The following is a 103,618-nucleotide window of genomic DNA, read 5'->3' as shown; positions in this document are numbered from 1 at the left end:
GCGTCAGTCCCAGAACAGGGCCTGCAGGCAGGAAGTGGGTCCTCAGAAGCACCCCATTTGTGTTCTGGTCTGTGCCCACGGGCTGCAGGAGACTGGCTGGGAGCGGTCTTTGCTGGGCCAGCCTAGAGACCCCCTCCCCACTCCACATCCGGGAGGGGGCCCCCTTGCCCCCCTGAATTCTGAGCAAGTGCCCCATCCACGCCCCCCCCTCCCGCCAGGCCCTCCCCAGGGCTCCCCGGCAGGCTGCTTGGCACCTCTGGTGCAGGGAGGGGGGGCCCTGGGCCCCGCCAGCAGCCCTGGGCCAACACCACAATTGTTTTTCCACCTGGAGCTTCCAAGGGGCGGCTGGCAGCCAAGCCGGGGGGCTCGGGTGAGCCGCCAGCGGGCGCAGGAGGAGCCGAGTTTCAGCCACTCCATCCACGGAGTGAAGTGGACACCGCAGGTCGGCTGTGCACTGTCCTTTGACCCCGGGTGCGTGACTGAACCGCCCTCGGCTCCCGTTTCATCCATGAAATGGGGACGACATCTCAGCCTGGCTGGGGGGCCCCATGCAAAGGCCTTAGAACAGCGCCTGGCCCTGGACGAAGGCTCCAGAAGTCTGTTGCCGTGATCCTTACGGTTATAAGGCATCGCTCCTGCGGTTGTCGTCTTGACGCTGGCGCCGCGTCTGTGGTGAAGCAGGTTGGACCTGTCTCCGAGCCGCTGTGTATGTAGGGAAGCCGTGAGCCCACAGACACCCCCGGCCTCCCACTGGTCCCTGACCCCTCTTCCTGCCTTTAGCCTGGCGGCTGCCCCCAAAAGTATAAAGGACAGGTCACCTGCCGGCCCCCTGCGCTGCAGATGGGGTGGGCCTACGGATATCGCCACGTCCCAGCAGCCTCTGCGCGGATTTCGACATCCAGGCCGGGGCTGGGGGCAGGGCAGCCCGCAGCTGTGAGGTCCAGTGGGGCTGAGGGCGGCCACTCAGGTCCCCAGGGCCTGGCTGTGAGAACAAGCTGTCCCCACCCACCTGGCCGCCGTCCCTCGCTGTTGTTTGGAGGAGACACAGGTCATCACACTCCGGCGGGCCTCCCTGCCTGCCCCTTGGCTCCCCCGGCTCTTGGCCTGGGACAGCCCCTGGCTGACCGAGTCGGACCCTGGTGGTCAGTGCTGCAGGCCTGCTCTCCCCCGGCCTCCACGTGAAAATCAGGGGGATGGAGCAGTCGGTCTCCGTGTGCCCTCCCCGCTCCGGGCCTGGGAGATAAGGATGGGGTGTGCGGGTGGGGGCCGCGGGGCACTCGGGACGTTATACTCCCAGTGGCGTTTGAGAGGCCCTTTTAGAGAAGAAGGTGCTCAGGTGGGTGTGCAATCTGTTAGTGAGATGTGCCTTGTCCCTCATCCCTCCTGACCCGGCCGGGCCTAGGCTGAGAAGCAGCTGCTGGGCTGTGGAATTACCACGCGCCCCAGAAAAGGACGAGGCCTCAGAAAGGGGAGGGGAGAGTCATTAACACCGGCTGGGGGAGCTTGTCCTAGGCCAGTTGGATCCCGGGGAGGACCCCGCTGGGGGCGGCAGGGGCACCTCCAGGAGCCCGGTTCCAGGGCTTGATGACAAACACAACCCAGCAGGGAGACGGTAGCTGCGTGGGCACCGGGGCACAGGGGTCACTGGCACTGCAGGGCCTGCCTGCCAATGGAAGGAGGCACAGGGCCCAGGCAGGGAGAGGCCAACTTGAGCGGCGTTGCAGAGACCAGGCCCTGGTTCCAGTCCCGCCTGGACCTCATCCCAGCTGTGTGACCGTGAGCAGGGCCCTTCTCCCCTCTGATTCCCCACTCCTCGTCCACAAAGCCGAGGAGGAATGCCCCCAACATGTGCAACTTGGCCCTGGCATACTCCAGTGGCCGGCAGGCAGGCAGGCAGGCAGGGCTCTGAGCCTCTGGCCACCTTGGGCCTCCTGCTCTGTCCGGGGGCTGGAGGATGCAGTCGTGGGCACTGATTGTGCTGGCTCCAGCTCCCAAGACCCTGGAAGCTGCCAGGTCAGTCCTGGGACGGGTGCTCTGCCCATGGGAACTTGGGTCTGTCCCAGGAACAGGAGGGCAGAGCTCTGCCAAGCTCTCTCTGACCCAGGACGGACAGTGGGCACTGCCTGCCCGTCCAGTGCCAGCGGCTGCCGGCCAGGGTCTACAGCAGACAGTGGTCCTCCCCCTCTGGGGGCTGGAAAGGGGAGCCAGGGCAGCCTGCAGGCTGTGAGCAAATGTCTCCCCAAAAGACGCCTGGAACTGAGCTGAATCGGGAGCTCCCTGTGGCGGCTGGACGTGTGGACCGGGAGGGAGGGAGGCACCAGCTGGGAGTGAGGAGAGGGCGTCCAGCTGGGCTTGGCAGTCAGGTGCAGAGCCAGGGGGCCAGGGTGAGGTGTCCGGGGCTGGGGCCATGGCTCTAAGGGCCAGCCTGCAGCCCCTCAGAGCCCTCCGAGACGCCCGCTGGGAAAGGGGGGACCCTGCGCAGACACAGCAGGCAGGCTCAGGATTGGTGGGGGGCATGCCCCCCGTGCCCTTGTAGACGCAGCAGCCCTGGCCGTCCTCAGAGCTGATGCCTCCTCGGGGTCCAGACGGGCAGCCCCCTTGGGGGGAGGCTGGCTCCCAGCATGGCCCTCGAACTTGACCTTGAGCCCCTCCGCCCTCACCGATGACTCCAACCTTTCTCCAACACCCAGAGTGCTGGCTCTGCAGCCCCAGGGCTGGATGGTTTAGGATCTTGTGTGTAGATGAAGGCGCCACCCGAGGGGAGTGTCCCCTGGAGTGAGATCGGGCAGGGTCCCCATGGACGACCAAAGGGACCTCTGGCTGCCCCCACAGACACCCGTGGGCTCAGGCCAGGGCGGCCTGCCTCCTGCAGCCTCCTTCCACTCCCCGGGGTGCTGGGGAAGCCTGGCCCCCTGATGCCCCAGCTCCCCTTCTCCACCCAGCAGCGCCAGGCTGAGACGGGGTGCCCCTCCCTCCATGGCACCCCGGGGTCTCTGAAGAGCCCCCCACTTTGCAGCCCGAGCATCACAGATGTGGGGAGAGCCCTCCACTCTTCTGCGCCTGTTTCCCCAACTCGTGCTCCGGCCAGGCCATTCCCAGCTGGATGGAGGGGGGTCCAAGGTAGGGGGCGGGGAAAGCTGAGGCCGGAGGAAACGTGGTCAGCTGCCCAGGTAGGGACAGGGCTGTGCCCACCTCAGGGAGGCACTCCCCGCCCGCTGAGGACAGCTTCCTGCCCAGCAGGCTCCATAGGGAGGGCATCATCCCAGAGATAACACCATGGAACCCAGGTCAGCCAGGGATACCTGGGCAGCCGTCCAACAGGGCGATCCCCCTGCGGTCCTGGTGCCAGCGCCTCTTCCTGATGTGGGGTCCTGGGCTCGGGGGTCTCAGGCGAGGACAGACTCTTCCTGGGGTCGGGAACGCAGGGAACCTCGTGGTGGGCACGTGTGCGCAGTCACCGTGCTCTGCTTTCCAGCTATACTAAACCTGGCGACCCTCGTCAAGGGTCCTGAAAGCAAAGTGAGGCCCGCCGGGTGATGTGCCTGTCAGCGTCCCTCCAGGTAAGGATGCAGAGAGCCGGGGAGAGCACTGCTAGCTCGCGTGCCCAGGGACACGGTGACACGGGGCTCAGACAGAGAATCCGCGAGCACCAGGGCCCAGGGTCCAGACAGGCTGGGGATGGGAGACATAGCAGAGGCACGTGGGGATAAGGGGCCCCTCCGCGCCAGACCTGTCCTGGGGACAGAACATCTCTTTGTCCATAAGACAGAGAGAGTTAGAGAGAGTTAACGTTCAGAGAGTGTTAGTCGCTCAGTTGTGTCTGACTCTACGACCCCATGGACTGTATGCCCCCAGGCTCCTCTCTCCGTGCGATTTCCCAGGCAAGAACACTGGAATGGGTTGCCATTTCCTCCTCCAGGGGATCTTCCCGACCCAGGGATGGAACCCGGGTCTCCCGCATCGCAAGTACATTCTTTACCATCTGAGCCACGGCGGGGGGTGGGGGGGTGCGGCTCAGAGTGGTCAGGAGCAAACCCAGGCTTGTGCAGCTGGTGTGTGGTCGTGAGGAGCAGCCCCCCATGGGTGTGACACCAAAGCCCACGTTCGTGACCTCTCCAGCATTTTCCGCAGCTTAGCACAAGGGCCGGACGGCACAGGGCCTGGCAGGGGTCGACAGACGCTGGGCAGGCAGCCTGCTTCCTCCCTGGCCATGGGGAAGGCCGAGACAGGGGGCCGTGGTGAAGGCAGCTAAACAAAGGCCTTTTATGTGCGGGAGGGTTTCTGGCCGGCCTGTCTGCATGCAGGATTGGAGTCATTGGTCTGGCAGAGCAGGCCCGGGTTGGTCCAGGCTGCCTGCTGGGCACAGCATCCCGGCTGGCGCGGGGGCTTGTCTGCCGGGTCACGTCTCTTCAGCGGTGTGCTCGAGGCCATCGGGGCTGGGGAAGTCAGAGAGAGACAGAGAGAGCCTGACAAGCATCTTTCTGGGGTGCAAGGCAGAGCCAGAAAAGGCTCCCCCTCCAAGGGTCCACCTCGATCCAGCCGTACAATGCCACCACTCGGAGTGGGGGCCCGGCAGTTGCCCCAGGTGGGACAGAAGCTGAAGACCCTGCTGACTGGTGGCCCACCAGGGGGGCCCAGCAAACCCAGAGAAAGCCTATAGCCGCAGGGCCTGAGCGGTGGTCCTGGGGCGAGGCCTGGCGAGCAGGACTCTTTCCAGAGCTAGTGACTTGACAGGGCCATGCAGAACCCGGCGGGCTGGTAGGAACAGCAGCCCCCACCCCCGCCCTGGCACAGCCAACATGGGGGCCTTGCCTGTGCATGAGTTGAATCAGTCATAAGGGCAGTCTGCTTTTTATGATCACCATGCTCCAGAAATTCTAAAATGAGTTCTGGATAAAGTGCTTGCCTGTGTTAAGCCATCGCCGTGGACACGGTCGCTTTCGTGACACAGACGGGTGCTTCAGATGTGCGTGTTTTAGAGACTCACCTTTTCATAAGCACCACGTCATCCATGGAATTGAATTCAACTCCCTGCGATCCGGCTGCCCTGGCACCTGAGGACTCAGCTCCAAGCACATGTTTGGAGGGTTAAGTTGGTGACGGCTCAGCGGCCTCAGGCCACATAAGGTGCATTTGGGGTCTCTGCTGTCCGCCGTGCCACCTACTCCTGTGCTTGATCGGTAGATTGGAAATAATCAGTTCCTGCACTGTGATTATAGAGCTGGGAGAGATAGAAGCTGACTCACTTCTATTCTACGTGACCGCGTGCAGCTTTTATCTGGATTTAAGATCTCAAATCTTTTGATGAAAGATGCAAATTCTGAGAGAAATGCATGCACTTGGTGGGTGCACATTTTTGTTCAGACATAAAATATTTTCATTTCGTGATTAAAAGTGAGGTGTGCAACAGATATCTGCACACCCGTGTCCACAGCGATATTCTTCAGAGCGTGTTTTCAGGCCCTCAGGCGTGTCCGGCTCTTTGTGAACCCAGAGAATGCAGCACACCAGGCCTCCCCGTCCATCACGGAATTTGCTCCAACTCACGTCCATTGAGTTGGTGATGCCATCCAACCGTCTCATCCTCTGTTGTCCCCCACTCTTATGATTCCACATATATGAGGTCCCTGGAACAGTTGAATCCTTAGACACAGGAAGTAGGATTATGCGGGGGAGGGTGTTGCCAAGGGCTGGGGAAAGGGGCCGGGGAGTTAGAGTTTAAAGGGCGCAGGGCTTCACTTCGCTCCGGAGATGATGGTGGGGGCGTTTGCACAACAACATGAGCGGACTTGACGCCGCCGAGCTGTGCGCCTGGCAACAGTCCAGACGGTAACGCTGGGCCCTGTGTCAGCTCAGGGCAGTGCAGTCGCTCAGTCGGGTCCAACTCTCTGCGACCCCATGAACCGCAGCACGCCAGGCCTCCCTGTCCATCACCAGCTCCCGGAGTTCACCCAAACCCATGTCCACCGAGTCGGTGATGCCATCCAAACATCTCATCCTCTGTCGTCCCCTTCTCCTCCTGCCCTCAATCTTTCCCAGCATCAGGATCTTTTCAAAAGAGTCAGCTCTTCGCATCCAGTGGCCAAAGTATTGGAATTTCAGCTTCAACATCAGTCCTGTCAATGACTATTCAGGACTGATCTCCTTTAGGATGGACTGGCTGGATCTCCTTGCAGTCCAAGGGACTCTCAAGAGTATTCTCCAACACCACAGTTCAAAAGCATCAATTCTTCAGCGCTCAGCTTTCTTTATAGTCCAACAATCACATCCACACATGACTCCTGGAAAAACCATAGCTTTGACTACACGGACTTTTGTTATGTGTATTTTACTACAATTATGTGTTACGTGTAAAATGACTACAATTTATGGGCAGTGGCCATGAAGTTCCCGTGGGGAGGGGAGAGGCGGGCTGGGGAGGCCGGCGTGGAGGCGCCGGAGCCGGTGCTGCCTGCTCCCAAAGCCCCGGGGCACACCCAGCGCTGCAGCGGGACACGCTGCACACCTAGCCCGCCGGCCGGGGACCCAGCGCTGCTCTGGGAGGTCAGTATGGTGATGGACCCGGCCGGGAGGTGCCCAGTGAGCTGCTGTCTGGGAGGGTGATCGGGGTTGGGGTGACACTGGATGCTGGCGTGGGCTTGTCCACCAGCCCTGCCTTTAACCTGCCGCAGTGGAATCGATACATCCCCGCCCTTTGTAGGGTTACTGTCCAGGCCAGTCTGCGCAAAGCCATTGACTGCATCGAGCACTGTTCTCTGTGCCCACTGAGGCGACGGCGTGGCCTCCCGCATCTCTTTTGCCGCAGTGACCGGTCCTCCTGCCCTCCAGGCTCGCCGTCCTGGGTGGGCCACGCTCACACACGACGCTTCTCTCTGCGGAGGCAGCCGGATTTGCTTTGTTCGCCTTCGTTGGGGTCCTTTGCGCCCATGCCTCTGGATGAGACTGGCCTGTGCCTGTCCTTCCTCCTAGCTGGGGGGCCTTCCATTTCTCAGCCCTCTCCCCTGCCCCGGCCCCGGCCATGCTCTCACAGCTCAGCCGTCTAAGCTCATGGGGGCTCCAGGACCGAGGGGCAGGCCATCGCTGGGGTGCTGCTCCCGGGGTCTGGGGAGCCTGAGCCCCTCTATGTAGCCTGGGGGTCCTGGGGCGGCGGTCCTGTTTTCTGAGGATGGTGCCCGCTGGCAGTGTCACCAAGCGGGCAGAGGCCTCCTCAGTCTGCCTGGCATATGGGGGTTTAATGGGGGGGCTCCTGCAGCTGGGCCGCAGCCTGGCGCCCCACGAAGCCCCGGTCTCTTCCTTCACGAGGCCCAGCTTCCTGTTTCACCGCCACTGGCTCAATGAGCAGCCTGCACTCCTGGGCAGACAAGGCAGAAAGCTCTTTTCCTTCCATCCTAGCTCTGCGGGCCGGCTGTTCCCTGATCCCCACCTCCGGCAGAACCCAGAGGGGTCAGCCAGGGAAGGCGGGTTCAGGATACTGCGAACCTCCTCCGCTGTGCCCCTCCCAGGTGGGACGTGGCCTGTGGCCTGGGGCAGGGTGGGGCGGGTGCAGCGGGTGTGGCTGCGCACCCCACCTCCCGCCCCCACCCTCCTCTGCGTCCAGCCGCAGAGGCCGGAGGTTGCAGGGAGGAGGCGGCGCCCGCCTCTGCTGCCCCCCGCCTCCGCTGCCCCCCGCCTCTGCTGCCCCCCGCCTCGGCTGACCCCCGCCTCTGCTGACCCCCGCCTCCGCTGCCCCCCGCCTCCGCTGACCCCCGCCTCAGCTGCCCCCCGCCTCCGCTGAACCCCGCCTCCGCTGCCCCCCGCCTCCGCTGCCCCCTCGCCTCTGCTGCCCTCTCACTGCCGTCTCCCAGCCCCCTGGGCTGCCCTTTGTGGCTATCAGGGTCCCTGGGGTGGCCTCCATCCCCACCATCGCATTCGTGGGCATGTGAGAATCTTCCAGAAGCACTGTTAGGGAGCGCGCTGACCCCGGAGCACCTTCCCTATCCGCTCTGATGCTGCCCCAGCAGGGTGCTCCAGGCCAGGCGTCCCTCTAGCGTGAAGAGCTGACCTGACAGCCCGAGCCTGGCCCCCTCCAGCGCTGACCATCGGTGGGCACCAGCGACTGCCCTCTGCCCTCCTCTCCCCTGCACACCTGGGCCCTGGACTCAGGCCCGCCGGGATCCAACCGGGAGCGACAGGCCTGCCTCCTTGCAGATCCACACGGTCTGGAGATCCGGCTTTGGGGGGTGCGGGTTTGGGGGTTACCTTGGCTTCTGGGGGAGGGGAAATGCGGCTCATGTCCTAACAGTGTAGAGCCCTCCCTGGTTGTTGAGCCCCCAGCCACCACATCCTCCCGCTCCACTGCGGATTCAGGTGTGTGGTGGGTGGTCCTGTGGGGGTGATGGAGCTGCGGCTCTCTGGCTGTCTTTAGAAGGTGGGGTTTGGGACTTCCCTGGGGGTCTGGTGGCTAGGATTCTGCGCTCGCTCAGCCGAGGGCTTGAGTTCAATCCCCGGTCGGGGAACAAAGACCCCACATGCCAAGTAGCGCAGCCAGTATAAAAAGAAAGAAAAATATGCAAGAAATTCACAATCTGAGTCTATCACAGAACGTGGGCTTCGGTGGGCTTCTTTGTCCTTTGCTCTGGGTCCTGGTTACTAGTTTTTGCAAAAGCAAAAGCCGCCGTCAAGATGCTGAGTGGCTCAGATAAGTCGGTGACTCAGCGCCGGGCACCCGCAGTCTCCTGATTAGATCTGAGGCGGCCGCCTGCCTCCAGATTCCCAGATAGGGGTAATCCCTCTGGCTGCCCTTTTGTTCCACATCTAAGGACACAAAAGGTGACTTGGAGCAAGGATTCAGGCACAAGGGGTAACCCGGAAAGCTCAGTGAGGGAGGGAGGGAGGCGAGGGGGAAAGTCACCAGCAGGGGTTGCGTCAGCCCTGGGGTAACTGGGGCGCAGCCAGCCAGGGTCCCCGCAGGGACTGTGCAGGGCACGCTTGAGAACTGCTCCCATGGGGGCCGAGGAAGCTGGGTGTTTGCCCAGCAACCCTGCCCCTTGCTGGCTGAGGTTAACTCCACAGCACTGGGGTGGCTCTGCACACACACACGGGCCAGCTGTGCCCCTGAAGCCAGAAGCCACACGTGTGTGCAAGGCTGACCACGGGGGCTGCAGTGACCTCCTGCATGGGCTGAGGGCAGCAGGCAGGGTGTTGCCTGCCTTTGGGCCACTCTGCTACCCTCCTGAGACCTCATCAAAACTCACATAAACAGAGCTGGGGGGATATCCCAGTTCCCACGTGATCCTGTCTTGGGGTAACTTCTCACGCCCCCAGCATCGGGTGTGCATACTGGATCTTCACGAATCACACAGACTCATGAAACTGGCCCCCAGGTTAAGATTCAGAACCCAGGGACTTCACTGGCGGTCCAGGGGCTGTGACTCTGCACCTCCAACAGGGACACGGGTTCGATTCCTGGTCGGGGAGCTAAGATCCCACATGCCATGCACGCGACCAAAAAAAAATAACCGCAACCCAAGAACCCTTCAAAAGTCCCCTCTGTGCCACCTCCCAGTTCTAACTACCCTGAGGGTCCCTGCTCCCAACTTCTGGCCGCACAGATCAGTTTTGCGTGTTCCCGAACTTCCTCGGCTTGCTGTTTGCGCCTGACTTCTTGGGCTGCGCTGCTGAGCGATGTGCAGGTTGTCCCATGTGGCTGGGAACCGTTTGTTTTCACCGTGATGCCAGTTGCAGCTGTGTGGACGCACCCTGACCCCCGTATCCATCCCTCTGCGTTGGGCATGCGAGTGACTTCCAGTCTGGGGGACTAAGGGCAGAGCTGGTGAGGACCGACTTGCCCGGCCGCTGGCGGACACACGCTCGCCTCCTCTGCAGGGGAGTTTCGGGTCATCCAAGTTCAAGTGCTCAGCTGTAGCCAATTCTACCAAATGGTTTCTGAGATGAGCGTAAGGCGTGAAGCTCCCACCCGCGGCGGACAGGGATTCCAGCTGCAGCTCCTCCCGCCCACACTGCAGACTTGCGTCCTCTTCCTTCTACGAACCTAGCGGCCATGGGGCTTGTCCACAGGCACCACGCCCTTCTGACCCCTGCCGGCCTCCTCCACGCTTCAGAGACGAGACAGAACAGAGGCCCAGAGAGGGAGTCCCTGGCCCCACGTCACACAGCGTGCAGGCGGCTGGCCGGGGCTTGAGCCAGGCTCTCTGCGGGAGGCCTTCTGCCAGCTGGCAGGAGGCAAGTGGAGGGGACGTGGGTGGAGGGGACGTGGGTGGATACTCGGCAGATTTCCGGATGCGAGGTGGTGATCGGGACTGAGGCCCGCTCCTCCCCTGGAAGCCATGCAGCTGGCCGGGTGATGACAGCTGCCCCTGCCCGTCCTCTGATCAGCCAACAGGAGGGTACCATGCCCCATCTTCCCAGGGCAGGACCAGGGGAGGTTGAGTGGACGACACGCCCGCCCTGGCTGCTGAGACCCCAGCAAGGAGCCTCCGGGCAGTGCAGCGGAGTGCAGTCCAGTCTCTGCCCCTCCTAGCAGCGTCCCAGGACCTCTGACCACGACCTCCAAGCCTCTCTAGTTCCCCATCTCCTCAACAGGCCATGGGCATGAGCCCTGCAAGAGCCAGGGTGGAGAGCACGCTTCCTCCAGCGCCCTTGGGTCCACGGGAGACTCAGCAGCGGGGCCTGGAGGCCGAGACGGGGCTGGGGTGCTGCCCGCCCCCAGCCCCTCCCGCCACGTGTTGGCACGTGGCTTTGTTCAGCTGCAGCCAAGCTGCTGCAAGAGCCCAGAACACGGCCTCTTTGTTCGATCCCAGGTCTGTCTGCTCCCCAAGACTGAAGTTGTGGGCCCGACCTCGGGCTGGCCACCCACAGCATGACCTGTGATGAGAGGAGAGCCAGGATACCCCTCTGCGAGATGGGGAGACTCAGAAGACACGAGAGGTGCCTGGAGAACTCGGTCTGGCAGGACTGGAACCCGCCTCCAGGGCTCCCAGTCCAGTGCCTGCCCCTCCTCCACCCTGTGGTCCCTGGGGCTCTCCCAGGGTCTCCATCAGTGCAGCCGCTTTTCTCAAACATCCCCTAGCTGCCTCTGTCCATCTGTGTCTTCCACGGAGTTTTGCTGATCTGCTTCTGTGCAGCTATGTTCCCACTTACGAGGCATATACTTGGGAGCAAAACAGTCATGCTCTTGACCCTCAGGGAGTCTGCTGTTTAGTGGCAAAGGCTCATGAGCCGGTTGACAGTTATGGCACACAGAACAGAGCCTGGAGACAGGCCCTGTGGCCCCACAGTCTGGATAGGGGTGGACAGAAGCCAGGAGGGCTCCCTGGAGGAAGTGATGTTTCAGCTGAGACGCAAAGGCTGAGAACGGAGCAAGCAGGCAAGGATGTGGGGCTGGTGGGGAGAGGGAGGCTGTTTCTGGCAGGTGTCACAGCACAAGCAGGAGCTGGGAGGTTGCAGAGAGCAGGGTGTGGACAAGTAAGTGGATACAGCCCCACAGGCGCAGAGAGGAGGGGAGACTGTGAGAGGAGAGAGAGAAACGCTCGGCTCCTACTGAGGGTAGATGCCGATCAGAGCCCAACCACTCGAGGGCCTTGCCGGCCTGGCCTCAGGCGTGGGCTTTGCTCCAGGGCCCCCAGGGAGCCATGGAAGGGCTTAAAGGCAGGGAGTCACATGGGCAGACTGTGCTTTACAAATCAGTGATTGCCGAGAAGAAAACAATATTTTCAGGCGCGAAAGGCCTGAGCGGAAACTTCACTGAAGAGCAGCTGCAGACCCCTGGCAAACATGTCAGAATCTTCATCCCCAATAGTGACCAGGGACATGTAAATTAGAACCACGCCGAGACACCATTTCACACCTACTGCACAGGCCAACGTTAACAAGGGTTGGCGAGGAGGCGCGGCCCCACGCCGCCAGCAGCAGTTGGCGGGAGCCCGTGTGGGTGCAAACACTTGGAAAGAGCAGTTTGGCTTGAGCCGGTGGACTTGAAAACGTGCACAGCCGTGACCCGGCCGGACGCTGGCCCTGGAGGACTAGTACCCATGTCACTGGAGCAGCCAGAGCGGTGTCACGCGTAACAGGGAAACCAGACCACAGCCTGGAACATCCAGACAGCAGATACACCCGCTGTGCTCACCACGGTGGAATATTACGCAGCACTGAAAGGAAACCCAGACCGACGTGCGCATGCTCACTGATGCAAAGAGGAACGTTTACAGGGGGTCTGCTAAGGTCCACTTCAAAACCAACCCAAACAACATAACGATTTACGGATGTACCCAGAGCTGGCCACTGCTTTTAAGGGGAGATGCTGCAACCGGGGAGGGGCCTAGGAGAGGCTTTCTGGATCTGGTAGACCCCGTCGTCCACAATCCCCTGCTTCTGGTATTTTCACAAAGTGGGAATCAGCCACTGGGCTCGTGTCACATTCCCTCCTGCTGGCTTCACATTTTTGCAATGGGTGTAGCCTGCTTGTTTTGTTATTAGTCACCAGCCGCAGGCGACGGCATTCCTATCAGGCCCACGTTGCTTCCCTGGTGCTGCCGGGGTTCCTGGTACCCAGTCCAGCCGCAGTCAGCGACCATGTGAGATGCAGGAATCTCTGGGCTCTTATTGGCTGGTGGCTCAGGGCTTCGTTGGCTGACAGCCAATCACTGATGAGCTCGATGAAGTCCCCAAAGTGTCTGTTGGGGATTTTACAGAGAACACACTTCAGAAATGTGTGTTTTGGGGGATTTTACAGAGAACATGCTTCAGAAATGTTTGCTATTATCTGACAGCATCTGAATCGAATGCAGAAGAAATCAAGTTCAAACCCAAGAACGCAAATGCAGTCACCCTGTGAGGGTCATTCACGGATTCCTCTCCAGGATCTGGCAACGGCCCCCAGTTTCCATTGAGAGGCTCACTCCCACACCCAGGCTTTTGGGAGAGCGTACGATCGGGGCTAAGCCAATCAACACAGCCTGTTCCTCTGGCTGCAGTGATTGGTCCAGGGCTGAGCATCTGACTTAAGCCCCTCCATCGGGAGAGAACCTTAAGGCCAGTGGAGTATTGCTTCATTTCGTCTAGACATGAAGGGTTGTGGGCTGGAACTTCTGGGAATTTTGGTCACCAGGAGAGATGCTATGGGTGGAAAGCGGAGAGAGGAGAGAAGAGCTGAAAGCCGAGGGGGAGAAACTTGTTCCTGGAGACATTTGGGCACCTGGATCCAGCTATGCCTGAAGTCCTCCTCTCTATATTGTTCCATTATGGAATTGACTACCTCCCCCACCCCTCTTTTTTTTTGGCTCTGGGCCCCTGTGAGTCAAGTGTTCTGTGACTTGCAGCAGAAAGTGCACTCCAGCACCCCTCCCAGCTCATCAGTGACACCTCTGGAGCCAGAAGCCTGGGAGTCGCCCCACCCCTCCCTCTCCCCAGCTCCCAGTGTCACACTAGCCCGGGTGGTCTTGCTCCTCAGTGTCTCTCCAGTCCTGCCACATCCTCACGCCACGACCTTCATCTGAACTGTGTCATCTCTCACCTGAACTCTAGCACCCAGCTTCTCAGTGTGTGCGTGCCGCTCAGTCACTCAGTCGTGTCTGACTCTGCGGACCCCATGGACTGCAGCCTCCCAGACTCCTCTGTCCATGGGATTCTCCAGGCAAGAATACTGGAGTGGGCTGCCATGCCCTCCTCCAGGGGATCTTCCCGACCCAGGGATCAAGCCCACGCCTCCTGCATCCCCTGAATTGCAAGAGGATTCTTGTAACTGCTGAGCCACCAGGGAAGCCCCAGCGTTCTCAGTCTCTCTCTTTAAAATCCTCTAGCAGTTCCTCATAGCTCTCCGAATAAACACCAAACTCTTCTGACAGCCCACCGGGCCTGGCCAAGTCCTCTCCTCACCACCGTCCCTTCGAAGGACTCCTCAGCTTCGTGTGGGCAGCCGGGCAGCTAAGGGCACTGCGGTCAGTGTGCAGGTGCTTCAATATGGCCACCCTAAATAACCACCTCCAGCATGGGTCACATCACATGAGGTCTAAAGGTTGGAATGTGGAAGGTGAAAATTCTCTTTGGACGGTGTAGACAGCCTCGGGCCCAGCCCTGGGAGAGGGATGGGCTTAGTTCGTCATAGGGTACTGGAGGAGTTGGGGGTCTGTCAGCTTGGAAAACAGGCACCCTGGAGCTCTGACTGAGGAGTAGCAGAGAGGTCTGCAGGTACCAGAGGGCAGGGCCAGAGCCCAAAAAGGAGTCGCCTTCCTGTGTGAGGAAGACTTTTCTCTTCACACCTAACAGCCCAGTTTCTGGCTCCTTCTTTCGGATTCAGCTGGGACAGGAGGATCTGGGCTCCTCTACTCAGGGAAGGGCATTCTGGGCCCTTTCCCCCGGCATCACTATAACCAGCTGGGGTCCAGGGGTCTCAGAGCTGGAAGAGGAAACCTGGAGCCTGGTGGGTGTGTCTCTGGACTGGGACACCTGGACGTAAGGACGTGGGACTCCGGGGTGTGGGTAGGGTGGGCACAGGGCTCACGTGAGCTTCCTGGGGGGAAGGAGACAGGCTGGGTTTGCATCCAAGCTCAGGTCTGAGTCTCAGCTGTGTGGTGGAGAAGGACACGAGAGAGGTGGTTGTATCAGAGGTTCATAAGCTAAATGAAGCTGTGGACTATGTGTTTTGTTGTTTAGTCACTAAACAAAGAGTCAAACAACATGTTTGACTCTTTGCAACCCTGTAGACTGTAGCCCACCAGGCTCCTCTGTCTGTGAGATTTCCCAGGCAGGAATACTGGCGTGGGTTGCCATTTCCTTCTCCAGGGAATCGTCCTGACCCAGGGATCGAATCCACGTCTCCTGCTTTGTAGGTGGATTCTTTATTGCTGAGCCACCAGGGAAGCCCGTGACTATCTTAATTACTATCTTTACCATTATTCTCGAAAGCTTCAGCCAGGACGAGGGAGCCCTCAGCCACTTTCTTCTGGGGGAACCCTGGGTCCTGCTGGAGTGATCCTGCATCAGCAGCCACTGCGCTCAGTTGCTGGCTGGGGGGCAGCTCACACGGTGGGAGTGGGGGTCGACCAGGCTCCTTGGAGCGGGAGGTCTGAGTGAGGCATTCCCAGGGCCACTGAGAGCATCAGCACCCGAAACTCCTCGGTACCCACGGACTGGTCGGGTGGAGCCCTGTTGGGTACCTGGAGGTTATTCGGAGCCTCAGAGGCCAAACTTCATGATTTAAATAGAGATGTGTTTTCCGTCCCACGTTCCCAGAAGGGGAGGCTTCAAGGAATTACTGGAAATTCCTGTCCCTCAACAAGTCATGGTGCTGAGGGCCCAGCCACCGGGGTGTGGGCTAGGGTGGCCAGAGACCTAGGGCTTAAATATGAGAGTAACAGTGGATGAAGGCTGGATGAATGAAAAAGAGCTGGAAGAAAACACAGGTCGCTTACTAGTCCATCTTAGAATGGAGAAATCCTACGCACAGAGGAAACTGCTAGACAGTTTTTCTACATCAAACTTTACAAGTTAAAAAAAAAACTTTACAAGCTCTACATGTTAAAAAAAAAAAAAAAGAAACAAACAAATAATCTTAAAACAAAGGTGTCTGCAGCAGGTACTTGGCAGACAAAGGGTCGGTGCTCCCACTATACAAAGAACTCTCAAAAATTTTTCAGATGAACTCCTCAATGGTGACAGCAAATGAAGAACAGGTGCATGGAGTTCTCAGAAAACACATAATCATTTACAAAGGCAATCAACTTCAGGCGGTGGGAGAACACCTTCGCCTGGCAGATGGACTAAGACCTCAGAAGACGGGTAGTCCCCAGACATGGTGACTGGGTGAGGAGCAAGCGCCCTCACACGGCTGTGGGGAGGAAATCTGTGTGACTTTCCGGGGTCCTTTGGCAGGATATATCGCAAGCATTTACACACCTGCACACCCTTGCAACTTCTGGATGGTGGACAAGTGCCCAAAAATATAGGTTGGAGGTTAGTCTTCAAATTATTTTTCATGATAAAAACATTGGAAATGATGAAAGGAGGATCAGATCGAGCGTGGTTACAGCAGACAGCGGAACATGGGGCAGCTCTCGACTGTAGTTATGTAGACACGCGTGTTGATGTAGGAAATGGCCACAGTGTATCACATAAAAATGGAGCAGAAAGTGTGTTAGAATTTGATTGTGAGCATGCACACGGACGGGCTTCCCAGGGCGCTAGTGGTAAAGAACCTGCCTGCCAATGCAGGAGACACAGGAAACTTGAGTTCGATCCCTGGGTAGGGAAGATCCCCTGGAGGAGGAAATGGCACCCCACTCCGGTATTCTTGCCTGGAGAATCCCCGGGACAGAGGAGCCTGGGGGGCTACAGTCCACAGGGTCACAGAGTCGGACACGACTGAAGCGACTTAGCAGGCACGTATGTGTACGCACATACATTCATTCACGCAACTACTCGTTTTTATAAAACAAAAGGGGCTGGGAGAGTTTCTCTTGTGAAGGTAGATTTGCTAGTGTTGAGTGTTTTATTATGCATTTCCTAACTTATTTAGTAAAATCAGAACCAGCCTCTCCCGTTTCACAGATGGGAAAACTGAGGCTCAGAGCAGACAAGAGACTTGCTGGGATCAGGCCTCCTGTCTCTGGGCTGCCCCAGTAGGGAAGGGGTGCTGAGACCTAGTTTTCCAGCCCTCCAGGGAGGTCCTGGCCCCCTGAGCAGAGTGCCCCTAGCCCCCTCCCCACCTGTCCCCCTCCCAGGAAAGCTGGCCTGTTGGTGAGACTGGGCCAAGTCTTGTCTAGGGTGACCAGAACTTTTCAGAAGTGCCAGAAATTTCATCACACCAGGCAGAGGGATGGGCGGTGGTGAGTCACAAATGAGCTAGGCCACAGGAGGTAGGGTCTGGCCATTCCCAGCTGGGAGGCGTCAGGCTTTCCTGGAATCAGCAGATGGCTTGGGAAAGTGGAGAGAAATCCTAGAGTGAGAGACTGTGAAGGCTTCCTCCAGCTCCTCCAGCTCCTCTCTCCACATAGCCCGCTCCAACCACTCTGCCAAGGGGTCCCCCGCCCCTGCTCACGCCCCGTGGATGGGGAACCTCCTGCCTGGCTGCAGGGTGCTCCCCTCCTGCCTCTGGGAGGGCAGGGAGAGTGAGCGGACTCTGCGCTCAGACTGCTCTGGGCTGGGGCCTTAGCTTTGCCAACAAGCTGTGGTTTCTTTGTCTGTGAGATGGGGGTGATAATACCTAGTTTCTCAAAGACTACTTTTAAGATCAAATGAATTAATCAGTGTAGGGTTCCCCTTCAAGTACTGTCGCTGTTGTTCAGTCACTAAGTTGCGTCCGGCTCGTTGTGACCCCATGGACTGGAGCACACCAGGCTTCCCTGTCCTTCCCTGTCTCCCAGAGTTTGCTCAGACTCATGTCCATTGAGTCAGTGATGCCATCCAACCATCGCATCCTCTGCCGTCCCCTTCTCCTCCCGCCTTCAGTCTTTCCCAGCATCAGGGTCTTTTCCAATGAGTCAGCTCTTCACATCAGGTGGCCAAAGTATTGGAACTTCAGCATCAGTCCTTCCAGTGAATATTCAGGGTTGATTTCCTTTAGGATGGACTGGTTGGATCTCCTTGCAGTCCAAGAGACTCTCAAGAGTCTTCGCCAGCACCACAGTTTGAACTATTAAAGTATATGATTAACAGATATGAGTTTATTTTTCATTCCAATCAGTGTCACCTTTATTTAAGGCAGAGCATCCTTGGAGATCATGAAAAACAGATTCCTGATGGCTAACTAACCCGGTGTCCTAAGTGGGCCTGGGAACTGCCGGGAGGTAACGTCGCCACAGTGAAACTCAGGCTATCAGCTGAAGCTCTTGGGTGCAAGTGATAAAACCCCAGTTCAGATTGGCTGAAGCCCCAAAGGGAATTTAGTACGCCCTGGAACAGGGGGGTGGGCTGGCTTCAGGCCTACAGACCCAGGGCTCAGCACACCTGAGGGCTCATTTCTCTTGCAGGTGAATGGCCAGGCCAGGTTCAGTGACTCCACGAGCCTCAGGGATGGTTCCACCCCAGCCTGACTTCCCCCTGGTAGACAGGGGGCCGCTCCAGCTCCGTGCCCACCCCAGGCCCTCACTTTAGCCAGCAGGAAGGGGAAAGGGTTCTTGACCTCCTGCAGCCAGAGAGTGGGGCCACACAGAGACTGGGTACAATCAGCTTTCATCAGGTTGACAAGTAGGATGCTGGGGATGCAGAAAGGAGCACAGACGGGCAAAGGGGCTGCAGGGACGGGTGGAATCCAGAGCAGAGGGGCTTGCGCGGGGCTCCAGGCCTGACTCTGTGCCCGGATCTGAGCTCCCTCCATGCTACCTGCCAGCAGCTGCCCTCGGCCACCCCTTGGGACTGGCGTGTGTCCACTGCGGCCACTCCTGGGGCAGATCATGGGACTCGGGGGCCGTTTGAGCAGGGGATTCCAGGGTCTGGCGTGAGGCATGGTGGGCTCCAGGCAGCAGGGACACAGCTCTGCCAGAAGGCTACAGGGAGCCTGAGTTTTCCCCACTTGGCAGCACCTCCAGGCAACTGGGGCTTAAAAAACAAAAATCCCAACACCTGGCTGCACCCTCCAGAGACTCAGATTTAATCATTCTGGAGTAGGGTGATTCTAGACAGCAGCTTTGTCCTAGAGCTGAGTTCCCAGGGGCGGGGCAACCCCGGGTCTGTCGGACAGAAGCCTAGGCAGCGCCGCTCTGGGGAGGAGGGCCTGTCTGAAAGTCACTGTCCATCCTCTCTGAATGTCTTTCCCGTATGTGGGAGACATTCTGGCTGGGCCCGGACGCTTCACTTTCTGTGCCCCCCAGTTTCTGTGAATGTGAGGCCAGAGCGATGGGAAAGCCAGCCCAGCGCAGAGCTCAGTCTTGGGAAAAGGAGGGGGTTCTCCGTGACCCCTAGAGGCAGCAGCAGGCGGATCCTGGGGGAGTGAGCAGCCCCCACACTGCCGGCACACAGGGCTGCAGGGAGAAGGCGGCCGGCTCAAGCTGGTGCCGGCTGCGTGGAGCTAGCGACAGCGGACATTTAATTGAAGGCTCATCACGTGCCAGACTCGCCGTAAGCATCTTCAAAACAATCCCACGGGGCAGGAACTATTTTCCAGACAAGTCCACTGAGGGCAGAGGGCTAAAGCCCCCCCCACGAACGTCACGCAGGCAGATGTGGCTTTAAACCAACCCTTTGGCTGCAGAGCCCGTGCGTCCAAACCTACGTGATTGTTGTCTGGGGTTATCACTGTCTGGGGTCACTCTCGTCTCTCACGCACCAGGAGAGGCACGGGACCTCCTCCTGCCTACGCAGCAAGGATATAGTCCCAGCCAGCTCAGTAGGCCTTCTCTGCCCCACCGGTGCTGGCAGAGGGATTCAGGTGAGCCCCCACACCCGCCAGCCCTGGCGCCTCGATGCCTGGGAGATCATCACCGATGTAACCCCTCTCTCTGCCCACTCTGAGCGTTCTGTCTCAGCCTTATCGGCCCGGAACTTCCTCCAATCGTGTCTTGGCTGGGCCCCGGGCCCCAAATTCCTGGTGGGTGATGTGCACGCTGCTTGCGATAACGGCCCTGGCAGGACTCTGAGGGGCCGGCTGCCTTGGCTCATCTCCAGCTCAGATAACAGGGAGGTATCTCCGCTTTATCTTCTGGAAAGCTGGCCAGGCCTTGGGGGCGGGTTGGAAGGTGAGGCCCAACCTCACTGCCGCCCCTCCCGGCCTGGACACCTGGGGCGGAAAGGGAGTGCATCTGAGAGCGGAGAGCTGCCCAGAGCCTTCCACAGCTGCCCACAGCATCACCAGATATTTACTGAGCTCGCTCCCGGGGCCAAGCCCTGTTCAAAGTGCTCTGGGACTTCAACTCATTTAATCTTCCCCACAAATCCCACGGGATTGGCCCTGATGTTATTCGGCTCATTTGACAGTTGAGACAATCAAGGCCCAGGGAGGTCAAGCAACTCGCCCAAGGTCACACAGCTGGTGGGTGGTGGAGTCCTTACCAGGTTAGCTTACTTCAGTTCAGTTCAGTCGCTCAGTCGTGTCCGGCTCTTTGTGACCCCATGAATTGCAGCACGCCAGGCCTCTCTGTCCATCACCAACTCCCGGAGTTCACTCAGACTCACGTCCATCGAGTCAGTGATGCCATCCAGCCATCTCATGCTCTGTCGTCCCCTTCTCCTCCTGCCCCCAATCCCTCCCAGCATCAGAGTCTTTTCCAATGAGTCAACTCTTCGCATGAGGTGGCCAAAGTACTGGAGTTTCAGCTTTAGCATCATTCCTTCCAAAGAAATCCCAGGACTGATCTCCTTCAGAATGGACTGGTTGGATCTCCTTGCAGTCCAAGGCACTCTCAAGAGTCTTCTCTAACACCACAGTTCAAAAGCATCAATTCTTCAGCGCTCAGCCTTCTTCACAGTCCAACTCTCACATCCATACATGACCACTGGAAAAACCATAGCCTTGACTAGACAGACCTTTGTTGACAAAGTAATGTCTCTGCTTTTGAATATGCTGTCTAGGTTGGTCATAACTTTCCTTCCAAGGAGTAAGCGTCTTTTAATTTCATGGCTGCAGTCACCATCTGCAGTGATTTTGGAGCCCAAAAAAATAAAGTCTGACACTGTTTCCATTGTTTCCCCATCTATTTCCCATGAAGGGATGGGACCGGATGCCATGATCTTCGTTTTCTGAATGTTGAGCTTTAAGCCAACTTTTTCACTCTCCACTTTCACTTTCATCAAGAGGCTTTTTAGTTCCTCTTCACTTTCTGCCATAAGGGTGGTGTCATCTGCATATCTGATAAACTCTATATATCTGATAAACATAGCTGTCATCCGTAAACTCTAGCTTACTTAGAGTTACTTATAAATGGACTTTAAAAAGGCATCTAGGGACAAGAACTCTCAGGAACAAAGCGGGTAGAGAGGGATGGAGGGAGGGGCAGTTGCTATCTCTGCTGGGGTCTCAGGGAGGGCTCCCTGGGGGTGGGGTGGGGAGTGACATCCCACTGTATGGGGATCTGGGGGAAGGGCATTCCAGGCGGAGGGAACGGCTAGTGCAGAGGCCCCAGGCGAGAACAAGCTCCAGGGGAAAAGGGCCCGCAGAGAAAGGGCCTGGCGGGGTTATGGGGAAGCCGCTGGCCTGGCCCCAGGCTTTCAGTACAGAGCTGGCCCCTCCATCCGGTTCTGGCTCGTCTGCAGCCAGTCTGAGCCCCTCGGCACTCTCTGGCTTCACCTCCTCCCAGATGGGTGACCCTGGGCAGGCGGCTTCCCTTCTCTCTGCCTTTGCCCTTGGCTGCCTCATCCCAGTCTGGGCTCTGGAGGCCCCTAGGGTGGGGGCAGGGCCCATGACTGCTGCTCAGATGTGAGGCAGTGACCGCTACCACATGTCTCCTGGCAGGGATGGAAGGTGCTCCCAGAGGTCGCTGGGCTGAGACACACACAGAGACGGAGGACAGAGTCAGAGGGAGATGCGGGGACCGAGAAGAATAGAGGAAGACAGAGAGACACAGGCGGAGACGCAGAGACGGAGAGACAGGGTCGGTGGGGAGGGGGAGACGCCCCCAGAGAGCCTGGGAGACACGGGCCATCTGAAGGAGACACCCAGAGACACAGGGAGACGTTGACCCGCAGCAGCAGAGAGATGGGGACGGAGACGCTAGCAGAGAAAGCTGACTGTCCGGACGCCACTGAATGGTACTTGCCGTGATGAATTTCACGCTGTGTAAATTTTACAGCGAAAAGAGACAGCGATGGAAGGACAGACTTCTGGGATCCTGACTCTCTGGGGCCCTAAGCGGTGGTGGGGAAGGGACCGGGGCTGGGTCCCTGTGCAGAGTCCAGGCCTCCAGGGCCCAGGGGTCTGGGGGCCAGTCCCCCTTTCACCGGGCTGCCCCGGTCTGGCAGTGGCCGGTTTTGCTTATGTGGGCTTTGGGACGGGTTCTGAGCCCTTGGCCAGGAGACAGGGCCTGGGAGGTCTGGGGAAGGCAGCCTGTCCCTGTAGGTCCTGTCGCCAGCTCCAAGGCTGCCAAACCCAGTGAGTGGGGGCCGGACGAGGCCCCCCGCCCCGGCTGTGGGGGTCGGCATCAGGGCACTCAACCTTCTGAGCTGACAGCTTGGGGTGTTCACTGCCTGTCGCACCTAGCCAGGAGGGCATAATACGGGGTTCTCCATGGCTCCCCACCAACAGCCCAGGATATGGCTGCTCAAGAGATGAGGAGCCTGGGCTCAGAGAGGTCAAGGGCCTTGGCTGAGGTCACACAGTGGCCACAGGCAGCTGTGTGGGCTGGGGAAAAGGACAAGCCTAGGCTGGGGGCTGGGACCTGGTGCCAGCAGGCCAGGGGTGGTGTGGGAGACCCCCAGACGGGGAGCGAGCGGGTGAGAGGCGGCCAGGCCCCTCGGGCCCTCTCAACATGCTCGGGGAGGCCCGCCCATCTTCCCGGCGGGGACACTGAGGCCCAGCTGGCCGAGGCGGCCGGGCCAAAGCCCCTGTGGGCGGCAGGGCCAGGGCGAGGACTCTGCGCCAAAACGGGTCGGCGAAGGGGCGCGCCCAGGGCGCTCGGGGCTCGAGGCGCACGCGCGGCGCGGCCACGTCCGGCCCCGGGGGCGCGGCGGGGCGGGGAGCGGCGGCGCGCGCTCGGCCCCCTCCCCGGCCGCGGCCGAGACCCCGCCCCGGAGGCGGAGGGGGCAGGGCGGCCCGGGGGCCCGGCGCCCGCTCGGCCCGCCCCAGGCCCGCCCCCCGGCCCGCCCCGCGCCGCCGCCGGGCTCCCCGAGCTCTCGACGCGCCGACGGCTGGACGGACGGACGGGTGGACGCGCCGGCGGCCGGGCGAACGGAGCGCAGCGCGGTGAGTGCACGCGGACCCCGGCCCGCGCCCCCGGGCCCCCCGGCTCCCCCTCTGCGGCGCTCCCCCGCCTAGTCCGGCCCCCGGCCCCCGTCCCCGGAGGGAACCGGGCCCTGGTCGGTTGGTACCGCTCTCCTCCCCCGCGCGTCCCCCTACCGCGGGCGGCCCAAGTTCTCCTGCTCCCGCGCACGCCCACCCCGGACCCCCTGCGCACGCCCGGCCCCTCACACTCCGCTCTCTCACGTCTCTTGTGCGCGCACAGGTTTCACCCACACGTGCCTTGCACACGGGCGGCCCCAGACACGCACGCCTGCCTCCACCCCGCTGCCTGTGAAGCGCGTGTGCCTCGCCGCCGTGCACGCGGGTGTGCCACACACGTGTCTGTCCCACACGCCTCTCCCGTGTGTCACACGCATACCTGCGGTGGTGAGCAGACCCCCCTCCCACACACACACCATGAATGCCTGCAGAGGCCAATAGCTTCCTCGTTGGGGGACCCCGGCCCCCCCACCCCCGTGGGCACCCCGCTTCATGCCCTCCTGACCCCGGTGGGGGCCCAGGCAAGCCCCCAGAGGCTTTGTCCCTTGTTGGGGAGCCTGGGTGGCTCCTGGGAGCACAGGCCGGGGTGACTGGCCCTGCCAACCCCCCCCCTTCACTCCCACCCCCACACACCCCCTCCCTGTATCCTCTCCTGCCCACTCTCCAGGCAGGGGTGCCCTCTTGCCCTTTGCGGTCACAGGGTCTCATTCCCACCTCAGTGTGTGCCCACCACTTGGGCTGGTCCAAAGCTGGCCTGAGCCAGCAGGTGTCACCGTGACCGGCCAGAAATGGAAAAATGGAAAGAACGTTTGGGTGCTGGCCATCACCCCGAGCCCCTCGGATCACGGTGCGGCTGCAGGGCCCTTCTGGGGTCACCTGGTGCCTGGGCCTGGCCTGAGTCTGTGGCTGAGTGGTTGGGACTCTGAGTATCCCCATCCCCACGTGCAAACAGGGCTGAAGATCCCCCTCCCCGCCGCCCCCCCCAGGAGGAAGGGAGGACCTGGGAACTACTGCTGGATCGACTGCCCACCGCCCCGACCCCCGACCAGATCCAGAGCCTTGGGAAGGGCAGTGGGCAGGGCGTGGATGGAGTCAGAGGCTCTTACTTGGGAGACGCGGACTTGCCAGCCCCCACCGAGCCTGGCCCTGCCTGTTTGGTTTGGCTCTCAGCACGTTAGTATTCTTTTTAAAAATTTAATTAGCTGTCAGCATTTACAGATCGGTGAGCTTCACAGAAAAGTCCGGATTTCTGTCTTGTGAGAAATCGCAGGGTTCCGGCGGCTTGGGACCCATGTCGCCGGGGGTTGGTGCCCTTGAGTAGTTTGGCTTGCCTGCCGCCCCTGGGGTCGGGGCCGGGGCCCACTTGGCTGTAGTCCCCAGCTGGCCGCTTTCACATTTGCGGCTCCCTCCAGACCTGCTGTATAAACTGGGATGTTCTTGCAGCAGCAGCGGCCACCCCAAGTGGGCCTGGGCTGGTGGACACTCTTCCTGCCATGGCCTTGCAGTCACTCTGACTCCAGGACCACCAGGCTGCAGACTCCGAGTTCCCCAAGGCTGCAGGGCCTCCGGAGGACCTTGGTTGTCCTGTTGGGCATCAGAATTCTGTGTCTGCCGTGGCGGGGAGCAGGGAGCACTTCCCTTCCCCACCCCTGGCCGGCCTTGGAGGAGGAGGTGCTCTCTGCAGGGCGGGGCTCAGGCCGGGGGACAGGCTCCCAGCTCCCACTTCTTGGCGGCCTCTAGCTGGGTGGCGTGGGGCGGGGCGGTGGCTGCCTTAAGGCCTGGTTGCTGTGACTCTCTGCTCTCTTTCTGCCGCATGGATGTGGCCGAACTCATGCCAGCTGACTGTGCCTGTGGTGGATGGCTCCCTGGAAGTTTGCTGACTGACTGACTGAGGACCGGCCCTGTGGGCGGCACGCGGGACTTGGGGGGTGGACTCAGCCCCTGGCCTCGTCCCTGTACCTCCTGAGGCTTTCGTTCCTGCTATGGAAGAGGGTGCCAAGGGCCTGTTCCGCCCTTCCGTGACCCTGTGTCTTCTCTTCTGTAAAGTGGGTTCTGTCTGATGGCTTTCCAGGGCTCACGGTCCTGAAATGGGGTGTTGAGGAGGGGAGCCTGGGGCCCGCTGCCCAGGAAGTGTCTGGCTATCTCTCCCCTCTGGCTTCTTGAACCCTGATGTCCCACCTCTCACCACCTGCCCCCCCTAAACTGAAGGCCTGGTCCTGGGATGTAGTTCCAGCCTGCCAGGTAGGGTGACTGAAGCAACAGAGAATTGAATTAGGTTGACTTCAGGCAGGTGTAGTTGCTGTAAAGGCACTGAAGCCAACAGGGCAGCCCAACCCAGCTGGGAGGACAGGGTCCTCGGAGGAGGGGATCTCTGAGCTGCTATGGGAGCGTGCTGGCTGAGGGCGCAGCTGGTGCAAATGGCTTTTGGTGGGACCCTGGCGTGCTGTGTGTGAGCCTTGGCGTGTTCGAGGGACGAGGGACTGAAAGGGAGGAGGCTGGAGCTGGTAGGGGAGGGGAGGAGGGGCAGGGCAGGGAGTTGGAAAGCTGCGGAGAAGTGTTTATCCAGGGAGCCACGAGCTCTAATTGCCATTTTAAGACAGCCTCCCTGGCGGTGCAACCTGAGGGCTGTGTGCCCCCACCAAGAGGGTGCTGGCAGGAGTAGGGAGGCCCTCTCTGGGCCTGGGCCCGAGGGCAGGTATCCCCCTTGAGAACCTACAGGGGAGGTGAGGAGACAGGGCCATCAACAGACCTTTGAGATCCAGGGTGATGCATGCTAGAGAAATAGGCGTTGGTGCAACCTCCAACGGAGTACTATGCAGCTGTAGAAAGGAGGCGCTGATCCTCGAGGTCCGTCGAGAGAAGAGAAGAAGGTGCTGAACGGTGTGTAAAATACAGTGTGTCTCGTGCCAAGTGAGAGCTGTGAACCTGCATTTGCTTATATGCTCGTAGGCAAGCGCTGGGAGGAAGCCCTGGGATGAGTTGCAGTGGTTACCTGCGCTTTGCCTGGAGGGCGGGTGCAGGTGGGGGCCAGGGTGTGAGATCAGGTGGCACTGCCACTGCCAGCCTTATATTTTTGGATTTTGAGCCACACCACTGTGTTCGCTGTTTAAGCATTACATTAGAGTCAGACGCAGCTGAGCGGTTGGTGGGTGAGTATTCATTTGTGAGTTTTAAGTGCAGTGTTTAAGGACGGTTTCTAAGTTCCTTGCTCTACCGAACAGACTGACTTCTTCCTGGCACGGTATACAAAGGTTTCCACTGTGATGAAAATTAGATGCGAGCAAAGTCACGTTTTGCAAAGTTTGGCAACTGGACAAAAGAAAAAATGCCGCCCTTTTCTCTGCCCCTTTTCCTGTGGGAGTTTCCTTCTCCAGGTTTGACTGCTGGCTCTTCCTGGGGTGGGCACCATGGCACTGGCGCCCATCCTCAGCCTGCCTCCGCAGTCCGCCTGCCAGTGGGCTGGAGCTTAGCGACAGGTCCAGACCACGGGGGCCTGCTGGGCGCAAGGAAGTCCCCGCCTTGGCGACCCTCAAGGCTCAGATCCCACCTCTGCTGGTCACAGGCCATGCTTTCTTTGGGACAGGACCCCCTCTGTCAAATGGCGTCACAACCCATCTCTTAGGGTTGTTGGAAGGAGGAAGGGAGTGATGCCCAGTGGGTGCTGGTCGCTGTCCTTGGGGAAAGCAGTGCCAGGACCAGCTCCTCTGCCCCCCAGAGAGCTCGCTGTCTCAGGGAGACAGACGGATGCTCACTGTGAAGTCCCGAGGCGGCCGGGTGCACCTGGGCTGCAGAGCAGGTGAAGCTGGCCGGGAACTGGGGTGGGGGTGGGGCTGCTGTAGGGGGGACGTCAGCGGAGGCCAGTGGAGTTCGGGGAAGGGGGCACAGCAGGGACTATAACCCAGAACAGCTGGAGGAAGGACCCCCGTGAGCAAGGGGGTGGTCAGATCTGGGGATACAGGGGGACTTGCAGTTTTACCCTGGGTGTGATGAGAAATCAGATGAGCGCAGGCCGATCTGATTGGGATTTTCAGGGACCCCTGGCTTCTGGGAGTGGGGTTACAGCCTGCCTCCGGGAAGGTTGGGAATCCAGGGTGGGGATTGTGTGGGAGCAGCCGGGAGAGGCTGGCTGGCCTTGGGGTTCCTTCCGTGTGAGGGACCTTGAGTCCCCCCCTCACACCCAGCACTCAGGACAGCCTCTGGTGTGGGCCAACCCAGGGTCCCTCCAGTAGCCATCCTGAGGGCCCCAGGGACCCATTTAGGCAGTTCTGAAATGCTTCTGTCAGAGTGGTTCTACGGGAGAGCACGGAGCCTCTGGGAGTTTGGGCGTGGTCAGGGAGGGCTTCCTGGAGGGGGCGATACTTTCTCTGTAATGTGAACGTTGAGGGGTGAGCAGAACACTGGTTCCTCTCGGGTGAGTGGGAGGCGAGGCGGGCTGTGAGGCTGGCCTCACGTCCTGGACCAGACAGGGAGGACCTTAAGTCCCGCTCAGAGGGTAGCGGGTGGGCAGCCTCGGGCGTTTCTGAGCGGAGGGGCGAGGGTCCGCCGGCCAGCGGGAGGCCTGGGCAGGTGACAGGGCAGGGAACCAGGCTCAGCGTAGGTGGGAGGCTGGCTGCAGTCACACAGCATGTGAGGACCAGGGCTGCGCGGGGGCCAGGTCTGTCCACCTTGGGTCCTGCCCTGGGTTCGGGGTACCGTGGCACGCAGGAGCCACTAATCCCTTTCCTTCGGGCTGGTCCCTTCCCGGGGCCCCTGTGGGTCAAGTCGTTCGTCATTTCGCACCATTGTCCTCAGCATTGTTGGAATCTGGAAGCATTGCAAAAATGCCAGTCTTCTCATATATGGAGATTATAGCAAAGAAAGTGCTGGTTTGGAGAAAGGTCATTTCCTTCCTCCAGGGTGGGGAGCCTGGCTTTTCGGTGGGGGGTACGTGTGCTGTAATATGGGCGGCCAGGGCAGCCCTGCCTGGGTCAGCGGCAGTGAGGAAGTGCTGTGCCTGTCTGCCAGGGGGGCGTAGTTGGCGGGGAGCATCAAGAGCCTCTGTGTGGCCAAGAGGGTAGGGCCACCAGCCCCCGTGTGCCCAGGAGTGGGCGACCTCCTGCGGCCCTGGAGGCTTTTGCCTTCGAGCAGACTCTGCTGGCCTCAGGCCATCTCACCTCCTAGGGCCTCAGTTTCTTCCTCATCTGCAAACTGGGGCCAGCCCTCCTGGCTCTGCTGTCACTTGGAGCCCAGGAATGGTCTGAAGTGTGAGAAGAGGGGTCCAAGGTGCTGGGTGACGGTGGGATGAGGACTCCGCCAGGCCAGGGTGCCCGTGCACCTGCCTGGGCCTGGAAAATGGGGAGTTGGAGATTCAGAGTGAGGCTGTGGAGTCCTGACCTCCAGCCCGGCCTTCCTTACTCCAAATGGTTGGGACTCCACACACAGGGCACAGGGAGGGCAAAAAAGGCAGCTGTGAACGCCCAGGAAAGATTGACTGGCAGGGGGCATACTGAGCTGGGTCTTTAGGGATGAATAGGAGTTTGCTCAGGCCATGGGTGTGCCTGGCAGAGGGCCCAGGGCACTGGGCAGACCTGAGGGGCCATGAGATTGAGAGGAGCTGAGGCAGGTCCTTTATTGAATGCCTGGTTTGCCTGGTGCCGAGCTGCGGTCTTTACATCTCCTCTGGAGTCAGCCCGTGTCGCCCGGAGGCTGTTGTGATTGGGCTCACGAGCAGACAGGAGCGTGTCTGCTCTGGGGTCACATCCTCTGAGCCGCCCACAGCCTGGGGGGAGCTGGGCTCACATTTGAACCCTGACCTCCAGGGTCCAGGGCTTGATCCCACTTGTTGCCCATCTCTGCTCCAGCAGAGTTGACTGACGGCCTTGGGGGCCCTTTGGGGACAGCCGTAAGAAGTTTCTAAATTTCAGGGCCATGCAAATAAATGGGGGTGCTGGCCTGGCAGAGGCCCCAGATGGTCACAGAGCCTCCCTGGCTGCACTGCCTTCCGGACGCTGATGCTTCGGAGGGTGGTCCAGGAGCCCGGGTCTGCGGGACCGGCCCCCTGCCCATCCGCTTCATCACACCTCCTGCCCATCCTTATCTGTCTGTCTGTTTGTCTGTCTGCCTGCTGCTGCTTCCCTCTGTGTCTCCATGTCTCTGTCTGTCTCCCTGCCCCCATCCCCGATCCCAGAGTCCCTCCCTGGCCTCCGTGAGGCTCAAAGGAGGACCCAGGAGACGGGGCTTCTGTATGAAGGGTGGACACACGCCGGCGGTGGTTACGGTGGGACCACCACCTCCAGCTTGGCCAGTGACTTGCCGGGTGACGTCACGTGAGTTTTTCCCCGTTGCTGAAGGCCCTTCTGGGATGAGCGCAGCCGACAGTCACGTTGAGGATGCATCTCGTATCCTGTGCCGGTCTTGTGCTGGGGCCAGGCGAGTGAATCCAGCCACCCATCCCCACTCTCCCACCCACCAGAAGCATCAGGGCTGAGCAGGAGAGCTGGGTCCCCGCCTCCGGCCCATGTGCGCCAGATGTCAGCTCCCAGCACGGGGAGGCGACCTGCCGGCCTTGGCCCCGTGGGCATCTGGCCTGTCTGGCAGAGGGGAGGTGGCAGCAGAACCAGCCTGCCCAGGGCACCACGGGAGCCCGGAGCGCAGGGATGTGGGCAGAGCTGCCCGCGCTGAGCTCGGACAGGACGCGGGGTGTGATGGGCGCTGACACCTGGTCACATCAGCGCAGCTGGGAACCCAGTGGGGCAGGCGTGCACAGGCTCACACTCACGCACACGTACTCCTACATGCTTAAACGTGCCTCGGGGCACACACCTGCCCATACGCGTACTCACTTAGACTTCACGTGCACCCAGATGCACTTACCTCACCCCCCTCTGCCCCAGCACTCCTGCTCACACGGACCGGCAGGTAATGGACATGCGTCTCTTGTGGAGGGACCCTTGGTCTTTCAGCTTCCCTTGAAAACGCATGTTGCTTCCGATGGAGAAGGAAAACAGGAAGCCAGAGGCGGTCTGCGTGGTAGGTAGAGAGGTAGGGAAAGAACCAGGTCCCGGCCCCGCTCGGGGACTCCCCTCTCCTCCTCCAGCAGTTTCTCGGTGTGCATGGACCCCTGGAGTTCAGGGGCTGGAGAAGGGCAGGTGCCTGGTTTGGGAGGCTCTGAAGGAACGGTGGACCCCAGAGTTGATCTCCTACCTTTGTGTCCCTTTCAGGAGAGAGACGTTGGGCTTCCCAGGTGGCTCAGTGGCTAAAGAGTCCACCTGCAATGCAGGAGACACAGGAGACGTGGGTTCAGTCCCTGGGTTGGGAAGATCCCCTGGAGGAGGGCATGGTAACCCCCTCCAGTATTCTTGTCTGGAGAATCCCATGGATGGAGGAGCCTGGAGGGCTACAGTCCATGCGGTCACATAGAGTCACATATAACAGCATACACACATGCAGGAGAGGAATTAAATCCCTGTAAAGGCCAGTTTATTCTGCGTATGTGTGGTGGTGGGGGGGTGGGTGATGGGTGAACCCATTCTCTATGTCTGTCAGGGAGGGAGCCCCTCCAATAAGGACCGAGTGGATGGTCCACTGTACCAGGAGCAACTGACGTCTCAGGGCTTTTAATCACAAAATGTTGAAGCTTACTGAGTAGCATCTATTGAAAGGCTCACATCGAATTTGTCTTTTAGGGAATTGCCTTGATTTTTCAGTGTTGTACGGCGCTTGCATTCCTGAGGTAAGCCCTGTTTGGACACGATGTATTATTACCCCTGTAATGTGCTGCTCGATTCAACTTTCTGATATTTTACTTAGGGCTTGGCAGCTCGATTCATAAGTGAGGCTGGCTGGTACCTCACTCTTGTCGTGTCCACGTCTGCTTTTGGTATCAGGACTTTCCCTAGTCTCATAAAACGGGAGGAGGAGGCCCCGTTCTTATTCTAGGCGCTGGAACAATTTTTAATAGAGTGGGAACTATCGTCAGCTCGATTGGACCAGGTCTTGGGCTGGCCGCTGCAGCTACGTTTCGATTTCATCCCACGGCGCCCTGCAAGGGCAGCATGTTCTCCTCACTGGATGGAGACGGGGAAAAGGAAGCTCAGAGGTGGAGCCTCTCAGACGGCAGGAGGGGGCTCCGCTGGGCTGTGAATGTGAGCCAGTCTGACACCCGCCCCGCGCTTTGCACGCTGTTCACCGCAATGCAGGACTCCCCTGAGACGCTGGCCTGTGGGGGAGCTGCGGGCCTTGTTCTGGGTTTTCCAGGGAGGCTGGGAGGAGCACTGGTGGAGCGAGAGCTCCCCTCACTTGCTCACGGTCTGCTGGCCCACCCGCCATCCGAGCATCCGCTTGTCTGCTGACCCACTTCCTGCCCAGCCAGCCCGTTGTCCTTCAGCCCTTCGGCCCCGTGCTGCTGCCCCCGCTGCTAACCCACCCTCCCGTCCACGCTGCCTGCATCTCCTCACCCATCTTTCCACCCACCCGCCTGCCCATCCACCAGACATTTATCCACGGGCTGGTTACTCCTCCATCCACCAATCCATCTTCACATCCATCTGTCTTCCATCTGCCATTCATTCACCCATCATCCCTGATCGGACCGCCATCCGTCAGACACCCGTCCATCTCTTCATCATTGTCCATCCACGTGCCAATTCATGTACCCATCTGCTAGTCCACCTTCTCATCCACCTTCCCTCTGGTGCCCACCCACTCACCCGTCCAGTGATTCATGCTTTCATCTGTGCCTTCATCCACCCATCCATTCATCCGTCCACCGGCCCTTGGGTCTTGGCCTTAGATTTGGGTGTGCAGAGAATCAGGAGGGAGGGCACTCTTGTTTGGGATAACGATATTAGCCAAAATGAGCGGCTGTAAACCAGAGCCTTAGAATTTAGCAGGAATTACGTATGTGGAGGGCAACTCAGAGAAATGGAGTAGGAAAGATAGGTGGGAGTTGGATGGTGAAGGACTTTGAAAGCTAACCCTAGGAGTTTTCACTTTATCCTTGGGCCAGGGGTATTCAACCCTGGTTCCATGAATCCCAGAGAGTCTCTGAGACCCCTAAAATGATAGGCATCAGTTTTTTTTTTATATAAGCCCATATATCTGTTAAGACTTTGGGTTGCAAGTGATGGAAAGCATAAGCAAGATGGGTTCATGACTGGCAGAGCTCAGCTTATCTGTTAGCTTCAGGTCTGGCTGGATCCAGGTACTCGACAGCTGTCGCTGTGACTCCATCGCTCTTTTCCTATATCTTGGCTTTGCCTTTGTTTTTTTGTTTGTTTTTGAATTGACTCCAGCCTCAGACAGTCTCCACCTGACAACACGATGGCTTCAGGGACCCTCATTGTTAAATCAGCTCACATCTAATACAGTGGGAACAAGAGAGGCTGTTTGCCCAGGGCAAACAGGGCAACAGGCCCTGAATTGGGCCTCACGGGCTCAGGTCGGCCTGGTGTCCATCGCTGGGCTAGGCACTGTTGCGAGAGGAATGAGAAGCACGGATGGCATGGCGATTGAGTGGTGTGGACCCCAGAATGAAATGCAGGGGCCCTTCTTGGAAGGAGGGTGAGTGTGCGATGGGCGAATGAGAAGCCGTGCCATGTCCAGGGAATGCTCACATTTTCCTTTTGTGGTGGAGATGGGTGCATTAACCAAGAGATTGGGGGTGGTAGAGAACCATCAGAAGTTCTAGCAACTGGGAGGCAGTCAGGCGAGAGGTCCTCGGCGGGTAGGACCGCGGGCAAGCTGGATGCCTGTCTGTCTGCCTGGGACCGGGTGGAGGGTGTGGGGACGCAGGTGGGGAGGGTGATGAGCTCAGCCTTGGCCCGGGCAGGGCCATTGCTCACCGCTCCGCCCAGTGTGTTTCCTCTCTCCAGAGTCTTGACTCCTGGGGAAGGAAAATATCAGCTCCGTCCTGTGCCAGAAGCAGCATTTTCTTTTCTCGAGGGTTGACTGTGAGTCTTGGGTGTTCATCTTTGTAATTTTTCACCTGCTTATGTTGGTAATAAGATTAGTGATTATATATGAAGGCTCAACTCTCACTCTGGATTTAAGGAGATTTTAATCATTTTACTTACTTTTTTTTGTTTGTTTGTTTCTCTTTATGAGCAAAGAGAGGGAAGGGAGGGGAAGAAGTCTGGCTGTTAAACTGGAAGGATGGTCTTCCCGGTTTTCACAGGCTCGCCCGTGGAGGGTCTCCAGGGCCATGAGTGTGAGCACATGGGCCCCAACACCCTCTGTGCCTTCCACCTGGGCCCCACTGCGGTCAGTACTTTGCACCTCAGGTTGGCCCGAGACCCGGGGTCCCCTGCACTCTCCCTCCAGTCCCCGTCTGCCTTGGGGGTCCCAGGCTAGTCCCCTGTGCCCTCAGCCATGCCCGCTGTCCCCTGGCCAGCCCTGTCTTTTTGCAGATGACGGCATTGATTACTGAGATGTCTTTCCATGAGAAAGGGAAGGAATATCGGCCTTTAAAGGTGGAAGCCAGGCCTAATCACTTTTCTTTGGGTGATTTGTGACGATTTTTCGTATCTGTCCACTCCTGTCCATTTTTTCTGCCAACAGCTCTCTTGTTTCCTTTTTCTGGACTATTATAATAGGCTCTTTTCTTTTAAAACTCTCTTCCCTTGTGAAAAAACACGCATACCAAAACATACCCGAAAGTCCATGAAAGTCAGCATACCAATGAAGAGGCGCTCCTGTGACCACCACGGCCTCTGACCCCGGAGGACGCACCTTCCTTCCATGGTCCTTCGCCCATCCCCGCCCCCACCGCACCCAGGTACCCACCAGCTCAGTGGCGTGGCTGTCTAGCCCTGCCCCCTGTGCCTGCTCTCCCTCTTTGACGATGACAGAGTTTGAGCCGGCTCCCTGCTTCCTGTGGCTGGAATCTTCCTCCGGCTTCCTGATGACTTCCTAACGTGCTGGGACCCGGTGATGCCTCCCGCCACCCTGTTGGAATAGTGTCCACCAAGACACTTTGCCACTTTCCCGGGGGCCCTGGGCATGGGTGACTGACTGGTCTCCTTCTGACCTTCTCTTCTTCCTTAATTTTCACACCCCCGCCTCTTTTCCATCTTGCTGTTCCCGTCAGCTCTTCTCCTGTTGTTCTTTGTCTCCCTGCGTGCCGGCCACAGGGAGTGTAGCCGGTTCATGCCACAGGGCCTTTGCACGTGCTGTTACCGCCTCCTGGCTGGCTTCTCCCACATCTTAGCGCGGCCACTGCACTTGTGCCAGGAGACTCTCAGCCCAAGTGTCACCTTCTTGGGGAGGCCTGTGCGGCCCCATCTTGCCAGGGTAATCCCTCAGAAGCTCCTTGTTCCCTTCTTATGTGGTATTTGTCTCTTCCATCCACCAGGATGTTGGCCACACGAGGTCTTGGCCACCAGGGGTCTTGTTCGTGGCCGCATCCCAATACCTGTCGTGGAGACTGGCAAGTAGCACGTGGGCAATGAATGTCTGCAACGTGGAGGACCCAGGCTGTGCTTCCTGGCCTGGCGGATCTGCCTTCCGATATCTGAACCACCTTTTACCGTTGGTGTCACTGTGGGCCCGTGTGGGCCTGCGTTTCCTTATCTGTCGAGCGTGGTTAAATAAAATCAACACGCTGGAAGTTCTCAGGCCGGTGCTGGGCGTTCTGTCGGTGCTGAGGAAGCAAAGGTTAATACGAACCTGATCAACAGCTAAAATCCCTCCTGACTCTTTGTGCCAAGAGCACGTTTATTTTTCCCAGAGAATTAGATGACTTCCTCTGATCAGACAAGGAGCACTGGGTCATCCTCCGATTTCCCTTTTAGCCTTGGCTGCCAGGAAGCTTCCTACAACGGGGAGGTCTCGGGGGCGGCCCTGGCTTCCTGTTAGGTCTTCAGCACAGCAGTTCTGCCCTCTGCTCCTTGACTGTTCACTTTAGGCTCACAGCACACATTTTATTACTTTTGGCTGTAGAAGATACATATAAAACTGACCCGCTGAGCCATTTTTGAATGGACACCTCAGTACCGCTAAGTCCATTCCCACTGTTGTGTAAAGGTCCCCACCATCCTCTCCAAAACCTTCATCTTCCCAAGCCGACCCTCTTCCCCATTAGACCCGCGCCCCTCCCACCCACCGCACGCACCATCGTGCTCTCCGTCTCTGTGGAGCTGACTTCTCCAAGGACCACGCGTAAGTGGGTCGTTCAGTCCTAGCTCGTGTATCTGACCTCTTTCACCGGGCAGTGTTCTCCAGGTTCATCCATGTGGTCACGAGTGTCAGCACTTCCCTTTTACGGCTGGATAATATTCCGTTGTGTGTAGGGAACTGTATAATGTTGATCCATCTGTGTCGATGGACGCCTGGGTTACTTTTCCCTTTTGGCTAGTGTGAATAATGCTGTTGTGAACATCTGTGTGCAAAGACTATTTTCAGGACACGTGTTGTGGTGGTTCAGTCGCTCAGTCGTGCCCGACTCTTTCTGATGCCATGGATTGCAGCACACCAGGCTTCCCTGTCCTTCACCATCTTGCGGGGTTTGCTCAAACTCATGTCCGTTGAGTCGACATTTTAGGACATTACTTTCTTACCTCTCTGAGCCTGGGGTGATCCCAGCCCAAATTATATAGAAAGTAAAGCTGGGTTTGGGGGAGTTTCTTGGATTAGGCTCCCTGACCTGCTCCTGTGCACACGCACACGTGTGTGCGTCTGTGTGTGGCAGAGCCTGTGGTCCCCGCTGGTGCCCAGGCTGCTGCTCCTGGCTCACGCCGGCACCCTCTCCAGACACTCACCCTTGGCCAACCGGTGTTGCTCCCCACCCCGCCCCCGCCTCAGGCCCAGGAGGTGATCTCCCGCTGGCGTCCCTCCGCCATCGTCAGCAGGTGGCCCTCCGACGTGCCTGATGGGGGTGAGCCCTGGGCGCTCCCCGTGGGGTCAGGCAGGTGTCAGACTTCGGCCGAGACGGCACCGTTGCCGTCGTGTCCCCTTTTCTCTTCTCCCAAGGGTTCTTCCAGGGAGAACCACCCTTCTTCCCGTGCTCAGAACCCATCTCAGGCTCTGCTTCTGGGAGGCACCAGCGTGTCACTCCCGCTTTCCCTCCCGTGCTTGTGTGTCTCGTGTGGCTGCGCGGATGTCGGATTCTCACACCGTTGACCTTCCAGGCCGCCCGGGTAGGAGCGGGCTCCTTGGTTGTTGTTCAGTCTCTCAGTGGTGTCTGACTCTTTGCAACCGCATGGACTGCAGCACGCCAGGCTTCCCTGTCCTTCACTGTCTCCTGGAGCTTGCTCAAACTCATGTCCCTCGAGTCGGTGATGCCATCCAGCCATCTCATCCTCTGTTGCCCCTTCTCCTCATGCCCTCGATCTTTCCCAGCATCAGGGTCTCTTTCAGTGAGTCGCTCTTTGCATCAGGTGGCCAAAGTATTAGAGCTTCAGCTTCAGCATCAGTCCTGGAATTCCAATGTATATTCATGGTTAATTTCCTTTGGGAATGACTGGTTGGATCTCCTTGCAGTCCAAGGGACTCTCAAGAGTCTCCTCCAACACCACAGTTTGAAAGCATCATTTCTTCAGCACTCAGCCTTCTTTGTGGTCCACCTCTCACATCTGTACCTGACTGCTGGAAAAACCACAACTTTGACTATACAGACCTTTGTTGGCAAAGTGACATCTCTGGTTTTTAATATGTTCTCTAGGTTTCGAGGCTCCTTGGAGTGGACTTCTTGGAGTGGGCACGATTCCCCAGCTTCCACTTAGAGAAGAGACAGTTCCTAGCCCAGAACACTAGGCGGTTCAGAACTCTAGGCGGGAAGTAGCAGGGACCGCCCCCCCTCCCCGCCCCCCGCCCGCCCCCCGGGACTCTCTTGCCTGTGTATAGACAGGAGAGGCCTGGGAGGGTTCCAGGAGACAGAAACGGGGTGCCGGGGGGAGCCCCGTGATGCCGATGGACAGCGAGCGTGGCCCCGCTGTGGACCACTGAGGCCCTGCCGTCAGGCCCAGCTTCAGATTTTCCTAGAGAAATTGGAAATCCAGGTTGACTGTAAAATGTTCTGATTTTCTGTGTCATAAAATTAAATCGATTCTATAAATTAGTAACAGTGCAACGTTAATAACAGCAACTAATTTCAGAAGCACCGTGTGGGTTCCAAACACACCCCGTGGACAGACGGTGGGGTGGCTGGTCGGCACTCACCCTCTGCTTGGACTTGGGGGCAGCGGGCAGCGGTCTGGACAGGCTTCTGGGAGATGCTGGGGCCAGCGCTGCTCTGTGAGGTGGCGGCCAGCAGGCCAGGTGGTCCCGATTGCTCGCGTGCTTGTAACTGGTGTGTCTACAAGGGTCCTGGTGTTTATTTCCCTTCTGTCATCCCCAGCTGCTTGAGAGCCTCAGCGTTTGGCTGTGTCTGCCTTGGGTTTAAAAGAAAGATGCCTCACAGATATTTTTAAAGTTTTGAAGCCACACCAGCGTCAACCTGAGACTTTGTTCTCGTCTGGGGTTGCCCAGTAAAGATGTAGGATGCCCAGTTATGTTGGAATTTCAGAGAAACGATGGAATAAGTATCTCCCAAATATCGCACAGGACTGACTTAGTACCAAACAATCATGCCTTGTTTATCTGAAATTCCTCTGTAACTGCCTGTCTTGTATTTTTATTGGCCAGCTCTGGCAAGCCTGTTCTTGTCAGAATCAGAAGGCTCAGCGAGCTGGAGAAAGGAAGAATTCCCTTATCTTGTGAGTTTCTGTCTGTCACATGAGGCCAGACCCCACGCTCAGGAGTGGAGGCTTGGTAGTGGCGATGAGTCAGTGCCCCGCGTGGGGGGCACCAGGGTGGCCTTGCCAGCTCAGAGAGTATGAACCCGGGGCTTCTGTGGACGGGTGTGCTGTAGTCCGTTTATGGGGGTGGGGGTCATCTGAATGGAGGAACGTGTGTCTGTGTTTGGGGGGGAGCTCGCAGCCGGGCAGGGAGGGCAGTGGAGGTGTGGTCAGCGTCATCAGCGCCCCGTTCCCTGGGCGCCCTGTGGATGTGGGGCTGTGGGACAGTAGGCATGTCTCCCTGGGCACCCTCGGAAGACAGCCTTGCTGAGCGAGCCCCGGCCCTGCCCTGCCCACACCCCACTTGTGAGACCCTGGCCCCGGGGCTGCATCAGAACCCCTCCCTGGCAGAGCTGTGGTCAGCCCAGGCCAACCCACCTCTCCACCGCTGCCCCGAGCCTGCCCTGGGTCCACAGGGCGGGACGCCCCCAGCCGAAGGCATCTCCCATCTTCCTTCCTGTCTAAAGGCCTCTTGTTTTTGCCTCTTGGTGATGGAGCATGAGGCCCCGAGAGGATGCCCATCACTGGCCATCGCCGCGGGCTGCAGATCCCTTGGGAGGACCCCGTGGATCAGGAGAGCCTGGCGCCCGCCCTGCACGCACAAATGCCCCTTTCTCAGTGTCCGCTCCAGGGCTCACGTAGGCCGCTGGCACTGTGACAGTCGTAGTCTTATTATCATCAGCGTGCATGCCTTCCTTACCCAGCTTGGCTCATCTGTGGGTGTCGGGAGAGCCTGGGGGAGCCTCTGCGTCTCCGTGGTCCCCAATGAGCCCCTACCTCGGGCCCGGCACCCCCCAACCTCGGCCCAGCCACAGGCCCTGGGCAGTCCGCCACAGGGTCTCCGTGTGTCCCCCCACTCTCTGGCTGCAGGAGGTCAAGAACCCTTTCTCAGCCCCTCCCCTCGTGATTCCTCTTTTTAGATCGGAAGGGGGGGCCCTCTGTAGAAGCCTATAGAAGAAACATTTGGGGGGCTCTGTCCGGCAGGGGCCCTGGGAGAACAGCAGTGGGCACCCCCTGGAACAGGGTGTTTGGATCCGAGAACCAGCCGTGTAGAGATCGTGCCCTCCCAGTCCTGTCTCGCGTGCGGGTTCCCAGTCGGCTTGCTTGTCTCCGGGGGCGGGGAGCTCCCTCTGCTCCCTGCAGCCTGGTCTGTCTCTGACCCAGAGGGGCTGCCTTTGTTTCCCCATCTCTGTGGTTTGTCATGTGGATCTTGGGCCTCCTTGCTGGGGGGTCTTCTACCCGCCTGAGGTGGGCCGTGGGGGTCAGCCCTCGCCCAGGGACGCCCTGGCTTCTGGCCCCACTGCGCACTTGCTCCTGTCCTCACCTGCATCCTTACCGTCCTCACCTGGACCGTCCCCGGGCTTCTCAAACTCAGCCTGGCCCAGTCTCCCCAGCACGTCGTGACCCTCCTCCATGGAAGCCCCAGCTCCATCCATCCTTCCGACTTTCGGGCCCAGACCTCCGCTTCTCCTGGACTCCTTACCCCCCACCCAGGCTGTCAGCCGGCCCTGCCACGTCCTCTCCCACCACCCATCATTTGCCCAGCTTCCTGCTCTCAACACGGCAGCAGAGAAGCCCTTTAAGTCGAGGATCCTGTCGGATCGTTCCAGGCTCTGGGGCTCATTGGCCATTAGCACCCTGGCCCTTGCTCGCTGGGCTCCACCATGGTGGGTAGACCCTGCGGGTGGTGGGGAGCCCCTCTCCCCTTCCCCGGTCCTGCCTCCGGCCCCTTGCACTCGCCGTCTCTGCGTCTGCTGTGCTTTGCCTCCTGAGAGGGCCGGGGCTCAGGCCTCCGCTCACATGTCGCTTCCTCAGAGAAGCCTTGCCCGACTCCCCTGGCTGACACAGCCTCTCCCCTGCCCCGGCCTCTTCCTGTCCCATTTCCTGGCTTTCATTCATTTACGTCTCCATTGTCCTCACGGCCGCCTGGCGTTCAGTAATCTCCGGAGTCCCTGTGGGCTGGCACCCGCCTCCCCACGCTGGGGCCACAGCGCTGGTGGAACAAGCCGCGTTCTGCAGGGCGCCGGCTTGGGGGGCTGTGCCCTCAGCCCCGGCTGACGGGCTGCGGGTGCGGGCTGCTCCTGCTGCTCTGTGGCCGCCGCGCCGTCACCGCCCTGCCGGCCAGGCCCTTGTGCCACCGTCGTGTCCTCCCGCGTTGTCCCACGCTTCTCCCGTGTTCTCTCATTGTGTTCTCTCATCGTGTCTCCCGTGTTCTCTCATGGCGTTCTCCTGTGTTCTTCCGTGTTCTCTCATGGTGTTCTCCTGTGTTCTCTTATGTTCTCATGATGTTCTCCCGTGTTCTCTCATCGTGTTCTCTCACGTTTCTCCTGTGTTCTCTCCTGGTGTTCTCCTGTGTTTTTTCGTGTTCTCTCACAGTGTTCTCCCGTGTTCGCTCATTGTTTCTCCCGTGTTCACTCATCGTGTTCTCTCATGGTGTCCTCCCGTGTTCTCTCAGCGTTTTTCCCGTGTTCACTCATCGTTTCTCCCGTGTTCTCTCGTGATGTTCTCTCATGTTCTCTCACGGTGTTCTCCCATGTTCTCTCATCATGTCTCCCGTGTTCTCACATCGTTTCTCCCATGTTCTCTCGTGCTCTCTTATGGTGTTCTCCTGTGTTCTCTTATGTTCCCATGATGTTCTCCTGTGTTCTCTCACGGTGTTCTCCCGTGTTCTCTCATCGTTTCTCCAGTGTTTGCTCATCGTGTCTCTCGTGTTCTCTCATGGTGTTCTCCTGTGTTCTCTCCTGTTCTCTCATGGCGTTCTCCTGTGTCCTTTCGTGTTCTCTCACGGTGTTCTTCATCGTGTTCTCTCGTGTTCTCTCATCGTTTCTCTCATAGTGTTCTCTCATCGTGTCTCCCGTGTTCTCTCATGGTGTTCTCCTGTGTCCTTTCGTGTTCTCTCATGGTGTTCTCCCGTGTTCTCTTATGTTCTCATGATGTTCTCTCCTGGTGTTCTCCTGTGTTCTCCCGTGTTCTCTCATGGCGTTCTCCTGTGTCCTTTCGTGTTCTCTCATGGTGTTCTCCCGTGTTCTCCCATCGTTTCTCCCTTCTTCTCCCATCGTTTCTCCCATGTTCGCTCATCGTGTTCTCTCATGTTGTTCTCCCGTGTTCTCCTGTGTCCTTTCGTGTTCTCTCATGGTGTTCTCCCATGTTCTCTCATCGTTTCTCCTGTGTTCTTTCATGGTGTTCTCCCATGTTCTCTCGTTTCTCCCGTGTTCTCTCATCGTTTCTCCCGTGTTCTCATCGTGTTCTCCTGTGTTCTTTCATGTTCTCCCACATTCTTTCATTGTGTTCTCCCCAGCTCAGCCAGGAGGTGGGCAGCTTAAAGGCTGTTACCTCTTTATCTCTGTTATAAACGTAGTAAAGTGAAGTCCCTATCCTTATATTTCTTGGGTGTGAAATTTACAAACTTAAAGTACTAGCGATGTGGCTTCAATGTGTTCGTTTCTAGGTCAGAGAACTTTAGCAGTGACTGACAGCACAGCTCTGGGGCGGGGAGCGGGTGGAGGGGGACCCCTTGTCTCTGACCAGGAGCATGCGGCCCCGGGCGGGGCAGGCCTGTCCCCGAGTCACGGCAGGTCCCAGGGCCGTGGGACCAGTGACCTTTGTGAGGATGGAGGTGAGGGGACGAGTGAGGCCCTGTGAGAAGGTGACATTCGAGGAGCATGTAGAGGAGGCTGAGGAGGGGCTGCGGGGGTCACGTGAGGGCCCTGGAGGGCAGGTCGGGGCAGCTCCCACAGGGAATCCAGGCTGCTCCTTGCTGGCCGGGAAGCTGTGGGGTCAGCTGCTCTCAGAGCACACTGGCTTTGCAGAGAAAGGGATCGGGGGAGGGAGGCGGCAGGCGGCTTCCAGGGTACTGGTAGGGGGAGGGGAGTGTGCGGCTAGATGGAGGGGTTGGGCAGGGGTGGGTGGAGGGGGGCGGGCAGGGTGGATGGAGGCGGGTGGGCAGAGGCGAGTGGATGGAGGGGGGCTGGCAGGGTGGATGGAGGGGGCTGGCAGGGTGGATGCAGGGGGTGGGCAGAGGTGGGTGGAGGGGGCGGGCAGAGGCGGGGAGCTCTTCACAGGGCCCCATGAATGCATGGCGTTGGCGTGTGTACATGTGTGCGCACGTGTGTGTGCGTGTGTGCAGGACAGTGAACGTGCAAGGCTGATTCTGCGAACGACAGTAACGTTTGCTGAGGAGATTGGCAGAAGGCTGCCCTGCAGCTAAGCTTGCAGTCGTGGGGGGTCTGTTGGGGGTTGTTCCTGAGCCCTGGGACCTGAGGGCCGCAGTGGTGGGGGGCTTGTTTGCTGCGTGAGACCTGGGAGGGCCTGGTTCCTGCCCCGCGTCCACCTGGCTGTGTCCTTCGGCTGGCCACGCCGGGCCTGTGGGCGCATGACTGGGGCTCAACCTGGATTTCGAGGGGGGAGATAAACTGGGTGCTGCCGTGTGCACGTGCCTGGGACCGTGTGTGCAAGACCACCCGTCGTGTCCCGGCACACGGGTGAGGCTTGGTGACACGGTGCTTATAACTGCCTGGAGGACTGTGGTGGGGCCTCTGCCTGGCCGTCACCCGTGTGCCTGTGGCCGTGTGCCCAGTGAACGCGTGTGACGTGTGTGTGTGTGTGTGCCTGCGGGACTGGGGGCAGAGGGTCCCACTCGGGGACGTGTCAGGAGGCGGGTGAGGGCGGGGGCCGTGGCCCTGAGCTGGGTGCTGGCGACCCTGTACATCACCCAGGTGAGAGTCGAGGTGACCTGTCTGTGCAGCGTCCGAGCAGGTGGGAGTGTGTGTGCGGGGATGTGGGGCGAGTTCCGTGTGTGAACGGAGACGGTGAGGCTGTCCAGCCGTGCCCCCATGTGCTGGCATGTGTGCCGGGCGTGCACGCGAGTCCCCCCACCCCCACCATGCAGTGCTGACCCCTGTCCTTTCCGATTCCCCCAGGGCTTTGCGGGCGAGGACGGTCCGTCTGGAGGCTGCACGTGACCGGCTGCGGGGCATGGCACGGCTCGGGGAGCCCATGGGAGCCTGGCTGGCCCTGGCCCTGGCCCTGGCCCTGAGTCCCGGCGGTGCGGCAGCCCCGGGGCAGGACTGCACGGGCGTTGAGTGCCCGCCGCTGGAGAACTGCATCGAGGACGCGCTGGAGCCGGGGGCCTGCTGCGCCACGTGTGTGCAGCGGGGCTGTGCCTGCGAGGGCTACCAGTACTACGACTGCCTGCAGGGCGGCTTCGTGCGCGGCCGCGTGCCCGCCGGCCAGTCCTACTTCGTGGACTTCGGCAGCACCGAGTGCTCCTGCCCACCGGGCGGCGGCAAGATCAGCTGCCAGTTCATGCCCTGCCCAGAGCTGCCACCCAACTGCATCGAGGCTGTGGTGGCGGCCGACAGCTGCCCGCAGTGCGGCCAGGTGGGCTGCGTCCACTCTGGCCGCAAGTACGCCGCCGGCCACACCGTCCGCCTGGCGCCCTGCCGGGCCTGCCATTGCCCGGACGCAGGCGGTGAGCTCATCTGCTACCCGCTGCCCGACTGCCACGGAGACGCCGCCCCCGGGAACACCTCGGACGCCGAGGATGGGGACCCCGAGCGGCACTATGAGGACCCCTACAGCTACGACCAGGAGGTGGCCGAAGCGGAGGCCCTGGCGGGCGAGCTCCAGGCGGGCGCTGGGGGCCCGGCCGCTCTGGGAGGCGGGCGTCAGCCACCTTCGGCCCTCCAGGCCACTCTCTGGCCGGCAGCCCTCCCCAGGCCCACGGCAGCCGCCGCCCTGGGTCCCCCGGCCCCTGTGCAGGCCAAAGCCAGGAGAGTGACGGACGATGGTCAGGAAGACAGGGAGGCGCCAGCCGTCCAGGAGCAGCTGGCCGCAGGCGGCCCCCGGGGGCTGGACAGACGGCCCACGGCAGGCCCGATGCCGGCCCACCCTGTCCGGGAGGAGGGGGCCGAGGCCAGGGCTGGGGTGGAAGAGAACCTCATCCCCGACGTGCAGGCCACGCACCGCAGCGCCGGGCCCCCTCCCACGTTCAGCATGCCCAACATCCTCCTGACTGAGACCACGCAGGGCCCCCCCGAGGCCCCCACCGAGCCCAATGCCCATGCCGCCCTGACCACACTTCAGCAGGAGACGGCCCGTGCTCCGCCTACCCAGGAGGTGCCCCAGCAGCCGGCTGGGCCCCGGTCCCGGCTGGAGGAGGAGGAGGACCCCAACTCCGTGCACTCTGTCCCGAGAGCTGGCCTCGAAGGTAAGACTCTTCTCTGGTTCCTCCCGGGATGCTCGACCAGTGGAGGGCGTCCTTGGGTCTTGGTGCTGGCCCAGGTCTGTGCTCAGCTGGAGGGGGGTTGGGGGGTCTGTGGCCGAGCTCCACCCCTCTGAGGGAGCCCTGGGAACCTGTTGTCTGGAGACCTCTCTCCACGGCAGGGAGTCCACGTCCTGTCCAGTCCTGGGTCGTTCGCTCTGAAAACCTTCAATGGGCATCAGCTGTGGGCAGGCCCTGCAGGACCCTAGGGAGGCAGCGTGGGCCCGGCTGGCCCTGGTCCATGGGCTATGAGCGGGCCACCCCTGGGCGGGGTCCAGGAGGGTTTCCTGGGGACGGGGGGCCCGTCTGTCCAGAGCTGTGGCCCTTGGCGGGTGTCCACAGTGTGCTGAGACTGAGACTGCAGGCCCCTGGCCCGGCGGCTCCTTCCCTGCATCCTGCTCCCAGTGGGCGGCACAGAACTCGCCCTCACCGAGTGCCCGCCCCACCTGTGGCTCGACCCCCACAAGCTGGGCTCCTGATTTTCAGCTCACCAGGTCGAGAGTGGAAAGGCGTGGTTCGTGGAAGCGGGTCGCATGGCAGGAGGTGGCGGGCTGCCACCAGGGCAGCGGGCTTCCGGGGGCTCCTCCTCACCCAGGCCCCCGGGCCTGCAGGAGGCGGGGAGCGTAATGAAGGCCACGTGTGCCCGAGCGGGCGGGCTCGCAGGCCTGCCTCCCGAGTCTGTGCCTGCAGCCTCCGGGGTTTCCAAAACAGACACGGCCCCCCGCCCCCTCTGCTTGCTGCCAGAGGCCTCTGTGGCTGTGGGCCTTGGAATCCTGGAGGCTTGCTTTGTTCTCGGGCGCCCCAGGTTTTTTCCTCTGCCTGGGCTTTCTCAGATGGTCTTTGGGGTGTGGCTGCCGCTGCAGTTGGCCGGGGAGTAGGGGCCCCTGACTCAGTGCCCCTCATCCCATCCGAGGGTTGTCCTGGCAGGGGCCCAGCAGAGGGCGCAGACAGGATGGGCTGGGTTTCTCGGTGCTCCTCTGGGGAGGGAGGTGTGGATGGTGGGGGGCGGGTGGGGTGAGGGTCAGTGGGACCCAGGAGTTTGGCCCTGGCCGCCTGAACAAGGACTGATGGCCGCCCATCACCCCATCATCTCGCCGCCGCCTCCTCCTCACCCTGACCCCTCTCCCTGACCCCTGACCCCTACCAGCTCTCCACCTGTAACTCAGGCGGGCACCACTTTGTGCCTCACTCTCTCCATCTATAAGCGCAGGGAAGGCCCTGCGTCGGGGGCGGGGAGGGTTCTGAGCATTAAATGAACTAACTCATTCAAGCTCGGGGAGGGGCTCAGCACTGCTGAGTAACTAAAAACGCTCGCTTTGATTATTCACCCTCTGTTACTTGGTCTGCCCACTCAGTTTCTACAACAGACAAGTACGGAACAGCCTCTCTGCACCGGGGGTCGTGCTGGTGAAACTGAGTGGGCACAGCCTCTGCCCTTCGTGGTCTGGTGGGGGCAGAGGGCATGCGTGGATGGGCACACGGAATTATTTGTGGTCGCCACCATGCACACAGCGTGGGGGGCGGTGGGGGAGGCCTGGTGGGTGGGGGTCAGGGGTCTGATGGCGCATCGCTGGGGCAGCCAGGGCCTCGGTGCCCTCTGGCTGCTTTTGCAGGGGGTGGCTGGGGGATCCCGAGGGAAGGAGGGCCCTTGGGTGAAACTGGGGAGCTGGTAGCTTGGTCCTGCTTGCCCATGGGACCTGCTGAGAGGTGGGTCACAGGGCAGAAATGCCCCTTGGCCACGCTGCTGTGGCAGCCCGGGCCTGGAGAAGGTGGTTGCCAGCCATTGCCCCAGGCCCCACTCGGGCAGGGTTCCGAGCCTTGCCAGGGTTCCCGGCTGCCTCTGGGCGTGTCCAGATGGAACCTGACGGAAGCCACATGCCTGACTCCCCCGCGGGGAGAGGGGCTCTGACGTCTCCTGTCACTCGGGGGCTTCTACCACTGGGCTGGCAGGATGGAGGGACCCGGGGACCACCCCACCCCGCCCCCCTGAGCACAAGGGCGGGAACCTGGGGTCAGGGTGGCCCAGCTAGAGGCAGCCCCCTCCCCAGAAAAGGACCCCAGTGAAACCTGCAGGCCCCGGGACCCTGTGGGAGGAGGAGCACCCCCGCCCCCGTCGGGACTTTACATCCCTGGATTCTGCTGGGCAGGGGTGTTTGAGTGGCTCGACGTCCAGTTAATAGAGAAGCTTTGACGTTGAGATAGCTGGATGCAAACTGCAGACCCCGTATCACGCTCGAGGCCTATTTTTGCACCGTCGTAAGCTCTCTGAGATCAGAGGCCCTTTCAATCGTCACAGCCGCCCCCTCGGTACACGGTGGAGGAATTGGGGCTGCTTCCCCACCGACACACGTGCAGGAAGTGGTGAGCCCACCTCACCCTCCATTTCTCCACGTCTTCACCCCAACAATCACTTCCGGTGCCCAGCCTGCCTGAGGGCTGTGATGCATGCCAGATGTCCCCCACACCCAGTGTGGCCTTGTCGCCGGGACCGTATAGTTCAGCAGAAGAGAAAACCCCTGCGTCGTGGGAGTGCAGCGGATGTGCTCTGCGGGCCTGTCCAGGGGAGCTGACGTCCCTGGAGATCAGGGAGGGCTCCCTGGAGGGAGGGCTCCCTGGAGGAAGGGCTGTTTGAGCAGGAGGAGCTTTTGACCGGGTGGCAGTGGGGATCAGAGAGTGCGTCTGGCAGAGGCCACAGCAGGTACAGAGGCCCTGCAGGTGGAGAGGAGGTTGGGTTGGAATGAGGCTGTGTGGCTGGGGTGAGAAGAGGCCTGGGAGGTGCCGGGGACCAGCCCCGGCTGATCCAGGGTATTCGAAGGAGAGATGGCGTAGGCGAAGATCAGGAAACAATTGCTTAATGAAATGTTAATTAAGGATATAAAGAGTAATAGAATGAGGATAGCTCAGTAAAATTCAGTGAAGAAAAGAGGCTGAAATAAGGATAGCTCAGTGAGGAAATTCAGTGGAGAAAAGAGGCTGAGTAGCTTGGTTTACGCGGGAGACCAATAAAACTTCAAGACAAGAAGTTTGCACCACTTACGTAGGCCGCAGGCGTCCTTCCGTTCTCCCGAAGGAGAGGAGACACTGAGGCCTCCCCGGTCGGATCTTAGAAGCCCAGGCATAATTAGTAAGCATGGCGGGTTCCGCGCTCCAGATGGAGACTCAGCCAGAGTTTGAGAGAGACAGCGACATGGGGAGACCAGTATTTCGAGAAACTGATCCCCATTCTTTATTTTCCAGAGTCTGTTTTTATACACTGAGATGTTATACAAAAGTCACGTGGGGACAGCAGTCCTGACTTTTATCAAAGTCAGGTGCTTCATACAAATGTATACAGAGGTCTTAGGGGTGTTACATCATCTTCTGGCCAGGGGGGCCTGCTGACAATTTATGACCCTCTCCTTGTGACAGCAGTCAGTCAACCAGGACACTTATTTCTCCAGGGGTGATTATTCTTAAAACAGACGCCACCCAAATAAAGTTACATTCCTATAGGGTGAGGGTGTAGTGGGTTTTAGTTAAGGAAAGAATTTACTTAGCCTAAGGTCTAACGTGATTAATATCAAAGGTTAATACTTATTTCTTCTATATGTTCATTAATGTGTGTAAGGGCAGGGGATGTGGAGACTTAGCAACAAACATTGGCTCAACAAGTGAAAAACCCTTCACCAATACAATTTCTGATCAGCCCATTATACTTATACTAATAGTTTTCTAACTTCTCTAAAGAACCTGTTTTTAGAGGGTTTAAAGCATCTCGTGCCTCTCATGGTTGGGAGGCTGTGAGCAATCACATGTGGCCGGACAAGCCTGTCAGGCAGGCTAGAGAACCTTCAGAGGAGTTTGTAGGTTAAAACACTCTTGTCACGCCCAGGAGTTTTTATTGACTGGAGCTCTAGGTTAACTCCTTCTCCGAAAGAGGTGGTGGGGGACAGCCCCCCGTAAAGTCAGAAGTGTAGGTGAGAGCACAAAGTAGTAAAGTAGGCAGGCTCTGGTTATGGGGGTAGATGCTCGAGGATTTCCAGGGGGACTCCTGAGGCTCGATCCCGCCTTTGCGTATGTCGAGCCTCCTTCCTCATGACCTTTGCAGAGTACCTCACTCTGGCCCCCAACAGGGAGGGGCAGGAACTGGGCCCAGGGCAGCAGTGTTACCCTCAGCACGAAGACTGGGGCCTTTCCCCAGGGGCAGGGGGCGCCCCTGCCAGTGTGAGGCAGGAGCTGGTACAGTCTTACTTGGGTCATGGAATGCTTCCTCCGGGTGCAGGGGGCAGAACGTGGGGCCTTCAGCGTCTGGGTTCTCCAGGGTCCCCCAGAGTCCCCGGGTTGTGGGTCCAGGCAGCAGAGAGACCCGCCCAACCTCTGCCTGGTCCCTGGACGATTGCCGCAGACCGTCCTCTCTGCTGTCCTCTCCAGTCCGGGCATGTGGGAGATTTAAACTCGCGCCGGGTCTGAGAGGTCCCCGAGCACGGCCAGGGGACCCGAGGGAGCCGGGCTGGAAACCCGGACAGCTGAGCCCACGTCCTGTGCGAGAGCGCCTGGCTCCTGGAGTGGCCTGGAGAGGGGATGTCCCCCCGCCCCCCACGCCGAGCTCACAGGCAGGCCAGGTAGCCCTGCCCCAGCCCACGGCCGCTGGGAGCAGACCAGGGACCCAGGCCTCCCCCGGCCCCTGCCCGTCCACGCTGAGTCCCCAGGCAAAGCTCGGCCTCGCTCCTTGTGTGACCTGAGGCCTGGGATGCCACCTTTCTGAGCCCCAGGCTCCTCACTGACCCCGCACAGCTGGGCCGGCCCTGCTCTGTCTTGTTTTGTTCAGTCACTCGGTCGTGTCCGACCCTTTGTGATCCCTTGGACTGCAGCACGCCAGGCTTCCCTGTCCTTCACCACCTCCCGGAGTTTGCTCAAACTCCTGTCTGTCGAGTCGACGACACCGCCAGCTGTCTCACGCTCTGTCTGCTGTTGGGCTGAGGGTGCACGCCCGTGTCACGGGTTAGTGTCTTTCTGGAAAGCACCTTCGTAAACCCTCGAGTTTTGCTGCAACGTTTAGAAGACGTAACGTGAACACGAGCTTCCTGGCTTTTGTGAAATCGGCAGCTGTGGGCCTGCCAGGCGCATGTGTCCTGGGGCAGCTGCCGGGGGACCTGAGAAGGGGCTGCCTGCCCGTCGGGGTGCAGGGGGGCAGCTGGACTGTCCTGGGCTGGTTCCCCTTGCTTTCGTCACTGGCTCGGCCCCAGTTGGCAGCTGGGTGGTGGATGGGTCCTCTGCAGGGGGTGCCTGTCAGGGCACTGAGATGTCCTGTGTGGTGACCTTGGGAGGGTCTGTGTGGTCCTTCTATTCCATGGAAGAGGAACTGGGATTCTGAGAGTGGAGGGGATGGCAGTGCTTTTCTAGAGGTCGTAGTAGAGCTGAGCAGGGGGCCCTCGTCTTCCAGGCGCGGGGTGGGCTCACAGCTCCCATGGGGCACCAGGGCAAGAAGGGGTCCCCGGCTTTGGCTGCCCGCAGAGCCTATGGCACTTGGAGGAAAAGGGCGCATTTCACAGCCGCTCCCCATAGTGAAGGTCTGGCCTGAGGGGGGTTTCTTGGCTTTAGAAAAACAGTTTCCTTCCTTCCTGCCTCCCTCCCTCCCTTCCTTCCTAGACAGCTTTATGAGACATTGTTCGTGCACCAGTAAATCCTCCCATTTAAAGCGTACAATTCAGTAGGTTTTGTCAGGGTCATGAAAACATCATCAGAATCGAATTCTAGAACACTCTGATCACCCCAGAAAGAAACCCCATGCCAGTAGCAGCCACCTCCGGCTTCCTCTTCCCAGCCCCCAGCAGGCTCGGGTTTAGTCGCCATCCGCATGGATTGCATGTGCTGTACGTTCCTGGACATGGAATCACAGAGTACGTGGCCTTTGGGGACTATCCCCGGTTAGTTACTCAGCGTGACTCTGTGGAGTTTCCTTGTGTTGCAGCATGAATCAGGGCTGCATTCCTTCTCGTGGCGGGCATTCCAGCGCGTGGATGGGCCACGTCCCTGGTTAGTTACTCAGCGTGACTCTGTGGAGTTTCCTTGTGTTGCAGCATGAATCGGGGCTGCATTCCTTCTCGTGGCGGGCATTCCCGCGTGTGGATGGGCCACGTCTTTGTTTGTTCATGTGCCAGGTGATGAAGTTGGCACCTTTCAGCTACTGTGAGTGCCACTGCTCTTGCGTTCACTACCTATCTTTGAGTGGACGTGTATTCCTGTCTTTGGGGAACGTACCCAGGAACGTAGTATTGCTGGGTCGTCTGGTAACTCTGTGTAACTGTCAGATGAAACACTGAACTGTTAACCCACAGCGGCTGCCCCACTATCTTCACCAGCACTTGTTATTGTCTGTATTTTTTAAAAAATATGTATTTAGTTTTTCAGTTTTTGGCTCTGCTGGGTTTTAGTTGTAGCCTGTGGGACCTGGTTCCCCAACCGGGAATTGAACCCCAGCCCCCTGCGTTGGGAGCCCAGAGTCTTAACCACTGGACCACCAGGCAGGCAGTCCCTGTCTGCCTTTTTGAATGTGATGTGTTGAAGTGTTAGGTGATACCTCACTGCGGGTTTCACTGGCGGTTCCCTCAAGGCTAGTGACGCTGAGCTCCTTTTCTCGAGTTTAGACAGCCCTGAATACGCACGTCCGCGTTCCGTTAGCCATCAGAGCGGTGCCATCATCACCGACACGTGGTTTCTGGAAGGTTCCACTGCCTACTTGCAGGAGAAGGGGCAGGCACGAAGGGGGCCGCCAGTGTTGTTTGGAAAGTACCTTGACCCCGTGGGTCCCTGGCTCAGTCTCAGGGACTGCAGGACGTGGGAGCACGCCCGGGAACCACAGGTTCCCACGTGTGTTGGGGGTGTGCACTCGCTTTCACAGGTCCAGCGTCGTGCGTGCACCTTTCTGTCCTCTGCATTCCTCTGTGCACAGCCCACCCTGGGGCTCTCCCTGTCGGCACGTGGGGAGGAGCTCTGCTCCCTGCACGCCCCCGCAGTCGCTCACTGTCCCTGCTGGCGGACGCTCGGTTGTCTCCATTGCCTCAGTGAGCGTCTTCCCGTCATGGCAGGAAGTTGCCGGGTCCGTGTCCACCTGGGTTTCTCTCTTTTCTCTTGGTGAGACTTTTAGCCGATATGATCAGGAGGCCCTCTCAGAAGCGTGCGCGTGTGCATGCTCCCAGTCACCAGCTGTGCCCCACTCTCCCACCGCTGCTCCAGGGCATCCTCCTGACCCAGGGATTGAAACTCTGTCCCCTGTGTCCCTGTGTCCCTGTGTCCCCTGCCTTGGCAGGCGTGTTCTTCCCACCACGCCCCCTGGGCAGCCTCAGAAGCTTGCAGCTCAGTGAGACGTCTCAGAGGTGAACGCCCGCGTGCCCAGCACCCAGATCATGAGGCAGCATCCCGAGATGAGCAGGCTCCCCTCATCTGTGCCCGTCCCCAGATGCTGCCCTGACCACAAACAGCTCTGGGAGTTTTGTGAACGGGGCCGTGTAGTCCTTAGCAACAGCAGCAGCAGCAGCAGCCTGCTCTCTGGGGTGGCGACTTGCGCTCAGCACAGCACTTCATGTCCACATGTTGTGGGTGCCGCGGTGGGTCCTTTTTGTGGTTGAGAGCTGCTCCATGGTGAGGACAGACCCTGGTTGGTGGTTCCTTCTGAAGGGCTGTGGGCTTTTTTCCAGTCTGGACCCTTTGGAGGAGGGCTGCTGTGCTCACGCCACTCCATGTTTTGATGACTGCCTACACGCTTTTCTCCAGGGAGGCGCCAGCCGGCTGCCATGGGCTCTGCTGGCGACCACGGGGTGTGTCCTTCTAACTGGTGCCTGCCAGCTCCCCTCCACTGATGGTACCAGACAGTACTCACACCTGCTGTGTACAGGAATGCCTGTTTCCCTAGGTTACTGAGTCAGCAAATATTTATGAGACCCTCCTGCACGATTCTAGGTGCCAGAGAGACAGCTGAGATCAAAACTGAATGAAGTTGGCACCCCTCACGGGCCTTCCACCCTGTGGGAGGGGGTGCCCACAGCCAGCCGTGAGAACACGTCAGATCTGTGTCAGATGCTGAAGAGACCAAGGAGAGCGCTGAGCATGGCTGCGAGATGCTCGCACCTCGGCCGGAGGGACGTGTCCCCCAGGACTGTTGGTGTTGGCATGCACTCCTCTCTCCCCTGCTTTGGCCGAGGGCCCCCCGGGAGGTCTGCCAGCCCTGTGTGGGGTGCGGGGTGATCTCTCTGCCGTCTCGCCAAACCAGTGACAGTCCTTCCTGCGGGGCACACGCCCCAGTCACGGCATGAATGAACGTGAGGTCTGCTGCGGCCGCGGAACCTCTGTGGTGCACTGTATGCATTTCTTCCCGATTCCAAGACCACGGGGCGGCCAGGCTCACTGCCCCAGGCTGGGAGTGGCCACTGGGAGGGGCTGCTTTGGGAGTGGTTGTTTCAGGATGGCCCCCACCAGGGCAGCTGCCTCCGCCCCACACGCTCGTTTCCATCGTGGAAACAGGGCTCCCAGGGAAAGGTGAGATGCACATGGGGACTCTCGGACCGGGCTCGGAACCGCCTCAGCCACTGCTTTCTCCACGTCTACTGCCCGCCGGGCAGGACGCCGGCCTGGGGTTGAGGGTCCCTCTTGATGGACGCTACAGAGGGTTTGGGAAAGAAAGGAAGCACACTGGGTGGTCATTGCAGTGAATCTACCCCAGGCCGGTGCTCTGGGAACCTCATCTCAGCCCCCAAACAGCCTTCCAGCGAGTCCCCTCCCACCAGGGGACACAGCCCGTGGCCCAGCAGCGAGCAGTGGTAGGCCAGCTGCGGATCCAGGTCCTTCTGACCCTTGGGGGTCCCTGGCCTGGTCCCCAAGGCTGAAGCTGCCCTTCCCCACGCTGGCTGTGTGACCTCAGGCACATCGCTTCACTGCCCCGGGCCTCGGTTTTCTCGTCTGTACAGTGGGCTTCCTGAGGGCTCCCTGCTAGGGTGCGTTCTCAGCTGGCAGGAAGCTGGCGCCACGTGCTGGGGTCTGCCGCGTAGCAAGGTTGCCCTCACGCTGGTGTCCCGGGCGCTCCACTGGAGGGCAGCCCCTCTGAGCTCCAGGCTGCTTCCCATTCATCCCCCAACTGGCTCTCCTGAGGCCCAGCCAAGCCCCCTGGACCTCCTGCGCTGTGAACCTTCCAGAGCCTGGGTGCCTCGTGACCTGCGGCTCAGAGGTGGGGGCAGTGGGCTCCCCCGGGGGAGTGTCAGCCCCATCGTCCTCCAGCGCCTCCTGCAGGCGGGGCCGGGGTTGTACAGCCTCGGGCCCCTGGTCGTCCAGCGTCTGGGGCCTCCAGGAGGAGCTTCTGTCCGGCCGAGGTCAGCTGTGCATGGACCGGGTGTCTACTGGGCCCTCCCTGCCTGCTCCGGGATCTCCATGCAGGGAAGTTGGGCGTGGGACTGAGTTGTACTGGTCATGAGCCAGCTTGGTCCTCCGAGGGTGAGTCCCTGGGCGAGAGCCCTGCCTCTGAGTCTCTGGCTGTGTGACGTCAGGCGATGAACGCACCCTCTCTGAGCCTCAGTGTCAGCATTGGTGAGATGGAAGGGTAAGCTCTCCCCGCCAAGGATTACTGACCAGCGGAGAGGGGACGACCGCCTGCTCAGAGCAGCTGCTGTGGCCTGAGCTCCATTCTATCCCTGCCCCGGGGCCCAGGACTCTGGGTGGTGGGCTGCGGGTTTGTTTCTGCTTAAGTAAACAGATGTGGCCTTTTCTGGGGCCAAGAGTTGTCCCTCTGGTGAAGAGGCAAAGGGGCCGGGCCTCGTAGGGTTGGCTGGGGGCGTTCAGCGGCTTACTGCCTGCCCCCACCCCTGCCTGCTCCTCCAGCACCCCCAGATGTGTAGAGATTTCCCCCCACTCCCCGCCAGGCTGGCCCCTGCCCTGCACCTTCATTCTGGCACCTGCCCACGGACTCAGCCCCCATCCTGGGGGGTCCCGCGTTGGGCGGCACAGCCTGGCCATGGGCTGACATCCCAGAAACGGGGAGTGTCTCCTCCTTCAGCCTCGGTCGGGCTGCGTACGCATCCCGTGGCAGGCGCTGTGGTCCTCCCTGGACACGTATCGGTTGGGGTGTTACCGCCCGGGACACCCATAGCGTGGGGGGCCGTCATCCCCACCTCACGGCCGAGGTGCCTGAGGGACAGAGAGGTGATGTCCACGTGCAGGGTCACTGAGGGCGGTGAAGTGGATGTTTGCCGACCGACCGCCAGTGGCACCTCCTGGGGTTCGTCCAGCTGCCTGGCCCGGGGAGGGGCTGGTTTTCCCTGTGGTCAGAAAATCGAGGCTCCAGGTGCCCAGCTCCAGCATCACTGCAGAATGAGAGGGGACGAGGCGGCATGACCTGTCACTTTAGATTTTCCAAAAGATGCCTCGGATCTGGAATTTTGAATCAAGTCTGCAGATCTGTAAATGTATATCAAGGCCCCAGCAAAGTGTGCAGTGGGCACCAGCTTGCTGCCATGGTTTAGACTCACAGAGCGCCAACTGCCCCTAATTATACGTCTGGGACACAGAGGCCGACGGGGGGGCTGGCAGACTTCACAGCGAGCTCAGAGGGTGGGGTCTCCAAAGCTCCAACTCCTGGCCCAGCGGAATCCAAGTCCAGAAAATAGGCTCTAGGCTCCTGGAGAGGGTGACCGAGGGGGCTGTAGAATGAGCGCACTGCAATGGGGGTGGTCACCCCCGGCCTGGAGGGGGGCTGTGACCTTAGGCCTAGGCGGCTGTGCCCAAGCGGGGACCCAGCTCCGTCCACGGTGAGCAGGCCAGGCGGTGGATCAGGGTCAGCTGGACGCCACCTTGCAGCCGGGGAGCGGCGTGTGCTTCCTGAGACAGGCGGCCCCAGCTCAGTGCGCCAGGGTGGCTCACGGGCCCACGCTGGAGGGAGGCATGAGGGGCAGACGCCGACTGCCGGGTGGAGGAGCTGTGGGAGTCAGAGTGGAGGCTGGGCCATGGAGACCTGCTCAGAGAGGGGAGAGGCCGGCCTGTTTCTTTCCTGCCAAGTTGGCCCCACCTGGTCAGGTGGGTGGCCTCGGGGGTGGGGGCTGGTCGCTCAGGGAAGGTCTCGTGATTCCTCGCCCATCACCACCTGGCCCCCAAATCCTGGATCCCGGAACAGAGAGGCTGAGGGTGTTGTCTGTGGTGGCCCAGCCCGGGGGAGGCAGAACAGGGCTCCGGCTTCCCAGCTCTGCTCCCAGTGACATCCAGTTTAGGGTCCTCAGTGGGGGTGAGGGTGTTACCCATCTCTTCACGGTCCCTTCACTTTGAATATTCGCCAGACACTGCAGACTGCGGGGGATGGGGACAAAGGATGGAGATATTTGCGGGTGGGGTGGGGAAGAGATCTGGCCAAGATCTAGGTTGGGTAGGCCACGTGTGTGGGTTATGAGAAACGGAAAGTCGCTGGGCGGGGTCGCTGGGAATTTGGTTCCAGAAGGACCCCAGCCTGGCCCAGTGGCCTCCCACTTGGGAACACTGGAAACCTTGCAACCCCTGACCCTTGCCCAGTATGCACCCCCCCACCACCCCACCCCACTGCCTCATCTGATGACGGACTCCAGGGTGCCCGCTGCCCCTTCCCCAGCCAGGATTTTTCATGTCCCCTCTGCTGATGCTCTGCTTCCTGTTTGCGTCTCATCTCAGAACAGAAAAAAAACTTGTCCAGGTTTTTTATGTGATTTTTTTTTCTTTTTTTTTTTCTAATTTTATTTTATTTTTAAACTTTACATAATTGTATTAGTTTTGCCAAATATCAAAATGAATCCGCCACAGGTATACATGTGTTCCCCATCCCGAACCCTCCTCCCTCCTCCCTCCCCATACCATCCCTCTGGGCCGTCCCAGTGCACCAGCCCCAAGCATCCAGCATCGTGCATCGAACAATGTTTTTGATGAGTCAGTTTTTTTAAGATGGAAATTGAAGTTATATTTACATTTCTCTTAGAGTAAATACTGGCTCTGGAAAACCCAAATTGCCTTACAGATAAACATCTCTTATTAAACTGTGTGCATGTACAATGAACTGGTAATTAAACTATCTGGAGAGAACAGGAAAATAGAATGATGTCGTTTACAAGATTCGTCTATAAAACGAAAAATTATCCCAAGAACTGGAATGCCGTCAGACTCTAGTTTGAGCCAAAGCATCGTCTGGGGTAGCGGCCGTTTCTGAAGCTCATAATGAACAAGAGCGAGTTCATAGTTCTTTCTAAGGAGAACAGAATCCATGTCAGATGTCTTGGTTTTTCTGCAGTGTGAGTAACACTGCAAGCCTGTGCTGGGGTACGGGGGTCTGCAGAAGCCTCTAGAAGCACAGCAAGGGAGTGCCCCCACATCTGGGGCCACCAGGAGCCTCGGCAGGGGCTGGGCTGGCCGGTGGCCGAGGTGAGCCTGGGTGGAGGGAGGGACAGGTCTCCTTCCAGACGAAGGCCACTCTCATGGGCGTCCAGCCTCGGTCACGTGCCCTGCGTCAGAAAGATGCTTGCAGTGGTCTGCTTCTAGACTCCTCTCCCAGTGACTCGTTCATTCTTAGGGCGTGAGCTGTCCACTGCAACGTCCAAGTGCTTGGGTCTCGTTGTTCCTTCCTTGTTTCTGGGAAAGTTATCTTCTCAGAGAACAAGGCTGGTCCCGTTCAGTTTGTCAGCGTTTGCCTGCAGGTTCCATGTGCCCAGTGGCTCTTTCTGGGGTGGCATCCGCTAACCACGGTGCCCGGGCCCCACACACCTCTTGAACAGAGCAGAGCCTGTCAGGAGTCTCTGCATGGCCCTGATCAGGGCAGCCTGCTTTCCTACAAGCGGCTTTTCTCTTTTCCGTGGTGTTGGCTTCTCATTGATAGTGAGGGTACCAACAGCCCTAGCTCTTTCAAATGCCCACGACAGACCCACACCCCTACTCCCTGGGAGGCCGGGAGGGTAGGACTTGTGCTGGTCATGCGACCACCCCCTACCGCCTTCCAGAGCTTCCCAGGACTGGCTGGAAGCCTGGCACAGCCCGTCCACATCAACAAAGCCCACCGTAGAGCCTGCAAGTAACTGCGGCTCTGCCAGCCACGGCAACCAGCATCTCAAGTACCACCTGCTACGCCAGCCCCCACCAGGTTGGGACAGACCCTCTAAGCGGCTTGGGCTCGGGAAAGAAATCTCAGACCCGTAACTGTCCATGGCTTGTTCTTTCTCTCTGGTTTCAGTTACCGCGTGCACATGCGTGTGTGATGGACCCGGTTGAGTCTGGCACAGTATTTGCAACAGAAATAAAGACATCTCTGGGTACATTGCTACATGCTGTGGTCCTCTACCTAACAGTCGCAGCGCCCTCCTGCTGCGTGCATACTTCTCCGCCAGTCCCCAGAGAGCTGCCTCCAGTCCCTTTTGTAAAGGAGTATCTAATCAGGGACGATGAGATCTTTTCCGGTTCGTGTTGTTTTATTTCTTGAATTTCCTTCTTTCTGAAAGCTTTTATTAAAGAATACCATGGAGGCTCTGGAGCATCTTTTCATCTAGATTAATTTAATAGTACTCCCTTAAAACTTTCTTATGTCTTACTATATAGTTCTATAAAGTATCATGTCTGTAAAGCACAGGGATCTTCATAAAAAAAGCTTAGTAGGTTCCAGGCATCTCCACCCGGATCAAGACACAGAACATCTCGAGTGGGCCAGACTCTTCCTGGTGTCCCTTCTCGGCCGGTTCTGCTCTCCCTCCCCCCGCCCCACCCCCACCATGGAGCCACAAGGCTGACTTATCGCTATCAATGACTCCTGCCTATTCTTGAATTTATTCTGTGTAATGGGAACCATATGATACAGTTTCGCTTGCGTTTAACTTCTTGAGTTCAGGACCATGTGTTTGAGAGTCATCCAGACTGCTGCGTGTAGCAGTAATTCATTTTAAAATGCTGCTCTTTATTGCTCTGTCGTAGGGATAAATCATAGTTCATTGATCTGTCGTGGTGTGGATGGAGGTTCGGGCTGTTTCTGGTGAGTGAATGCCGTGGCTGTGGACATTCTGTGTGTTTCCGAAGGGCGTCCACCCAGCAGAGGAATTGCTGCATTGGAGCTGTGGCCAGCCCTGCCAGTCTTCCAGAGTGTCACCAGTTTCTGTCCCCACCAGCCGTGAGCAAGACTCCAGCTGTCCCCGTCTTTGCCAACACTGGATGTGGTCTGTCTGTTTCATCATCGCCAACCTGGTGGCCGTGTAGCCGGATCTCACGGTGGCTTTAATTTGCATTCCCTCGCATCTGATGACGTTGAGCACATTTTCATATTACTGTTGAACAGTTTGTTGTTCTTTGCCCATTTCTAAATTAGGTTTCTTTGTCTTGCCAGGCCTAGGAATTCTTGAGATGTTCTGGGGATACATCTTTAGCTGGCTCACAAATGCCTCATCTCATTCTCTGACTTTTCTTTCCACTCTCATGATGACTTTTTCTGATCGGCACATTGCAGACGCTGTCTTCTGAGGAATGAAGACTTCTCAGTTTCGTGAAATGCACTTTATTGACCTTTATTTTTATGGTAATGTATTTTTTGCCCTTTTCAAGAAATCTTTGTCTACCCTGGAGTCATGAAAATATTTTCCTTTGTGACATTCTAGATCTTTTAACTTATTTCACCTTCCACATCAGATCTCGTTTGTTTCTCTGGGTGAAGTGAGTAGGAGTCAAAATTCCTTCCTTTTTCTGTACAAAAGCTTTTAGGTTTAATCAGGTCCCACTTGTTTATTTTTGTTTTTATTTCCATTACTCTAGGAGGTGGGTCACACAGGATCCTGCTGTGATTTACGTCAGAGTGTTCTGCCTATGTTTTCCGCTAAGAGTTTTATAGTTTCTGGTCTTACATTTAGGTCTTTAATCCATTTTGAGTTTATCTTTGTGTGTGGTGTTGGAGCGTTCTCATTTCATTCTCTTACACGTAGCTGCCCAGTTTCCCGGCACCAACTGACTGAAGAGGCTATTCCCCCGTTGTCTCTTCTTGGTTCCTTTGTCAAAGATAAGGTGCCCGCAGGTGTGTGGGCTTATCTCTGGGCTTTCTATCTTGTGTGTATCTCTGGTTTTGTGCCAGTACCATACTGTCTTGATTCAAATGGATATTCAGTTGCCTCCAGTCTGGGTGTTGAGAAGCCCGTCTCCCCGCCAGCCCCCAACCCTACCCACTGCAGTCTCCTTAGTCAGGATCTGGTGCGTGTGAGTAGGTTTTTTCTGATCTCTCTTTTCTGTTCCATGGTCAAGCTGTCTTTGCACACTGCCCTGAGTTACTGGAGTCCCTTGGGAACTTTTGCCGTCTGGCTGCCTGACTACCCCTGGCTGGGCGTGTGGTCGGGGCTGCTGTCTGCTCACCTCTAAAACGGGGCTGGGGATGGGACCTTGTCCTGTACCTGGAGGGACGGTGCTGTGGCTGCAAGCTGGCGCCCACCAGGCCAGAGATCTACCAGTGAGCCAGGGTGGCCGGGCACCTCCCAGGTCAGGCTGGGGTAGTCAGCGATCTAGCCAGTGAGCCAGGGTGGCCGGGCACCTCCCAGGTCAGGCTGGGGTAGGCGGTGATCTGGCCAGTGAGCCAAGGTGGCCAGGCACCTCCCAGGTCATGCTGGGGTAGTCGGCAGGTGGGTGGGGTGCTGACTCAGGTCGGGGGAAGGAGTCAGTGGGCACCCCCCACAGGGAAGCTAGGCGGTGAGAGGGGCTGTGAGGGGCGGTGGTGCTGGGGGCCTCCTGCCCTGGGGGAGGGATGGAGGCCTCTCTGAGGGGCTGGATGGCTCAGCCCAGCCACTCCTGCTGGTTCTCAGCCATCATGTCCGGGATCCTGGGGCGGGAAGACAGCGCTCAGAGTCTCGCTTGTCTGTCCATCTTCCAGTCATTGTGAAAGGCGTCCAGGCACAGCCAGGGCCTGCAGGTGACCCCTCCCCCCAAGAGCACGGAGCACCGGCGCCTCAGCGTTCCCCGGGCTGTTTGCTCAGGCCCCGCAAACATCCTGTCCAAACAGGGCGCTGGTGGCGGTGGCCGCCCATCACCCTGCAGGTGGACATTTTTCTGCAGCATTTCCAAAGCCGCCATTCTCTAGGGCTCTGATGTCTGGGAGAGGGCACCCTCTGGAGGGGTCACGGCCTCCGGGCTGGATTGTTCTGGGCCCCCCCGTTTCCTGTGATCAAAGGAGGTTAGAGTCCCCAGAAGCTCAGGGTCTTTTTTGTAACAGTACTTTTCTTCAATAGGCAATACCTGCCTGCGATAAGGAAAAGACATAAAAAGTACAAAGGAGGCCAACAGTGAATGACGGGGTGCTGCCTCCCCGCCAGGGCCGGGCCCTCGCTGGGCACGCACTGCTACCCCCTCCTGAAACCCTCCGTGTATGTGCCTGTGTCCCTTTGGAAAGGTCCTGCTGAGTCGTGCCTGACTCTCGGCGACCCCACGGACTGTAGCCCACCAGGCTCCTCTGTCCATGGGATTTTGACAGGCAGGAATGTTGGAGTAGGGTGCTATTTCCTCCTCCAGGTTTGAAGAGGTCGGCAGTGGCTTACTAGACGCTGCTCAGCGTGAAGCCTGTCTTCTTTGCTCTTTGTCGTCTGTTGGGAAATTGTTGCACGGAGTTGCATGAAGATCTCACACTGAGCGCGTCCTTTTTGACACTCGTGTGCGATGCGGCGGTCATGACACCAGCTGTTTCATCGCTGCCCTGTCGGCGGGGCTGGCTGGGCCTGCATCTTCGCTGTCTCACGTTCCGGGGCAGCTGGTATCCAGGACTTGCCTGTGAGTGCCCGCTGTGACCTGTGAGCTGTTAGATTTCTCAGAGGGGAGGCGCTACATCACCCCTCTGTTTCTGCGCTGTGTGCGTTATTTTCTCCCTGTTGTGGTTAACAGCACGTAGCGTAGCACTCGGAGTTGTAACTGGTTTTAAATGTACACATCCGTGGCACTAGGTACGCCCACCCTGTTATGTAACCATCACCACCCTCCCCACCGTCCAGCTCCCGAGCGTATTCTCTTCTTCCCAAACGGAACCTCTGTCCCCGTTAAACACTAACCCCCCCGTCCCTGCCCGCTGCCCTCAGTAACCTCTCCTCTGCTTTCTCTCTCTGTCACTAGAATCCTATGTAAGTAGAATCCTCTGTGTAAGTAGAATCCTCTGTAAGTAGAATCCTATCACACTTGGCCTTTGGTGTCTTGCTTGTGGCACTTTTAGGGACAAAGTTGTTCAGGACTCTTTGCATCTTCAGTCTGAGAATTTTCTAGCCAGATGATCTTTTCCAGTAATGCCTTTGTTATGGGGTATTTGTGAGTAGAGGAGCATGGGGCACTTGCTGGACGGTGGCGGAAGGGCTTGAGGTGGGTACCACCTACCACAGCACCAGCCGTGGGGGCAGAGGCTGCGGCCGCCTGCCCGGTCACCACCATCCTCACTTCTGCAGGCATGAGCGCCTCGTGTTCGTGACAGCATCATCGCCTCAGAAGGCGCTCTGCCCTTCTGTGGGTTGGAGCTTCCCCTGAGAGGAAGCTCAGTGTCTGGCCATGACGGCTGCTCCCTCTAGGCCGTGTCTCTGCGGTTTGCCGTGTCTTCGTGGGGCATGGTGTGCCGTGTGCCCCTTTGCACCACATGGACCTGCCCGCGTGTCCACCTTCTCTTGGCCACAAATTCAGAGACAGGAAGCAGAACAGAGGTCACTGAGGGTAGGGGGCAGGGGCTGGGGAGTCCAGGAGGGTCCTGAGGTTAGCGCAGGGACGACCCGGGGAGACGTGGTCTGGGGAAAGTCAGTTACTGGACAGACCTTGGCCTTGGGAGCGCCAGAGGGTGCCCCGGGCTGGTCACTCAAACACATGTGCAGGAGCAAGCCCAGATGAGCTCAGCCAACCAGGGTGTGGACGCACGGAAGAGCCCTGGGCCAGAACTCTGTGGGCTTGGTGCCCAGGAGCTTAAAAAGAGCCCGAGAGGCGAAGCTTGCGACCTCAGAGGGGGTGATGGGTGGGGCAGGGGTCCTGGGGGTGCTGGGTCTGGACGAGGAGCCGGGGTCCACACCTGCTGGTCTTGGCTGGCTCTGCCTCCCGCTCCCGCGCTGCGGACGGTACCGGGCAGTGCTAGGCTTGGTCCCGAGCTGATCCCCCACCCGCTCCAAGTGGGTGGCCCTCCCAGCCTCAGGGGTCATGCCCCTGAGTTCCTTTGTCTGAGAAAGAGGGGAAGCCAGCGTGGGGAAGACTAGGACAGAATGGTGGGAAGGCTGCCAAGTGCAGGCTGGGACCTGGCGTCTGCTGGGGGGGCGGGGGCAGGAAGGGAGCCTGCTCCGTCCACAGGGCAGAGAGCCTCCTCCCGGGCTGGCGCTGAGATTCTCAGACAGGGCCTCCAGGATCGGCTGCATCAAGCCGCCCCGGCGCCCAAGTGGAGAAGCTGAGGCTGGAGATGGGAAGTTGAGGTGTGGGACGTCCAGCTCCCCGCCTGATCTCGAGTGGGCCTGACAGCGGTTCCCACCCCTCATAAATGCCTGTGGAGATCAAAGCACCTGGCTCCCACCTGGCTCCTGGCCGGCACTCAGCGCATTCCAGCCGATGGTGTTACCCTGATACGGCACCCATCTCCTGCCATCTGGCTGAGCCCCAGGGGTCTGTTGCAATCTGCTAATCTTTAAGGCCGTCTTGGAGAAGGCTTAGGAAGAAAGAATTCAGTCCAGTGAAAGAAAGGACGTTGTGTGCTGAGCTGAGCGGAAAGGGACAAGCTGCCTGGATAGAGTGAGCTCCCCACCACCAGAGGTGTTCAAGCAAGGCGAGACTCCCACGTGCCTGGAGTGGGATGGGAGAGGATTAAGTGTGGGTGGTGGCGTCACTCTCAGGGGCCACAGAGACTCAGGCCCCTACCCTGAGGGGACGAAACAGACAAGTGAAAAAGTAAGCTCATAAATAACAGGAGGGTCTCACATAGTGATACGCGCTGTGCGGAGACTGGAAAGTGAGTGACGTGATAAGATTGGGGCCGTGTTTTACCATCGGGTGTTTTCAGCTTTTATCCAGTTGCTTGGATTAAGGTTTTCCTTTTTGCTTGTGAATTGTATTTTCTTTTTTCCCCTAGCTCTATTGAGATGTTTAACTGTTGTTCAGTCTGTGAGTCGTGTCCAACTCTTTGTGACCACACGAACCGCAGCATGCCAGGCTTCCCTGTCCTTCACTATCTCCCTGAGTTCACCCAAACCCATGTCCATTGAGTCGGTGATGCCATCCAGCCATCTCATCCTCTGTCATCCCCTTCTCCCCCTGCCTTCAATCTTTCCCAGCATCAGGGTCTTTTCAAGTGAGTCGGCCCTTTGCATCAGATGGCCAAAGTATTGGAGCTTCCAGTGAATATTCAGGATTGACTTCCTTTAGGATTGACGGGTTTGATTATTGAGATATAACTGCTGTATAATATTGTGTAGATTTAAGGTGTACGATATGATGCTTTGATATACACATAAACAGTGAAGTGATGATTACAGCTAGGTTGGTTCACACACCCGTCGGCTCGTACAGGTCTCGTTTTTGTTCTTGTTTGTGCTGAGAACGTTTCAGATCTCTCATGGGGTGTTCAAGGGTGTAACACAGCGCAGGTAACTGTAGGCACCGTGCTGCGCATTAGGTCCTGGGACCTACTCGTCATGTAACCGGAAGCTTGCGTCCTTTGACCAACATCTCTCCGTTCCTCTAACTGCTCACCTCGCCTCGCCACCCACCCCAGTTCTTGGCGACCATTCTACTCTTTCTGTGAGCTTGGCTCTTTTAGATTCCATATGTAAGTAATATTACAGTATTTCTCTTTCTCCATCGGACGTATTTCACTTAGCGTAATGCTCTGAAGGTGCACCCTGTTGTTACAGATGGTAGGATTCCCTTCTTGTTTATGGCTGAGTAATACTCGTGTGTGTGTGTGTGTGTGTGTGTGTGGCGTGTGTGTGGTGCTTTATTCACTGTCGATGGACACTCAGGTTGCTGCTGCATCTTGGCTTCTATAAACAGTGCTGCTGTGCACATAGGGACGCACGCATGTTTTTGAGTTTGTGCTTTTGTTTCCTTCAGATAAATGCCCAAAAGTGGGGTAGATGCGAGTTCTGCCCTTAATGTTCTGAGGAGCCCCCACACTGCCCACAGTGGCTGCCCCAGCTTGCATCCGCACCAGCAGCGTAGGAGGGTTCTCCCTTTTCTCCGCAGCTTCAGCAACACCTGCTGTCTCTTGTTGTCTGGGTGACGTGACAGCCGTCCTGCCCGGCGTGAGGCGGTAGCGCGTCGTGGTTTGACTCCGTTTCTCTGATGACAAGTGATGTTAGCGCCTTGTCACACCTCTGGCCACTCACATGTCTCTAGAAAAACGTCTCTTTTAGTCCTTTGCCTACCGTGAAAATAATTTTCGGTTTGCTGTTGACTTGTATGGGTTCCTTATATATTCTTGTTAACCCTCTTATCACATACCTGGTTTTCAGCTGTGTTCTCCCACTTCATAGATTGTCTTCATTTTCTTGACTGCTTCTTTGGCTGCAAAGAGTCTTTTCAGTTTGACATAGTACCATCTGTTGACGTTTGCTGCTGTTGCCTGCACTTCTGGCATCATTACCAAAAATTTGTTGCGAAGACCACTGTTAAGGATCTTTTCCCTCTGTGGTTTCTTCTAGGAGTTGTATGGTTTGAGTAAATCGTTTTGAGTTGATTTTGGTATATGGTGTGAGGTAAGAGTCCAGTTTAATTCAGTGGATTTTATTTCTGAAGAAGCCTCTCTTTATCCAAAAGTTATTTCCTTAGGTTTTCTTCTAATACTGCCCTTATAGATGTGGAATTTATTTTTGTGTGTGATGTGGGGTAGATACCAACACCAGATATTCAGTCCTTTCCCCACTGGGTATGAATGCCACCTTTATCGTATACTAAATACCCACGTACACATAGTTCTGTTTCTGAATTTTATTTTGTTGCATTCATCTCTTTGTCTTTTTAATTATTAAAACTTTAAGGTGTGCTCCTCTTTATTTCTTTTCATGGATTTTCTTGGGTATTCTTAAGACATATCCTCTTTGCGGTGAATTTTAGAATCAACTTGATAAATTTCATGACGAGCTGTTTTGGATCTCGGGGATTCCACTGAAGCTGTAGATTAAGTAAAGGAAAATGGACATCTTTAAGGTATTTAATCTTCTCATCTAAATACATATTATACATTTCTAACAAAGTATATGGTTATATCTATGGTGGTTGTTCAGTCACTAAGTCGTGTCCGACTCTTTGCGACCCCCTGGACTACAGCACGCCAGGCTCCTCTGTCCCCCACTGTCTCCTGGAATTTTCTGAAATTCATGTCCGTTGAGTTGGTGATGCTATCCAGCCGTCTCATCCTCTGCTGCCCCCCTTCTCCTTTGGCCTTCAATCAAGGTCTTTTCCAATGAGCTGGCTCTTACCTATTAGGCGATTTTTTTCTTCACATAGATTTAGTGTATTTACCATAGATTTATTTCCAGGTTTCTTTTTAGTATGGAACTTCTTTTCTCTTACCTTTTCTATTTAATTGTTGCTGGTGTATGGTAAAGCCACTAATTTGTATGTGTTGATTTTTTCTACCAAATAATAATAATTAGTATTCATTTTAGTACTGTGTCAACATTGATTCCTTTGAACTTTGTAGAGAAATGAAACCATAACATCTGCAGGGAACGACAGTCATGTCTTCTTTTCTAATGTTTCTGCCGCCTCTTTTCTTTTTCTTGCTTTATTGTGTCTGCTGGCATCTCTCAGACAGCGTTAAACAGGAGGATTAGTGGATACTTTTCTGCCTGCAGTGGGGCACTGTCTGCTGTTTCACCACTGGGCGTGATGTTTGTTACTCGTTTTGGTAGACACTGATTTTCAGGAATGTTTTGCACGCCTCCTGGTGCCTCAGAACAGCCTTCAGGTTGATATCAAAGCCTACTGCCCCTGCTTTCCAGAAGGGAAATTGAAACTCAGGAAAGCTTGGTGACTTGAAATGCACACTACGCCAATGACGCAGATGGTTCTTAGTGAGCTCTCCGTTGCCAGAACCTTGCAGGCTGCTGGTGTGTCCTGATGCCTTTCTTCCTCAGCGCTGCTGGGTTCTGTGAACTGCTCAAGGACATTTAGAGGTCCTCATAGGCTTTGGCAGCTGTGCAGCTGTGGGTCTGCATAACAGAGCAGGGCTCTGAGTCTTCAGGGAAGAGAGATGACTGTGCACGGCAGCCCCGAGTTGTGGACCCAGGTACGACGTAAATCTGTGAAGCTGTGCTGCCCCTCAGCACGTACATAGGCGTCCAAGTTAGGCTTCGTCTTTGAATGTCATTTGTTTTCAGACTGCGGAGGCAAATGGTTGCATCAATTACCTCCCTCATTTCCTGGTTCCTTATCATCTTAGCAGGACTCTCTCGTTTTATTTATTTATTCCTGTTTATTACCGACTCGATGAAGATGAGTTTGAGCAAGCTCTGGGAGTTGGGGATGGACAGGGAGGCCTGGCGTGCTGCAGTCCACGGGGTCGCAAAGCGCTGGACACGACTGAGCGCCTGAACTGAACTGATCCTCTTTCCCCAGGGCCACCTCTCCCTCAGTCTCAGCCTAGGCAGTGATTTTCCTCAGTCTGTCTGGATTGCTTTTTTGCTTTTCTGTGTTCCTGCACAGCGTACACTTGTGATTTGCACGCAGCCTTCTCAGTGCCGTTCCCGCCCAGTGCTCTGATCCCTGCTGCTGCTGGTTGCCGTGCGTGTTTGTGTCCAGGTTCAGTGTTGTGCAGACATCTCGCCTGCTGCTTCTGACTGCCGTGGGGCCCTCCGTGGAGGACGTCCCCACGTTCCGTCCACGACTCCCGCAGTGATGAGCACTCCGGCTGCCTCCTCACCACTGGCATAAGCCTCACTGAAGTGAGCATCCTCGAGCTGTTGGAATGTGGGTCCGTGCGATGATGACTGTCCTGCCGTAGACACCGGGAGCAGGACCGCTGGGCCCGGGACGCCGATGCGCCTAACTGTGTCCGAGGGGCCAGGTCTCCACCCGGACTGGCTGCTGCGGTCACCTCTCCCGCGCCCAGGGCACCAGGGCTCCCGCCTGTGCCTGGCATTCATCACTGTTTCCCATTTTTCTGGTTTCACAGATACTCTATTTTGGGGGTTGATTTTTTTCATGTTTATTTCTAGGAGGTTACTGTATTTCTCAGTAACAACTCTTTGTCAGTATAGACGTTCCAAAAACACCTCCTAACCTGTCAACAGTCTGCTGTATTTGTCCACGGAGTTCTTGGTTATTCAGAGAATGTTAATTCTGAGGTAGGAAAAGGCATCCATGTTTTAACCTGTGGTCCGTGCCTTTAAGACCTTCTCCCAAGCCCCAGCTCCTCCCGCCCTCCACAGTCATCACACCCGTTCTCCCCAAGAACTTTCCCCGATGATGATGCCACTGCTCATGTGTTGGTGTCTTATCTGGTCCCTCAGAGGCAGAGTCTGGGTCGGAGGTTCTTGGGCACTTTGTGGTTCGTTCGGTGAAACTGCCCAGGGAGGGGACCGGGGAAGGAGCTGATGATACTCCGGTCCCACTGGGCTGTCCCCTTGGAGATGGAGTGGGTCCGTGAACCCCGCCTGGCCGGCTCCCCCCGGCTGGACTTGCCCGCCCAGGCAGCTCTGCAGAGACGGTCGTGCCTGCGAGCTGCGGGCTAGCAGCCCACGTGGTCGGCAGCAGGTGGGCGAGGCCGCTGCCCAGCGATGGACGGGGATCTGGCCAGGCGCCGGCAGCCTCCGTACCTGCCGGGCCTGCACGCCTGGGCACCGCGGACCCCCTCCAGGCACTGACTCTGCCCGCGTTGCTGCCCACAGTGTCCACGAAGGACCTGATCGAGACGTGCTGCGCGGCCGGGCAGCAGTGGGCCATCGACAGCGACGAGTGTCTGGACATCCCCGAGAGCGGCGCCGAGGGCGACGCGTGCAGGTAGGCGGAGCCGGCTCCGCGTCCCGTGTCCCCAGCCCCGGACCCCACGCTGCCCCGGGAGCCCGCTGCACACGTCAGGTGCCCGCCCCGTGTCCCCAGCCCCGGACCCTGCGCTGCCCCGGGAGCCCGCTGCACACGTCAGGTGCCCGCGGGCGCTCTCCAGGTGTGGGAGCTCCCGACTGGCCCTGACAGCCAGCCCACCGTGCAGACTAAGCGGCTGACCGGTCAGAAGTGGGCAGCTGGGAGCGGGTGACGGACACGCCGTCAGCCGGGAACAGCTGGCTGCTTCTCTGACCAGGTGCTGCTCTGGGCCCTGCTCGGCTCTGAGCCTTGATCGCTCCTTCTGACGCTGTTCTCAGCAAAGGAAGCTTTTTACCCACGCCCTCCCTGTGCCAGGCCCAGGGGACGTCCTCTCAGACACACACCCCCTCTATTCCTGGGACGCACCATCTCATCCACCCTGCTCCTCTTTCTACATAAGGTTCAGAGAGGGCGTATGGCTCACCCCAAGCCACACAGCTCGTTGGACATTGGGCTGTGTTAGATCCCGTGCTTCCTACTGTCCCAGTGGCTCAAATGGTAAAGAATCTGCCTGCTCTTCTAACACACGCACTTCCCTGCTGTCCACCCACCATGCCTCTGCTGCGTGCTGAGCCACTCAGTTGTGTCCCACTGTGTGTGACCCCACGGACTGTAGTAGCCCATCTCGCTTCTCTGTCCATGGGATTCTCCAGGCAAGAATACTGGAGTGGGTTGCCATGCCCTCCTCCAGGGGATCTCCCCGACCCAGGGGTCGAACCCGGGTCTCTTACCTCTCTTGCATTGGCAGGCGGGTACTTTAACCACTGAGCCACCTGGAAAGCCCTCTGTTAGAAATATGCAAATTCTAGCCTCATCCCTTGGCTTTCGGGCTGCCTAGGAGTTAGGGCGTGCAGTATTCATGAGTCGTGAACCTAGCAGTCTAGTGCTTGCTTGTATCCCTCCTGTGATGGGAACCTCACTACTTCATAGGTAGCCATTTCTGTCACCGGGTGGCCCTTGCTGGGACGTGGCCTTCCTCTAGTGAGGCTGAAGCCTGATTTTTCATCCCCCCGTCTTGGGTTCTGGTCTGTCGGCTCTCTCAGGCCTATGGTTACTGGAGGCAGGACCAGGGACCCTGACCCCCACTGGTCAGGGACGCCGAGCCTGGAGCCCTGTGGGGCCCAGGCCTGAGTCATCCTGGTTAGGCTGAGAACAGAGCTCATCTCGCTCGGTGGGGACGTGCCGTCTGGCTGCTGCCCCGGTGCCAGCAGGGACCCCGCCCACGGTGGACCTCGGCGGGGCTTTCCTTCCCTGAGCCGAGCGTCCTCCGCTGGGAAAGCGGGGTCCCTGGAGGACGGGGTGCTCGGTGGGGCTGAGGCGCGGCTCTGTTGCAGGACGGCCCAGAAGCACTGCTGCGTGTCCTACTTGAAGGAGAAGAGCTGCATGGCCGGCGTGTTGGGCGCCAAGGAGGGCGAGGCCTGCGGGGACGAGGACAGCGACACCTGCGGCGTCTCCCTGTACAAGGCAAGCTGCCCCGGGGCGCGCGGCCCGAGCCTGCAAGTCCTTGAGGGCAGAGGGAGTGGGCAGGCTGTGGGGCTCACTCCTGGGGGCGGCCCTGCACCTACATAGGAGACACCGCCAGTTACCCTTGGACCCATTCATTCGGGAATATGGACGGAACACCAGTGTGTGTCGGGCCCTGTGTTGTGTGTTAACAACACGGAAATGGCTCACACGAGACCCCCTGCCCTCACAGGGCTTTCTTTTTCTTTTCTGGTCCGTGTGTGGCTGCTCTAAGCCAGTGGCTTTGCTGGCTAGATCTAGGATGGCCGTCACTTGGGACAATGTTTCTCTGCTCCGTGTGGTCCCACTGTCCAGCGGGCTAGCTTGGGCTTGTTCAGGTAGTGGCTGGGCAGGTCTCCAACACAGGAAGTAGAGGTGTGCGAGGCCTTTTGTGGCCAGAAGAGCACCCCATCAATTCTGTCTCCTCCTGTTGGCTGAAGTGAGTCATGAGGCACAATCAAGAGACTGGGAAACGAACCCTCTCTTTCAAAGGAGAATCAGCACTATCACACTGCGAAGACAGGAGACAGTGAAGAGTGAACAACCGGGGCTTTTATTGCAATCCGTCTGCCACAGTAGTTTAAACAAATTAAAGGCTTTGATTTTGGAGGCAGGCAGGCTGGCACAGTGAATCTAAAAATATCTTTGAGCACCTAAGCTTCTGTATTTCTGCTTGATCTTTTTTAGCTTGTAGTTTCCAACTTTAAGGTCACCTCATGACACAGGATAGCTGCTAGAGCTCCAGCCATCACATCTGTTCCAGAAAGGAGGAAGTAGGAATGTAAAGAGATGTGTTTTCAAGTTGAGTTAACCCCAGTTAGGAGCTCTCCTGAAAGCTTTACCCAGCGACTCCTATCTCTAACTTCAAGGGGCCATGGGAAGTGCTGTCTTTTAGGCAGCCAGAATAGAATTGGAGTCTGCTGGCAAATATGGGGGCAGTTAATGGGCGTGGACAGGGGTTAACTTGTAGTTCTTTTCATAAGAAGTCATTTATGAATTATTCAAAAACACTTGCACTAGCTGAGCCAGACACAGGATGTGGGGACAGGTGGCACGTCTGTCTCTGGATAGCACGTCCTGGGCAGAAGAAACAAGAGGAGGGTGAAATCAGCCCCTCCTCTGAGCCTGGGGGCCTGGAGTGAGCCCCGTGGGCCCTCAGGCCGTGTGGAAGGCAGGTGGGGAAGGCCTGTGGGCTGGGCAGCGACCATCCATTTCTCTCCAGCAATGCTGTGACTGCTGTGGCCTGGGGCTCCGCGTGCGGGCTGAGGGCCAGTCGTGCGAGTCCAACCCCAACCTTGGCTACCCCTGCAACCACGTCATGCTCTCCTGCTGTGAGGGCGAAGACCCCCTCATTGTGCCTGAGGTCCGCCGGCCTCCAGAGCCTGAGGCCGTACCACGGAGAGGTGGGTGCTGCTCCCCGAGCCAGGCGTGGGGGCTAGTGGGTGACAGGGGACAGCTGCTGGGGCTTCTAGACAGGGCTGGTGCCCTCTGGCCTTCTGTGGGGACCTTGGTCACCTTCCCAAGGTCCGGTCTGGACAGAGTTCTGCGGCTTCCGATGATAGACTCCTATTATTTTCAAGATGGTGGTCTCATTTGCTTTTCTATGTAACCATCCATTCTGCACAACTGCGAACCACTCATCTCCCTCTGCTCTCTGCCCACCCACCCTCCAATTTGCTTTTTTACCTATATATCCATACTTCTTCCTCCCCATCCACTCATCCGTTTCAACCAGCCCCCGCCAATCCTGGTCCATCTTTCTACCACTCATTCCCTCATCCTCTCATCCACCCACCCCTCCATCCATCCACTGAGCCAAACACTGACCTCTCTATCAGCCTGTTCATCTACCTGCTCATCCACCTACCCATCCATCTGCCCACCCACCCACCCCTCCATCCATCACATCCACCCACCCACCCCTCCATCCATTCATCCATCCATCCATCCATCCGTCCACCCACCCCTCCATCCATCCACCCCTCCGTCCACCCGCCCCTCCATCCTACATCATGCTGTCTCAGCTGAGCACATGGAATGTTCTGGGGAGGACCTGATCAGATTTCCTGAGGGCCTGTGGTGTGGTCTCAGCCACTCGTTGGGGCCAGCCTGGCTCTCATCACGAGCATGGACCCCCGCCCCAGTTTCAGAGGCAGAGTTAGCGAGCCGGGAGGCCCTGTCGCTGGGCACGGAGACTGAGCTGCCCAACAGCCTGCCGGGCGACGACCAGGACGAGTGCCTGCTCCTGCCGGGGGAGCTGTGCCAGCACCTGTGCATCAACACCGTGGGCTCCTACCGCTGCGCCTGCTTCCCTGGCTTCTCGCTGCAGGATGACGGCCGCACCTGCCGCCCAGGTGAGGCCGGTGGTGGGGGCGGGGCTGGCCCTGCCAGCAGGGCGTGGTGGTCCTGGGATGGGGGTTAGTCCTGCCCCTTCCGCCATGCACAGGTAGGAACCCACAGTTGCCAGGGGTCCCGAGCGATCGGTTTGTGAGCCCAGGCAGATGGCTCCCTCCTGGAGCTCCATCTACAGGGGAGCCCCAGCACCCCGAGCTGGATTCAAGCTCAGGGCCAGGACCTGGTCCATAGAGGAGGCCCCCATGTCCCCAAACTATGTCCCCAGCACTGGGCCCGTGGAGGTCAGGCCCCAGCACCCTGTCCAGGAGGACTTTCTCCCTGCCAGCTTCCAGGGTAGAGTCATCTGAGTCTAGAGACCCTTTCCCCTCCCTGCCCCCAACTCTGATCAGCTGCGAGATGGATCTTGCCTGAAATGTGTTCCTCCCTGAGCCTCCGTTTCCTCTGCCTTGGGGTTGGGGGTGCGGGGTGTGTGTGTGAAATGACCCTTCCCCACTTGAGTGCCCCGAGTGACACCTGTAAGGGCCTGAGGTTGACTGCAGACTGAGACCCCCTCGCTTGTCTGCCCTGTCTGTGACAGAAGGCGGCCCCCCCAAGCCAGAGGCCGCCGAAGAGTCTGCACAGAGGCCCGAGTCTGCCCAGGTGGCCCCCAACACCATCGCGCTGCCCGTGCCGCAGCCCAACACCTGCCAAGGTAAACCCGGGCGCGGGCAGGCGGGGAGCCCTCCGGGGCTGGGCATGAGCAAGGTGGCCCTGCCAAGGGGTGCTTCTGCTCGGGGAGGTTGGCTGAACTCTCTGTCTGCACTGTGAGAGGTGAGCTGGGGGACACGGCCTGGGACGAGCGTGTGTGGCCCCTGGACGGCCCGTCAGCTGCCTTTAGGCTCAGTTTCTGTAAAACCGAGGGCGTAGAATCCCCACCTGCCCAGGCACCGTACAGCCTGGATTCAGCGACACAGGGGAAGTTCTCTGCATCCTCCCCTCCTCCCTCCCCATCTCCTCCCCCGCATCCCTGGTACTTGAGGGAGGGGTGGGTGATGGTGGCAGAGCCCAGACCCCAGCAGGGATTGAGCAGGGAGGGAGACCTTGTGGAAAGGGTCGGGACTGGGGTTCCCCGGCTCCCGGCCCCTCCGCATGTAGGCTGGAGCCGGGGGTGCTGGGCCGGCTGGTCTCCTGGCAGACAGTAAGGAGTCTCTGCAGCACAGGAGAGCCGGGCTCAATCCCTGGGTCGGGAAGATCCCCTGGAGGAGGGCACGGCAACGCACTCCGGTAGCCTTGCCTGGAGAATCCCAGGGACAGAGGAGCCTGGTGGGGCCGCAGTCCGTGGGGTCGCGAAGAGTCAGACCCGACTGAGCGGCTAACGCGCCCACTCTCCTGGCAGACAACGGGCCCTGCAAGCAAGTCTGTAGGGTCGTCGGGGACACGGCCATGTGCTCCTGCTTCCCCGGCTACGCCATCATGGCGGACGGCGTCTCATGTGAAGGTGAGTCCCCGCCACCTACCTGAGCCGGCCGGCACGGGGGAGGCGGTCCAGGGCTGGACCCCGCTGTGCAGAGAGCGGGGAGCAGGCGCGGCTGCCGCGACCGCTGGTGGCACGGGGAGCGGCTGAGACCGCTGCCTCACCACATGCCAGGGGTGCGTGCAGCCCCGGCACCCCCTGGAGCGGGCCTTCCCAAACCTGAGTGTGCAGCTGGTGCCCTGGGGGCCTGGGACCACGCCGATCCTATGATTGCCACCTGGCCCCAGAGATCCGACCCAGTAGGTGTGGGGAGGGGCCCGAGGCCCCCCTGGGCCCCGCTCTGACCGGCTCTGTCCCTGAGGGTCACCCCGCGTGAGTGGCCTGTCTTGGCTTGTGACCGCCTTGCCCTGTAATGGTGAGCACTCCAGACTCTGAATCCAGCAATCCGAGTTCGTATCTCGGTGGGACCTTTCTGTTAGCCCTGCTGGTGGCTCAGACGGTAAAGAAACTGCCTGCAACGCAAGAGACTTGGGTTTGATCGCTGGGTCGGAAAGATCCCCTGTAGGAAAGCACGGCAACCCACTCCAGTATTCTTGCCTGGAGAATCCCCATGGGCAGAGGCGCCTGGCCGGCTACAGTCCCTGGGGTCGCAAAGAGTTGGACACGAATGAGCGCCTAACACACCTCCTCTCGCTCACAGCCCCTGTTCCAGCCATGGGTGAAGCCAGGACAGCAGGCAGTGCCCTCTGCTGGCTGCCGTGGGGAGCCAGGCCGGGGCGGGGGTGGCCCAGGTTGGGGGCCTGCTCTCAGAAACCACGGAGGGGTGTGGGTGTCGGTGACGCTGCCTTCACAAAGGGTCTGGAAAGGGTCTGGAAGCGCGTCCCTTTCTCACCTGTGAGCCCGCTCAGTCTGGGTCTCGTCCCAGGGGAGGGGTCTGCCCTGCGGGCCGGGCCCGCCCTCTGTGAGGCGGGGTCATCAGGGCATGGTGCCCACAGCGAGCATCACCTGGAGCCCCTCTGTGTCTGGAGGCGGTGTGGGCGCAGAGCGAGCCAATGGTGTCGGAGATGCTTTAGTTCACGTTCAGGAGCCATGACGCTGGTGGGGGTCCTGGGGGGTTACGTCTGTCTGGGAAAGACCCCCATCCCTGTCAGCAGCCAAAACCTGCCTCCGGCCGCTTGCCCGAGACCGTTCTGGTGTAGGCGGAAACCATCCTTATGCTCAGCAAGGGCAGGAGACTTGCCCAGGGTGCACAGCACGGCGGTGTCTGGAAAGCCTTTCTCTCAGATGGTGGGGACCAAGCTGGCTCTGCTCCCCGTCTTCCGGGACTTGTGTCTTTCCTGGGCCCATGTCCCTGCTCCTCCAGGCCCCCGCTTCTCTCTGCAGGGCCCCCAGCGGTGAAGGCTGTGGTGTCCAGGTCAGGGGGTGCATGCGAGGGTGTTCCGTGGGTGCAGTCTGCCCTGCAGGGGAGTCCTGCTGGGCTCCATCCTGTTTAAAATCATCCACCAGGTGACCAACAGTGACGGTTCAAGAATCATTTTCAAGTGTCCAGATTTCAGGTTTTTCTCGGATCGTTATAATATCCGAGCCTGCAGCCCCGCTTCCCCTTTGGACAGAGCACAGGCTCAGCAGTGCCCACGGAGCCCCCTTGGCCCCTGCTCCTGTGGGTGTCCCCAGCCTGGCCCCCTACGCGCTCAGATTTGCAGCCCCCAGCATCTGTGCCTCCCCTGGCCGCCCGTGGAGCTGGAGTGTCTCCGGAGCATGGGTGGGGGACAGCCTCTCGTCCCGCCCGCTGTGTTACCCCAGGCAGGCTGTCTGCCCTCTCTGAGCTTCACCTGGCCACCTGTCCTTACCAGAGCTCCTGCTCCCTCATCTTTTGACCGCACAAACTCAGACTTGGGCCCAAAGCCCAGAGGGACCGCTGATGGATGGGCCGAGAGGCCCCGGGCAGCCCCCTGCCCCTCTGGGCCTCAGTTTCCCCATCTGTCACTGGAGGCCACGCCTCTCTAACGGCCCTTCTGTTTCTCCTCCTGCGACTTATCACTAGACCAAGACGAGTGCCTGCTTGGCACTCACGATTGTAACCGGCGACAGTTCTGTGTGAACACCTTGGGATCCTTCTACTGTGTCAACCACACAGTGCTCTGTGCTGAGGGCTTTATCCTCAACATGCACAGGAAATGCGTGGGTAAGCCTGAGCCCCGCCCACCGCCACGCCCCCCGCTCTGCTCCACGCTGCCGCAGCCACGTGCCAAAGGGCCCGACCTTTGCATGTGAGCCCTCAGCACGGCCACCACGCTCCATGTCCTGCCCTGCTTCTCCACTGACCCCCGGGGAAGCCGCTGTCCCCAGGGATGGGCCTGAGTCAGAGCTGGAACCGAGGCGTGACCTGGCTGCTCACTGAAGAGGGGGCATTGAGATGCGTGGGCAGCAGGACAGGATGTGTGGGGCTTGGGGGCAGGGAGGCCGGGCTTCAGAGCAGGACCGCCAGGTCTTGAGCTTCCTCTTGGGCCTCTGTTTCATCTGTGAGAAGGGGGTGCTCAGAGCACTGCTCCCCCTTTGGTGATTATGTGACATGTGCGTGGCATACCCAGAACACCAGGCACAGTGAGCATGTGACCTCAGCTGCTGAGGTTGTACTTCAGTGGGGCCAAAGTCCCTTCCAAGGCAAATGGATGGAGCTGGGGTCTGGATGGTCCAGAGTTGTATACCCCAGCTGGGTGTTCATTTGCTGTGTGACCCTGAGCCATGGCTGCCTGGGCAGCTGGTCTTCCATGGCTGGAGGGGGGCATCTGAGGTTTTCTCGGAGGAAACATCATGGACCTGACCAGAGAGGGACCCAGGGTAGCGGGGCATGGGGCAGACTGGGAAATGCTATGGCAGGGGCACAGGCCGAGGGGGAGGCCGTTCCAGCCGGCGGCGTCTGGACACCCTCCCTGGAGAAGGCGGCATTGGCACGGGTCTCCAGGGACGGCAGGGACGCCGGAGATGAGGAGGGCACGCGGGGAGGAAGAGCCGCGGCAGGAAGCACATGGAGGTGGGAACGGCTTGCGCCCAGACGCCCCCGCCTGTTGTCTCTGTGCTTGAGGACCATGCCCACCTTGGGCATGTCCTTTGCCTCACCCACCACCGCTGGGCAGCTGTGTGGCCACTGCAGACATGTTTGCCCCCCGGTCCCCGGCCGTGGGCACAACATGAGCCCTGCGGAGCCTGCTTGTCGGCAGCTCCTCCCGTCTGGGTCGTGTCTGTGTGTGTGTCTGGGAGGATGGTCCGCAGGGCCTGCCAGCGCCCTCCCAGGATGTGGTATGCATGTTTTCCTGGTGGTCTGGACAGATGACTTTGTTCTCAAAGGGGTTGCCGGGGGGCTGGAAAACGGGTTTTGGGATTAAAGAACAGAGGTGCCTCCATTCAGCAAGGTTTATGGTCGTTCGTTCAGTCTTTCCCTCCATGTCATCCTGCCTGGACCCCGGTCTCCTCTTCATCCTTGTTCCACGCACGTGTTCATCTCGTCCGTGAGCACTCACTCATTCTTTGCATCACTTGTCTGTCCACAAACGTGTCTTCTGTGGTGCGTTTGTAAGCTCCAGGCGTGTTCTGTTAACCTCGGCTGGTGAGACGGGAGATGGGTGCCCGGGTGAAGAGTGTGGTCTCTGCGGCCAGACGGCCAGGGTTCAAGCCCTGGCTCTGCCACTTTCTACTTGTAGGATCCAGGACCAGTCGTTTAATCTTTCTAAGACTCGTTTCTTCACCTGTGAAAAGAGAAACAGCATCCATCTCCAAGGGTCACTGTGCTGCTTAGATGAGTCTGTGTAAACAACTTGCTAGAGTTTGATGTCATACTAATGATTCAACAAATGTGTTATACTGAGGCAGCCTGTATAGGTAGTGAGCTCCCCATCACTGGAGGTATGTAAGCCAGAGTGGGACAGGACTGAGTGGTGCCGAGTCCAGAGGACTTTTGACAGGCTGGTGACCTCTGTGGGGGCACCCCTGTGCTTTTCTGTTGGCCTGTTGTGCCCTGTCCTTTGAGGACTGGCGTGGGCCCTGGGGAAGAGTGTTCCAGGTGGGCCGGGCTTTGGGAAGATGGGAGTCTTGGCTCTGCGGCCCACTCTGCGGGGGTGAGGAGAGGGCTGGGCACTCCAGGCTCTGTTCTTGTTGCCACGTGCAGGCCGTGGGACTTTGGTCCGGTCACATCCCCTCAGTGAGACCTACTTCCTTAGCTGGGAAGGAGTGTTCAGGGTCATGGAAGGGCATTTCCTCTAAGCCAGCGGTCTGCACCCTTTTCGGCACCAGGGACTGGCTTTGTGGAGACAGGGTTTCCACGGGGAGGAGGGGGACGGCTTGGGTGGTAACGCGAGTGATGGGGAACGGCAGCGGAGTGGTGCCCGCTTGCCTATGGCGCACCTTCTGCTGCGTGGCCTGGCTTCTAACAGCCCACAGACCAGTGTGGTTGGGGGCCCCTTCTCTAAATCACCGGATCCCTAGTGAGCCGAGCAGTCAGTGGCGTCTGCTGTCGTCCCTCAGCATGCTTCCTCCCAGGCTCCGGAGCAGGGTGGGGACTGGGGGCGGGGGAGCTCCTGACCCACAACATTTCTGGGGTCCTGAGAAAGTGTCAGTCCAGCCTGTAAATCAGAAGTCTCTGTCTCGCAGAGCCAAGCCTTTCTTGGAAACTGTGGGTCCAGAATCCCCTTTTCTTCTCCCTCATCCCCACCAACCAGGCTTGGCTCGGCTTATACACCAGTCGGCTCACCTGGGACTTTGGGAGCATTTTTTTTCTGGTGGCTCAGAAAATAAAGAATCCACCGGCGATGCAGGAGACATGGGTTCGATCCCTGAGTCAGGAAGATCCCCTGGAGACGGGAAAGGCTACCCACTGCAGTATTCTGGCCTGGACAATCCCATGGACCGAGGAGCCTGGTGGGCTACAGTCCATGGGGTCGCAGAGTCAGACACGGCCGAGTGACTAACACACACATGCCCCACAGCCCGGTACCCCTCCTCTCCACCTTGTCCCCGTCCTGTTTGTAGGATCAGCTCTGATCTCAGTGTCCCCCAGAGCAACCCTGACATTCCAGCCCCCGAGCAGGTGGTGCTTCTGAGACCGTGCCACCTTCCTCCCCAGTGTCTCCACCCGCCTGTCCCCTCTCCCCTGCCAGCTCGGGGTGGCCCCCACGCGGCTAGGCCACCTGGGCTCAGCACAGAATAGGTGCTGGTTGAGGTGTGTCCAGGGAATGAAGGAATCAGCAAGGACTGCTGCGTCTCCGCGGCCGGGTGGGGTCGGCAGGCGCTGTCCTCCGCTCGTGTCCTCCGCTCGTGCTTAGCTCCCGCCTGTGGGACGTCTGCGTTGATCACCGCTCTGAGTCCCCTCGGCCCCCCCCGCCGGGGCTGCTTCTCCCTCCTTTGAGGGCGTCTCCCCACCGCCTGCTCCCACCAGGCGTCCGTCCTAGGCCTCTTCTGTGCCTGTCCTGTCCCCGAGCTGACCTTAGCATCCACCACTCCCAGCTTCACTAAGACCCGTTCTGTGAACTCCAAGGCAGGACCCCGGCTGGCCCTTGACCCTCAAACTCAGTGTCACCTCCAGGGCTCCCAGCCTTCCTCTGTGAGCCTGCTCCCCTCAGCTGGCCCCATCCTCAGCTGCCCAGCTGCTTGGCCAAGAAGCTTTGGCAAGACCCCTTGGCTTCTTTTTTCTTCTCTCCTTCATCTCATTCATCATAGATCTGTTGCTTTGACTTTCACATTGTTTTCAGAACGTGACTGCGTCTCCTCACCTCCGTGGATGGCAGCCTCAGCCCCTTCATCTCCTATTCTATGAACCCCTCATTCCTGGAGTGTTCACTCTCCACCAGGGGCCCCTGTTACAAACAAGTCAGTCCACTCTCCTCCTCTGCTGGAACCCTCGATGGCTCCCGCCTCCCCCCGCGTCTCCTGATCACCTCTTCCCACACCGCACCATCTGGACCCTACCCTGAACCTGCCCCCTCTGCCTGGGATGTGTGTTTGGCTCGTCCTGGGTCTCTTCAGATGATTGCTCAAGTGCCCTCTGCCCTGATGACCCTTCGTGCCCCATACTCCTGGTCTCCTCCACCCCACTGTTTCTTCCATAAGACTCCAGACCACCCTCCCTCTTAGGTCTGTCTGTGGGGCATCCTCTTCTGAGTGTGCCCCATGGCAGGGCTCCTGTCTGTCTAGTTCACCGGTGCCCTGGGGCCAAGCACAGTGCTGCTGGCACCAGGCACGTGCTCCATAAATCTTTGTTGAATGGGTGGTGGCACAGAGCCTGCTGCTGTCTGGCAGGCGAGCACCTTGAGGGCGGGACTGGTTGGCTGCTGCCGTCCCCAGGACCACCCCGCAGCCCCTGACGGCCTGGCCCTCCCCGCAGACATCAACGAGTGCGTGACAGACCTGCACACGTGCAGCCGCCGCGAGCACTGCGTGAACACGGTGGGCTCCTTCCACTGCTACAAGGCTCTGACCTGCGAGCCGGGCTACAGGCTCGAGGATGGCGAGTGTACAGGTGAGGAGGGCTGGCTGCAGGCCCTGCCCCGCCCCTCACCCTGCCCCGCCGCCCCGCCCCCTTACCCTGCCCCGCCCCGCCCCTCACCTCGCCCCTCACACGTCCAGCCCCGCCCACTTACCCTGCCCCGCCCCAACCCCTTAGCTTGCTCTGCCCCGCCCCTTACCCTGCTCTGCCCCGCCCCTCACCATGCTCCGCCCCACCCTTCACCCTGTCCCGCCCCTTCGCCTCGCGCCCCGCCCCCTCACCCTGCCCTCACCCCTTACCCTGCTCTGCCCCACCCCTCACCCTGCCCCCGCCCCCTCACCCTGCTCCGCCCAGCCCCTCGCCAAGCTCCGCTCCACCCCCTCACCCTTCTCGCCACCCCCCCCCGCCCCCCCGCCTCCCCCACGGGCCGCTCAGAGCTTGCTCCGTCAAGAAAGTTCCAAGCTCCAGGGTTTCTGGCCCGTTAAGAGACCCCACAGACGATGGTGTTTGGGGGCAGAGGTGGCCTCCAAACTGGTGGCGGGGGGGAGGGGCGAGGTAAACGTGTCTGGGTCATGTTAGTCTCTTCATGCCTCCGTTCCCACAGAAGGGTCGTTTCTGTCCTTTTTAACCAGAAGATTCTAACCTCAGAAGAGAGAAGTTCTGCTGAGCCATTTCAACAGCTGCTTCCCCGGCTTCGTTTATGGGCCCGGCAGGGTTCTGGGTGGTGGGGGTGCTACGGGGGCGTGTTTCTCTGTCTGGTCTGTTGACCAGGGAGGCAGGGGCTCACAGGCACACCAGGATGGCAGGGCTAAGGCTGGGTTTTGCTTTAGTTGGGGGTTCAAAGAGGCCAGCCCCCTGTGGGGGTGATGTCGAGGCAGGGACCTACAGAATGTAGAGCCCCTGGGAAGGGTGCCAGCCCTTAGGGGAGAGGGGAGGAGGGGGCCTTGGTGCAAGGAGCAGAGGGCAGTCTTGGCTGGCAGCACACTGCCAGTGCAAGGAGGCTGCTGGGTTGGCAGGCCCAGGCAGGCAAGGGCTTGGGAGTCTGTTTCACACATGGTGGGTGACAGTTATTTAAATGTCCAGAAGAGTGTCACCCAGGAGGCGAGACCCAGAGCGGTGCTCCACTGTTGCAAGCTCAGAAAATTTCGATGGGAACCAACTCTGAGGTTGGGCATCAGCTCAGGGAAGTGGCTGAACACACTCTGTGCCAGGCCCTGAGCTGGGCTCAGAGCAGGGGTGAAATGAGCTGAGAGGAGAGGAGCCCAGACCCCTTATTGCACACCTGTGTACACCCACGCACGCCCAGGGCACACGCACACCAATGGCGAGCCCCCTTTAGAAAACCCTGACCCCTGGGGAGCGGTCCTGGCTCCCTGGACGCCCAGCACCCCTGGCCGTCTGCTCCCAGGGCATCCTCCTTAGACCAGAGTGGCCAGGCAGAGGCTGTGTCCTCAGGCTTCTGGGGGTCGTTGGAGGGGGTCCTCGAACCCAGCATGGGCCTCCTAGAGACAGGACTGCTGTGGAAACCAGAGGGGGTGGACGGATGGACAACAGACAGACACACGAGGTGGGCCTGGCCGTCAGGAGGCTGATGGAGTCTCGGCCGTCCCACGAGCCCCGCGTGTCGCCTTTTGACTCCGTCCTCGGCTTCCTCATCTGGGGAAAGAGCCCGACGTGCCTGTTGCGGGGTGGGGGGGACACAGGCCGGCACTTTGTAAACTGTGGGTCTGGCAGCGGGGGCAGGGCGGGGCGGGGCAGGGGTGGGCCGTGACCCGCTGGGGCCGCATGGCAGGTGGGGACAGTGGAGACACGCAGGTCTGGGGGCTCCATCCTTGGAAGCTCCAAGCCCGGCGGCCCAGGAGCAGCGCTGAACTGTGCCCGTGCCTCAGCTTCCCCCATGCGGGAGGGGGCTCGTCTTGGCCCCAGCCCTGGGTTCCCACGCGCACTGAGTAAAGACGTACATCTCAGAGTGCGCGGCAGTGAGAGGGGTGACATCACCATCACTGCTGCACGGGCCACGGCGGTGCCCCACAATGCGGGAGACCTTTGTAACGTCAAGGTTGTGGCAGGGGTGTGCGGGTGCGTGCCCACCAGCCCCTGACCCCCGGCCCTGTCTCTGTGGCAGATGTGGACGAGTGTGAGCTGGGCACGCACAACTGCCAGGCGGGCGCCGTGTGCCACAACACCAAGGGCTCCTTTTACTGCCAGGCTCGGCAGCGCTGCCTGGAAGGCTTCCTGCAGGACCCCGAGGGCAACTGCGTGGGTGAGCGGGGTCTGCCCGGCTGTGTCTGCTGGCCCCGGGGTGGGGGGGGTGTGGTCTTCAGGGAGGGTGCTTGGGGGAATGGGCTCTGAGGGCTTTAGAGATCGGGGCGGCCTGGGTGGCTGCCCTTCCCTCCCCCAGCCTCCGTGTTCCCTGTCAATGTCAGTGCCTGGGCCCCAGAGGCCTTTGCAGACAGAAGCTCCCATTACCCTGAGCTGTCTGATCATGGCTGAGTTGCTTCTTCTCCAGTCTGTTTCCCCCATCTGTGGGACTGGGCTGGATGAAGGTGCATCACATCTGTTTTGACCTGGTAAACAGTGCCCAGCTTCTGGGAGGGAACACCCTTGGGTCCTGGGACACAGGCACTGGGGGGGTCTGACCTTCCGGCCCTGACCTGGGCTGGCCTGGGGCCCCAGGAGGGGCTGCACCCGGCTCCCTGTCACCTGCACCCCCTCCACAGACATCAATGAGTGCACATCTCTCTCCGAGCCGTGTCGGCCCGGCTTCAGCTGCATCAACACGGTGGGCTCCTACACGTGCCAGCGGAATCCGGTGATCTGTGGGCGCGGCTACCACGCCAGCCAGGACGGGACCAAGTGTGTGGGTGAGGCCTGCCGCTCCCCCCACAGCCTCCGCCCTCCTGGGGGCCCTGGGCGTGGCGGCTCCTGCAGGGGGTAGAGCTCGGGCCTCAGCGTGCCCTGCTGGCCTCCCCCTGCAGACGTGAATGAGTGTGAGACGGGTGTGCACCGCTGCGGCGAGGGCCAGGTGTGCCACAACCTCCCCGGCTCCTACCGCTGCGACTGCAAGCCTGGCTTCCAGCGGGACGCCTTCGGCCGCACCTGCATTGGTAGGTGGGGCTGGTGGCTGGGACGTGCCCCCAGCAGTGCCCGCCTGCCCCAGGCCCCAGCCAGCCTTGCTCTGACCACCTGCCTGGCCCTCTCTGGGCGTGTCTGCCCAGCTGAGGCTCCCCTCACGGTTCCTGTTGCCCTCGTTTCTTGCTTTTCGGCTGTGTCTGTCCGTGCGTCCCTCCGTCTCCCTACAGTGCCCCGGCTGCTTCCTGCTCTGATCCTTCCTCCCCCCTCGCTCCTTTGGGTCCCTGGGTCCCTCCTCTGCCCGGGGTTGGGGTGGGGGCTGGCATCCAGGCTCCTCTGCCCTCCTGAGCCCCCGCACCTGCCGCCCGCAGATGTGAACGAGTGCTGGACGTCACCCACGCGTCTCTGCCAGCACACGTGTGAGAACACGCTGGGCTCCTACCGCTGTTCCTGCGCCTCCGGCTTCCTGCTGGCGGCCGACGGCAAGCACTGCGAAGGTACAGCGGCCCCCCACCCACCCGCGCACCCCGAGTCTCCGGCCTCGGCTACCCGCCGCTTCCTGCAGGAACCCCCATCTCAGAGCGGGGGCCGGCTGTGCTGTCTGCATGCCCAGAGGTGGGAGTTTCCCCGTGTGCAGGGCTGGCAGCGCAGCTTCTGCCCCTTGGTAGGCTCTGGTCCCGGTCACCACTGCGGTGCCCTGGGGTCTGGGGAGGGAGCCAAGTGAGCGAGACAGGAGACAGGCCCGCGGCCCCGCAGCACCCCACTGATGCCACCCGGCCATGTGCTGTGCAAGCGGACCAGTCACGGTTTTCCAGATCCCAGCATCCCAGATATTTATCACGCATAAATCCTGCTGGGTTTTACATGTTCCTGGTAGGTTTAAACTTAAAAGAACACGCTACGGGGTGCCCCGGGGCTGACAGAGAGGACCTGTGAGGGGCTGTCCCAGGTCTGCTGGGACTGGGGTAGGGGAGGCGGAGGTCCCAGGCTGCTCGGTGCAGGGGGAGGGGTCGAGGGGGTGAAGGGGTTGTGGGGTCTCCAGCCTCCCCTAGCTGGCGCCGTCTCTCCCGGCACCTTCCCCAGAGGTGTCCTCCTTCCTTCCCTACTGGGGAGGTGAGTTTGCTGAGACCCGCAGGCAGGCCAGGCCCCTCCGTCTGATTGCCTGGCCTGGCTAAAGAGCCGGCCTCCCTGGGACAAGTCCAGCCCAGGGGCAGCGGAGCGTCTCCAGGCTTGGCTCCGTCGCACGGCACTCGGATGGGCTCCCCAGACAGACCCTGTGGCTGCCGTTCAGTCACTGGTGCTCCCGTCACCATTGAGCCCCTCCGCCGGGCCAGGTGGGCACAGAGCTGTGGGGGGCGGGCCATCGAGCCCACCCTCGTGGCGGTCCATTCTGCCTTCACCCACCCCTCGTCCCTACCTCGCCCACTTCTCGGGCTGCACGGTAGACGCGAGGAAGGAACCAGCGTGGCCTCGGAGCCTGGTAGAGGAGACCAGGCACTTATGCATTCGTTAGTGCCTTCAGTCATTCCGTGTGAAAGCGGTGTGTGCGGAGAGGCCGTGAGCGTCACGGGTCAGGCGGCGGCCCCAAGGGCGTGTGCGATGTCAGCCCCACCCCACCGCGGCTCACCCTGCTCCTACCCCAGCACCCCATGCTCATGCACAGGGCCACCCCCAGCTGCTCTGTACCTCATCAGCTCCAGAGGGTGGGGGTGTTTGTCTGTCTTGTTTGGGGCCGTGTCTACAAGCTGGGCACAGACCCGGCGCTTGTCAGAGCTCGGCTGGTCTCGGCTGGATGAACGAGAGACAAGTCCCTTCCTGCACGGAGCTCGGGGTCCAGCCAGTGCTCCCCTCACTGTCCTCCACTCGCTCCCTCCCCGTCCGCCGCAGACCGGCTCTTGCTTCTCCCCCAGCCCCGTGAAGGGGGTTGAGGGCAGGTCCCTGTCAGCACCTCAGGTGACATTCTCAGAGCCACCTGCCCAAGCTGCCATGGACCTGCATGGACCAGCATCTAGTTCCCCACGGGGGATCTACGCACCACTGTGGTGCCTCCTCCAGGCAGCAGGCCAGCACTCCACCACTCCCGCCTCTGCCTCGCCACATGTCCCCGGCTGACCCCTTGCCTTTTTCTGGACCTCGGGTTCCCCATCAGCCCCAGGCGGAGGCTGGACCCGATGGTCTCTCGAGAGAAGGCTCCACATGAGCGAGACCTCGGTCCCGGCTCTGGTCTGGGCGGGCTCCTCCGTGACCTTCGGCCGGTCTGTGCGCAGATGTGAACGAGTGTGAGGCCCAGCGCTGCAGCCAGGAGTGCGCCAACATCTACGGCTCCTACCAGTGCTACTGCCGGCAGGGCTACCAGCTGGCCGAGGACGGGCACACCTGCACAGGTACCTACCTCCCCTGGCCCGCCCGGGGCCCCCGCCCGGAGGCACTGCCCCGTGTGCCAGGCTCGAGAGCCCCCGCCACGGTGAGGGGATGCTCCGGACACACAGAGGCCTCAGCGTCGGAGCGGCGGTCGCATCCCTGCCGCGCGGCTTCCTGGCACCTGGACGGGGGCTCCCCAAGTCTGACTTCAGGCGCCTTCCCTGCAAAGCAGAGATGATGGTCGTGACCTCAGCGGGGTGAAGGTTTAAGTTACATAGTTGACCTTGAACCCTGCAGGGCTCAGGGCCTCCCCGCCCCTGGAGTCACGTGTAACTTTACAGCTCGCCCTCTGTATCCGTGGTTCCACATGCGTTACTGGCCCGAGGGTGGATCCCACAGTAATTATTGAAAAAGGTCCCTATGCATGTGGATGCATGCAGTCCAAACCCGCGTCGTCAGGGGTCAGCTGTGCCTCGTCCAGGCCACGTCTGGTACCTGATGGGCCCTCAGCCGGCCGCAGCAAGCCCGGAGCGGCCCGGGCATGTGGGCCCGGTGTGGCCACGGGCGGCTCTGTCCTCTCTCAGCCCCGTTGTCCTCATCTGTGAGAAGGGCCCCCAGGCTCCCTGGCCGGGGCAGGGACGGGGTGACCGGGGGTTCCTGAGGGCTGACCCTCTCTCTGGCAGACATTGATGAGTGCGCCCAGGGTGCCAGCATCCTCTGCACCTTCCGCTGCATCAATGTGCCGGGGAGCTACCAGTGCACGTGCCCGGAGCGCGGCTACACCATGACGGCCAACGGCAGGTCCTGCAAGGGTGAGTGCGGACTCCGCGCCGGCGGAGCCTTGGGCAGCCCCCGAGCAGGCACAGGAAGCCTTTCACAGCCTGCCGTGTGCCCGGAGCCATGACACCGAGCACGTGAGCCCAGAACGGCCAATGCCGCTGGTGGCCAGGTTCACCGGGGCCCACGCCTGGGATGAGGAACGTGGCGGTTTTTCTGCTGCTGGACCCAGCTTAGAGTCTTGGAGGCTTGGACTCCACTCTGGGCCCTGTCCTGTGAGTGCGACAGGGATCCTGGGGAGCGGTCCCGAAGGTGGGAGACCTCCCCAGGGAGGATCCCACAGAAGAGGAACCCCAGGGCTGGCCAGGGCTTCCTGGCTGCAGAGTTCTTACTGTTATTACTGTTTTAATATTCAGTTCAGTTCAGTCGCTCAGTCATGTCTGACTCTTTGTGACCCCATGAACCGCAGCATGCCAGGCCTCCCTGACCATCACCAACTCCTAAAGTCCACCCAAACCCATGTCCATCGAGTTGGTGATGCCATCCAACCATCTCATCCTCTGTCATCCCCTTCTCTTCCTGCCCGCAATCTTGCCCAGCATCAGGGTCTTTTCCAATGAGTCAGCTCTTTGCATCAGGTGGCCAAAGTATTGGAGTTTCAGTTTCAACATCAGTCCTTCCAATGAACACCCAGGACTGATTTCCTTTAGGATGGACTGGTTGGACCTCCTTGCAGTCCAAGGGACTCTCAAGAGTCTTCTCCAACACCACAGTTCAAAAGCATCAATTCTTTAGTGCTCAGCTTTCTTTAGAGTCCAAATCTCACATTCATATGTGACCACTGGAAAAACCATAGCCTTGACTAGACGGACCTTTGCTGACAAAGTAATGTCTCTTTTCAATATGCTGTCTAGGTTGGTCATAACTTTCCTTCCAAAGAGTAAGCGTCTTTTAATTTCATGGCTGCAATCACCATCTGCAGTGATTTTTGGAGCCCCCCCGCAAAAAAAGTCAGCCACTGTTTCCACTGTTTTCCCATCTATTTGCCATGAAGTGATGGGACCAGATGCCATGATGTTAGTTTTCTGCATGTTGGTTTTTAAGCCAGCTTTTTCACTCTCCTTTTTCACTTTCATCAAGAGTCTCTTTAGTTCTTCTTCACTTTCTGCCATAAGGGTGGGGTCATCTCTGTATCTGAGGTTATTGATATTTCTCCCAGCAACCTTGATTCCAGCTTGTGCTTCTTCCAGCCCAGCGTTTCTCATGATGTACTCTGCATAGAAGTTAAATAAGCAGGGTGACCATATACAGCCTTGACATACTCCTTTTCCTATTTGGAACCAGTCTGTTGTTCCATGTCCAGTTCTAACTGTTGCTTCCTGACCTGCATACAGGTTTCTCAAGAGGCAGATCAGGTGGTCTGGTATTCCCATCTCTTTCAGAATTTCCCACAGTTTATTACTAATTTTAATTAAAAAAAAAATAACCAGTCTAGATTCTGTAAAAGGCGAGGATCCCACCCGCTCTAAACAGCCAGGTGGGAATGATGACTTCATGTGCCTAGAGCGTGGTTTCACTTTGGAGGCTGAGGCCGTGTCTGCCTGATGGCGGAACCCAGAGGGGCGTCTCAAAGCTCAGACGCTGCAGTGACTTTGGCTCTTGAAGGTGCTTCAGGCTGGACACCTGTGTCCGTTCAGATTGTCTCCCCCTGAGCCTTCCTCCCCGGTGCCAGCCCCACAGCAGAGGCTCCAGGCCCTGACTGCTGTCCAGAGTGGATGAGGTGGGGACGTGTGAGCTGTGCACCCACAGGACCAGCTGCTCTGAGACCCAGGCCCCCAGGGCGGGCTGGGGGTGCTGGGACGAGGGTCTCCAGACCGGGGCCCCCGTAAACCCGCCCATCACCCTCTGTTCCCCACAGACCTGGACGAGTGCGCGCTGGGCACCCACAACTGCTCCGAGGCTGAGACCTGCCATAACATCCAGGGCGGCTTCCGCTGCCTGCGCTTCGACTGCCCTCCGAACTACGTCCGAGTCTCCGAAACGTGAGTCGTCCCCCTGCCCCAGCCTTGGGCCCGGGCACCCGGCACCAGTCCCGCGCTGCCCGGGGCAGAGGCCAGGTGGCCAGTGCGCCTGCCTTCGCCACCTCCTGGTCTTCCCGGGCCCCCTGTCCGGGGTATGGTCTGACTGACCATAAATGGTGCAAAAAAAAGCACCTTGCAGGAAGTTTGGAGCAGAGAGAATGAAAGAAAGAAGACTCTCACACACACATAAAAAAAACCTCCATCTCTCTCTCAAACATGCACACGCTCATTTTCTGTTGTGTAACAAGTTTTTCCCAACACGTAGCATCTTAACAAGTATGACAAGTAGTTACCGTCCTCCCCGGTGTTTGGAGGGTCATAACCAAGGAGCAGCTGAGCTGGGTGGTTCTGCTCCGGGCCCCGTGGGGCCACGTCCACTGGAGGCTTGCCTGGGCTTCAGGATCCCGCTGCCCACTCATGGCTCTGGGAGGGAGGCCCCAGTGCCTCACCACCTCGGCCTCTAGGTGGGGCCGGAGCTCCCCAGCCCGGGTCACTGAGAAGGCAGTGACCTTCTCAGTGATGGGTCACAGTGATGGAGACCCTCGTCCGAGCCCCCCCAGCCCGCCCTGGGGGCCTGGGTCTCGGAGCAGACGGTCCTTCGTGACCCAGGCTACTCTTAAAACCACCGTATCGTCACTTCTACCACTGGCCGCACAGTCCAGCGCTGTGGGTGAGGGTGGGCAGGGGTCACCTGGGAGGTGACCCACACGCTGTGACTGCGGGAGGGGCCGTGGGAGCTGTCTCACAGGCTGGTGACCACATTCTCTCGTGATGCTTCTTGGCATTTTGCCATTTTTCCTGTCTTCTTACTAAAGAAGACAGGGCTTCCCTGGTGGCTCAGATGGTAAAGCGTCTGCCTGCAATGCAGGAGACCCAGGTTCGATCCCTGGGTCAGGAAGATCCCCTGGAGAAGGAAATGGCCACCCACTCCAGCATTCTTGCCTGGAGAATCCCATGGTCAGAGGAGCCTGATAGGTTACAACCCATGGGGTCACAAAGAGTTGGACATGACTAAGCGACTTCACTTTCACTTTTCTTACTAAACACACGTTTCCATAAGTGCTTGCCAGAGTGTCCGGCATCCGTCCTCTGCACGGTGCTGCCACGCGGACGTGCTCGGGTGTTCCGAGCTTGCTTTCTCTGCTTTGCAGCCTCTTTTGCCTCTGCACGCACGGCCCGCCTCGGGCGGCCCTTCTGGCACGTACGCGCCCGCAGTGCGCGGTTTACTCCTGGCTGCCCTACTGACCCTGTGCCGTGCTCTCTAATACACAGTGCTGGGCGGCTCAGTGTGCAGGTGTGGTGGGGTGTTTACATGAGTGTGTCCAGTGGCCAGTGGCCTCCCTTCCCTGGGTCTCAGCTGCTCTGCCTGCCACACGGGTGATGGTAGCGCCAACCCCAGGGAGGGTGAGAACACGTGATGAGCGAGAACAGGTCATGAGTTTACACAGGGCGTGACGTGGCCTGGTCCCGCCTGCTGTGGTCCCCCCGTTCGGGAACTCTGCTCAGAGCGTCCTCTAGAACTGCAGAGCCCTGGTGCCCCTGGTGGAAGCACTGAGCTTCAAGACGGGGGTTTAGTGATGGAGGAGACAGAGTCTCATTGCGCCAAGAAGAGACCAGATTATTGCTGAGCTTGGAAATCGAGTCAGGGGTCCCATGGGGTTTGGTGGTCACCCTGTAGTGTGGCTGGGCTCCCCGGCTTCCTCTGGGGCAGGCGTGACTCAGAGCTCTCTGGTACTCGGAGAGGGACAAGGGCAGGCCATCAGTGGGGGAAACGGCTCAGAAGGAGAGTCAATTACGGAAGAAAAGGGAATCTGAGAAATGATTAGAGTAATATAAATACCATGGCCAGGGAATCCATGCAAATAGTGTGGGAAGGAAAAAAACTAGGGGTAGGGAGGTAAGAATGAAGGCAGACAGGAAGGAGCGCGGGGACCAGACGCTGTGGGCACTGTGCCGCGCGCTGCCTGGGTTATAACTTCACCAATGACACCGCGTGGCTGTTAACCCATCCTGCAGACGGGAAAGCTGAGGTCCGACGGGGGTCAGGTGACCCAGCTCAGGCTGCTGGGGGCTGCCGAGGGCGGAGCTGCGGGTGGAGGCTGGGTGGGAGCTGCGAGCAGGAGCCTCCCTCGGTTGACGCCCCCGCGTGCGCCCCGCAGGAAATGCGAGCGCGCACTGTGCCACGACTTCCTGGAGTGCCAGAACGCGCCCGCGCGCATCACGCACTACCGGCTCAACTTCCAGACCGGGCTGCTGGTGCCCGCGCACATCTTCCGCATCAGCCCGGTGCCCGCCTTCGCCGGCGACACCATCGCGCTGACCATCACCAAGGGCAACGAGGAGGGCTACTTCGGCACGCGCCGCCTGAACGCCTACACGGGCGTGGTCTTCCTGCAGCGCACCGTGCGCGAGCCGCGCGACTTCGCGCTGGACGTGGAGATGAAGCTCTGGCGGCAGGGCTCCGTCACCACCTTCCTGGCCAAGATGCACATTTTCTTCACCGCCTTTGCCCTGTGAGGCGGCGCCCACCGTGGACAGCGCGTGGAGCCCGGGTTCCCCCGCTGGTCCGGCGCCCTGGCCGCGCGCCCGCCTCCACGCTCCCGCCGGCCACGTGGGGGACTGGCGCTGTGGCCGGTTTCCTCCGACCCTGTAAATTAACTTAATTTTGCTGACTTCCTTCCTCGCGTTCTGGCCTCTCCTGGGCCGGGGACGGAGCTGTGAGGGCAGTTCCAGGCCATCGCTGGTGCCCCGTGGAAGGGGTCGGAGGATCGGAGGCTGGACGTGGCGACCAAGACCGGAAAGAGCGACCACGTCGGAGCTTTGGACTCAACTGCGTGACCCGTCCCCAACGATGATATTCTGTTTCATGCTACACTGTGATTAGCTCTTTACTTTTTTTTTAAGATCATTTTTGTGTTTTTGTTTAATTATAAAAGTAGCACATGTATATTGCAAATATATATATATTCAAATAGTTCCAAAGGGTTATAAAGTAAAAAAGTGAAAAAAGAAAACCTGCTTCCTTTTGTGAAGTGCTTGGGATGGTGTTCCCCAGTGGCTGCGGTCCCCAGCCTTCCCTCGCCTCTCGTTGGAAGGATGGCAGCGGGAACACGCCCACTCCTGCCTCTGCTTCTCTTCCTGCCCTGTTGCCTCGTCCCCCCTTTCCTTCTCCCAGTGTGGCCCTCACCTGGCTTGTCACCTTGGACGTCACCCAGGAACCGGACATCTGTGTATAGTATTGGGACTTCCCCGGTGGTGATGGTGGTAAAGAGCCTGCCTGCCTGTGCAGGAGATGTAAGAGATGTGGGTTTGACCCCTGGTTCAGGAAGATCCCCTGGAGGAGGGCATGGCAGCCCACTCCAGTATTTTTGCCTGGAGAATGCCATGGACAGAGGAGCCTGGCGGGCTGCAGTCCCTGGGGTCGCCCAGAGTTGGGCATGACTTCACGTCCACGCACGCATGGACGTGTTACCTGTTTGACCTCTCAACCTGCCACTGTTCGCACCTTACAATGAGTGTGTGTGGGACTGTTGAGCAGAGAAATTAGCTAACGATTAGGCAAGTCCAGTTTCTCTCTCGGGCCAGCCACTTTCCATTGGTGTCTTCCGTCCTTCAGAAGCTGTAGCTCAGTGTCCGCACGTATCTGGCTGTTATCACTGGCTTTATAGCCTCACCGGCGGTGCCAGGGCTACGTGAACACATGGCAGGAGTCGCCTGCAGAATGAGACTGAGGCTGGGGTCCCAGCTGTCATTAGCGATTCGTCCACTGCATCGTCTCTCGTGTGACCACGTGTCCGCCGGGGTCCCCAGCCTCCATTCCACCTTGTCAGACTCCAGAGGCAGGCGTGAGCTCTCAGACGTCTGGCGTGATGGAGCTGAGAGATGACGTCGTCTCTTTCTCCAAGTCCCGAGATGGTCATGTGGTGCTGGGCAAACGTAATACCGCCTTTCCCTCTTGTATAACGATTCTTCCTTTCCCCTTGGCTGCGACTCCCTTTCTGTTTGTACCCTGATTCTTCACCTCTACGGTGGACATCGCATTTGGCCATGGTGCTGGTCTAGACCGAAGGCAGCAGTGCCCGTCCAGCAAGCGCTTCCCCCAGTCCACTCTGCCCCCCGGGTAGGGTTGCAGACACAGAGCCAGGGGTCATCCCTACCAGCGGGCGACACGGCTGCAGCCACCGTCCGCCTTGGTCTTGCCAGAGGGGTTGAAGGCAAGGCCCTTTGGAATTCTGCCACCGGGGTTTTAAGGTCTTAGTTTCTTGTTTAGGAATCAGGCCACTGTTGCAGCCTTGTTACTGGCGTTAGATACAGAAAAATAAGGTTGAGATAACAGCATGGCAGTGTCCTCGTACCGTGGGAAGAATTGCGTATTTGTAATAGCATTCCCTGCCTCTCCCTCTGTCACTGCAGACCACCTAGAAACACCGAGGAATCCATCTAGCAGGGACCTCCCTTGTCCCCCTGGTGTTGAACGAATACCCAGGAAACCTTGAAAGCCGGCACGTCATGGCTTTATCTCCCCACGCCATGTTAGACAGCCAGCATTTCGGATGCCAGTCTAACTCTGTCTAAGCAGCATTCCAAGGAGAAGGTCTCTGCTTGTCATTGGCACTATGGCTGTGATGTGTGATCCTTGGTCTGAAGAAACGTGATTGGATCACGTTTCTCCATCCACGTGGCTGGATCAAGTTGGCACACTGTCTCCTGTGCCCAGGCTCTTACAGGTTCTTGAACATTTGTGTCCACCACTGGGCTGAATCGACTCAATGGCCACGAGTTTGAGCAAACTGGCAAATGGTGAAGGCCAGGGAAGCATGGTGTGCTGTAGTCCATGGGGTCACAGAGAGTCGGACAGGACTTAGTGACTGAACAGCAACAAGTGTTAGACACCCCTCGTTGGGCTTCCCAGGTCCAGTGGTAAAGAAGCTGCCTGCGGTGCAGGACACACGGGTTTGATCCCTGGGTCGGGAAGATCCCCTGGAGAAGGAAATGGCAACCCACTCCAGTACTCTCGTCTGGGAAATCCCGGGGACAGGGGAGCCTGGCAGGCTGCAGTCCAGGGGGTCACAAAGAGTCACGACAGAGCGACTGCGCACGCAGTCTCCAGTCCTCATAGTGACTTTCATAGGTGCCCGTATGGCCATCTCGAGAGTAGGAGGCGTTACTTTGCCGGCAAAGGGCCGATTAGTCAAAGCTCTGGTTTTTCCAGGGGTCATGTATGGATGTGAGAGTTGGACCATAAAGAAAGCTGAGCACCAAAGAATTGATGCTTTTGAACTGTGGTGCTGGAGAAGACTCTTGAGAGTCCCTTTGACTGCAAGGAGATCAATCCAGTCAGTCCTAAAGGAAATCAATCCTGAATATTTATCAGAAGGACTGATGCTGAAGCTGAAATTCCAATACTCTGGCCACCTGATGCGAAGAGCTGACTCATTTGAAAAGACCCTGATGCTGGGAAAGATTGAAGGCAGGAGGAGAAGGGGACGGCAGAGGATGAGACGGTTGGATGGCATCACCAACTCAATGGACATGAGTGTGAGTAAACTTCGAGAGATGGTGATGGACAGGGATCCTGGCGTTCTGCAGTCCATGGGGTCACAGAATTGGACAGGGCTGAGCGACTGGACAGCATTGTAGACCGGGTGTCCATTGCCCTCTGCCTGACTGTATGGCAGGCCACTTGCCACCACCCGTGAGTCAGCGTTTGGCCCAACATGGGGCCAACTGAGTGTCTCAAAGTATCCAGCCGGTAATTGTCTCTCAAGTGGAGAGCCTCTGGTCCCAAATCCACGTCTGGCACATGGCACAGTGAGGAAGTAATCCCCTCACAACTGCCCTTGTGTGCCGGTCAGAGTTGTCTAGAGAAATAGAACTTATATATATGTGTGTGTGTGTGCACATGTGTGTGTATAGATAAAATAAGGAATTGCTTGCACAGTTAGGGAAGCCAACAAGTCCTATGACCTGCCGCCTGCACGCTAGCGGCCCAGGAAAGCTGGTGGGTGGTGCGGTGTGAGTTGAAGGCCTGAGGGCCCAGCACGTGAGGGGCAGAAGGTCGGCGTCTCAGCTCAGACAGTCCGGCAGGGCGCGCTGGCTTCTCCCTTCCTCTGCCGTATTGTTCTGCTCAGACCCTCAACGGACTGCACGAAGCCCATCCACAGTGAGGAGGGCAGGCGACTTTCCTGCACCTTCCTGTTCAAATGCTCATTTCCTCCAGAAACTCCCTCCCATTTACACTTGGGAAAAAAAATGTTTAGCCAGATACCCAGTCAGGTTGGTACATAAAGTAGCCATCACATCCTCAGACGCCAGCTACGATATCCAAGGACCACACTCACTTCAGAGCAGCTGCCAGCTCAATCTGTGTTCCCTTCCGGCTCCGTAATTCGCTGTAATGACCCACGGAACTCAGAAACACGCTGGGCTTTACAGCTTTGTTCACAGCAAAGGGATGTGTCCGATGGCTCGGTGGTAAAGCATCCGCCTGCAGTGCCGGAGACGCATAGGTGTGAGTTCGATCCCTGAGTCCGGAAGATCCCCTGGAGAAGGCAGTGGCACCCCACTCCAGTACTCCCGCCTGGAAAATCCCATGGGCGGAGGAGCCTGGTGGGCTGCAGTCCATGGGGTCGCAAAGAGTCGGACACGACTGAGCGACTTCACTTTCACTTTTCACTTTCATGCATTGGAGAAGGCAAAGGCACCCCACTCCAGTGTTCTTACCTGGGAAATCCCATGGACAGAGGAGCCTGGCGGGCTACAGTCCAGGGGGTCGCAAAGAGCTGCACACAACTGGCCAAGCGCACGCACATGCGTGCTGGCAGAATCCACGGAACAGATGATAGCGAGAGGACACAAGCGAAAGTCAGCCGAGGAAGGAGACACACAGGGCAGGGCGCGGGGGCGTCTGCACACAGGTTCTGGTCACGCCTTCCCCGTGGAGTCCCAGGTGTGTGATAACCTCCTCCCAGCCTCGATGCGGGAGTGTCGCCCAGCGGGGAAGCTTGAGTGTCCAGGGTCCAGGGCCGTTGGGCTGTGCAGGCGGTGTGTCTGAGCGCCCCGCGTGGGTGGCCCAGGCTTGCTTCCTCACTCAGCTCCCCCCACCCTGGGGCCCCTCCCAGCGAGCCAAGGGCCCACGTGCTCCGTGGCATGACTGACACCATCTTTAGAAAAGCTTTGCAGCAACATGTAAATGTTGAGAGTTTTTACCCGAACTTGTAGGTTTTCAGCTTTTTTGGAAACCCCAGGCTTCCTCCTCCTCGTAATTTCCCAAGGTAAAGCTGTTCTAAAATGCTGATTTGGTAACCCCTGTGGCAAGGCAATGGCACCCCACTCCAGTACTCTTGCCTGGAAAATCCTGTGGACGGAGAAGCCTGGTGGGCTGCAGTCCATGAGGTTGCTAAGAGTCGGACACAACTGAGCGACTTCACTTTCACTTTTCACTTTCATGCATTGGAGAAGGAAATGGCAACCCACTCCAGTGTTCTTGCCTGGAGAATCCCAGGGACGGGGGAGCCTGGTGGGCTGCCATCTCTGGGGTCGCACAGAGTCGGACACGACTGAAGCGATTTAGCAGTGGCCCCTTATGACCTCATTCAATTCATTTCAGTCTCTCAGCCCTGTCCGACTTTGTGACCCATGGACTGCAGCACGCCAGGCCTCCCTGTCCATCACCAACTCCTGGAGCTTACTCAAACTCATGTCCATTGAGTCGGTGATGCCATCCAGCCATCTCATCCTCTGTCATCCCCTTCTCCTCCTGCCTTCAATCTTTGCCAGCGTTAGGCTCTTTTCCAGTGAGTCACTTCTTCGCATCCGGTGGCCAAAGTATTGGAGTTTCAGCTTCAGCATCAGTCCTTCCAATGAACATTCAGGACTGATCTCCTTTAGGATGGACTGGTTGGATTTCCTTGCAGTCCAAGGGACTCTCAAGAACCTTCTCCAACACAGCAGTTCAAAAGCATCAACTCTTCGGCGCTCAGCTTTCTTTATGGTCCAACTCACATCCATACATGACCACTGGAAAAACCATAGCTTTGACTAGATGGACCTTTGTCGGCAAAGTAATGTCTCTGCTTTTTAATATGCTGTCTAGGCTGGTCATAGCTTTTCCTCCAAGGAGCAAGCGTCTGTTAATTTCATGGCTGCAGTCACCACTGGCAGTGCTTTTGGAGCCCAAGAGAACAAAGTCTCTCACTGTTTGCATTGGTTCCCCATCTACTTGCCATGAAGTGATGGCTCCTCATCTAACCTCATAGCTCCTGCAGAGCAGGCCACAGCAAGGCCGTGACAGCCTGGCTGGAGGTGGTAAGCTCCCCGTCACAGGAGATGTGCAGGTTGGGCCCAGAAGGTCCGCTGGGCATGGGATGGGGCCCTGGACGTTCCAGGATTTTGTGAGGCAAGTGTTCTCCGTCCTGCTGCTCTGCAAGCCAGTGGGATGGAGGCGGCTCCTTCCAGCAGGCCCGACATCCCAGGCACGTGAGCTGGGCAATGGTGCCCCCTCGTGGTTGCAGCCCAGCCCGGCAGCTCTGCCCACAACCTGTGGAGAGAGATGGATTTGGACAGGTGGGGTGGGGGAAGGTGTTTCTGGTGGCAGGGGGGTCCATGCTGGCTCATGGGGACACACGAGAGACCCTGACCACGGGCCCGTGTGGCTGGAGGGGAGTGTGTAGTGGCATTGGAGGCTGGAGGTCTGGGGGAGGTCAGGTGGGGGGGCACCGGATGCAGAGTGAGGGGTGGTCCTCGAGGGACGTGGGCCTGGGTGATGCCCAGCAGAGTGATGACCCGTTGCTTCAACAGCAGTATGTCCCTGGGCCCAACGCTGAGATCTCCTGGGGTCTGCTCCTCTACTGTATCTGTGGGACCGAGAATTCCCCCCCACAGGAATCTTCCTGGCAGACGGATTTGCTGCCCTGCCCTGCCCTGGCACGGATGGGACCGCTTTTGACAGCCGGGTGCGTTCATGGTGGAACTGGGGGCAAAGGGCGCCCCCCCCCCCCCGAGAACTGACATGCCTGGGCTCCACCAGCATCTACCTGGAGGCACTGCAGGGGTTCAGCTCTGTGCTTGGGGCTCTGCGTTGCTAAGATTGCTTTTCATCCCTCTGTGACCTGTGAGTGAGGGCTGCTGTTCCCATTCCACAGAAGCGAAGACTGAGGCTCAGAGAGAGCGTGGGACTGGCCGAAGGTCATAGATTCCGGCCCAGGTGTGCCTGACTGCAAAAGCTCATGGCTCAATAGAATGAGAAGACAAGGGACCAAACACTGGCAAAAGACATACGCAAAAGAAGGACAGTTCTCTAAAAATACAGAGAACTCAGAAATCAACAGTAAGAAAATGAATAACCTAACTTAAAAATGGGCGAAAGGTTTGAACACACACTTCACCAGAGAAGACCTGCAGATGGCAAGGAAGCAGGTGCAAAAATTCCCCGCATTGTATGTCGTCAGGGGATTACAGATTAAAACGAGGAAGTATCATCACACACCTGTTAGAATGGCTAAGATATTGAATGCGGGTGACGCCCCATTCTGGTGAGCTTGTGGATGAGCAGGCTTTCTCATTCACTGCTTGTGAGAACACAAAATTGTACAGCTACTCCTCAAGATACCAGGCAGTTTCTTATAAAATTAAAAATACTCTTTAGTCAGCTGTCACCATCCTTGATTTACGCAGCTGAGCTGAAAGCTTGTGTGCACATAAAAAATGCAAAGATGGATATTTATAGCAGCTTTATTCACACTGCAAAACTAGGAAGCAACCGAGATGTCCTCCCGCAGGTGAGTGCATAAATAAGCTGGTGCGTCCAGGCAATGGGAGATTGTTCAGCAGTGTAAAGAAATGAGCTATCAAGTCATGAAAAGACAGGCAGGGAGGAACCTTCAGTGCTTATGACTCAGTGAAAAAGCCAATCTGAAAAGGCTGCAGAGTGTGATTCCCACTCTGTGACATTCTGGAAAAAGCAGAACTGTGAAGACGGTGAAAAGACGAGGAGTTGCTAAGAGTTAGCAGGGAGGGAGGGGCGAACCGGTGCATTCTGGAGGATGTTTAAGGGAGTGAAGCTATTCTTTATGGTATTATAACGGTGGACACGTGTCATTGTACATTTTTCTAATCCCAGAGGACGTGCACCACTAACAGTATAAACTGGACTGTAGTTACTAACAGTGCAGTGAAATGGGCTCATCGACGGTTACAACACACCACGGTGGTGGGGCATGCTGATGGCTGGGGAGACTGCACCTGTGTGGAGGGAGGGCGGATGTGGGCACGCTGCATTTCCCAGACAATATTGCCGTGAACCTAAAACTTATGAAAAAGTAGTCTATTAAAAAAAAAAAAGTCACCGCATTACCCTAACCAGCTCCTGGAAGCTCCCAGTCTGGTGGGAATTGGACACAGAAATAGGTACGACCATTCCTACAGTCACTGCAGTGATGAGGAAGCCGAAGGGGGCGAGGGGGCTGTGAATACTCAGCGGAGCTGTTACACCAGCATCATGGAAGGCTTCCTGGAGGAAGTGTCCAGTGAGCTTTGACAGCCCAGCTGGAATAGCAGGGCCGGCCTTAGGGACGGAGGAAGCAGCACGCAGGAAGGCACGAGGGTGCGAGGTGTTGTGGGCACAGCGGAAGTCTGGGGGTGCATAGCGTGTGCGGAGTTGAGTCTCAGGAGGCGCCCCCAGCCTGGAGGTGAGGTCTCTGGGTTCGCTCGGGCTTCTCTGAGGCAAGACGTGTGCGCGGCGACACCTGGCGGCGGCTCAGGAAATTGCGGGAGGCCGCGCAGGCGCAGACCGCGGACAGCCTGTGCCTACCTGGGCGGGCAGGCCTGGGCAGAGCACCCGGCGCGGTCGTGGAGCAGGAATCAGGGGCATCTGCGAATACAGACGTGCAAAGATGACATGGTTTGTTTGTCACTAACCTCGAGTGGAAGTGGAGCGTTTGCTGTCGGTACGAGCGCAGGCAGGAACGCTCAGTTGCGTTAGCTGTGTTCCCCTCTCTCTCGGGTGTCTCAGAAGAGCACCGGGGCTCATCAGTGCTTTGCAAATCACCACCTGCCGCCGATCGTGTTATTCACGGCGCTAGGAAGCAGGCCCACGTTGTGCCGTATTACAGACTTCTTTTTAGTGTTTTGAGAACTATAATTTCAATCTAAATTAGCGTTTTAAAAACCGACAGGCTCCTCCAGGCTGCCAGAGGTGTCTCTGGGACACACGTGCACACACAAATATGCACACACAAACACATGTGCACACGCAGACACGCACACACAGCGTTTGAGACCCGCTTCCCAGGAGGAAGAACGACACCAGCAAGGACTCCGTGCGAGGCACTGGCTGTGTAATGATCGTCTGGATCTGCACTCTCCAGGGAAAACGGAGCAGTGGGTGGGTGCACGGCCTCCCCCTCGCATGGAGGGCTTAAGGGGCATCAGTGGTTGCGTCTCTAGGTGAGTGAGCCTGAGGGTGGAAGCAGCAGCGAGCATCTGAGGGTGGGTGCAGTGTGTGTGTGTGTGTGTGTGTGTGTATGTGTGTGTGTCTCTGTGTGTCTTTGTGTGTGTCTGTGTGTGTATCTGTGTCTGTGTATGTCTGTGTGTGTGTGTGTGTATGTGTCTGTGTCTCTGTGTGTGTGTGTGCATGTGCTTTATCTGTGTGTCTGTGTGTCTCTGTGTGTCTGTGTGTGTGTCTGTGTGTGTACATGTGTGTCTATGCATGTCTCTGTGTGTGTCTGTGCATGTCTCTGTGTCTCTGTGTGTGTGTCTGTGTGTGTACATGTGTGTCTGTGTGTGTACATATGTGTCTGTGTGTGTGTCGGTGTCTCTCTGTGTATGTGGGTGTCTGTGTGTGTGTCTCTGTGTGTGTGTGTCTCTGTGTGTGTCTGTGTGTGTTTGTGTGTGTGTCTGTGTCTCTGTGTGTATGTGGGTGTCTGTGTGTGTGTGTTTCTGTGTCTGTCTGTCTTTGTGTGTGTGTGTGTGTCTGTGTTGTGTGTGTCTGTGCATGTGTGTGTCTGTGTGTGTGTGTGTAGGGGGTCTGTTCTGATGCCTGGGCTCCGGCAGCCGCCTCACCTGCAGCCGTTCTCATTGCCCTGCCCGGCCGTCTCCATGTGGAATTGGGAGGGGCTCTGCCCCGCCTCCTCTGAGAGACACCGATGGACTGGGTGTGTCAGCTTCTTGCATCACCAAGCTCATCCTTCCTCCCGTGACAGTGAAAGTCGCTCAGTTGTGTCTAACTCTTGCGACCCCATGGACTGTAGCCCGCCAGGCTCCTCTGTCCATGGGATTTTCCAGGCAAGAGTACTACAGTGGGTAGCCTATCCCTTCTCCAGCGGATCTTCACAACCCAGGAATCGAACCCAGGTCTCCTGCATTGCAGGCAGATTCTTTACCAACTGAGCTATGAGGGAAGCCCCTCCATGATCATCCCCATTTTACAGATGCGGAAACTGAGATCCAAGGAGGTTGAGTATTTTTGCACAGGCCACACAGAAAGTGCAGCCACGGACGAGGGGCGGGTCTTTCTGACCCTCCGAATCCCTGCCTGTCACTTCAGGAGAGGGGGGTGTGAGGCTGGGCTGGAAGGGGGCGCTCTGCACCGACCCCTGTCCCGTGCGCACCCCCACCCAACTCCTCGTCCTTGCCTCCCTGGCTTCACGTCCAAGCTCCACGCCCGCCGTCGCTCTCAGCCCACCCTGGTGCTCCCGCCACCCCAGCCCCAGCCCTCCCTGGCTCCCTCAAGCGCCCCCACACCTCCAGGCGTGTGCCCCTCTGTCCCCTGTGCCGGGAGTGCCCGGTGGACCCGCTCCACCGCACACAGAGGGGTGCGTCCTGCTCTGCACCCCATGGCCTCCGCACAGCCCCTCTCAGGAGAAACCCACACAGACACCATCTCCGTTTCCCTAGCTCTCAGCAGCAGGCAGGCACAAAGCAGGCTCTAAAAAATGTTTGCTGAGTGAAGAAACAAACATCTTTGCGCACCCCCACCCACCCACCCAGGAAAGAAAGGCGGGGTCCTTTCCATCTGTTCGGGTGGTGATCAGAGTTTGCCCAACTGTCCAGGCTGAGTCAGAGCTGCTGGAGGAGCAGGGACCGTTGGGGCGGGGTCCCAGGCTGGGGTCCATCTGCGAGCTTCACGGCCCCCCTAGAACCTGAAACATCGGCTCCAGGTTCCCATCAGCCTGATCTTGAGAGGGGATTCCCCCTGAGGGTCCCCCAGGGCTTGGACCTCAGCGGCTTTCTCCGTCTCAGCCCTAAAAGGTCAGCGCCACGCCCCACCTCATCCGCTCCTCGGTCCATTTATCAGATCGGAAGCTCAAGGCTGGTCCGGTCCAGCTGCGCCCAAGGTTATGTGCTTGTCCTCCGCACCCAGCCGCCCTGACCCTGGGGAACTTGGCAGGAAGGGCGGGGGCAGGAAGGGGACAGCGGGTCTCTGCACCGGCCCCAGGACACTGTCAGCCGCATGAGGATTTATGCCTGAGAGCTGGGCAGCGGGTTGACTCCACTGGGCCAACCCTGGGCCATCCCTGCAGAGAGCCTGGTCAGGCCTGGGCGCCGGGACTTGGCCCGGAGGACGCAGCAGCAGCAGAGGGGTTCTGAGACCCCAGGCGCCCGGCATGCTGGGCCCAGAGTAGATGCAGTGTCCCCGTCCCGGCAGTGGCCGGCCCAGCCTGGGCCAGCTGAGACCTTGGCCGGGGCATCCTGCCTCCCTGGGCCTGTTTCCTCAACCGTGACTGGGCGTGAGTCTCCGTAGGCACTCCTCAGCCCCCTCGGACAGTACGTGTCCACTGGCCATTGCGGGGGCGCCAGCTGTCTGTGTCTGCCTGGGGAGCCCCTTCCCCCCCACCCCGTATTCCTCCAGGGGTCTTCACTGACCACCTTCGTGTCCATCCCTCCATACGAGGGGAGCTGATGCGGAAACCTTGTCAGCAGGGGTCCTCAGACACTGACGGTGGATCAGGTGTTCAAGAAGGGGAGGGGGTTTGGTGGGGGGCTGCTGGCTGCAGAAGTCACAGCGGACAGAGGGAAGGGCCCAGTGAGCCGGAGGTGGATCACGGGGTACACGGGCAGTGGTGTCCCCAGTCCCCCGGGTGTCTAGTTAGGAATCCGGGGTAGCCGGACTTCTCTGTGAGCCCCGGCATCCGCGCTGTCGGAGTCCTGCCTGCGAACCCTCAGAACATTCCAGAACCCCACCTCCTCCTCTTCTGCAGCCCCTCTCGCCTGCCTCCTCCTCCTGAGCCCTGCCCCACCCGTCTGCCCAGCACCTTCTCCTCACTCTAAATAACATGCCTGTTCTGTGTTCCTTCCGTCCCTACCTCCCCCCCGTGGGTTTGCCATCACTCCCAGGACAAACGGCAGGTCCTTAACTGTGGCCTCTAAGACCCTCGGAGTCCTGGCCCCGGCCCCCGACCCCCCAGCTGGCATTACTCCTCCTCCCAGCCTTTTATATTTTCATTACTTCTCCTCCCAGCCTTTTATATTTTCATCAAACCACTTCCAATCATGCTATCCTACAGATTTAGTTGTGTGGTCACCGTCCGAGGTCCACGCCTGCAGACCCTATGGAGTGATGAGTGCTGTGTGGGGGGCCACGCATGGGTGAGTCGGGGGGACACGGAGCAGGGTGCAGGCCCTCTCCAGGCCTCAGTTTCCCCTCTGCGCCTGACGGCCTGGGCCCTCCCTCTGGTGGCGCCGGCTGCCAGGGGGTGGCTGTGGGTAATTCTGAGTCTCCGCTTTGTCCTGGAAGAAGGGTTGCCATGGAAACAGAGGCTGAGGCTCCAGCGGGAGGGAGCCTCCACCGCCCTTTGTTAGACGCGGAGCGGGCTGACTTCTGGGGGCGGCCCACTGCCTGGTTTCGGGGAAGAATGCCGCCTGAGGTCTGTGCTTGTTGAGGGCCAGGCCGGCCACCCTCCTGACCGACCCTCCTGCCAGTCGCTCGCTCCACCAGGTGGTGACACCTGATGAAAAGGCAGCCGTCCCCGGGTGGGTGGAGGGTGGGGGGCGCGGGGGCCCAAGGCATTTGGACCCACCCGTGTGTTTAGGCAAGTCCCCTGCCTTTCTCTGCACCCCCAGCTCGGGCATTTCCATCAGCTGGCTGCACTTAGGTGAAGATGCACCCTGAGCCCTCAGGAAACCCGGTCCTGCCTCCTGGCCGAGCACGCATGGCCAGAAGGTCCCTGACCCTCCGGGGCTAGTGTGGGGTGTGACTGAAGGTCTTCCGGTCCTGCCGCTGCCCGGTCTGGGGGGACGGGAAGCCTGGGCCCCCCGGAAGGGGTCCCCCTGCAGCTGGCGGAGCCGGCACTCGGAGTCATCCCCTCCCACTGTTGCCTGGAGCCCCATCCCTGCTCTGCCCTCGGGGCTCCCTGCTGCCTGGCACCCCGGTTCCCCCTGGCCTCTCCCCTCCCCCCCGACCCTGTACTGAAGGAAGGTCGGAGCCGATAGGCCAGACGCCGCCAGGGGGCGCTCTCACCCCAGGGTCTGGCCGCTCGTCGCTGCCCGCGGGGAGGGACCGGCCGGCGGCTCAGAAGCCAGCACGACCTCGGCTCCCGCCCTAGAGAAGGGGCGCCTTCAGAGGAAGTAGCCCCGGGGCTGGGAGGGACCTCACGGCGTCGTGGGCTTCTCTGAAGGGCACGTGTGCCCTTAACTGAGGTCTCTGGGCGCCGACGTTGTCC

At 58.9% G+C, this 103,618-nt stretch overlaps 1 protein-coding gene across 6 annotated transcripts; it reads left to right on the top strand.

Annotated features, from left to right (window-relative positions):
- Positions 1 to 22,757: 22,757 nt before the first annotated feature.
- FBLN2 (fibulin 2) lies at positions 22,758 to 90,973 on the top strand. Of its 6 annotated transcripts, none has more exons than XM_086368948.1 (18): positions 22,758 to 22,825; positions 42,531 to 43,819; positions 67,687 to 67,798; positions 69,214 to 69,343; positions 70,605 to 70,785; positions 71,527 to 71,736; positions 72,318 to 72,428; positions 73,113 to 73,214; positions 75,235 to 75,375; positions 79,567 to 79,701; positions 81,794 to 81,931; positions 82,389 to 82,532; positions 82,647 to 82,775; positions 83,112 to 83,237; positions 85,008 to 85,124; positions 85,785 to 85,913; positions 87,797 to 87,920; positions 90,119 to 90,973. In XM_086368948.1, exons 2-18 carry the CDS (start codon positions 42,586 to 42,588, stop codon positions 90,474 to 90,476), a joined length of 3,621 nt encoding a protein of 1,206 aa, XP_086225074.1. In that variant the 5' UTR covers positions 22,758 to 22,825; positions 42,531 to 42,585; the 3' UTR covers positions 90,477 to 90,973. The 6 variants fall into 6 exon arrangements, with proteins under 6 accessions (XP_086225074.1, XP_086225073.1, XP_086225078.1 ...); XM_086368947.1 differs by having other exon boundaries at positions 72,315 to 72,428; XM_086368952.1 differs by lacking the exon at positions 75,235 to 75,375.
- The last annotated feature ends 12,645 nt before the right edge of the window (positions 90,974 to 103,618 follow it).

The sequence above is a fragment of the Bos grunniens genome, chromosome 22 (assembly GCF_055505025.1).
Source record: "Bos grunniens cultivar Pamir isolate PY7600 chromosome 22, Bosgru_T2T1.0, whole genome shotgun sequence".
In the NCBI taxonomy this organism is placed as follows: Eukaryota; Metazoa; Chordata; class Mammalia; order Artiodactyla; family Bovidae; genus Bos; species Bos grunniens.
The sequence above is the reverse complement of the archived record's forward strand: the minus strand, read 5'-3'. Positions and strand labels throughout refer to the sequence as shown.

What these genes read in the sequence shown, in the direction of transcription:
- FBLN2 (XM_086368947.1), top strand. Translation starts at nt 42,586, where the DNA reads ATGGCACGGCTCGGGGAGCCCATGGGAGCCTGGCTGGCCCTGGCCCTG. An exon ending in CCCCGAGGGCAACTGCGTGG is followed by an intron (nt 81,932 to 82,388) that starts GTGAGCGGGGTC and finishes CCCCCTCCACAG; the next exon opens with ACATCAATGAGTGCACATCT. An exon ending in CTTCGGCCGCACCTGCATTG is followed by an intron (nt 82,776 to 83,111) that starts GTAGGTGGGGCT and finishes TGCCGCCCGCAG; the next exon opens with ATGTGAACGAGTGCTGGACG.